Source organism: Sceloporus occidentalis, unplaced genomic scaffold (assembly GCF_023333645.1).
Source record: "Sceloporus occidentalis isolate IW3139 unplaced genomic scaffold, rSceOcc1.0.p SCAF_2, whole genome shotgun sequence".
Classification (NCBI taxonomy): Eukaryota; Metazoa; Chordata; class Lepidosauria; order Squamata; family Phrynosomatidae; genus Sceloporus; species Sceloporus occidentalis.
In genome coordinates, this window is record NW_028316982.1 from 198,528,242 (window position 1) to 198,650,300 (window position 122,059).

The 122,059-nt window shown below is 40.3% G+C and overlaps 1 protein-coding gene across 2 annotated transcripts; it reads right to left on the reverse strand.

Moving 5' to 3' along the window:
* Positions 1–4,298: 4,298 nt before the first annotated feature.
* On the reverse strand, positions 4,299–107,989 carry PDE9A (phosphodiesterase 9A). Of its 2 annotated transcripts, XM_089511963.1 has the most exons (19): positions 107,722–107,989; positions 93,264–93,334; positions 89,998–90,075; positions 88,412–88,455; positions 61,817–61,871; positions 60,594–60,664; positions 52,009–52,093; positions 43,040–43,121; positions 37,922–37,996; positions 34,255–34,341; positions 32,607–32,711; positions 29,311–29,393; positions 28,428–28,584; positions 27,410–27,523; positions 23,765–23,869; positions 14,672–14,800; positions 12,417–12,515; positions 9,449–9,528; positions 4,299–7,949 (listed from the first exon to the last, which is right to left on the reverse strand). In XM_089511963.1, the coding sequence occupies exons 1-18, from the start codon at positions 107,788–107,790 to the stop codon at positions 9,478–9,480; spliced, it is 1,560 nt and encodes a 519-aa protein (XP_089368089.1). In that variant the 5' UTR covers positions 107,791–107,989; the 3' UTR covers positions 4,299–7,949; positions 9,449–9,477. The 2 variants fall into 2 exon arrangements, with proteins under 2 accessions (XP_089368089.1, XP_089368088.1); XM_089511962.1 differs by lacking the exons at positions 88,412–88,455; positions 89,998–90,075; positions 93,264–93,334; positions 107,722–107,989 and adding an exon at positions 75,274–75,379.
* Positions 107,990–122,059: the final 14,070 nt, after the last annotated feature.

Below are 122,059 nucleotides of genomic sequence, written 5' to 3' on the forward strand. Positions count from 1 at the left end.
AGTGAGTAAGGACTGCACTATGTATCCCAAATTTGAGATTGCAAGATTTTTTTTGTATCCCAGAAAAGTCATCTTTCTAAACTGTGCCAAGGCCAAGCAAGTTATTTTGACAGATGCCGTGGGAGAAAAACCCCACAAGAACATCTCTGCCTCTTGCAGCTTGCTGCAATGACTTTTTTCCCTTTTTGCAATAGCCAAAATCTACTGCCTGAGGCAGTTGTTTCACTCTAGCTAACAGGATGGAGCTGGATATCTCTCAAACTGCACTAGCTGCTGTTTAAACAGATGTACACTGAGCTGAGGGTAAACTAATCTTTAAACTCATTCCAGAAATATTCCACAGAGAGCTCAGAGGTAGGCTGAAGTCCAAAAGGAAACGCTGCCCAGTATGCCTCTTCATATCTCCACAGTAGAGCTAAAGGTGACCAAACTCCCAGTCCACCCATATGTCTCAAAGAGAGGCCCAAGTATTGAAAATAAGAAATTTACAGGAAAATGTTTAAGGACATAAATAACATTAACTCCCTGCTAACTGCAAGAGAGTGATCACTTAATGGTTTTCAAACAGCATTAAAAAAAAGTAATTCCTTGGAGTATGGCCAGACTTTTTATCTCTGTCTCATTCCCAAGCACTGGGAATGCTTTCAGGAGCTTGGACGACTGTATTCATTGGGGACTTGCCATTTGTACCATTTCTTCCTGCCTTCGTAGGCTGCCTGGCTGTCAGCCATTTTCAGAGATTTGGGTCAGTTAAATGAACTATGCCCCAAATTGCAAGCCATCCAGCTACTGGGAAGTTGGTAATCAAAGGACGATCTATGAAAAAATGGTATTTGTTATTGAAAGGTTAATTTGAGAAATAAATGGCTTAAAAAAAACCCTTCTTATATACTTGCAAACAAAAATGTGGAGTCCTTTCAAAATCACACAATTATAGCATTATGGCCAGAATCCTGTACAGTAGTTACATCTTTGTAAGTGAACATACATATGTGAGAATTAGAAATGGTCAGTTTCATAATGTCGCTATCTATTAAAATTCTGCTGTTATGTTACGATGTAAGGAAGCTGGCAAGGTGCCTGATGCACTTTGTGCGCCAATGTGCATCAGTAGCAGTGTCTTTGGGCATTCTTGCTAGTGTCCCAATACACATCTTCGCAATTCACTAACAGGGTTTTGTAATGCTTTTGCAACTAAGCCAAGTATATGTAAAGTTATGTTAAGTAAAAGGTGATACAGAAATCCAGCACATGGTTCCATTTTAGCTGCCATGGCACAGTCCTATGGAATCCTAGCAAAAGCGATAGCAACTTCATTTATATACTGCTTTCATATGCTTCATACTGAACTAAGCAGTCTCTAAGATGTTTACAACTGTAAGATAATTGCCCCCAACAAGCTGGGTACTCATTTTGCTGACCTCGGAAGGATGCAGACCTGAGTCAAGCTTGAGCCCTGGCTGGTATTGAACTCGCAATCTTATGGTTTGTGAGTGAGTGACTGCACTACAGGCATTTAACCACTGCTCTGTCAGGGCTCAAATTCTATGATTTGCAGTTTAGGAAAGTATATTTAGAATTCTCTTATTTTTTAAAAAATTAAAAATGTATTTACATGTAAAAGGAATCTCAATTACATACAATTATATTCCGTTATAACAAAAGTAGGAGGGGAAAAAACACAAAAAGAGGAAAAATAAGCACATTCGTTTCCGTTAAAAGTTTCTATAAGTTTCTATAAAAGCTGACCATGTGGCCAAATACAAGTCTATTTATACATTGTGTCTATACATCATTCTTTCCAATGTTGCAAGCATTGTTAGATATTCTGTTTGTTGGATCACAGTTGGAGAAAATGATCTTTCCAGTAATGTACTGTCAATCTAGCCACCAAATGGTGCAGAACGGAGCACTGTTTCTATATTTGTTGCCACATTTCAGTTAGAATTGGAGTAGATTCTGTTTCTGTAGCTTAAAGCAGCCCTGTTGTTATACCATCTGTTCCTGATGATTTATATTTCTCAAGTGCTTTGAGTGTAGCTTCCACTCTACTTTCTGAAACCGTGGGTTCATCTTGAAATGGTTTGTTCTGGAATAAATTTGTTATCTTTTCTTCTTCTTTATTTAGTTCTCCAGTGTATTGTTTCCATTGTCTTATTTCTACTTGGTCATGTAATGTGTTCCACTGCTGGTCGCAGAGCTCTTGGCTTAAATTTCCCTTTGATTTCTTGCATCTTGTGGAAGAGGTCTCTCATTCTTCCTTCTTTGGTATCATCTTATGTTTCACTGCATTGATTATTATAGTAGCTCTCTTTGTACTAGAAATATGTCCTATGAGGAGTGGCTTAGGGAGCTGGGTATTTTCCCCAACAGCCTGGGAAAAGAAGGTTAAGATGACAAGATAGCTAACAACAACAACAATGTTCAAACATTTGAAGGGATGTCATATTGAGGATGGAGAAAGCTTGTTTTCTGCTGCTCCAGAGACTAGGACATGAAGCAATGGATTCAAACTACAGGAAAAGAGATTCCACCTAAACATTAGGCAGAACTTCCTGATGGTAAGAACTGTTTCACAGTGAAATATGCTGCCTCCAAGTGTGGTGGAGTCTCCTTCTTTGGAGGTTTTAAAAGAGACTCTGGATGGCCATCTGTTGGGGATGCCTTGATTATGAATTTCTCCATGACAGGAGGTTGGACTGGATGGCCCTTGAGGGCTTTTCTAACTTGGTAGAAGAATAAGGGAGTAACAGGGATTTTCTTTTCTCCATGTTTCCCCTCCCTACCTACAGTTGATTAAAACTAGTGACTAATGGCAATACCCACTTGGGAATATGCATGGGCCTAATCACTGAAAAGGCGTTTTGTTTACAGTGCTTGGGGTGCTGGCTGTGGGAATTTTCCTTCTTGATGAGGCATTTTACTTCATTCTATTTTTGCATCTTCTGAAGATTTCTTCCATGTTCAGATCACCCTTGTTGGATCAGAAACTTGCTTTCAAATCCCTCTGCATTCCTGGAACCACTTTACTTGTTCTTCCCTTTGAAATTTACATCCTCTTTTACCTTTTATTTTCAAGGGAACTATAACTTTGCTGCCACAAAGAGGAGATACTGCTGTTGTCATATTGTAGAGGCAGTTCTTAATGTCCACATAGTGAGATTTGTCTTCTATAACATTGCCTTACTGCACTGGCTGATACTAATTCTCAACGACTTTAGCTCTATATTCAGTTATGACGACATATTTGTGATCATGGCATTATTGCCATTATTGTAAATGCTCCCACCCCAACCTACCTTAATAGCAAACAGCCACACTGAGCAAAGGGAATCTGTTCAGTTGGTGATTGGGGTGCAGGAGGATGGCATTTCCAGCTCCCTCCTGGTAGTGAGCAAGGCTGTCACAATGAGGAGCAGAATCCCTTTGCAGTTCATCATCACAGCCTTGCTTGATGTGGCTGCTGGCTTTTACAGTATGTTTGGGGAGCCTGGCCAGGAGACATTATTCAGTTACACATTTGTAATTAAGTAGACCATGTAGGGTATTGGTAAATAATCATAACAATAATATTAGCATGCACCTGACTGGTTACTTACTATCTTGCTAAATGGTATCACCCTGTTGGAATAAATTCCTGAGCTAGTAATAAAGTAAACTGCCATGGTCAGAATAAGACCCTTGGTCCATCAAGTGGAGTATTGTCTATAATAGGAGAGGTCAAGATGCTGTCTGCCTGTGGTTCCTCTATATTTTTATTGTCTTTAGAACCCCCCAGCTCCTGAAGTATGGTGTTTTGTGTGTGTGGTTTTTTGTGTGTGTTAGAAACAGGAGAATCATGTTCTTGAAATCCTCTATGAAGTTTATCAGGCGGGATCTTGTGCAAAAACAGGATTTAAACTGGAAAAAACCTGCAAAAAGCATATTGATTTTAGACAACGTTTGACATTAAACAGGACAGAAAGTGGGAAAACCCTGCAAAAATAGATTGTTTTTCAGATGACGTCGGGGTTAATGAGCATTAATGCGACATTAACCTGGATGGAAAGTCGACAAAATGCACTGCTTTTTACTTCAGAAAAATCTCAATACTCAAATCTCGCATTTCAGAGGTTTTCAGAAAACAGAAGTAAACTTCCAGTCATTTCTCCAAACCCGGAAAGTAACAACTACCCTTCCTCAACATGAAAACAATATACAGTAACTGCCATGCACAAAAGAAACAGATTCAGATTCTACCTTGCAACTTCCAGAAGAGTTCATGAAAATATAACAGATACCAGGACAAACACCAGGAATACAGCAACATTAATGATAATATAGGGTTTATTCTAGTTCCATTAAAAAATTGTAACTTGGGAAAAATAAATTTGGTTGAGTCAATGAGCAGGTACTTTCAAACAGTCTATAATACAAGAAAGTGTGTGCTTGCAAACCACTTCCATGCAGGTACTAATTTGGAGCAATGCTTACAAAGGGATTTGTTATTCATGGAGATTCTAGTGTGACTCTGGGTCCTTGCACACTATGATTCCACTTTTAACTGCCATGGCAACTTCCTATGGAATTCTGGGATTTGTAGTTTGGTGAGGCACTACAGTTCTCTGGCTGAGAATTCTAAATATTCCTTCCAAAACTAAAAATCCCAAGATTCCCCAGGATGGATCCACAGCAATTGAAGTAGAATAACAGTACTGCTATTGTGTAGTGTGAAAGGACCTCTGCATATGGATGTGCCCACATTGTGCATCAACCATAGAGCACTTCAGATGTATTTGTTGATCAACGGAGGTGGATAAAAAAGGGATGCAGTAGTTAATAATCTATGAAAATACGTAATGGAGAGCTGTCTTTAAGAAAGACACATGTATTGACATAGACAGACAAATACAAGAATAAGGATTCACTGTTCCAAAACATCTTGTCACACAATTAAGGTGATGAGATTATTATTCAGTGCTTAAGTGAGCCAAGGATTAGTCACTTAGGTTCTCTGGTAAGGAAGCCTGAGTTTAGAGAGTTCTTTCCTGTTTTTCATGGAAGAGAAGTCTGAGCACCCACCTACACATTTCTTTTTAAAAACTGAACTATATGATGCAGGAAGCCACTCTGCAGCTTGCAGGCATATGGCTTGGGTACATGTGCCCTTCAAAGAGAAACACGAGTTTTCTTCAACTGCAGTGCCTTCCTTATGTGCTGTTCTCTATTTATAACTCACCTAAAGAACAATCCATACAAAATATATAGTGCATTCTCAGTTTAAAACCCTCCTGTATGGCTGATACATACAGTGGCTGGGTGGTTTAAATCTAAGGCACTGTAGAAGACAGCACATGCATTTTTGGGTACTGCTACACAAAGGATCTGCAAGGGGAGATGGTTCCACACAGGTGGCACACCACTCTTCTCCTCTGCTTTCTTGCAGGGCTTCAGTTCCTCCAGGATCCAGCCTAACATGCAATGATTGGGGGTAGCTGAGAAGTGTCTAGCATGTTCCTATAGTTCAATGCACAAGAACAAAGGCATCCCCAAAGAACTCCCAAGAATCCTCTGGAGGTTGTTGTTGTATGTCTGGTTACTGGCACATAGCTGGACACCAGCTGAATACCCCCTGCCTTCCCCAGGCTACTACATGGCCATGGTGGAGGGCTCTTGCAGAAGGAAAATAAGTCTTGAGGGATGGAGGTTGTTACATGAAGGAAGGAGTAAATTTTTCTCTCCAAAGTAGCAAAAAAAGAGTGAACACCGGCACAATAACAACACGTTACAAACAGGATTCCAGCCAATAATATGAAAGAGTTTTCTTGCCTCTTGCATTTTATGTGTCCTTCTGGACACTTAACAAAAATGGATGGTCAAACTTTCTCCACAGTTATGGTGGAGCACTGTTTCAACAAAAATGGAGGATCAAACTGTCTCTATGTATGGTGTAGCATCATGTCTGTGTTGACAACTGGTGTTTTCTTCCCAGATGCCTTCTGTATTCCTGCTGGCCTGATCTGATTTACCTACTAAGCTGGAATCTGAGGACAACAGTCCAGCCTACAGCACCCAAAATTTATGTTTTATAGCTGTCTTTTCTCCCAGCACAGGCAATAAAGTAACCTCTTTCTCAGACCTTTATTCATATTCTTTATTGCTGCCTAGAACAACTCCTCTGCACAGGTAGCAGCCCTATGGAACCCTCCTGTGAAAGATCTTGATGCCCATCAAATTTAATCTTTCCCCAGTTTATGATCCAATTCTATATTTTGTAGCTTATTTCCATGCAGTTTAACTGGATGCTGCAGAAGGCATATATGACCAACAACTGCACCAATGATGATAGCCTTTGAATCACATTTGAATGGTGATGTGCCTAAATGTTGGGAGAGCCCTTCAGCTATTAATAATTATGTACATCAGTTGCAGAATTTTCCAGTCCATTCTTACATGTAAAACTCCTCTATGGACTTGAACACGTAGAGCCAACTGTTACTTTTAACTGCCATGTTCTCTTTTAACTGCCATGACTTCATCCTATAGAATCCTGGGATTTGCAGTTTAGCAGGGAGTATTTAGAATTCTCAACCACAGAACACTATTGCCTCACAAACTACAAATCCCAGGATTCCTTAGTGGGGAAGCAATAACAGTTAAAGCAGAATTCACAGTGCTGTATTTGTGTAGTGTAAATTTGTCCTTAAATGACACTTCCAAGGCTTCCCTGTATCTGGTGGCTGCACATTATTTCATTTGGCCACACTGCTCCAAACTTTCACTGCTTGATGATGAAAGCAAAATTGTTGGCATGTGCCTTCTAGATTTATGGTGACCTGTCCTAGTTGAGAGGAGGTTTGTCATTGCTTTACTTTAATGCTGAGACTCTTACTTGCCCAAGGCCACAATGTGGGGTTCCATTGCTGAGGAGGGATTAAAGCCTTGGTCTCCCTGAGTCAAATCATTCTCAGACCACAATACAACACTGAGAAATTGTTAGCCTTGCCATAAACAACCACCACTCATGCAAAATGATGGCTAATTTTTTTCCAGTGTGTAGGCCCTCATACTGAACATAGTATGTTGTTATCATACCAAGTCCATTTAGCTCAGTACTGTCTACTCTGGCTGGCAATAACTCTCTAAGGTCATAGGCAATGAACTTTGTCAGCTTTCACGACACTCACAGCTTAGCTGTAGCAACAGAACCACTTTGTGTGTCTCATAAAGAGTCCTTTGAAAATTCTCTCGGTGCTCAGGGCCATATCTTCTGAAGGAACACCTGTTAACACCTCAGAAGAAAATAGAAAAGTATTATTTATTAAAATGTGATAGGCATCAGGTCCATGAGAGGAGGATTGTCAGAGACTTTGGCTTTCTGCTTCCCATTTCCTTTGCAAAAATATTTTACTGCAAATAGTTGCTAACTAGTAAAGGTGAAATATTGTTTCATCTTAGACTGCTAATGATATTTTTTGGGTCAAATGCTTCAACAAAGTGACAGGAGGCATAAACTAGAGTAAAACATAGATCCTAAATGTACACAGACATAATGAGATTGCTTTTTGTGATCTGAATGGTGCACAGTCTTATGTATAACTGTTTCTACAACTCTCTTAAAATGTACAAATTCTATCTTCCTCCTCCTGTTTCCATTTAACCAGAAAAAGCTTTTTTAAAAACACACACACATAAAAAAAATCTACAAAAGTGAATAAGTGCAGCAGCTTTTTAAGTATAAGAATATATTATTTAGAAGATGACTTTAAAAATAAAAACATTGTACAACAGCAGAAGTTCCTTATTGTTTGCATCCATAAGGATCAATACTAGTCTTTAGAAAATGAACTTGAAAAAGTGCTTGTGGTAGTGTCAGCTGTTCAGTCTTGTCCTTTGTAAGTGCTGTGAAATCCCATGATGGCTCGCTGGACTTGGCAAACCTCTAAAGGATCTTTGTGTCTGTTATAATGCTGGAATTAAAGAAGAAACATCATTAAACCCAGAGAATGAGTTCTCATCCACCCAGAATTTTTGGCAAGGATCAGATGTGCTGATTCAGCACACCTGTAAGCCACACACACAGCAAATATGCTAATCCCCATTGGTCTACATAGGAAAATGGTGAACAGAGCAGGTAGAAGCATCGTTCAGACCTCTCTAAACACTGGAAAAAAGGTGACCCTCTACTTTGCATCTGTTTTGGAGTATTTTTGTTTTTTAAGTAAAGCCCTATGCTAATAGTAGAGGAAATTTTCCTTGTGTACCTATGCAATGGAAGCAAAGCAGAGTCTTTAACATGATGAAGCTAGGGTAGTTTTCTATCTAACAAAAGAGCAGTTTTGGCCCGTTCCGGACAGGCGTATAGTACATCCCCAGGACGTACTAGGGTTAGGAAGGGGTGCCACTTCCTGACGCCCCTAACCCTAGTACGTACTGGGTCCGTACAAAATGGCGGTGCCTGTCCACACAGGTGCCACCATCTTGACGTCGCGGACGCATAGTGTCCAGACGTTGCACGGCGCTAATGACGCCGCGAGTGCGCCACTGGCGCCTTGCGGCGTTATTAGCGTGCCGTGAAAAGAAGCGCCATTTGGGGGCTTCTTTTTGCTCCGCGAGGGAGCCGTGCAGTTTGGCCTCTGTGGCTCCCTCGCAGAGCAACCGGCAGCGCCGGCAGACCACCACTTTTAGGCGGTCTGTAACGCACCATAGACTGTAGAATCTTGCATATGCTTACCAACACCATACTTACCAACTGGGTCTAATGAACAGTATTGATCAGGAGGAGATTATGCTTTTAGATGTTACCAACTAAGACTTGAAACCTTTGTAAATAAAGCTTTTAATAGCTTCTGAAGAAGACTGTTGGGTGTAAGCCACATTGTAGTAATGCACCTAACCCTCATTAAAGTCAGTACAGCTAAAATTCAAGACTAAAGACATGAATTCTAGTGAGGGAGATGTCCAACTTTTTCTAAATTTGTGCTTATCACAAAATATTTCATGCTGCCACTCATTAGTGATTTCATATTCTATAAACTGTTGGCCAAAAATGCATTCTAATTTTTCCCCGTTGATTTTTTTTTTTTTTGGGGGGGGGGGGACAAAATTAATTGGATATGTTGCAATGACATCAGCTGGATTTTCCTTCTTTGCTTAGACCAATGCTACTTGAAGTAGTGACCCATGGACCAGTGCCAGTCTGTGAACTAATGGCTGCTAGTCCACAATGAATTTTTTAAGAAACAAAATAAATTGTAGTTAATGGGCACAAATATGGTGTCAGTCATTTGCATGTTGAAGGGGAAAAAAACGAACCTTGCCAGTTTGTCACATCATAGCTTATGGCGCACTGCACTAGACATGAAATGATACTTTCTATTTTAACATTTTAAATATTTAAGTATAAAATACCTCTTCAGATAATGCCCCATGATTCCTGATGTGAAAAATTATTTAAAAAGCTAATTACCTTAATGTGACCCATCTTCCATTTGCTTTTCACTTGTCCCTGATTCCACTTGACAAATTTTCATTCTTTTTCTTCTGTAACTATTTAAAAGTAAAATGGAATTAATATCTCATTGACAGATGTGTGCCACTAGATTTGTCAACATGGCAGCTACTTGGCATCACTAGTCACACCACTGTGGCTCAGGAGGGGATTAGACATGCTCTTTGACCCTGGGAACATGCTCACCAATACTCTAAAGCCAAAACAGAGTATGTAGCACCAGTGCTTAGTGCAATTATTGTATTTCTCCTTTGAAATATTAAGTTTTTCAACCATAGAAAAAGGACTGAAGAACTGTGTTGATACTTAACAATTTTTTCATATGACCCAGTGCTTTCACAATTCAAGATGGAATCCAACACTGCATAAGCGATTTTGGTTCCAATTAAGTTGGCAATGTGTGTGTGTGTGTGTGTGTTGTGTGCCCTCAAGCCATTTCCTACTTACAGTGACCCTAAAGTGAACCTATCATGGTAAGATTTGTTCAGAGAAGGTTTCCTATTGCCTTCCCCTGAGGCTGACAGCATGTGACTGGCCCAAGATTGCCCAGTGGATTTCATGGCTGAGTGAGGAATTGAACCCTGATCTCCAGAGTCACAGTCCAACATATCAACTGACAAAAGTGATATAGGTATATAGTCTATCTAGCCCAGCATCCTGGTTCCTACAGTTTGTAAATAATGCGCAAATACACTAACAGGACATAAATGCCATTACTCTTTCCAGTTGTTCTTCAGCAATTGATGCTCGGTGATATCCTACCTCTGAATCTGGACTTTCCATGTGGCCATGACTAGCAGCCCCTAATAAAGTGACACTCCATGAATTGCATTGCAATTAAAATGTATAGAAACATGCTTGCATTTTAAAGACTGGAATGGCTAAATGTGAATTTATTCTCTCTCTCTCATGCACACACACACACACACACACATACACACAAAACAGAAAAATACAAAGATGGAGGAAATGCACATGAAATACTTATGAATGTCCCTGTGGGAAGGAGAAGTAAAGTCTTTCAACCTGTGTTAACACAGCTAGACAGAAACATTACTCTTTAGCACACTGGTCTTTCTTGGTAAGGTTTTTCTTTTTCTCACTCTACATTTTTTTTCTCTCCTTATGATAATTTTGAAAGTATTTTACTATATGGCCAACATGGCTACCCCATGGATATATTTTGTAATTTGTTCATTATTGCTGTTATGGCATTGTTTATTTTCATATTTATTTCACTCCTCTGGTGAAGCACTGGAAGTACTGGGGATGACCCACTTCAAGGAGGAAAACATGTGATAGAGCTCTTTCCTGAAGAGAAGTGTGCTTCACAAATGGCTAGAAGGCTCAAGGCCAACTGGATGGCCTCACATCTAGGTATAAAGCACAATTTATACATCAGGTTGACTTATAGTCGAGTATATATGATAAAAAGAAACTCATATGAGCACATGAGCGTAGGAATAAACTGTTATGGCAGGTCTCAGGAATTTCCAGAAAATAGCCAAAGACAATACAAATACTGTTTGAATATTTAAAACAACACCAAAGTGAGTAATATGGCAACAAATATTGAAATGTCAGGAATAAACTCTTCTAGAACATGGACACATAGCCAAAAAAACCCACAGAAAACTATAAATATTGAATCCTCCACACACATTTGCTGTTGTTGTAAATGTTGGAAGGTGAATCTTCATCGACCACCCTGGCTGTACTGTATTCCCATCCTCTGGAGGGCTGATAGGTGCTAATATTAGAATCATTATGGTACCAGGTTAAAGCCTGGCTTTTTATTACAACTTTTGGGGCAAATTGATTTTATCTAGGCTACACATATTTCATAATTATAACATTCAAAATTGTTTTAGCTGGTTTTATACTGAAAATAATAATAATAATAATAATAATAATAATAATATATTTTCAATCTTTTAAACTTTTGTAATTATTGTTTTAAGTTGATTTTCTTATAAGCTGTCCTGAGATCTTTGGATAAAAGGTGGGATATAAATAAATATATAATATAATCACAGTACTCTGGTTTTTTAAAATCAGATTTCCAATTGTTATGTAATTTCCAAACTGGAATTTAAGAAAGCTTCAGCAGACATCTACAATCATTTTTAACCTGCTGGAAAGGAACATGGAGTATTCCCATAAGTCTTTATTTTGTTTTGTTTCACAACATAAAGCTCAGGTCTTAGGCACTGTAACTTTTCATTTAAGACATCCCAAGGGTTTACTTGGTTTAAAGTGAAAGGAGTTGGACTAGGGTTACCACATCTCAGAGTGCAGCCCAGAGTCCCCAGTTTTGGTAAGTCATCTCTGGGGAACAGGCGGGCATTCAAACTCCCCCTTTATCACATGGGGAAAATTGGGGGTATAAACAGACATTTTCCAGGGACAGAATTGTGGCAAAGATTTTCATATACATTGCGCATAGAACGGACTTATCCTGGGAAGAACCAGGAATGCTCCAGGAACAAATCATTCACAGGATTTCTGTGATGAGGGCTGTGCTCATCATTAGAACTGCTAACTTGCTATTGCTATTAGAACTGGCAGTATTAGTTTCCTTTCTTTTTCCCCTCAATAGCTTTGTTGTTGCTATTGTTAATTTTGTGCTGCTGTTCCTGCTGGCTTTGCAAATGGCAGCAGAAAGCGCACTGGCAGACTATCCACCATTTTGCACCCTCCACTATGCTCCAGATGTAACAATATTGCAGGGTGTTGTGGCTGGCAGGATTTGGAGAAATATTCTTATTTTTCTTGGTGAAAGAAAAGAGACAGGATACAAACAGAAAATGTCATCTGAGAAACTTTAGCTCAATCTAGAAATGCAAGGAAGCTGGAAGCATCCAGTAAAAGGTCATGAAAATGTAATCATGGTATGACACAAGGCGAGAGAAGGAACTCATCTTACCTCTTTTGTCATAGCATCGTCTATTTGCTTCAGCTCCTCATAACGGTCCCTGGATTCCCAAAGGGGTTGGAGCATAACTTCTTCAACCTCTGGGAAAAGCTAAAATAAAGTAAGAAGTATAAAGTAAACCTCCTATCTTTAAAAAAACCAACCTGGTACATTGATTAAGACAATGAGTGGGTGGGTGGGGAATATAATGTCTGGTTATTAAAATAAAAATGAGTTCATGCCTTTCTACTTTAGGAGGCATTTTAGAATGTTAGAAATTTACTAGGGCTGGCAGAGTGCCAATAAATTGCATGACCTTTATTCAGTCAGTCAGTCAATTAACGAATCAAAATCATGACATATTTACTTGAGAATTAGGACTTTGGAGTTTATTGCTTTGGCTTTGTTCCCATGATAGACACGCGATGTACCGTATATACTTGAGTATAAGTCGACCTCATGTATAAGTTGAGGGCAAGTTTTGGGGCAAAAATTATGGATTTTGTTATGACCCATGGATAAGTCGAGGGTAAAACTTTTATTTTAAAATAATAATTGTAAGCCACCCTGAGAGCCATTAGGGCTAGAGGGCGGGATATAAATACCTAAATAAATAAATATAAATAAATAAAACTTAGGAGCATATAGTAAAGGATCTAAAGGATGTAGCAAAGTAAAACAAGGTCAAAGAATTTACAAAATTCCAGCAGACATAACTCTATGTGCTGAGTCTTAAGGCTGGATGGATGAGAGAGTAGAGAGGGTGAGTGATTCCAGGACAGATTATACTCCTGCTTTTCACCAGGGGATAGTTTCTTATTTTAAATAAGAGTTAAGATACTCTACATACATTGACGCATGGATAAGTTGACTCAGGGTTTTTGGGTCATTTTTTGACCTAAATTTCTAGAGTTATACATGAGTATATACAGTAACTTTAAGAAGGTGGAGCTTATTGCATTTTCCCATTGCCAGTACATAGCCCATTTGCAATCCAGGCTTCTGCTGCATCTTTTTAAGAATGGGAAAATCCCATTCTTGAAAAGATGCAGGAGGAGCCTGGAGAAGCCTGGGTTGCAAATGGGCTACTTACTTCCCGGCAACGAGGAAATGTGATAAGCTCCGCTTTCTGAAAGGTATATCGTGCATCTATTGTGGGAACAAAGCCAATGTGATAAACTCATCTATCACACCAGACTGTTCTCCTGCCAAAATTGTGTTCTTTTCAAAAGTGCTTTGCAACTGGGACTACTCTCTTTTTACTGTACCTTCATAATCTTTGTAATCTTTCAGTCATTATAGCCTTTGTTCACATTAATACCTTATGACATGCAGCATTTGGCAGTGCCCACCCAGTACCACTCAGTACTGCCCAGTGTGTGTCTAGTTAGGAACACCCTTCCTCCCAAAGAAATATAATTTAAAAGACTTGCACCTTTAGAAAAGCTTTTTCCACCTGGGGGGAAGACTTCCTGATTTAGGGTAAACTAAATGCTGTCAGATGAAAAAGATTAATGTACCAGTGATTAATCTCATCCACTCAAGTCAGGAACTCCTTCATCCCTGATCACTGGCAGGCAAAGGGCAAACAATACTTAAAGCCTGCCCACAAACCACCCAAAATTAGGATTAATGCAGAATTGCTACAGAAACAAGAAAGGAGGTCATTCATGGAGGTTCTGCATGAATGAAAAGATAAGGCGGTTAAATGGTCTCCCACCAAGAAAACAAAAGAAAAGAGGTTACATTGTGTGATAAGTCCCAGCAACAAATGCTCCTAACCAGCTGTTATTGCAGTTTATTGACTCCTGTGATAAAGTCCTAACCTTTGTTGAAATTAATTAAATTTATTACCCAGTAAATATGTATTCCTTGCCTAAGAAAAGCCTCTGAAATTCCTGGGATTGCCATAAATCAACAGATGACTTGAAGACACAGAGAGAGACAAATACGGAGGACTGGACTGTGAACAAGCGCAAAATTGCAGCTAAATCAAGCTACCCTTTTGAAGAAAAAAATGATTTTAGATACTGAAAGATATGGATAAATTAAAGCAGGGACCACTCTGGAACAGTCACTCATTCCTAGGTACAAAATAAGGGAGTGGGATATGGGTGCTTTATCTATGATAGCACCTGCCATTTCCATTTTATAAATGTTTTCATTTAAGAAAATAACTTTTTGAAAAGGTGTGTTATACATTTCAATGGGGGCAATTTTTAAATTGATCAAAGGGTTTTTGACTGAGTGACTTATTTTGACCTTACCTTTGTTACAGTTTGAAACATTGGAATAAGAACAAATTTTAAGAAGCCAATCTGTGCTGTAGGTTTGGTCACTTTGTCTCGGTCCATGAAAGGTGCCACTGGAAGCCCTTCAGACTTTTCCCGGTCACTCTAGGATGATGTAGTAGTGTGTCATTAGAAATGTAAGCAATTCATTCATTCATTTGTTCATTCAAAGGAGATTAGTGCACAGCTAAAAAGGTGACTTACCACTGCTGATTTCAATTTGAATTCGGGATACATCTGGATTTTATCGCATTTTGCAGCCAATGCTTCCAGCCAGGTGCAGCCCGGGTAACATCTGGCTAGAATCCGAGCTCAGTCAGCTGATTTGCAAAGTCAGGAGCTTCCCGATTTTGAAAAGAGGCCAGCTGAGTTCTTTTCAAAATGCTTGTGACAAAATCCGGATGTATCCTGAATTTGAATTGAAATCAGCAGTGGCAAGTTGATTTTTTAGCTGTGCTCTAATCTCCATAGTATAAGTTAATTTATTTTTTCTTTGAAATATTTGTAACCCATCTTTTGTTTCACACACAGAACATTTAAACAAATTCAGAAGAATAAGCACATTAACAACTGAGTTATAATGAAAGAGAAAAGGATCAATCATATTACCATATTAAGAACATAATAAAAGCAGTACCAAAATCTTTTTACTGTCCAAACTCTGGAGAGATGGAACCACTCTCATCTTCCTAGGGAGGAAATTTTATAATTTCCCCTTTCCTACCACTAAGTCTCTTTTGGTGGTAGAACACACAAAAGGGCCCCCAAAGAGCATAAATTAAGGCAGGGAGGATGGTAGGGTGCATCTGTGTTGTGCTGGGGAAGGAAAGAGAGGAAGGAGATATTCTGCTCAAGCAAGAAACACAAATTCTGTAAACAGAGTTAAAATCCTGCCATTCATTACAAACTTGCCTATGGGGCAATCCAGACTGCCCCAAAGGGCGGGCTGGAGGTGCCCAGTTTCCCCCCGGAGGGAATCCAAACTGTGCGGCATCCCGCCAGACCAAAAAGAACCCAGAAAAACTGGGTTCTTTTTGGTGTGCTGGGACGATGTCACAGCACCTGGAAGTGCAAACGCAGTGCCGCGCTTGTGTCATGCATGCATGCCGCATATGGACGGCGCCACATAAAGCTGGCACCATCCATATGTATTAGGGTTCCAAAGCGTGCAGTTGCCATGCGCTCTGGAACCCTAATTTCGGTGCCGGCATGGTGCTTTCAACCCGTCTGTTTCAGGCCATAGTTGAACATTTTATGTCAGCTTTCTAGAGAAGACGATACAACCATGGGGATAACTGGATAGTTTATTTCAAGTACTGTACATGCTCCCACTGGGCAGCTTCCTATGCTTTGAAGTCCGCAAGCATCAGGGAATCTAGAAAAACTTCCAGATTGGATGGTGGCATTTCTTGAGCATCAGCATCATTTTTTTCCTCCTCTAATTAAACACTGCATTTTCTTCCTTCTGCTCATGAGTCCCAAAGTTGAGACTTCCTTAGCCTCTCCCCCATGTACTGCCTTGCTGCAATGTTTTTACATACCCCAGACTTGCCTCCTACTTCTACCACTTTCCACATAAAAACAACAGAACACTGCCATTGCCAGTGGAAAACATTTCCCTACATAAGAGATCTTTTACCTGGTGACAGCATCAGCAGCTTGAGTAAGGTAACAGTGGCTATAAAGGAATACTTGTGAATCCACATCTATGGAATTCTGATACAAAATGTCGCCGCCAAAGTTTACAGTCTAATTCCAGCCATGTTTATGCATATATGTATGTGCCTCCAATCTGCCTGTTCATAGAATCATAGAATCATAGAATCGTAGAGTTGGAAGAGACCACTAGGGCCATCCAGTCCAACCCCCTGCCATGCAGGAAATCCAATTCAAAGCATCCCTGACAGATGGCCATCCAGCCTTTGTTTAAAGACCTCTGTCCGGGATTGCTGCCAGCAATCTCTGACTTATGCTGATAACCAGGCCTGCAACCAACACGTGTAGGCAAAACAAACCTTGTGGAGAAGCAGTCAAGGAGCAAGCCGAGAAAACAAGCCGGTGTCGGGGTTGCAGAAAGTCAAGCGTGCCGAAAGACGAGCCGAAGTCAGGAAGCCAGAAAGCAGCGTGGTCAAAACAGTCCGAGGTCACAATAGCCAAGAGATAACAAAGGTCCGGTCCGAGGTCAAGGTAGCAAGGTAACAAGATGTCAGGAGCTAGAGCGACAGCAATCACACCAAGGGCTCATGCAATAAACTCTAGCAACAAACTCAAGCCTCTCTCCCACTTAAATCAGGGAAGCTCTCCCTCGAGCCACCTGAGGCTGGTTTGCCGATTGTCTTTCTGCAATCCTCCTGGATCTGCGCCTGCAAGCACTCTCGGCCCTTCTCTCTTGATAAGAAGGCACTTGCAGGCACGCCTCGTCTCCTGAATCACCACTAGGCTGTGGCACCCTAGAAAGCCTTTCTTCGGCACTAGGACCTGGTTGAATCTCCTGCTCTGGGGCTGGAGGATCACAGCTGGGACCTGGCAGAGCAGAACTAACACCTGGCGTTGCCTCAATCAGCCCTTGCTCTGGAGGAGGCTCATCCTCCTCCTCATCCTCCGAGAGCTGATCTTGACTGGCCATGACAACCTCCAAGGAAGGAGACTCTATCACCCTCCGAGGGAGTGCATTCCACTGTCAAACAGCCCTTACTGTCAGGAAGTTCCTCCTAATGTTCAGGTGGAATCTCTTTTCCTGTAGCTTGCTTCCATTGTTCCGGGTCCTGTTCTCTGGAGCAGCAGAAAACAAGCTTGCTCCCTCTTCAATATGACATCCTTTCAAATATTTAAACAGGGCTATCATATCACCTCTTAACCTTCTTTTCTCCAGGCTAAACATCCCCAGCTCCCTAAGTCGTTCCTCATAGGGCATGGTTTCCAGACCCTTCACCATTTTTGTCGCCCTCCTTTGGACACGCTCCAGTTTCTCAGTGTCCTTTCTGAATTGTGGTGCCCAGAACTGGACACAATATTCTAGGTGGGGCCTGACCAGAGCAGAATACAGTGGCACTATTACTTCTCTTGATCTAGACACTATACTTCTATTGATGCAGCCTAAAATAGCATTGGCCTTTTTAGCTGCCGCATCACACTGTTCACTCATGTTCAACTTGTGGTCTACTTGGACTCCTAGATCCCTTTCACATGTAGTTTCATTCAGCCAGGTGTCACCCATCCTATATCTGTGCATTTTATTTTTCCGCCCTAAGTGCAATACCTTACATTTTTCTGTGTTGAATTTCATTTTGTTAGCTTTGGCCCAGCTTTCTAGTCTATTCAGGTCATTTTGAATCTTGATCCTGTCCTCTGGGGTATTAGCTATTCCCCCTAATTTGGTGTCATCTGCAAATTTGATAAGTATGCTCCCAATTCTGTCATCCAGGTCATTGATAAAGATGTTGAATAACATTGGGCCCAGGACAGAGCCCTGTGGGACCCCACTGGTCACTTCTCTCCAGGATGAAAAGGAGCCATTGTTGAGCACCCTTTGGGTTCGGCCGGTCAACCAATTACAGATCCATGTAACAGTTCCTTTGTCTAGCCCACATTTTACAAGCTTGTTTGCAAGTATGTCATGGGAAACCTTGTCAAAGGCCTTAGTGAAATCAAGATATACTATATCCACAGCATTCCCTTCATCTACCAAGCTGGTAATTTTATCAAAGAAAGAGATTAGGTTTGTCTGGCATGACTTGTTTCTCTGAAACCCATGTTGACTTTTTGTGATTATGGCATTGCCTTCTAGATGTTCACAGACTCTCTGTTTAATGATCTGCTCCAGAATCTTTCCTAGTACTGATGTTAGACTAATTGGCCGATAATTGTTGGGATCCTCTTTTTTCCCCTTTTTGAAGATGGGGACAACGTTTGCCCTTCGCCAGTCTGCTGGGATCTCTCCTGTTCTCCAGGAGTTTTCAAAGATTATTGCCAATGGCTCCGATATTACATTTGCCAGTTCTTTTAATACCCTTGGATGGAGTTCATCTGGTCCCGGAGACTTAAATTCATTTAGATTAATAAGATGTTCCTCTACTATCTCTTTACTTATTCTGTGCTGAAATGCCCCTATTCTGTCCTCTGCTCCATTATCCTCAGGTTGAGCACCCTTTGCCTTTTCTGAGAAGACTGAGGCAAAGAAGGTGTTGAGTAATTCAGCCTTTTCTCTGTCTTCTGTTAGCATTTTGCCATCTTCTCCACGCAGTGACCCTACCGTTTCCTTCTTCTTCGTTTTGCTGCGGACATATCCAAAAAAGCCCTTTTTATTGTTCTTAACCTCTCTAGCAAGCCTGAGTTCATTCTGCGCTTTAGCTTTTCTGACTTTACCCCTACACATGCCTGCTATTTCTTTGAATTCCTTTTTTGTGATTTCCCCCTTTTTCCATTTCTTATACATGTTCCGTTTCAAACTCAGCTCAGTTGAAAGTTCGTTAGTCATCCATCCTGGTTTCTTGAGACACATCCCGTTTTTCTTTCTCACTGGAACTGTTTGAAATTGTGCCTTCAGTATCTCTCTTTTGAGAAACTCCCATCCATCCTGAACTCCTTTATCTTTTAGTATTTCTGACCATGGAATCGCCCTCAATACTTCTCTAAGTTTACTGAAATTCGCTCTCCTAAAGTCTAGGATGCGTGTCTGACTATGCCTGGCTTCTCCTTTCCACTGTATTACAAACTCCAGGAGAACATGGTCACTTCCACCTAATGATCCCACCACTTGCACCCCATTAACCAAGTCATCTTTGTTGGTTAGGATCAAATCTAAAATAGCTGACCCCCTTGTTGCCTCTTCCACCTTTTGGACCATGAAATTGTCTTCCAGGCAAGTGAGGAATTTGCTAGGCCTTGAGGATTTTGCTGAGTTTGACTTCCAGCAAATATCAGGATAGTTGAAGTCGCCCATCACTACTACATCTCTCTTTTCTGACTGTGTGGTCATCTGTTCTAGAAAGATATCATCCAATTCCTCAGTCTGACTTGGGGGTCTGTAGTAGACTCCCACCGTAACATCCTTGTTGTTTCCCTGCCCTTTAATTCTTATCCAGATGCTCTCCACCTGGCTTCCAGGATTGATGTCCTGGATCTCTTCACTGGTGTAAATATCTCTGACATATAGTGCTATTCCTCCACCTTTCCTGTTTGGCCTATTTCTCTTAATAAGGTTATACCCCTCTATTTCCACATTCCAATCATGAGACTCGTCCCACCAGGTTTCAGTGATGCCTATTATATCATATTTGCTTTGCTGTACTAGGAGTTCGAGTTCATCTTGCTTATTTCCCATGCTCTGTGCATTAGTGTAGAGGCATCGCAGACCATGGTTCCCTTTTACTTGCTGCCTGTGCAAGTTTTTTTGCCTCCCACTGTTGGGCCCTTGCACTGTTTGCCTTGTTTCCTCTGTGTCATTTTGACTATTTTCGCCATCCCTTTCGCCTTCCTTAATATTGTCTCCCTTCCCCTCGGAACTCAGTTTAAAGCTCTCCTGATCAAGTTCTTGAGACTGTTGGCAAAAACATTTCTTCCAACTGGCGTGAGATGCAACCCGTCTGTTGCAAGAAGTCCCTCCTCATGGAACCGCAGCCCATGATCGAAGAATCCAAATCCTTCTCGGCGGCACCATCTGCGAAGCCAGTTGTTCACATCTGCTATTTTCCTCTCCCTTCCTGGACCATGCCCTTCAACTGGCAGAAGAGACGAGATGACAACCTGTACAGCCATTCCTTTCAGCTTCCTACCAAGCGCCTCGTAATCCCTTTTGATGTTCTGAATGCTGTGTCTTGCAGTATCATTAGTTCCCACGTGGACCAAAAGGAAGGGGTATTTGTCAGTAGGCTTGACCAGTCTTGTCAGCCTCTCTGTCACATCACGGATCTTTGCACCTGGAAGACAACACACCTCTCGAGACATCTTGTCAGGCCTACAAATCACTGCTTCTGTACCCCTCAGCAAGGAGTCCCCCACTACGACCACACACCTCCTCCGAGGCTTAGCAGCGACTGTTCCCTCGGGTGGGACTCTCGGGCTCCCCTGCTCTGTCCCCGAAGTCTGTCCATGCTGCTCTTCTTCATCCTCCTTGATAAGGGAAAGAGCTTCGAATCGATTCTCTAGCTGCAAGCTCCCCGAACAATTCCTTCTTGGCTTACTTCTCTTTGTGACATTCCTCCAGCTGTCTATCTCCTCTGTTTGGCAAGTGACCTCTTCCACCCTAACATCTTCCTCTGCGTGGTACTCATCCAAGATGGTTAGTTCTATTGTGTCCAGGAAATCCTCTTGTCCCCTAATATGCTGAAGTGTAGCTACTCTGGACTCCAGCTGCTGCACTTTCTCCTCCAAGAGTGCTACCAACTTGCACTTGGTGCATGTGAAGTTCTCCACTTCTGTAGGCAAGAAGAGAAACATCCCACAAGAGTTGCAGGTGACTGCAGCAGATCCCTCGTTGTCCATACTGCAAAGTCTTTAGCAATGAGTATAACAGTCAATCTAGTAGGAATACTTCTTTAAAGGAATGTACTGGCTGCTATCTTACACTTAAAGCGAAGGTTCTGTTTCAATATCTGATTCTAATCTGATGCCACTTGAGCAGAGTTGTTGAGTTAAAGAAAATTAAAATTGGCGCGCCGTTAGGTGCGCGGCTCTGGAAGTTGGTATATAAAGCTAGTCTGCTAGCTCCGCCCCCTTGTGACTCACAGATGTGACTCACAGAAGCTCCGCCCCTTCAGCAACGAGCACACGGTCTCAAAATGGCTGCCAAGCAGCTCCTCTCCTTCTCCTCTCTCTGGCCGGACTGTTCTGGAAGGCTCTGGAAGTTGGTATATAAAGCTAGTCTGCTAGCTCCGCCCCCTTGTGACTCACAGATGTGACTCACAGAATCTCCGCCCCTTCAGCAACGAGCACACGGTCTCAAGCACACGGTCTCAAAATGGGTGCCAAGCAGCTCCTCTCCTTCTCCTCTCTCTGGCCGGACTGTTCTGGAAGGCTCTGGAAGTTGGTATATAAAGCTAGTCTGCTAGCTCCGCCCCCTTGTGACTCACAGATGTGACTCACAGAAGCTCCGCCCCTTCAGCAACGAGCACACGGTCTCAAGCACACGGTCTCAAAATGGCTGCCAAGCAGCTCCTCTCCTTCTCCTCTCTCTCTGGCCGGACTGTTCTGGAAGGCTCTGGAAGTTGGTATATAAAGCTAGTCTGCTAGCTCCGCCCCCTTGTGACTCACAGATGTGACTCACAGAAGCTCTGCCCCTTCAGCAACGAGCACACGGTCTCAAGCACACGGTCTCAAAATGGCTGCCAAGCAGCTCCTCTCCTTCTCCTCTCTCTGGCCGGACTGTTCTGGAAGGCTCTGGAAGTTGGTATATAAAGCTAGTCTGCTAGCTCCGCCCCCTTGTGACTCACAGATGTGACTCACAGATGTGACTCACAGATGTGACTCACAGAAGCTCCGCCCCTTCAGCAACGAGCACACGGTCTCAAGCACACGGTCTCAAAATGGCTGCCAAGCAGCTCCTCTCCTTCTCCTCTCTCTGGCCGGACTGTTGATTTATAGTAACCCTTGATTTTTTTCATAGGGTTTTCTTAGGCAAGATATATTCAGAGATGGGTTTGCCAGTTCCTTCCTCTGAAATATAGCCTATGCTATTCATTGGTCGTCTCCCATCCAAGTACTGACCAGGGCTGAAACTGCTTAGCTTCCAAGATTAGACAAGACCTGGTACCTTACAGGCAATTAGGCCATTTTTATACTTCAGCAAATCCCACTGATTTCACTGAGTTTTAAGAGGACATGTTACTGTAAAGCATGCTTAAAAAATAAAATCCAAGCTAAACACTGGCCATTTCCTCTCCTCATCCAAAGCATCCCTGTGGGGCTCTTATCTGGACTAAAACTGTGGCAAGGGGTATGTGCTGTATACTAACCTATTTATCTCCATGTTGCTTCCCCACTGGAAATCACACCTCCCCTAGTTGCTATTTGTCCAGTGTGCTTGTAAAGGCCACATTTAGGGACAAAGATCAGATGGAAAGGGGACGATTTTTGTCAGGAAACTGACAGGGGCCTTAATCCAGATCAGGGACATGTTAAACTTTTAATGTCTGGCCATCACTTTTTCTTCACAACAAAAGTGATTAGCTCAAGCGTGTTCCACTCTCCATTCCAACTTGTACATAATGTTATAGCAAACAATTCTGCCTTGAGAGAGGGAAATATGCCAACTAAATGAATGATGGACAGTCTCAGCAATGAGCTGCTCCATTTGCCTTGTCTTGCACAGTGAATTTCTTATGTGTGTGTGTGTTTAAAAAAATGAATGTTGTTGGTCAATGTGATTTTCTAGCACTGGGAACACATTAATAAGAAATAACAGAGCTGCTTTTTCAAAATGTTTCCTATTGCAACCAAGTTCTAGCTGGTGTAGTGCCAACTGTCTGCCACAACCTGGAGATGCACATTTTTGTTAGCATATGGATGGGCCAGATGGCTTCTACTCTATTTTTTTTCTCAAATGCTCTCATTTTCCAATGGAAATCCAGTAAGAAATGATCACTATGGTCTTTCCCCCTTCAAGGTGCCTTTTTCTGTGCTACTGAGATTTTTGAAAATCAGACTTTTCTTTTCTTTCCCTAAAACAACAAAAACAACCCAAAGTTGTTGTATGAATATTTCAAAGTCATCCACAGAGACAGACTTGACTCATTCCTGCTGCTTGTTTTCTCCAACCATAGATCCTGTTCTCCCCTTAGTTTCAGAACTATTGTATGCTGAGTTACCATGCAAAAACCAGCCTGGTTAGGGAAAATGAGCAGTCATCCAAAGACATTTCTATTTCTAGTCTATGGTTGTCTTTTCAGGTTACAAATTACAGTCAGTTACAGTCACTTTTATTTGGAGCACATAATCAGAATGTCACATAACCATGGCTCTACAAAGGAACTTCCTTTCTTTTTGGTACACCTCAGATATTATTCTAGATGGCTTTGAGCTGTTGTACTGAAATATGAACTGTTACACTAATATATCTGGAGGTACTCTTACCTGCATAAAATACTCCTCTAATAAGCAATCTACCCATGGCTCTGCCACTTCCATTGGGCGAACTTCATTGGAGATATCACAGCATTTGATTAGTACCATCTTCAACTGAAAGATGAAAATGCATTTTACAACACTGGAAAGTATCTATGGTATTCATCTGTATTTTTACTCCATTTTACAGTGGAGTGACAGTGATGAAAGTTGTTGGGAATCAATAGCAGACTTATGGCTCTCTGAAATATAGCCTGTACTAAAATTGCTTTTGTCTAGAATCCCATATGGGCTCGAACTGGTTCATGATTCCTGTCAACACAGCTGTATAATATGTTGTTTGTCCATTGACTGAATGCAATTTCTAATGTTTCTAGCAAGGTCATTGCCATCACTTGTTGCCTGTTCTTTTCAGCTGAAACTGCCAGAGACTGAATCAGAGACTTTCTATATGTACATCATAGGGCATAGGCTCTCATAATGAGCCATGGTCCATCAACAACTACTTTCTATTGCAACTGGGACATCCCTATGAGAAGATAATCATTTTTCTCCACATAGGAACCACTTTGCCTACAGCAAATTTCTGAAGCTAAATGAGTATAATTAGCCATCTTATATTTTTACCTTGCTCTCCATTATATCTGCACCATTTTAAGATATTAGGCCTGGAGAGCAATGGTGTAGTGGTTGGAGTGTTGGATTGGGACACTGGGAGAGCAGGGTTTGAATCCCCACTCAGCCATGGAAACCCACTGGGTCACCTTGATCAAGCCACACTTTCTCATCTTCAGAAGAAGGCAAGGGCAAAGCCCTTCTGAACAAATTCTGTCAAGAAAACCCCATGATAGGTTCACCTTAGGGTTGCCGGCACACAAAAACAACATATTAGGCATGCTTCATTTCTGTACTCTTTGAAAGTTTACATATTCATAGAATTTTTTAAAAAAACAAACAAGGCCAAAAGCTTTCATTCATCTTTAATAACCATCCCTTATCCTTGAGGCTCCTCATTCCTATCACTATTCTTCAAAATGGTAATGCAATGAGGTGGAAATATCTATTCATTATTGTGGGTTCCTCTATAGGCAGAACCCAGCTGGAAACTACCACTTCCAAATTTCCCATTCATGAACACCTGATTTAAAGGAATTCCTCTCCTCACATCTGATTTTTCTAAGGGGATATTCTATACCGCCCGTCATGTTCATAAGGCTGGGCCTTATGAAAACTGAAGTTAGCCTGCTCCCCTGACCCTTAAATAGCAGAGTTGAATGGGTAGAATAAAAAAATGTCATTTTAGAATCTGTGAGATATAAGAATCTGGAGTTCATTAAGCAGAGAAAACCATCATGTTTTAAAGACACTTTGAAAATACAAGTGACTAAATCCTGCATTCATTTACATGCAGCTAGCAAAGAAAAAAAATCGAGGAAGTAATGTTGCTGTTGATAAAATGACTTTCATTATAAATGAAAACCCTATTGTATAGTCATCTGCTGTATTCTCAGATTTGTAACCATCCTGTGTTTTCCACAGCTTCTTCCATCTTTTGTCTCACAACACAATGGCCCCATACAGACAGGCCAAAATAAAGCTGTGCCAAAGCCACTTTGGAGCGTGGCTTTGGCACAGCTTCCGGCCTCTTAGGACACATACATCATTTAAACAGCATACCTCCAAAGTGACCCGAAGCAGCTTTATTTTGGCCTGTCTGTATAGGCCCAAAGTCTGTTAAGCAGGGAAAGCCAGAATACCTCTGACTATGAGCTCTTCCAGGTGGATCTAAACAACATGAATTCTTGCAGTGTAACTTCTTGGGTTTCACCAGGTTTTGTTGGTTGTTGTATCCAAATCCACTCTTTTGGGGACTGTTAGTAGCATTTTTTGGATCTTCATTGGATCTTCATTAAAAAAAAATAGTATGTAATTTTCTGAGGTGGTCATATAGTTTAAAGGGCAAATTTTCTCCTCTGTGACCCTGCCTCCCAAAGTGCATAACTGATGCAATTTGGTAACAAAAGTGAATGACATTTTTGTACTATAGCACTATACGTTTTTAAAAATGTAAACTACTTGAAATACTTTCCCTTCACTTGAAACTGTAAAATATTTGAAAAAATTTCAAGTGACTTAAAATCCTTTTAAATCCTTAAAAATTCTAATATGCTTCTGAATATAAAAGAAACCCACTTGAGAACAGAAATAAAATCTTTCAGCTCTAGAATAGCTAAATATCCTAAATACTCTAAAGGCACCAGGTCCGGTCTGATGTTGGAAGCTAAGCAGGGTCAGCTCTGGATAGCACTTTTTGGGGGAATCCACCAACAAATATGAGGTGCTGGAGGCTATATTTCAGAGGACGGAACCAGCAAAGCCACCTTTGAGTTTTTTGTGGGTTTTTCGGGCTATGTGGCCATGTTCTATAAGAGTTTATTCCTGACATTTCACCAGCATCTGTGGCTGGCATCTTCAGAGAAAGAGTATTTTTGAGTATTCCTTGCCTAAGAAAATCTTACGAAATTCATGGGGCTGCTGTAAATCAACAAACGACTTAAAGGCAAATACAGAGAGTTCAGGAATTGACAAAAAATAGTCTGGGGCAAGAGAGATATCATTAGGATATTTTAAGCCCCCAAAACTACAGCAACAAATCCTGCAGCATACCAACACATTTGTCCTGTCTGGAGGCTCCTTTTGATTGATAGCACTAAGTGGCAGTTGTTCATCAGAAAGCACCCATAGAATTAACCTTCTGGAATACACACTAAGTTGCTGCCTTTTCCTTGCCTTCTTAGGCAAGATCTTCTGCTCAAAGAACTGTGAATACTAAAGTAAAGATGAGGACAAGTTGGTGGCTGGTGTCACGAAAAGGATTACTGTATTTTCTGGTGTATAAGACTACTTTTTAACCCAGGAAAATTTTCTCAAAAGTCAGGGGTTGTCTTATACACCGGGTTTCATCTTACAGGGTGGGTGCTGAAACTACTGAGCCAGACTGGAGCATCTGTGGGCTTAGTATACAATCCAATCCAAGCAGGCTTTGTATACAACAGGTTTTCCTGCTAAGTACCTGCATGTCATAAGCATTTGAATTAAAATTACCATATTGAAATCAATTCTGATGTTTTTTTAATTTTTATTTGGTGTGCGTTGGAAGAGGGGTAGTCTTATACTGCGAGTATATCCCAAACTCTATATTTTAACTGGAAAAGCTGGGAGTCATCTTATACGCCGGAAAATACAGTAGGTGGTCTTGTCCCTCCCCCATTTTGGATTGCTGTTATTCCATTTGCATGAGCTAGGATCATTTTGCTGAAAAGTGCAGGAGCTCAGTTTCTATATGCTTATTGAGTCAAATCAACTGGTCCAGGACTATATTGTAACCTCACTATCAGTTTCCAAATGCAGCCAGTGGAATGGAGTAATCCATGTAGTCTTAAATTTAAAAATAGAGGTGGGCTGGCACTTCAAACAACACATTTGATGGCCATTTTAAACAGAAAGGACATGTCTGTAACAGCCACATCCCTCAGCTTCTCCAAGAGAAAACATACAGAAGTGAGGTGGAAAATGGATAGCTCCTGTCCTGTAGCTCCTTCCCCCAACTTCTCTGCCATAATGTGCTAAAACACCAAAATAAAATTGTCTTACCCGGGTCACATGCTCTTCATTTGAGTAGTCAAAGTTATCCAGTATTTCTTTGAAGGAGTCCAATATTTCAGCATGCCTTGCCATGTCTGTTGCTAGGATTAATGTAATTATTCCCTTTGAAAAATAAACATGGTGAAATATGTATGCTGTTAAAAAAAACATATGGCTATTTCACATCTATCACTCTTCTCTAACAATTCAACTGTTCAACAGTTTTGCACAAAAGCCCCAACTTTCCTTGGTGGCAAGGAGAGATTGGAATGATTCTGGGGATGAGAGGGAAAAAATTGTGATCAAGGCCAACTTGCACATTAGGCTGAAACTTTGTGTTTGGAGTTTTCTGTGGAAATCTCTTTCTTTCTGAGGGTCCATGGGGGTGTGGGAGAAATTGAGAATGAGACTATGCTTCAAGAGACAAGGATTCCTCCCAACTCAACCATTGTACTGATACAGTTATTCCCACTCTAGAACTACTCTTAGCCACAGAGGAGAAAATTGTCTCAAGTTTTCTTCTTTGTAGTAAATATTATTGTTATTTTTCTTGTTATTAAAAATGTACATCCCATTTTCTATCTGACAAATGTGAAACAGTGTCAAGTAATAAAAATGATTTTAACAGGCTAAAAACATATTAAACAATTTAGTAGTAGGAATGTAAATCTTCGCTGCTTTCATTCTAACATGTAAAAATGAAATTTTCAGATGTTTTCTTCCCCCATAAAGTGAGATTTTTGCAACAGTCTTGTGTTTAAAAAAGGCCAGGAGTTTTGTGGGCTTTTTTTGTTTCTGTTTCTGCACAAAATGCATTTTCCTATTGCTTCGCTAGCCTTTTTGCTCTCGTGTTGGTGTGAAGAATCCTGTGGCTGCTGACAATTTGTTCAGTAGGGTGTCTCACCATGTTGGGATACCCTTTCTTCCTGAAGATGATTAAAACTTGTGAACATGCTTTATACCCCTGGGCTATAGTTATATGAGACATGGAATGAATATGAAAGGAAAGTTTGCCACTAATCCATACCTGCCTTATCCGTTTGAACTGTTCCTTATCAATACTGGAGAAAATGTTACATTCTGGCTGTGTCAGGATCTGGAAAGCCACTGCACAGTGATGGTTCTCGAGTGGAGAAATGTCATTGTAGCGCACAGCAAGCTCGGTTCGTGCATTAATCTGGTACCTAATGTCAAGCAAAGAAATAAAAGGGGATGTAGAAGCTGTCTCAAGGGGTCGTGCTCATTTATACTGTGAGGGCAAGCAATACCACACTTTGAGACAACATGGACATAATTTTAACTACAAAAATGACATATTTTTACAAGTAATATTGACTGGTAATGGGGTTATATTCTTCCCTCCATGGAAGGAAGCATAAAATGTGGTTTTGGAACATCTGGTAGTGGCTTTTAAAAAAAATCTTGCTGTTTAGAATAGACCCTCCCTCCAAAAGGGACTAAAAAGTAACAGGTTACAGAATAAATTACTAAGGAGGAGGGATGGGGAGGCTTTTGCAGTTACTGCCAAAATGCTTGCATAAGAGCTCTAGATTACAAATAATGAACTGCATAAGTGCAGATAACCCCATTTGTGTGAACCACAGAAACCATGGAGAATAATTTTGGTTTTGCACTTCCCAGTTCTCATCAATTGATGCACTTCCTTAAAAAGCTAAACTGTTTGTTATGTTACTGTCATCATGCTCCATCCTCTCCATTTGAGCCTTCTACTAAACCATATGTGAGGGCAATTGCAAAGTTTATAACAAATTTTCAGATGCTGTTAGTTGTTTAAACTGTAACAAAACTCAAATTATTTCAGTTTTTAAATCCTTCAAAAATCTGGGTTCAAAATCTGGGTCCAAATGGAATGTATACATCTAATCATTCTCTGTACAAGGGATACATACGTGTTGTTATATCCTGGATGATCTAGATCATGACAGATGGATGCAGTCATTAATATTAAAATATCCATTTGGGAAATCTTTACCTAAGTAGGAAGGGGAGAAAGAAAGGCAGAATTATAGTTCCAAACAATATTTGTATTTCAGGAAAAACACATTCATGTTTTGGAAAAGTGGGTTATAATTAGAATTCAGTACAGGTAATTTGTTTAATAACTATGTCTACTGTAGGCAAGAGTGAAGATGCCACTTTCTCTTCTTTTCTCTTCTCTTCTCCCTTTTCTTTCTTTTGGCAGCAAGTTATTCCAGTCTACCTCTGATGTATAAATGACAACAGGATGAAAAAGAGAAGCTGGATTTCACATGATAATGGAGTGGTTTTATTTAAAGCAACCTCTCCCCCCCCCCCCTTTCAGTTTGTAAGACACTGAGCCAGGGCTTGTATTATTAATGTGAAGAAAGCACTATTCGGGCATTTTATACCAGGGCCAGCTGAAGACATGTTGGTACCTAAGACAAAAGGACAGGGGAGATGATCAGATGGGGGGAAATTGGGGAAGAATAAGTCATACTCCTGGCAAAGTTGCACAATTGCGCTGAAGATTTTCAGACAGTATCATGCTTATTCAGGACTTAACCCATGAAGACCTAGGAATGTTCCAGCAACAAACCATTCCCGGGATTTCCCCATGAGTCATTTGTTGCTTGAGCATTCCTAGATCTTCACAGGTTAAGTCCTGGATAAGTGCAATGTGTCTGAAAATCTTCAGCATGATTGCATGACTTTGCCAGGAGTATGCTTTTTACTCCCAGCTTCCCCCCCCCCCCCGTCTGATGATCTTGAATAACTTTTCCTTTGCCCCCATCCATCTGTACCTATTCCATGTATGTACTGCCAGTTCAATTTTACTTCAGTGCTGGCAACAGAACAACATCCTCTATCATAATCAAAAGACAGTAAGATGGGTTTTGTGAGGAGATAGGCAAAACAGATTGCATGAAAGACAACTTTTCCCTCCAACTCTTACCTGCCCACTTCCTACCATCTGACTGTGCAGAACAATAGATTCACCACTATTTGATGTATTATTTGAGCTCAGAAGACAAATGTGAGAAAGAATGATCCAGGGTTTATTTGTGGTCTTCCATTATTTTCTTGAAATGACAATCTTGGCCTACCCAAAGAATTCCAGTCCAATGTTTGTCATGGTACAATGATGTCAAAAGGATGCATGGATCCCATAGTCCATCTGTCAACACCGTTACTGATTCCTTTGTTTTTGTCATTTATAAGCCACTATAGTTACAAAGTAAGCCTCACTGGAATTACTTCTGAGTAATTGAGCCTTCTCAATTATACTGTCAGCCTCTCTGGTCCAGGACTAGATCATCATAGCTCTGACATTGTAGCCAGCTAGTTGTAAAGGGGAGGAGGATGTAATGGCAGAAGTGATCGTTCCACCAGCTTCAGCAAGGGCAGAAATACCTCTTCAGCATCGTCCTTCCTTCTCTATGCTGGACATGTCTAATTCAGAAAGAGCAGATAATGTAAGAGGAACTGAGGCACTTTTGTCCACACTACACAAATCTTCGTATTTTATAAGATTATTGTATGTACTTGTTATTAGTAGCCTGTAACCCCACTTCGATCCATCGGGAGAGGTGGGGAAACATAAATAAAATTTCATTATTATTATTATTACAGCTGGCTGAAAGAGAAAGTCAAGAAACCTTTCTTCTTATGCTGGCATTCTTTGTATGTTTATGTTGAATGTATTCTGGCATTTGGATAGTTCAAAAAAACAACATAGAGCCACAAGGGCATCCTTGGGCCAAATTGGGACTATTGTACAGAAGATGGAGGGAATGATCTTTATTTGCACTGGAAGAGCTACTGCAAGGGCACATAGCAGTTGAGATGGTGGAAAAGATCTTCATTGGAAAATGGCATTAAGGGAGGGGCAGAACTTGGAATCAACATATTATAAGTTAACAACATTTTTAACACTCTTTACTTTCCTGAGAAACAAAAAGAAACAATGCTATTTTTATGGTCCACCAAAATCTTATTTTCTATCTGTATTCTATCTGGAACATTATCATCGAGTCACTGTTGCTAACTTTCAGTTACATAACATGGGCAGGGTACACACTGCCAGAAAGAGGCGCCTCCCTGGTGCCTCTCTTTGCTCCGCAGGAGCGCCGCAACAACCAAATTGCATTTGGTTGTATTTTGCTTCATGGCCAATAAGCTGCCACTGAAGACGTTTCATAAGATAGGTAGGTATCAGTTTTTATGTTCTACTTAAACTTGAAAATAAAGGATCCCATATTGTTCAGCACAGCATAAAATGCTGTCTCCTATTTTTCAAGAACTGCATGGTCCAGGAAACGTGGGAGGAAGTTGCTCACACTTTCTGGCATGTCTATAGGATCCCTTTGCTCTGTTAATGGAACACACTAGGAAGATGTGGGTGGCTGCCTCCCACACTTCCTGGACTGTGCTAAAACTACCAGAGATGGAAGGTACAATGTCCTCTGCTACTGTGAAGAGTGTAGGACCATTGTTTTCATGTTTAGAATGGAACGGAACACACATACCATGCTCACCTTAAATAATTAAGGTTAAGTGATAGCAATAACAAGAATGGTGAAACTTCTGAAATCCAGGCAATAAAAATGTGCTTGGCATTGTCGGCAATGAAGAATCAATTAGTTACTTTTGAAAAGCAAACTTCCAAGCTCTGGGAGGAAGGGTTAATTCCACCTCTTCTGAGACATAGACTTAATCTGCATTGAAGCTCTTCACAGCTACTGTTCTAGAGTATAAGGATACACATAATGCAGCTATGCATTGAATGCATGATCTTATTTACCCTGTATTTCAAACCTGGTGAAAGACATCAGTAAAGTGTTACAGCACCCAGACGAAAGCACCATATTGGGCTGCTAATTCTTATGAGCTGCTCCTGATCTATGTCATTGGAAGCTCTTGAACTTGTGAAATATTTTGACCATCTTTATCCTCTGATTCTTCTCTCCTGAACCTTGACAAATTAATAACTAGAGTGACATCTGGAGTAATTTTCTCAGTATAATTGTATGGATGAAGGAAGACATGCTCTACACCATGTCTTTCTGTACTAAATGAACAACTATTATGGCTGGAAAAAAATGTTATTGTAGGCAAGAGGCCATGGATTTCATGATGCTTGATGAACACAAGCCCATTTTTCTAGTGACAGGGAAGCTGGAAAGAGTGAAAGTGGCTAAAAAAAGAAAAGAAAAGAAAGACACACCTGGAGGTTGCAGAGTGAGATCATGCTGTACATCATCTGGGTAACACAGAAGCAATGTCGGAAGTTATGGAATGGATTGTTTCTGTAATTGTCATGAATACACAGCTATAAAAACAAAGAGGGAGAAACTGATAAGGAAATCAAGGATTTGGCATGAAATCTCAGTTACCAATAGTCTGATGCCATAATGTCTGCCCTTTGAATTTTGAGCTTGACACACCCATTACAACTGATCTATACATTTTCACCACAGAAAAACACTTGTTGAGTTTTCCTCTCATAGTTTTTTTTGTTGCTGCTTTGTCTTGTTTTGGTTCCATGTTGAGAGAAAAATAGGCTGTCAACTAACTAAACTAACTAACTAATTAACTGTTACTAGCACCTGCTTCTTCATTTCTTAAGTGGCCTAGATCCACTTCCACTTCTTGGTATCAGTGTGACCTCCATCATTTGGCTCTGAACTGCTTTGCAAGTTTAGATAAAAGGGCAAAACATGGTCAAAATGACTGACTTCTGCTTTTCAGTGATATGGGAATAGAAGAATTATAAGAATCTGCTATGCAAATACTGTCTTTGTACAGTTCCTGTACAGCCATTTCTCATAGTGTATCTCAACATGCAAAGCCACTCAGACAATAGTTAATCAGCAAAGAAGAATTGTGAGACTGGAGGAAGAAGGATGGCTTGATTTGCCAAAGAGATTTACATTGAAGGTTTCTCAAAATCAGGATAATTACCTTTTTAAAAGCATGTATTAAGGATAATTAAATTGTCCTGTTGCTTCATTTCCCCCCCCCCCCAAATGTTCATAAGATAGATGGAAGCTAAAATAAAGTTCGAAGGAGCTTAATTTGGGCAGTCTTGAATGTATAGAGTATGCTATCTTTTAAGATACTAAAGATCCCTTCCACTTCCTAATTATCTAATTGCTAAAGGGAGCAGAGCACATGCTTTTTACATTCAAAATTGCTATGTCCCAGCAACTTCCAAGTAACAGAAATAACCCCAAAGACATAAAGGAAATCCAGAGTTTTTAATCTGTTCATGGTGTTCTGCTAGATTGGGAGAGGTAGCTGTTTTCTCCAATCCCTGTTTATTTAGTTTTGGTATCTTCTGAAGTTTATATAGAAAGATTAAGATCTGACCTATTTTCCTAATTAGAAATTTATTCAGTACACAATACAACTGCTGAATGATTTTCATATTATTTGGATGGTGTTGTGGGCTCAAACCATGATTCATGGATAGAAACATTTCAAAGTAAAAAAAAAAAGATGCAAATTCATGAAAAGCACAGAATGGCCCATGAAGCAACTTAGGTAAAAAGAACTTTAATTTTGAAAAACAAACAAATATTGTAACTATTTCTTGCAATTTGGGTACACCCACCAATGGAGTGGTTTATTAAGATTTCCACTGAAAGAATTTATAAAAATTTCTGAGACTAGTCCTTGGTGATGCCAACATAGCAGTTATACTAAAAAAGTTGCATTTATTATATATTATATTTAGTATTATACTAAAGGGATTATTTTCTGATTGGCTAACACATTAGTCCATGAGTCAAGATATGTTCACTTTTGCAAGCTTTTTTTTTAAAATCACAAATATTTTAAAACTTCATTCAAAAAACAATTTCAATTCTTACCAGCCACCTTTTCAGTGTGATAGGGTTGATGTTAAAGTCTTTCACTAATCCTAAATCATGATACATGTGTTCTAAGCAACTCAGCATCTGAGGGTGGAAAATAATTTTAAGGTTATTTTTATATTATTCCCACTGTCATACATTAAAAACACATCACACAGTCTGCTTAAAAGAGCTGTTGAATGCATCTAGCACAGAGCCGAGAAAAAATCCTTTTTTGGACTACAACTCATAGAATCAGATTCTGAGAAGTAACATTTCCAATCTTTGAAGCATGACAAATCTATGAATGGGTTTACATTTTTAATTCCTAAAATTTGTTCAGCAGCCTTGGGCAAATCACTGTCACAGCACAACAGTATCAGGATTACATGCTCTTTTATGGAGTAGACATACTAGATTCCTACCACAATCTCTGCCTCTAAAAACCTCCCCTCACTTTTAAGAAAACAGCACAGATATCTTGCTTTTATTAAAACCCCAGACTCTACCAAGCTTTTGAAGAATGCTCTAGGTATGGCTGCTCCAAAGCCATTTTGGTAAACTCCAGAGTTCTCCAAGGAGGAAAATAATTTTCCACACATTTTTTTTAAAAAACTCATAAACAGGAGAATCATGCCATGTGTGTGTATGTGTCTTCTTTAAAATAAGCCCTCCCACAAAGAATAAGGCATCCTCCCAAAAATAGTCTTATGCCTTTTTAAACACTTTAATGTTATTGTTGTTTTTTAAAAATAAACAGATGGGCTATTATCTGCTGGAATTCTGGTTGGAACTAACGTCTTCATAAGTGGACTAATGTCTGAGGGAATGAGAACTCTAACTTCTTTATCCATGAAGGGGCTGCTGTTATGTTATTACATAGGGAAGCTGGCAAAGTGACCAGTGTGCATGGGACCTGATACATAATGGGACCAATGTACATTGGTCCCATTTTGCATTGGGACACCAACTAGGAAGGGCTGATGCACATCAATATAGCCTGATGCACATTGGGGCATCCTTCCCAGTATCCTGTTGTGCATCTTTGTAACTCACTAACAGATTCTTGTGCTTCTGCTATGTAGGTCAGTATATGGGAAGTTATGCAATGTAGAACATGACAGAAGATTCCACCCATTATTATTACTTCACTTTCATCCAAAACTGGGACTCAGGGGGCTTACAAATTAAAATGATTCCAATATATTTAAAAACATAAAAAGGTCAGTATTAAAACAGACTTAAACTATTGCTGCTATTAAAACAATTTAAAACATACACTTAAAAAGGTTGAAAAGCAATTTTAAAAAGAGTACAATTGAAAAACAACACAGCACCCTCTTCATGGCCCTTTCCTTCAAAACATTCAATTCTAAAAGACTGTCAGAATCATACTATAATAAAAGTTTTTAGACTCCATAAAAGGGGAGTTCCAGAGCTTTGGGGCAACCACCAAGAAGCCACTATCTTGTGTTTCCACCAACTGTACCTTTTTATTCAGACAGGCTTTTAAAATAGAGGTTGTTGTTTTTTTAAAGAAGAGGCTAAAGGTGCTGATTTGTTTTAATTGAATTGTTTTAATTAAAGAGCTTTTTATCATCTTAATTGTATTTTATTATTTTATTGAATGACTGGTTTGAGTCCCAATTTTGAGGAGAAAATATGATGATGATGATGATGATGATGATGATGATGATCATCATCATCATCATCATCATCCCGAGGATCTTAGGGCTAAAGTAGGCTCATATGGGGACAGCCTGACCTAAGATGTGCGAGGCTGGATAAGTCCTAAACTATGCACTTTGAACTGAGCCAGAAAACAGATTGGCAGCTAGTGGAGCAGGTGAGTTGTACAAACCCTATAACTGACCCACTTAACACTGGTTACCACTATTACTTCTGGTTTCATCATGGGGATGATGTGACCCACCTGAGGGTCCTGGAAACAGGAAAATGACCCTCAACCCCCCCCCCCCCCCAAGATCTCCCATCTCTGCACAGAAGAACAATGCTGGAACACAGCAGTAGTTAAAACAAATATAAGCTAACTCAAGCAAAAAAATAATTATTATTGGTTACATATTCAGTTCGCCCTCTATATCCGTGGATTTTGCACTCATGGATTCAAACATCCACAGCTTGAAAATACTATCTATCTATCATCTACCTACCCTATATATCTATGTATCTTCTCATATATATATGTGTGTGTGTGTGTGCGTGCACACACACACACACAGACAGTTATTGTGTGCATTCCAAGTCAAAAATGACTTATGCCGATTTTTAAGTCAAACCCATCATAGGGTTTTCTTGGCAAATTTCTTCAGAGGGGACTGTCATCTTCTGAGGCTGAGAGAGTGTGACCTGCCCAAGATCATCCAGTGGATTTTTCTGCTTGAGTGGGGAATTGAATCCTGATTTCCAGAATCATAGTCCAATGCTCAAACCACTACACCATGCTGGCTCTCTTTCTCTCTCTTATATGTTCCAAAAAGCAAACCTTGATTCTGCCATGTTATATAAGTGACCCCAATTTAATATGCCATTGTATATAGTGGGACTTGAACAACCATGGATTTTGATATCCATGAAAGGTCCTGAAACCAAATCCCAGTGGATACCATGCCCTTGCTCCAAGGAGCTCCAGGTGACATGGCACAATGTGGTGCTCCTTTCCAATTTTATTCTCACAATAATCCTGTAAGGCAGGTTGGACCAAGAGATATTAACTACAAGGCCACCAGGTGATAATTCAGGTTTCTCCAGGCAATTAAACAACAGATGAGTGTCCGTTTGTATTTATTTATTGTTATATTTTATTCTTCATACAAGAAATAAAATTGCATTCATTAAAACAGAAAATTTAATTTTAAGACAGCCGTAGGCCATGTATTTCTCTTTCTTCAGTGCTGAATGTTAAACATTCAGTAGTTTAGTAGCTAAAAATACCTTTCCTCCCTATGACCCATGGTAGGTAACACTCATTTCTTTGCCATTTAAAATTCCTTATTTTGGATGTGGGAAGGGGAAGGAGAATGGAACAATTTAATTCTTGAGGCACTCTAAGGAAGGCTATTATCCTATGGTTGCAGCAGGATTGTGATTTATATTCTCATTCAAACCACACTATTCAAAACACCCATTCGAATCCTGTGTAAGTGTGAACATAAATTGAAGCATCTCATATAAACTTCATTCAGGTGAACCTTGCTAGATGATGCCATGGCACTCTGTTTGCACTGGTTTGTGTAACTGCTTCTGAGCAAAAGGGGGACAAAATGATGTTACAAGTAACACTTCTGTGTATTAAACTGATGCTTGCAGTGCTTGGAAATGTTATTTTTTGTTTAGGAAATGTGAGCTTTTCTTTGCATGTCTTTCTGTGCAGAAAAATAATTTGGAACACTTTGAGTTGTTTGAATACTGTGAAGGAATATTCTTTGTCTCTTTCAGCTGAGATAAAACAACCATAATTGTGGGATTTACATCCCTAGTTTAAGCAATGGTCACACTTCCTACAGTGTGAACATTGCTTAAAGTAAGGATTTAAATCCCACAATTACTATAGTTTCAACAAGCATACACTTCCTATTGTGTCCATATGAAGGTTCCAGTCCTCAAACACTCATGAACAGACTCACAGAACAACGTCTATATAAGATAGGATGTCAGAGGTTACCTCATTGGGCTCCCACAGCCAGACATCAAAGGCTGGTTTCCGAAGAGTTTCAATTGTCTCCTGAGAGAGCATGTACTGCAAAGAAAGAAAGAAAGAAAGATAGAAAAAGAAAGAGCCATTAGAGTTTATCACATGGGAGGAATTTCTCTTAATTTTGAATGAAAAGAAAGTGGGGCCAGAATTCATTCACGTGAATTTGCTAGTTCAGCAAATTTACGTGAATTCAAATTGCGTTTGAACTGACTTCCCATTGCCCGAAAATAGCTTGCCATTGCCTGAAATTGCATGTGGTAGTTTATCACGCAATAACGTTAAACACCATGATTGCGTTCGGATTGCCATTGGATTATACTTCCAATTTCCCTTGTCTGATAACGTCCATTGTCATGTATTAAAGTAGGCAACCACATCATTTTTATCTTTAGACCAGTCTCTGAGTCTTGAATGACTCAGCTCAGGTTGTCTTCCATCCTGCATTTCATGTGAAACAGAGGCGAGAATGTAATTCAGGTGCTCAAATGTCAGGGATCAGCCACAGAATATTAAAAAGAAGGTCACTGTTTCCTCTCACCATTAAATAACAATAACACTCTCCCCCCCCAAAAAAAATACCTAACTAGGTGGCATGCTAAATGCATTTTTATCAACTGTCAGGTTCCCCACTGAGAAAATAAGAAATAGCAAGAATATGGTCCCCCAGGATAGAGGGAAGAAAAGGTTAACTGCTATTCTGATTACCTCCCTCCCTTCAAAAATGCTTTACTCCCCTACTGAAGCTCCTGTTGGTATCACTTGGAGTCATCCTTTCAGGGCTTATAGCTGAAGTAAATATGTGGCAAGCAAAGTATTAAATTTACCCTTCCTACAGGCTGCAGTTCATACAAAAAGTGATGGGATGGGGAAGCTATGGTCTGCTATTCATTCTTTTCAATGTGGGTGATAGATGCTTTTAGTATCACATCTAGTTTGGCCTTTCACAGAAGGATCTTTTGCTAGAATAGGTGACTTATTTCCATCCCCTGTTGTTTTAAAAATTAATCCCTTGGGTCCAGTCCTGGGAGAAAGGCAGCACACATAAATAAAGCATAGATTAAAATAAACAACTAAATGAATAAAATCCCTGCCTATAATCTATGTTTCCCCCACCCTCAATAAATTTTGCATAAATACTGTCTTGGGTGGATACAGGAATGATCTCTGGTGGACAAAAATGATTAACATGGAACCTGAATGTGTGGCTTACAGAGGACAATATTTTTTTTTAAAAAAACTTACTTAAAAATAAAAGCAGATGTAGCGTAATACGTCATAGACAGAGGGGATTTTGGAGGGATAGAGCAGCAGATCTACTGTTCTACCACAGGTTCTGCTGCTCATACTGACAAAGGCATAAGGTGTATGTATGGGCGGTGAGGATTAGCAATGTTTTTCAGTCTGGTGGGCTTTGCAGTTACAATCTCCACTGGAAAGCAATTGATTGTATGTGGAGAAACAACTATAACATGTGGCAAACTGTAACATTTCTATGCACTTTTATTGTTACATGATGTATCATAGGACAGGATTAAACAGTCACAGGAAGTGGTGACTGGTGGCTCCCATGTCAGTGGGGCAGTGGATTACTCCAGGTTCACTGTGAACAGATGCCCTGAATAGAGATAGTAAGTCTCTTTCATATGTTTAAGACTACAGTTCCATGAATCTACAGCAGCACAGCCAATCATCAAGGATTCTAGGAACTACATTTCAAAACATCTGGAAGAAACACCAGGTTGCCTATTCCTGCCATTATTTCATAGAATTATAGAATCATAGATTCGGAAGAGACCACAAGGGCCCATCCAGTCTATTCCCTGCCATGCAGAAATACACAGTCAAAGCACTTCTGACAGGTGGCCATCTGGCCTCAGTTTAAAAATCTCCAAAGAATGAGACTCCATCACTCTTCGAGGCAGCATATTCCATTGTTGAAGCGCAATTACCATCAGGATGTTTAGTTGGAGTCTCTTTTCCTGTAAATGTTTTTATTTCTAATGTTTCTTTCTAATGTTTAGTTGGAAACTCTTTTCCAGTAAATTCTCTTTGTCCTAGTCTCTGAAGCAGCAGAAAACATCCTCATCCTCAGAATTATATCCCTTCAAATAAACATAGCTATCATGTCACTCCGTAGCCTTCTCTTCTCCAGGCTAAACATACCCACCCCGCTAAACCTTGGAGAACTCTTTTAACACTCAATCAAAACCTGGTGTTTTCAGAGGTTATTTTGAGTCCAGATCTGTGTTTAGGATGGAGTGGAAATCACGTGGGACTGCAACTGCCAGCAATCTTCACCACTGGCTATGCTGGCTAGAACTGGTGCTGGTTGGATCTGCCACTTTGGGAGCAATGACTCCACTCTTGATTTTAACACTGCTTCTCTTGCAGTTGCTCTGAAATGAACAAGAGCTTTCCTGTCACTAGACCCTAACTTTTCAGAGGATACCAACCAGAGCTTTGGAACAATTTGCAGAAGCTGTGGGAGAACCAGTGGTAATATCAAAAAGGATTTGCTGGTCTGACAGTGGTGGGTTCACTGGCCATCTCTGAGTCCATCAATACCTGAAAGCTCATCTCTGGTCAAGAGTACACACTGTCAAGAAGAGAGTAGCTGTTTTGTCTGTCCACTAGGCTTTATCACCAAAGAAGCGGCATTGAGTGGGTGAAAACATCACAGTCAGTTCTGGGAACAGAGCTGTAATTACTGAACAAATGGCCGGAACAGACCTCCCCTTTGTGCCGGCTTCGGGGCGGTATCAGAGATGTTAGTGTTTAATAATAATAATAATAATAAATTTTATTTATATACCGCTTTATTTATATACTTCAGCGGTGTGGCCTTTAGCCATGACAGTGCCAGAAAAACCTGCTTTTTGCTCATGCCAAAAAGGAGCAGCAATTTGTCACTTGTGATGGCAAAAAGGCAGGTTGGGGCCATGACATTTGGTTGCCACAGTCCCAACCCAGTGTTCAAAGGGCAGCCTGTTCACCCCAAAGTAAAGCTGAGAGGTTTCTTAGAAACTTAGACTTTCTTAGAAGAGGTGAGCAGCAGAGTCCTACTCCACACCAAGCACATACAGTCTTGTTCAAACTTGTGAGTTCAATGCAGCAGAGTCTTGCAGGGGAACTGGCTATGAATAAACAAGGTAGATGGAGCCCATAAGAGTGACGATACCTTCACTAAATCTTCTACCTCAAATGCAGGCAACTGGGGAGGGGGGGGATCATGATTGCACTGTAAATTGTTTTTGGAAAAAAAACTATTTTAAGAAATGTCCAAGTGCAATTGAGGGGATCTATATCAGAATCAGAGCTCAGAGAGCAAGATAATGTCTGTTTTCCACTCACTCTAGTTCCACTTGGGTCTCACTATGGCTGTCATGTGGAAAGTTAAGAAAACTAATTGTTAGGTCTGCTAAGAAAATGAATACTGTCAAATGTACATTTAATGAAATACAGTAATTGACATCCCTTTAGTATCATGATTAGATTGCTGCTGTCATTCTGATGACTGGCAGTAGAAAAAAGTTGGGCAACTGTGGACCTCCACTGTTGTTTTGGACATACCACTCCCATTACCTCTGGTGAGGGATCATGGGAATTGCAGTCAAAAAACATTTGAAGGTTTACAATTGCCCACTGCTCCTGTAGAAAGATTAGGGTTTTTAAAAAATAGTGCAGTAAAGGTGTTGCAGAATATTATGAAGCTGCTCCTATGACAATAGCAGTGGGGAATGTGTAGCCATCCAGATGTTTCACTTCTATCAGCCCCTACCAGCATATCTACTCTTTTGGGATGGTATGAGTTATAGATGGTGCCATGAAATGTGGAGGGCCAGACAATCATCCCTATGTGTAGCGATGGTTCTGAGACATGTTTCTCACTTCCACTCATTACCTTTTGGTTGTTGCTAACTGATGAATTCTAAGGATTTCCCATTTTATGAGAAGAGCTTCCTTCTGAAAACATATCCTACAGAAAGTAAACACAGTACTGCAGGTGACGTTCCTCAGGAGAAGTCCAAAGGCTGTTACACTTAACATCCCATATCATTTCTAAATTTGTTTGAAACAGCTTTATGGAGTTCTGTGTACATAACTCACTGAGAATACCGGATACATGAAGCCAGTTTTCAGGATCCTTTAATACAGTGCTCAGGCTATCTGATCTGGGAGACCTGCAACTATTGTTTCTCACTTTGCTAGGGATTGGCACTAAATATGTGCCTACTGGGTACAATTGTTTCTTTCCTTCTGAGAAACTTGCCAGGATGGGCAACCAATGGTTCAGGGACTAGCACCAGGTCCAGGGACCACCACTTTGAGTTGCAATACTTTAGTTGATGTCATGACAATTCAACCAATTTTTCTTCAGTTTAAAATTTTACTGTAGCATATATGCATTCTATATATTTACCGCCTGATGAAATTAGTTATTCCAATAGTGCAATAATGGCAATGGAAGCACAGGTCTGAAACACAATAGAAAAATATGTACTGTATTTTCTGGTGCATAAGACTACTTTTTAACCCAGGAAAATCTTCTCAAAAGTCGGGGGTCGTCTTATACACCTGGGGTCATCTGATACGGCAGGTTCTCAAACTTCTGAGCCGGACTGGAGAATCTGCGGTCATCGCATATAGTGGGGGGAGCTCAAAAACAACCATGGGGTATGGAATAAAGAGCTGTGTTTGCACTACCAGTCTGATAGTCTTGGAGACAGGGAGGGCTGGGCAGGCAGGGAGAGCTGACCAATCCAAGCAGGCTTTGTATACAACAAGTTTTCCTGCTGAGTACCTGCATGTCATAAGCATTTGAATTAAAATTACCATATTGAAATCAAATCTGATGTTTTTTCATTTTTATTTGGTGTGCGTTGGAAGAGGGGTAGTCTTATACGGTGAGTATATCCCAAACTCTATATTTTAACTGGAAAAACTGGGGGTCATCTTATACGCCCAGTCGTCTTATACGCCGGAAAATATGGTAATATAAGGCAAGGGTTTCTGCTTAACATTTTAAACCATTATTAACAGTGGTTTTGTTACATAATGTTTAATTTTGTATGTGTCTCATTGTACCTTGGGATAGGATGGCACATCCCTTCTGAGTATCAGCTTCTTGTTATCTTCCAGAAAACTGTATTTACATGGGCAGTTGGTCCTGTGTACAAAATAAAATCCAGCCCTTAGCATTGATATACAAGTTTATAGTTTTGCACATAAACTTTCCAGTGATATTATGAAATGCTAGATTTATTTTCAAAACGAGCCAACAAAACTACTCTCACCAATAGAACTACATAGCAAAACAAGAAGTGCCTGCAGCTGTTCAAACAACTATTATATTTTGAGCCTTGAGACACAATCTCAAAAGTTGGCTCTGCTTGAGATGACCTCACTCAAAATTCTAGTCCCCATATTTCACTGTACTCCAACCAAGCATTCTTTCTGTAATTTTGGAATAATATTTCCATATTTCCTTCTACAGAAGGAACTGTAGCTCTTACAAGAAGTATTTATCAGGTATTTTTAGACAGGAAAATAGCCTTCAAAAGTTGCAAAGACATTTTGTTGCAAATGTTACTGAGTCAAAAAGTGATATTTACTTGCACTTTACATGTTTAATATAATTTGACCCTTAGCCTTTTCTTTTGTAAGTGGAGCCCTTAACTGCCCATGTTCTGCTTAAGGTGAGACATCTCCTTTCCAGACTAGCAAAATCCTGCACCAGTGTTATCCCCACTACTGCTTAATCACACTTGCTTTTTGACACATTTAGGGCCGAAAAAGACAGCCCTAAAGGGGTGGCTTGACACTTGCCCCTTTGATCACCGGATTGGGGATGCGGCAACCACATGTCCCAATTCAGTGCTTTTCTGGCCCAAAAAGAAGTGGCAAAATGCCGCTCCTGTTTTGCACTGGAAAAAAGCTGCCCTTTCTGCCATTGCAGCAGCTTTTTGGTGTTCCTGCAGCATGTCGCAACATCTAAATGCCATGCCACCGGAGCACCACAAAGCTGCCCCCCTGTGGGCAGTGGTGTGTGTGTGATGCTGGGTTCGGGATGGTGTCAGGGCATGCATTGTCCATACGCCACACCCCTACAACACTGGGAAGCTTGTGTATTGTGCCGTCTGAACCAGCCCTTAGTCTGGCTCCTCAGTAAAAGCATGTCTGACATGGGAGACCCTATTAACAGCACTGCTGCCTTCAGCAAAACCTCTTGCCTTACAGGAGCATGGATGCCCACCACTATGGAAAGTTAGTACCATGGTGAGTAAATACCATATATACTCTCAACTATAAGTCGACCTCATGTATAATAATAATAATAATAATAATAATAATAGTAATAATACATTTTATTTGTATACTGCTTTTCCAAAGATCAAAGCGGTTTACAGTCGATAAAACCAAGTACAACACATCTCATAAAAATCTATATTACAAATATACAATATATAACACTAAAAACTACAACACTATAATTCAAAGGGTAAAGCAGAGAATCGATGGCAACAGAATACACAGCTTCATTCTTCAGGGGGGAAGGCTTGACAAAAGAGAAGGGGTTTCAATCTCTTTTTAAATGTTTCTAGGGGGGTCATCAGACAGAGCTCCTCGGGAAGATGATTCCACATCTGTGGGGCCACCACTGAAAAGGCCTTTTGGGAAGTGGAAACATACTTGGATGAAGGGACTTCCAACAGATTCTTCCCGGATGTTCTGAGTGTGCGGGGCGGATCAGGATCAGGTTTGGGGGCCAAAATTATGGATGGGTCGAGAGTAAAACTTGGAGGCTCTTTTTGTGTGTGTATGTGTGCATATGGCAAGACAGACTATCATTGAGGCTTTTTGCTTCATTCTTTCAACTTTTGTTTTAGCCAGATGCACTGGTGGGAGGGGGACTCTTAAACCAACAGCAATAACAACCAATCACTCAGGACTCTTTCTGCTTGGCTCCAGGGAGAAATAAACTCCTCTCCATACTGCATAGGGAGATCTTAAAGAGCTGCTATCACATTGCCATAATGACCCATAAATAAGTCAACCTGGGATTTGGGGGTCAATTTTGGGGCATATTTTTTTAGATTTATAGATGAATATATATGGTATTTTGTACATCGTCAGAATTGCTTAGGCAGGGGCAGCCTCATACTACATGTGGAAAGATGGGGCAATTAATTTTGGTAGATTTGGGAACTGATAGCTGAGTTATTAAGGAATATTACGCACCAACATTTCTTAAGTTCGCCGAGTCTAAAGACATTCTACTAGAGTTCTGGATAGCTGAAAGGTTTAGTTTGGTACTAAAGTATAAAAGGGCAACTATGAAAGAACTAGAGAAGATCCACAATCGTGAAGATATACAGTCCTCCTTCCAAATTTGCAGGGGTTAGGGGAATGAGACCTCGTGAATTATGGAAAAATCATGAATAACTCCACCCCCATTCAGAAGCCAGTTAAAGGGAGGGGTGGATAGAGGAAGAAGAACAGGAGCCTGCCCTTTCCCCCCTCCCATCCCTTTAACTGGGTCCCTGCCCCTTTCCCAGCCCAATCGCTTCATTTCTCAGGGCGATGGGGCAAGGAAAGGGAATTGGAGTCTCCATCTCCCCAAGTCTCTATCCCAGCTGGATTGCTGCCCCATTGCCCTCAGATGGGGCAGGCAAAGGGACTTGGGAGGATAGATCCTCTTCCTCCCTTTGCCTGCCCCATTGCCCTCCCTTTGGGCAGCCCAGGGAGTGATGGGCAGGTAAAAAGACTTGGGGGGATGGATCCTTCTCCTCCCTTTGCCTGTCCTATCGTCCCCCTGCCTTTGGGCGGCCCAGTGAGCAATTGGGCAGGCAAAGGGACTTGGGGGGATAGATCCTCCTCCTCCCTTTGCTGCCTCATCAGCAGCCTAGGGAGCAATTGATCAGGGAATGGATCCTAGAGGATTGGAGGCTCCTTCTCTTTTTCTTGGCCGGGTTTCTGCCTGGCCAGCAAAAAAAGAAACAGAGTTGGCTCCTGGGCTTTTTCTCCTGAAGAGAAAAACCAAGGAGGGTGGGGGAGGAGGGATGCACAGGCTAGCAGCCTTGACCTCGTGAATAATCAAAACTGTGAATTTCAAGACTGTGAACATGGAGGGATGACTGTATAAATGAATCCCAACCCAGAATTATCCATGCCATAGTATTTCTATTTTCTATGTATGGTTGTAAAGACTAAACAGTGAATAAAACTGACAGGAAGAGCGTTAATTCATTTCAAATGTGGTGCTAAAGGTGAGTTTTATGGATGCCACAGACCACTAAAAAGAAAAATCAAAGAAATCAAGAGCAAATCAAACCTGAACTGCCACTAGAACCTACAATGACTAATCTGTGGCTATTGTACTTTGGACACATCATAAGATTTCATGAATCATTGGAAAAAATTGTAATGCTTGCTGATTATAATGCTTGCTCACAGCAATAGGAAAAGAGGAAGACCATATTATAAATGGATTGTTTCAATCAAAAAAGCCGTAACCCTGAGTTTGCAAAATGTCAGCAGGTCTGTTGGTGACTGAGGCCCTTAAAGGTGATTCATAGGGTTGCTATTAGCTGAGGTTGACATGATAGTGCATAACAACCACCACCACCACCACCAGAACATTATTCATTAAGAAATCTGATTGGGCAAGGAAAAAAAATGTTATGCCAGCCCAAAATTTATATAAGCATATTTTTCTGCCACCTATTTGAATGTACAGATTGGTGTTCTGACAATTCTTTCTGTTTGTTCTTTTTAGTCTAATGCAAGGGTGGTCAAGCTGTCATTAAATAATAAGGGTTGTGGTGATCTGTGGGCAGTCAAATCCACAGATCACCAACCCACCGATATGGAAGGTCCATTGTTTAAAGGTTTGCTGGGAAAGTAAAGCCTGTAGTGGGCTAGGGTAATTGCCATGCTGTTGTTCACTCATGAATTAAAGGCATAGAAGTCCTACTGGTCAGACCAATAACACAGCGGCCAGCTGACAACTCTGTTTTCTTCAATTAATTAGAGAGCACAGATGCTTTTCAATCCAGTGAGCACAAGTATGCTGGCTTTTTTTAGTCTAACATCGCAAACAATTTAGGTTGTGTCTTGGAAGCCTTTCAAGCTACCTCTTGGTAAACATTTGTGTAGAGGCTAAAGGATCAAGCTACTTTTGTGTTCATTCACCATTGGCTTATGCCATCGCTGGAAGCTGTTGAGCCATGTTGCCTGGGAAACTCAGAACTACTTGCCATTTTACTCATTCTATAGAAGTCTATGTTTAGGACAAAACTCCTCTCCCATTTCACATCTTTTCCTTTTCATGTGAGGAAATAAATGAGTGACTCACAGCAACAGACAATGCTTGCTGTGAAAGCTTCAGGCCCAGCTGCTAATGGCCTGTAGCTGGACCCATCTGCTTAAGGCTGTAGAAGGAAGTAGGCTGAATATTGTGGAAGTATTGAGAACTTGTGTTGTTTTAACAGTCTGCTGTTTCAATGTTTTTCCATTGATCTTTGTGAAACAGAAAGAAGAAATGAATGTTGTGAATATGATGGTTGCAGGGATGTTTCAGTTGTTTCCCAGGAAACAACAAGAAAGCAAAATTGCCTTCAGAAAATGGGCAAAGTTTAACTGCAGCCACACACAACGACATTTGAATACTTGTTTTTAAGAGACCTTGTTAGTAGATTACATGTGTGTAGACATACTCCAGTATCCCTAATTTGACAAGGTGGCATATACAACACATCAGACAGGACCTGAGGAAAATTCCATATAAACACCATCAAGTCAGGCTTAACCTCTGGGTTATGAAAGCAGGGATTTGGTTTTTCACTCTGCTGGGATTTAATGATTTCCAAAAGGGCAACTTTGGACCTTCTCAGATTGGTCTAAAGAAGTATGACTTCTCACAAGACAGCTCCTTGGCTATTTTGGTTGTTTTCATTTCTGTGTACTGTTTGTTGCAGTTTTTTGGATCTGCACCAAGGCGTCCAAAAGTTTTTTTTTTTTTTAAACAGGGTATAGTTTGTTCAGGTGGCCCTATGGTTCAAAGGGCAAATTTTCCTCTCTGAGGCCCAGTACACATGGGTAAGGAAACGCCGCCCCTCCTTGCTGTGTATCATTCTCAGAGCAGCCAAACTGCACGGGAACTATACACAGCCAGGAAGAAGCTGCCTAGAGCAGCTTCTTCCTTGTGGTGTCATAAGGGCTGTGATGCAGCCCTGTGATGCTGCTTCCTGTGCGTGACGTGCAGACGCTATGTGTTTTGCATACGTCATCATGGCGCCCCCGTATGGACGGGAGGCCGGCATGATGGCGGCAGTGGCACGTTTTAGGGTTCCAGAGCGTGCTGTTGCTGCACGTTCCAGAACCCTAGAATCAGTGCAACCACGCCACTTTCTGCCTGTGTGTACCGGGCCTGAGGGTTTTTTAGAGTAATATACTAGTACTAGTACTATAGTGCAAAGGTGCGACGTCACTAATATACTTCCACACTATAACTTTTCAAAATTAACAAAAAGGAAAAAAGGGGAAAGGTTTCCCTCTCTAGTCTGTCTTGAAGCTAAAACGAATTCCACTTGATGGTGAGAAGAAAGTGTTGCAACTAGTGCTGAGAAGTGCTGGCAAATAGTCCAGGACAACAGAAGCATTTGGATACTTAAAAACCCCAAATAAATGAGAATAGCAGCAACATATACCACAACCTCCTGACATATTTGTCTCATCTGGAGGAGCTCCTTGAAAAACCTCAAAGTGTCCTGTGGCATCTTAAAGACATAAGAGACCTAATGTCCCTCCCCTTACATGGGGATCCGTTCCAGATCCCTCCACGTAAGGGGAAATAGTGTATGCTGGAGCCCCATTGGAAGTAATGGGGCTCGCACCTGCAGCGCACACCCCATTTGTTCTTCCAGGGCACGTGAAGGACTTTTCCAGTGTGGCTTTCAGCATATGCAGGTGCACTGTATAAGTCTAGAAATTTTAGTCAAAAATTGACCCAAAAAAACTGAGTCGCCTTATCCATGGGTCAATGTACATTAACTTTTATATAAAAAAGGAACCATCCCCTGATAAAAAGCAAGAGTGTAACCTGTCCTGGAAGCACTGATCCCCCTCTATTCTCTCATCCATCCAGCCTTTAGGGTGAGCACAATCAGTTATGCCTGCCGGAATTGTGTAAGTTCTTTGGCATTGTTTTCCTTTGCTTCATCCTTTGGCTCCTTTGTTACATGCTCCTAGGTTTTACTCTCGACTTATCCATTGGTCATATCAAAATCAATAATTTTGGCCTCAAAACCTGCCCTTGACTTATACATGAATTTGACTTATAGTCGAGTATATATGGTATATCATAATAAATGTTATAGTGTTTATGGTACCACAAGACTGTTGGAATTTAACAGTCAATGCAAAATCTAAAGTAATCCATTAAATATATAGATAACTTATTCACTGAGGAAATGAAAAGGCTTTGAGATGAATCTCTGCACTACAGCTCATTCACTTTCTAAGTGGTAATAACAGAGCTGCTAAGTGGTTACTGAGGTGCACATTCAGTCAATAGAATTTGAACCAAAATGAAATCCATGTAGAATCTCAACAGGTAATTATGAGGTGAAGGAACATCAGCTACAGCATGTGGATCTTTACAAAGAAAGACTTCTCCTAGCTACTTAGAATAACCAGCTGGATAAAACGTAAACTACTCAATCAAATGTTGAGCCTATGGCTGAGTGTTAAATGTAAAGGGGAAAGGGTGATCTTCATTACTACTTTTCACATATTTGTTCATCCAGTATAAGTATTAGCCACTTTTTATTTCCGGCCCCTGTCTTTCCCCTCATATTGTGGGTCCATGCCAGCACCAGAGCTTGAACCAGAATCCTCTATCCAGCATGTAAAACATAGTTCATGTCTGTGCAGAATATTTAAAGTCTCAGTATCTTCAAATATCTTCTTATTTAAGTATTGATGAAAGAAAGCTTTCAGGTCAGATAATGAATCCCATGGTGTAGAGGTTTGACTCTAGATATCAAGGTTCTAATCCTTGCTTGGCCATGAAAATAAACGGGATAACCTTGGGCAAGTCATACTCAGAGGATGGCAATGGCAAACCCCCTCTGAAGAAACATGCCAAGAAAACTCCAGAATAGGTTTGCCTTCAAGGCACAAAACAACAACAACAATCGTCATAGGATCCATCTGGTCCAGAGGTTTCCCACTCTTGTTTTAATTAATAAGGAACGCTTTGCACTTTGTTTATAATCTGATCAAGTGGTAAATGCCAATGCAGAGTGCTATAGTTGTGAGAAAAGGAGGAGGAGTTTGGAAGTTCACAAGCATTGCCAATACATGCCAGAAGCTGCAGCATAATGTTACAATTGTGAGAGAAACAGCAGATCATGCTGCCATTTCAGGCTGGTTTTATTTTTTAAAAAGTGGGAAGACATACAGATTTTGGGAGTCTTGGAGCTGGGATCTTGGTAAGGAGTAGAAAAGGGAAGTAGGAGAAAGATGGGGTAGAAAAAGGTATTTCCTCTTTTCTAGAGAAAGAGCTGAGTGAGGAGAGAAAGGTGCTCAGCCAACTAGGAGCAGCCCTCTGTGAGACGGGTGGTTTACAATCCTAAGAACACATTATGCCTGCTTGTTGGGGAGAAGGAGATGATGTAAATCAGGTTCTGTAGATTTGAAAATGGTGCATAACATCAGAACAATGAGATGGGGAGAGATTATCATGAGCTGTGCAAGTGAGCCAAATATTACAGACCTGGGATAAAATGCTGCAGAAAATCAGAGTTTGAAAATATTATTTTTGAACTACAATTCCCATAATCCCTCCAGCCAATAGCCATGTTGACTAGGGTGTTCAGGGTGTTGTAATAGTAACAATAAAAAACTTTCCCAAGCTTTGCAAATAGATTGCAGCTACAGCACTGTAAATAGAAGGATTCCATTACCAGCTCTCTCAGTTTAACTTCACAGTACAGACATGCGTTTGTCCAGACGTTAAGCTAACTATGAAGCTTTGGGTCTATTTTCTACTTCCTTCTTTTAATAACAACTTTCACTATACCTTAGCTGGTTACGTGCTTGAACTAATGAGGTATGTTAGCAACAGGGAAAGTCCAACATTCCAAGCTGCTGCAGCTGACCATAGCAAGCTATGATTGCTTCTGCTATTATTTTAATTATAAACCCAAACTTGGTAATATATCAGATTAGTAGACTGGCTTCTTCCATCAAGAAGGAAATATCTCATTTTATGGTTAGACTATAACAGTGATGGCGAACCTATGGCATGTGTGCCAGAGGTGGCACTCAGAGCCCTCTCTGTGGGCACATGTGCCATCGTCCCAGCACAGAGTTTGCCAAAGTTTGTTACTAGAAAGCCAGAGGAACATGGCACTTTGCGATAAATAAGTGGGTTTTGGGTTGCAGTTTGGGCACTCGGCCTCGAAAAGGTTCACCATCACTGGACTATAACATGCATATTTTCTGTCAGTACTGGCTGTCAGTACAAGAGGGTCTGGTGTGTGTATATATTGCGATATTTTCTCAGATTACATTTCAAATCTGAGGAGGTCCATTTAAATGAGAACCTTTTACCGAACAAATGTTTTTTTTGGCAGAAGAATTTTTTGTTCTGTGCATAAAACTAGGGCCAGAATTCTTTATTACCGGATGGGTAAACATAGGGAAACCAAGATGTTAATCTCTCTGAGAGTTATTTTCCCACTCATCTGGAACAAGCCTCTTTAACTATTTAGTTGTCATATATTTTAAAACAAAACAAGTGTGTATCATCTTGATACTAATGTTCGTCAACTACATGGTCTTTTGGCATTTTTTTTAAAGACCCAGACCACCATCAATTACAAATGAATTAAGATTACTGAGCCAGTCCTATGCACATGTACTCTGGAAAGAAATGAACTCAGTGGGATTTGATTCCAAGTGAACATTTATGTTACTACTGTAAGAGGATTGTAAATTTCAAGTTAAGGCCACCTTCTTCAATTATTCTCCCCTCCCAAAAAACCTACCTGTTGCTTCTTGCTGCCATTTCATCTCTCATCTTTTTGATGTCACTCTTACACTTTTCAATCTCCGCTACTTTCAGTCCTTCCACTGTCAACAAAGTGAAACAACAGGAGGGTTACCATGGAAAGAGCTGAAGGATCTCATTTCAGTAATTGTGCAGAATTTCAAAAGACACAGAACAGTTGATTTTGCTGCTGACTCAATGGTACTTTTGTATTGTATGAAACCTGTTTCCTTCCCCTTGCTTTACAGCACCTGCCTGTAGCACTGTAAATCATTAAAAGTGGCAGGATTTTAGGAAATCACAAAAGCAGTTACAATATCTATTGTGAGCAGCACAAAGCAGTACACCAAAGTGGAGTGCTGTTCTGCTGGCGCTCGCAAGGGATATGAATATATGGAAGCATCAGACAAAACCACTGCAATTTTATGTTAATACAAAACACTAGATATTGTATATTGACAGATTTGCTTTGCTGGGTTTAAAACATCCTATAAAGTGAATATATATATGACATGGCAGCTCCTTAACGTGGAAGGGTAAGCTGTGAAAATCATACCCTGGATACAAAGAGAGCCTTACATATCCATTCTTGATCATTTAAAATGTGACTTGATTCTTTAAATATCAGGCAATCAAATGTTGAATTAGGAGACAAAACAGCAAATTCTGCTCTCTTATAAACATGGCACTATGGGGAAAGTTTGATTTTCTTTTCAAGTTCAAGTTGTGCTCCCCACCCAGGATTTCAGATCACCTTGGAAATACAATGCAAATCAGATTTAGAAGTATTCCCTCTCCCTGATGGACCAAAGACAGAGCCATTTTTATGTATACCTGTACATCATTCTCAGTAGGATAACTTCACAGCCTGCTACTTTGCTATGCTCATTACTTGTGCACACAGACTGATGCTAAGGCAACTCAAAGGAACATACAGTTGTTTAATTGGTATTCATTTGCTCATATTGTAATATAATATCCTCCTCCCATGCACTGTGGTATCAAATTGAACTGCTCCAGAGGTGGTGTTATCAAGTCATATTATGAGGAAAAAGAGAGATGCACTCCCTGCAGTGATTGTGTGGGTGAAAGAAGAAAGGAAAGGAAAGGAAACACTGGAGTGTAGAAATGAAGACATATGATTCAGGTTTGATTATAAGACAGAATGATATCATGTCAAGTCATGTTTGCCATCAAGATCTCAATATTCATTTTTCATCAAATCTCTAACCTACAGGAATCATAACCCTTCAATGGCATGTAAATATTTCACATTCTCCCTTTTTCCTTTTCATTCGCTCTCTCATACATTGAAGAGGAGTGCATAAAAAAACAACCTGCATAAGGTCATTGGTTACAGCCTGCCATGGACTATACCTACATGTACCGTTCCATAACAGCAGATGACTGCACAAAAAAAAACAAACCTTCAATCATTAGGTTTGCACTGGTTTTCTATTTATAACACCGAAATGAATGAAATGAATATAGAGTCATTCTTAGCACATCATTTCCTGTATTTAGAAGATCAGTTTGGTGTCCAGATTTCTTTTTTTTTTGGTCCCAACATGAAAACGTGTTGGAAATATTTCAGCATTGTTGGGACCTCAGAGACAGATTTCAGTTGCAGCAAACTTTCTGTTTTCAGAAATGGGGAATAGCCCTTGTTACTACTACTACTACTATTATTTTGCAGATGTGAACTGTGGGTCCACTAATAAACTTATTGGGACTTGGTGTCTGGGGAGAGACCCAGTGCACAAGTACATATGTTTTTAAAATTGGTCAGTGTTAAGATGATGATGATAACATACAAAATTTCAAAACCTTTGTAAAGAAGGTTAACGAGTCTGCCAGGGGTTCAAACCTACAATTGAATGGGTCATTAATGAAATCATTCACACTATGATTTAACCTGGTTTGCAAAAAAGGTTATAGGCAGCTCATTCACACTGTAGCTGATTACATCCAGCACAGTTTGTGGGGAAGTGGGCATGGCGCAAAGCCCACAAAAAGCAATCCTTTTGAATCCGGGGCAATTGTTGCGTCATTTGAAAAGATGCAAATTGCTGCAAGTGCGAACACACGATTGATTATATTCAGTGTAATGAACCAGAAACAGGAAGGGATGGGATTACTGCATGGTGAGTACAAATTATCCCACCTCTGTCCTCCCACCTGTGGATCCTCCCCCTCTTCCCTGGCAAAGCGCCGTTTTCCCGATTGCTCTCTTAACATGGTTGCATCTCATGCAGTTCCATAGCCCTGCTTAGTCAGTAATTACTGGCCAATAGCCAGCCCCCCTCACTCCCATCAAAACTTTCACGATGGCAGATTCCTCACAGAAAGCAGGAAGGGGGATCTTCTGAAAGCAGGAGGAGACACTTGAGTTAATTGCGTTCTGGGGAGCAGAGAAAGTTCAAATTCAGCTGAGACATAACCACCATGTTGACATGTTTGAAGGTATTACGTCACAGATGAGGGCAAAAAGCCATGTTAGACATGCAGAGGAGTGTAGGATGAAAAATAAGGTCTAGGACCCCCCCCCCCCCCCCGGGCACCAAACATACCACCACAACCTATGAAGAACTATTCACACATGGTAATTTTTGGGGGGGTTATAAAATGACAACTTATGCACACCATTGCTTCAGTATGTATGTTATCAATATTGAATGTAAACATTAAATGAACAGTCTACGGGGTGGCCACATAGAAGAGGGCAGAACATATGGGGTGGAGGTGGGGTGACCACTCTGCAAGGTTAGGTGTTGCTTGCATGGCAAACTTTTTTTTTCATGTTTGAAATGACAACATATGTGCACCATTGTTGATATTTGGGTGATGAATCTTGCCAGTGATTCCGGTCCGGTGGCAAATGGATGAAGACATCGGCTATCTCTCCAACACAGGAACAGAGCGAAGCTCCAAACACAAGCTTTCGGCTTGCTTGGAAGAGTGCCTGGAGAAACAGCTGCTAGATCAAAGAATCACTCTCCAGCAGTTCACTCCTAAGAGGGCTTTATTACTTTGTTTCAAATAACACAAGCTAATCACCACTATACAAATTCTCTTATCAACCAACCCACCACACTATCTCAAACTCCCACAATCCCACAGCACAGCATTTTTGCTTATATACAGAATTACCATGAGGCGACCACTAAGCCCAGCCTCTTCCTATACAAGTTGCTATGCACCATAGACACCAATCCCTCTTCAGACTGAAGACATAGCATATTTACATTTAGTCCAGCTCAGTTGACCTTGAGCATCCGGCTGCTGCTCTGGACTCCAGCTGTAGCCAATTTAGGCTTCTGTAACCATAGCCACATCTGAACATTTTCACCTTCAATACCTTAACAACCATTGCTTTTGCATGTATGCTATGGCCAATGAAGGTAAACTTTAAATAAACAGTTTATAGGGGCAGCCACATGGAAGAGGGCAGAACACATGGGGTGGAGAGACCACTCTGCAAGGTTAGGTGTTGTTCCTGATAGCCTCATGCAGTATACTGGGATGCCAATCTTTATTTCTTAAGGTAGAAATGACAATGCAAGTGTGAATTAGGCCCTGGACTACTTGGGACTTATTTCCACAGCTACCAAGTGAAGTTGTTTCAGGATTGGAGCAAAGAAGGGAAGTCCTCTCATCTCTAGTTGACCCAGGTTCCAGGTGCTGAAGACCCTTGGGGAAAATCCGGGAGGGTAGCAGAAGAAGAGCCTCTTCCTAATATTCCTTTTATACATAGCTTGGAGCCCTCTTCCTAGTCAATCAAAAGCCACAACTTTGGCCCAGGGGGCTTCCCTAGCAGTTGTCCTGTGGGCACTCATAGGTGATCCCATCTCTTCTATATGACTTTTTCTGGGCTGCTGGCTGAAAAGGTATTTCACTAGAACCTGAACTTTCTCCCTCAGTGGCAGAAGATCCACTCATAATTTTACCACTTCTCCCACAGCCAATCCACTACATTGCACAAGAGCACCCTCAGTGCTGGTGCTGAACCCTATCCCTTCAGAATTAAAGCCCTCTGGCAGAGGATTTTAATGCCTCTCACTAAACTATAAACCCTAGAATTCCAAAGGATGCAATTAAAGTGGAATCAAAGCACTACAGCTGTGTAGCATGCAAGGGCCCCTGCTACACTTTGTTGTTGTTAATTGCCTTCAAGTTGACCTTGACTCATGAGACGCTGTGAATGAGAGATCCTCATGACAACCTATCCTCAACAGCTCTCCTTAGGTCCTGCAGACTTAATTGAGTTTATCGTTCTAGTATGTGCGTTCTAGTATGTGATCTTCCTCTTTTCCTACTGCCTACTCCTTTTCCAAGCATTATTGTCTTGTCTAGTGAGTGGTGCCTTCTCATGATGTGGCTGAAGTATGACAGCCTCAATTTAGCCATCTTACCTCCTAGGGAGAGTTCAGGCTTAATTTGTTCTAGGACTCATGTTTGTTTGTTTTAGCCATCCACAGTATCTATAAAACTCTTCTCCAGCACTATCTTTCAAATGACAAGGCCCCTTACAGGCCGCCGAGAAGCAGCGGTCTGCCACCACCGCCGCCGCCAGTCGCAGCGTCCGGGAACTGCAGCAGCCAAAGGGTGCGGTTCCCGGACGCTGTAGAGAAGGCGCATGAAAATCGTGCTCCTTCCTGGGCCCCGGAAGAGACGCCACGAGGCGCTAGTTGCGCACTCGTGGTGTTACTTCTGCTACGTCAAGATGGCGGCGGCCGTGTGGAACGGCCGCCGCCATGTTATGGACTCAGTCCGTGGTAGGGTTAGGGGCATCTGGAAGAGACGCCCCTTTCTAACCCTAGCAGGGACTGAGTCCGTCCTAGGGTGCCCATGTGTAACGGGCCTTGATTTTCTTTCTACCAGCTTTCTTCACTGTCCAGCTCTCACACCTACACATGTGATAGGAAATATGATGTAAGCCTCTTGTCCTAAATACAGGTTACACATCAGGATAATCAAATGTCCTACCAATGACTAATTCTTTCAGTCTACAAACCTCCATTTTAAGACTGAATCTAAAATTCAGACCTTACACCCACAGCAAAAGGTTTAGACTCTTCTGTTTATTTTTCCACCTACTGATTTTAGTACTAACTGTTCTTGTAAAGAGGCCCATAAACATGACATTATTTTTATTATGTGGCATTATTTGGTTGGTCTTATGAAAGTCATAGGGGCATCAGGAGCCTTGAAAGCACTTGAACACCCCTACGAAAGCTACTGCTGAAGTTTTGCATCTGGATATGTTGAGTGGCTTTGAAATGCTACTTTAGCAGTTCCTGCCCACTCTTGCAATAGTCTCCCATGTGTATCATACAGATACTTGGCATGACTTGAAGGCTTTTCCACCACCTGGACTTGAAATGCATGTAATCAGCATTATTTCCACTTGATCCACAAAAGATAATGAATCCTGTGAATGTGCCCAATATTTCTAATGTGGCACAAAAGTTAAGTAGACAAAAACAAACCAGCACTTGTTAATACTCAGCATCTTTCACAGCCCGTCTTTTTTCTATCAACATTACACATCTGGATCTTGCCACGGTGGCTTTCCATAGCTAATTAGGAATTTGAACTCTGGTCTCTTTATTTATTTATTTACTGTATTTATACCCCGCCCTTCAGCTCTGAAAGCTCTCTGAGCGGCTTACAATTATTATTTTAATTAGACGGTTCTTTGAGTTCTAGTCCAAAACTCATTTCACTATACCATGCTGGCTCTCATGAATGTGGGCAAGATGTTAATTTTGAAGATAAATACATGGGAAAATTAACTAAGATCAATACTTTCATTTGGTATTTAGTTAGAACACAAACTTGTCAATATAGGTTGAGTCTCCCTTATCTGAAATGCTTGGGTCCAGAAGTGTTTAGGATTTTGATTTGATTTATTTTTATTTTTGAATATCCCAAGACTAAACATGAAATTCATTTATGTTTCATATACGCCTTCTATACATAGCATGAAGATAATTTTACACATAATATTTTTAATACTTTTGCGCATGAAATGAAGTATGTGTATACTGAACCATAAGAAAGCAAAGGCGTTACTATTTCAACCACCCATTTGGACAGTTTTGGATTTTGAAATATTTAGGCTTTTGGAATTCTGGAGACTCAAACCTGTAGCTACTTTCTGATTGTCAACCCTGCATGTCACAAATTTCAACGGTCCTCCATTGCCATGTGTTGGAATATTCAGCCCGCTTCTCTAGCCCTGGCCAATGAAAACCAGGAAACAGTCAGGAAGCCATGGTTGCTCTGGCATAGATGCTCCTTTCCCCACACTGCTAGATGTGCTCTGCTAATTATGTGATGCTGTTCTGACAAGACTGCCTTTGTTCTCTTGTGCCAAAGTAATTACTAACAATCATTTTGCTGTCATTCTGGTTTTGAACAAATAAGGAAGAACGGGAACATCTATGCAATCCATAATGAGGAAGCAGGGAATGGAAGAGTGGGTGTTCCGTGTTTACAATAAGAGTTTCATCCAAGTTGATTATCAAAGAGAAACAGATCTGTCCTTTGTTATCCACATTATGTGGGGATACACACCACCTGTGTTTTGTGTAGACCACACCCCATGCATGAGGACATCTGTGTAAACAGCTCCCCACACAGTTTTTGCAAATCACACTGCATCAATGCAAAATACAAAACAGAAAGGTTCTGGGAACATAATGAAAATTGCTAATGCTGTATGGAAAACCAGTCCGTGGACATTGCACTGTAGTTGTTTGTTGTTTGTTGTTGTTGTGTACCTTCAAGTAATTTTTACTTATGGTGACCCTATCACTGGGGTTTCTGGGACTGAGAATGAGTGACTCACGCAAGGTCACTCAGTGGGTTTTCATGGCCGTGCAGGGAATCGAACCCTGAATGCTCAAGCCAGTAAACAACCCTGCACGGCTGTTTTGTTTATCTATTTATGATATTTGTGTCCCAAAACAAAGGTCTCTGTTTGTTTTAAAATAACTTAGTGGCCAAACAGATGGTCTGGAAAAGCCAGCTTCTGGAGGCTTGGGGGCAAGATGTTTTGATGCTGCATGCCCCCAAGATGTGCCACTCAGCTACTCAGATGGGAGCAGCTTCAAGTCACTTCGGGGGTGTGATGTTTTGACACTGCATGCTGCTGGAGCAGCTTAAAGCTGCCCTGGGGTTGCAGCAGGGCTGCCTAAGGTGACCCTTTACCAGCCCAGTGTTGGGGTGGATTGGGGCTGTGGTGTATGGTTGCCATGGTGCAGGAGTGAGAAGGTTCAGAGTAGCCCCAATCTGCTCTTTTGGGACAGTCTGTTTCAGCTCAAAGTGGTCTAAATAAGCAAAACTTCTCATTTGAGTTTTGCTAGTTCCTTGGCGTTTTGCTGGGATTTAGCAATTCTTCTTGCCTCCATCTTGTTTCATCCCTTTTGGGGGGGATCCTGTTTGTAGCAATTTCTTCAATCTACAGTAGGGCTTTTCCAAGGGCTCCCCCTCCTCCAAGGTGGTGGAGTCAAAGACCAAATTTTCTTTTCCTTGTTTTTAAATCCCTTTTGTAGTTATAGTCAAGAGTGCACACGTGCTATTTCACTGGTGCACTGATAACTATAAAATAATTCCAAATAAAGAGACAAAGGTCCAAGGATATTTTTTTTGGCTCTGATCTGTCTTGAAGTTTGAGGTCCTGCATAGAAGGGCCAAAAGCAGTGTGGGGCCACTGATACTAGGGTCCCAGAGTGCGTGGCAACCGGAAACAAACAAACAAACAAGCTTCATTTATATACCGCTTCATACTGCTTAAGCAGTGTCTAAGCAGTTTACAACTGTAAGCTAATTTGCCCCCAACAATCTTGGTACTCATTTTAGCAACCTCGGAAGGATGCAAGCCTGAGTCAAGCTTGGGCCCTTTGCTGGTCTTGAACTCACAACCTTATGGTTTTGAGTGAGTGGCTGCAGTACAGGGCCTGAGAGACCATTTGAGGGTGGGAATAAATGTTGTAACTAGTTCTGAGAAATAGTCCAGGACAACAGAAATATGCTCTAATTTTTTTAAAAAAAATCTCAAGAACTATAGCAACAAATACCACAACTACACAACACATTTGTTCAAAGCTCACAGTACCCCGAAAGGAAATACATATATTTTAAGCATGAGATGCCAAGTCTAGTGAGTCAGTTAAAGGCCTGAGTGAACAAAAAGATCTCGCATCAGATCTCGCAAAAAGCCCAAAATAATGTCTTTGGGAAGTGGAATGCCACTACCAAAAAGCCTCTTTCCTTTGCTTAGCCTCTCTTCATTTGGCAAAGGCAGTCAGAGTAGAGCTTCTGAAAAAGATCTTAAGGCTTGGGGTTCTTCAGATAAACTAGTCACAAGCTGTTTGGGCCATGTTTTCAATGGCTACTGCACTGAGAAGTGCTTATGTGAACTTATCATCGTGTGCTTTCAGAAAAACCTACAAAACCCCATAAGCTTAAGATGTAGGAAACTGGCACAAATTGGAAGAATCACCCTGAAAATGATAGATCTTCTCAAGACTGATACAAACAATTCTAGATTTCATTTTTTTAAAAAAAGACACTCACATTCAACCTTTTTCTCCAGCATTGCCAAGTGATTAGTTACTTCAGTTTTCAGTTCATCAATTTTAAATACCCTAGAGAGGAAAAAAAACCTTAATTAGGAATACAGCACACACAGTTTTAGCAGCATAAACTGGCAAATTTGATGCAAAACTTAACTTCAATTAGTGAGTAAAATTAACATAAAAGTCATTTAATGATATACTTTATATATGAATACACACACACACACACACACAAAATATTTCAATAAATAATTCTTTAATAAGTGATGATGCTCCACTAATATGCTATTGCTCTAATCCAGTGACTTGTGGCAGCCATAAGGATTTCAATGTGCAAACAGACCTTCTTCACTTTCAGTCACTCACCACTCATTTCAATGGAATAGACTTTTTGCCCATTTAACAGAGTGTGAAGTTTTCCTGAGTGCATATAAATAAGTGAAGTAGTCAACATGTATGTTAGGAGCACTATATATGTTGAATTTCACATGAGGTTCTGAACTGGGGCATATATCTCTGTAGTTCTGGAAGTGCTAATAAATGTTTTCTTCCTTAGCATAATCATCCGGTCTTGATTCCTCTCCTTCATAACCATTCCCATTTCCCTACGTTTCCTGTCTTATTTAGATTGCAAGCTTGAGGGCAGGAAACTATATATCCCACGATTCTATAGCAAAGAGCCATGGTACTTAAAATGGAATAATAGTGCAGTGTGAATGGCCTCAAGTTGAAGTACACTGCTTTAAGTACTCTTCTGTTATTTTAAAATAGGTGCCTTACAGATCAGCTAAGAAGTTGAAATCTAATATTGGTTATAATACTTTTTTTAACCAGAGAAAATGATATTCTGTGTCTATCAGAGAAAATGCAGATTCTATCAGCACAAATTAATTCTGTTTTCTTTCAGGTAAGAGTTGAAAAAAAACAAATGCTGTGAAATCCTAGGTATCTGTTTACTCATCTCCAGATCCCCACTGGGTCTTGGAGTGTCTTTGGTTTCAACCAGGAGTGCAGAAATGTATCATTTTAAATTAATTCATCTTTTTCCTCTTGACCAATCTGCACAGACTTTTACATGCTCAGACATGCCAGATTCAATATACAGAACGCTGGAACAAACGCTAATAGTTTTATTCCAGAGTAAGATGTCTGAGGACCACACTACATAGATGTATGTGGGGAAAATATAACATTTCTAAAGCTATTATATGAAGATTTTACCTTGACAACTGCTCAGCCACCTGTACCAGCAAATTCTGGAACAATTCCTCTTTTTCTGTTAACAACATAAAACAAAATAATGGGAAATGGTAAGAAAATGCTCATAGGATGGAGGATCCCAATATAGGATATTCCAAATTCTACACTAACAGTAGGAGTCTGAAAAAAATAATCTCTTTAGGAAAGATAATGAGGTTGGCCATCTTCATCCAATCAATATTTGAGAGCAGGTGCCTCATTGGAGAAGACCAAGAATTCTTTTAATCTAGAATACATTTTGTCCTTAACTAGGATGTTACTGTTGTGCTGTGCAATACTGTGGGGGGAAAATAAGTGAAATACCCACACATACACTATTTCTGTGAAACATAAAGACTGATAACTTTTACAAGCAGCAATATATTTATGCATGTGTTATTTTTATTCACAAAATAGTCACCTTAGGAGTGAGAAAAAAATCTGTTATTGTATTTGAATCTGAAAAACTTAACTTTCTAAAGAAAACACATTGACATTGTTATGATGACAATGTGGCACTTCCAAAATCTTTTAAGCCTTTTACTCTTTTCCTTTTGTGCCACTGCTGCCACCAATTTGTCACAGTGAGACTCACCTACCCAACCACTTTCTTGAATGACAGCCCAGGGGGTCTTCCTGATCCCACCACTGCCACCAATTATGTGAAGGTGATAGCCTTTATCCCACCAATTCTTCACTGTGAGACTCGAACCCGGGACATTCTTAATTGTCTCCTGCACTATACTTCTCTTTAGATGCCAGCCCTCTGGGTTTCAATTTTTTTCCCCAGCTTGGCACCAGCTATTCTTTGACAGTCACACACCCACTGTCTAATGTGTCCCAAACCTAAAAGATTTATCTCAATGTTGGTAGTGTTTTTAATGTGTTACTGAAATCACTTCACATAGCTGCTTGTTAAAGAAAAACCCACTAAATTAATTACAAGTGGGGCTGAATATAGTATCTCTTTTAGTGGATGGTGTTCATAATGGATATGGTGTATAAATACTTTATGAGTTACACAGTTTAACAGTTTCTTTAAATTGTCTTGGTAATTGGTTCTTTATAGCTTTATATACAATAGCCCCTCCCAATTTATGGGGGACCCTTTCTGGACCCCCTCGCAAAAATAGCAACTTGCACATATTCGAGTCCCATAGAAAATAATGGGGTGCGTGTGGGAGAACGCTGGCATTTTATTAATGGACGTTTGTCCCTCCTATGAAGAGCAAAACTGCAGATTCCAAGTCCTCAAAAAGGGAGGGATATCTGTATATGTTCCCTTATAGACTATGAGATGGAACAGACCAGCATAAAAAACTGGCTTACAGCCAGCTTGGGGGCATGGTGTACACACGACAAGATGCAGGCTCCCAAGACACCCAGAAGCTGGCTTCGTGCTGCCTGGCTGCCCACATGTGGGCTGGCTTCTGGGCACTCCAGTGGTGCAAAATTTAGATGTCGCATACCACTGGAGGGCCTTAAAGCCACGGCAGAGCACAAAAACCAGCTTTTTGCTAGTGCAAAAAGGTGCAGCTTTTTGCCACTTCTTTTTGGGCCAGCAAAAAGGCGGATTGGGGCTGTGGTGTGTGGTTGTCATAGCTCCAGTCCGACTTTTTCAGGGGCAGCTTCAAGCCACCCCTTTGAGGCTGTCTGTTTCACCCCTAAATTCTCAAAAAACCTATATTAAACTTTTGTATCTTATAACCCTTCTGGTTACCTGTGACTCCACTAATCACCAAACACTATGTTTCCTGCAGGACACTACAACAATATAATTAAGGACAGTCTTCGTCCCTTTCTTGGGTACCAAAACCCTTTCTAACTGCCCCTTACAGTAGCCTAACCTAGCCTCAATTGTTCGTCACCCCTCAGGGCACACTAAACATCAACCTTTTAAACCTGCTCCTCCGTCTTATATAGTCACTGCTGGTAGCAGCCCACAGTTTTTCCTGGCTTTGCTCCCATTGACTAGTGTCAAGGTTCTAATCTGCATGTTGTCTCCTCGGACATTCCAATTGGCTTTTGAAACTTAAGGGTTTTAAAGAGAGGGCTTTTAAGGGAATGTTGTATTGTTTTTACTGAAATGTTTTTAATTGTTTTGAGGTGGGTTAGTGTAATGTAGTGGTTTGAGATTGGACTAGGACTTTCTAGGTTTGAATCCCTGCTCAGCCAATGAAATCCACTGGGTGACCATGGGCAAGCCACAGTTCTCCAGCCTCAAAGGAAGACAACAGGAAATCTTTTCTGAACAAATCTTGTCTAGAAAACCCCATGATAGAGTCACCATAACTTAATTCTGTTGAATGAGATTTTTGCCTTAAAGTCCTGTTCTGAGGGCACCACCACACCATCCTGAGATCCCACTTATCCCAAATTCACCATATTCCCCCCAAACATCCCTTATATTTCTGAAATTCTATATAAAACTGCACTCTAGGTTAAGCAAATTTTCCAGTAGCTACATATATTTTGCCTACAGGTGAAAGAGGTGGTGACGTATTAGCATGCTATGAGGGTATTTTAACAGTAATTTCCAATGTGCAAGGTAAGAGCAGCTATTTTTGCTGCTTCCTTCCAAAACATCCTCATAATGTGCTTTTAAGCATTACACCTTGATTGTCAGTGAAATACACTTTCCATTATCCAGATAATCCATGGGCCATATTCATTAGAGGCTCTACATATTACTTCTTGTTTTTGTCTGGTAGAAAGGAGAAAAAGGAAAGAAGAAAAAAATACATCAAGAGAGTTGTAAAAAAATGAGTAACTAAGCATACTCAAGGGGGAAATGGTATTTAATACTAGCTAGAATGATGGGGGGAATCTGTTTATGTACAGATGGTTCAGTAAACAATATATTGGGTTGAAGGTTTGGTCCAAATGATCCCATTGCTATGAATACACTGGGTGAGTATGATTGTATCATTTCTCCTGCTGCCATTGGACTGCTCTGTAAAATGGGAAGGAGAACCCCCTACTCCATCACAATTCCCCTGAATGCCAGAGATTGCCTGCAGAGGGGCATGGGGGACTGTCAGCCAGCTGCTGCTTGTTCGACAGGGGAACAGACCCCCATTAATAGCAGTGGCTGCTGCCTGGTAAGTAGAGACTGGGGGACTTTCACAGCCCTTAAATTACCCCTAAAGTAGAGGTTGCATAGGGATTATGAATATGAAACATTCACTAGTTTGTAACTCTAGGGTTACACATCTGTAACAGGACAAAAGACTTTAGCCCATATTCTGTGCACATTATTTCTACCTCCACATGCACCAAAGAATGTCCAGGAACTCATCTATTTCATTAATTGAGTTATACCTGTACTCTAAAATGAAGCTTACACTGGCTGAACATTTTGCTTTAGCACCTGTTTTTGATGTGTTTTGCCACTACACCACTGCAATACAGGGTCAGCAATAGTAGTTCATATTCCATATTTAGCCGCCGATCCAGCCTGCCAAGATAGTCATGGAGCTGCATGTAGCCCATGGACTACAGACATTCACACACCAGGGTGCCCTAGCACTATATAAATTTTGCAATTTCTTTTTTTAAAACTTGTTTTTGTTATAAAAACGTATAGAAAACAACATTAAACATTAATGACCACAAAACCACGAACAATATTTAAACACACTAAACAATCTATACACACTTGTTACATTCCTCTGACTTACAAAAAGGAAAAAAAAGCTCATTGTTCTAGACTTCTGATGCGCAAATATTTTCTTGATCTCAAGCAGTATTACTTTAATGAAGCTTTGTGGTTAATATTATTTGGTATTTAGATTCTCCACCTCTTTTTTGCAAAATTCTACAATTGGAGTCCATTCTTTGTCTATGATATTCATATCTTTATTATTCGACCTCGCTATCAATTTATCAAATTGATAAGCTTAACTTAAGTACTCTATCATCTATCAAGGGAATTTGCTTTGTTTTCCAAGTTTATTATACCAATAATCTAATATATGAATGAAAATAATATATGATTCCAAATTTCTTAATCTTAGGGCACTTCCATCACATATGGATCTAAGAGCCTGTGGACTGTTGGCATTTCCAATACTTATTTTGCTTTTTTAAAATAGATCTTTGCTCTTTTTTGAGGTGTTAAATACCAACACTGAGACATTTTAAAGTAATTTTCTTTTAAATCTAGGGACAGTGTAACTTTTTGCATTTTCCTTCTTGATTGTTCTCAGCTTTCCAGATCTATCGTATTTCCTACATCTTTTGCCCATTAGGTCATTGTATCTTGAATTTGCTCTTGTTCCAATTGTCTATCTAGCAATAAGCTGCAGAATTTTGTTGTCCCCCCCCCCCTTCGTTGCTAAATATAACTTTACCTAATTCATTTCTGCCTTCTTCAAAGCATTGTAACTATAAATGCAATTTAAATCTTTCCTTTAGTTGTATATACAGTAGCCAGTGTAGTTTATGGTCTGTGTTCCCAGTTTATTCCAATGATTTTATAGTGTTTTGATTTGGTTGATCTTTTATTAAAATGTCTTCATATCTTAGCCATTTGGAGGATTGTTTCCATCTCCCTTGGAATGCCTCTTGAGGTGAAATCCAGCACAGTAATCTTCCATAGAATTTCTTTTTTTAGGTTCATCCAAATCCTTAATAGAGGTTTCCTGATAAAGTGATGTTCAAACTCCTCATGAACTCTCGCTTTATCAAGACAAAGACATGCGTGCCACCCATATTGGTTGTTGAAACCTTCTAAGGTTAATAGTCTTTCATTGTCTAGCATAGCCCAATCTGACGTCCACAAGAGTGCATTAGCGTAATAGTATAGTGTAAGATCTGGTACACTGCACCCTCCATTTGCCTTTTTATCTGTCAGCATTTTCCATTTGATTCTTGACTTGTGTCCAGCCCATATAAAGTTTCTCAAGTCTTTATTCCTTTGACAAAAAGGATTTTCATTTACAATTATTGGTAAGTTTTGGTAGGAAAAGTTTATTATTGTCATTTTTTTACTGTAGCTATCCTGCCAAATAAAGTTAATTGCAATTTTGATCAGGTTTCCATTTCTCTTTTTATGTTCTTCCACAGAGTTCTATCATTATTTTCAAAAAGGTCTGAGTTTCTTTTAGATAGCCAAATACTTAAATACTTCATTTTTCTCTATATTACATCCAGATATCTCTTTTATTTCTTCTTCTGATGTCTTGGTATTTTTGTCACAATTATAGTTTTAACTCTTTTAATTTTGAATCCAGCAAAATCTCCAAATTTATTCATTTTATCCATTAATTTATCATGTCCATGAAGAGGTTCCTCTAAAATTACAACTAAATCGTCTGCAAAGGCCTTCAATTTTATTCTTGTCCTTTCATCTTCATGCTCTGTATTGCTGGATCTCTTCTGATTGTGTTATTTAATATCTCCAATACCATTATGAATAAGAAAGGGGAGAGAGAGCATCCTTGGCATATACTGTTATTGATGTTAATTTCCTTGGTTTTCTCTCCATTTATTACTAGCTTAGCTGATCGGTTTTTTTATAAATGTTTTTTTTTCCATCCTAGAAAGTTCTCCCCAAATCCCATTCTTTCAAATAGTGTGAACATGCAATCCCATTTCACTTTATCGAAGGCCTTTTTGGCATCTGCAAATATACTGTACATGCTACCCATTTCTCATTATGTTTCTCCTAATACTCTTGTGTTTATCACTGCTCTAATATTTTATTTCATATGCTTTTTTGGTAGGAAGCTTGATTAGTTATCATGAACAGTATTTGTCAACACATTTTTCAGTCTCTCAGCTAGAATTGCTGCAAAATGTTTGTAGTCCTGATAAAGTAAGATTGATCTATAATTTTGAACATTTTTCTTGTCTTTTCCTTCTTTGTGTATTACTGTGATATTGGCTTTCTACCATGAACGGTATACCGTTCTTATGAATATTGTTAAGAGTCTTTAACTAAGGTATCTTTATTACTTTTTCCATTTTCTTGTACTTCCCTGCTGACAGACCATCTGGTCCCAGGGCCTTATCTGTTTTCATTATTTTTACTGCTTGTGCAACTTCTTCTATAGTGAATTCTGCATTTAATAACTTCTGTTCTTTTTCTGAGATAGCCTTTATACTTTGTAAATCTAAATATTGTTCCAGTAATTTTGTATGGTTGCCTTGTTTTACTTGTGAAATTTCTTCAACATGATCACAAAGGCAGCAATAACACTATAAAAACATTATTTCTGCATTACTTTTTAATAGTACGATACTCCATGCTTTGTGACAAATATTTCTGGTATCAGTTTTCTGTACAGCATAATTACCCGAGGCTCTACACCATTTTTTTCCTGCTTTGAGTATGAATTCTTGTTTCTTTCAAAATCTTGCAATGATGAAATCAGATGGGATTCGTTGGACAGCTCATTTCCAATGATTCTGGATTCTAGAGTTCTGTGTTGTGGTTTTAAATTTAGAATCAGTGGTTCTGTAGATAACAACATGCTCTTTATCAAGCATCAGTGGAGCCAGTTAAAATCTTCTTCACTACATTGGAAACTTTGTGACATAGCAGACGCAGGGAGAATGGTTCATGACATATCCACTTGCACAATCACGTGAATGAAGTTATATTGACAGTTACTGATGGATTTCTCTCATTAACGCAAAATTGCATGATAATAACAATAGGACAACTGGTCAGCAATGAATGAGTGCTGATGTGTGCAAAAAGAGAATGAAACAGAGGTTGTAACTCCACTCCAATTCTGCCAGTAGCACCTCATCCAGTAATGTTCTATTTGTTGCCCAACCTATTTAAAAACTTAGAACAAGGATACCTGAGGTATTGTGTGTCTGCACCTATGTTTACTCAAGAGCTTAAGTAGGTACAGTATTTCTCAGGTTTTCCCACTATCTGGAATGCATCTGGTGATTACCAGTTAAAAGGCCTTTGTGTTGATGGTACTCTGACTGTGCTATTCTCTCCACAGGGAGATTCATCTTGCACCTGCTTTGACATCACATGGTTGCCAAGTAAAGACATCTGTTTTTCCCAGGTGTTTATGTTGGTTTATTTTTAGGTTGTCTGATGGTTTTATGCTTCGTGATTATAACTTTGTTCTCTCTATATTTTGGGATAGTGTATTATTAGTTTTTGTTGCTTTTCCATTTTTAATTTTCCACTGTAAAACTACCCTGGAAATTCATTTTGAAGGACATGATTAAAAAGACCCCAACACCTAGAGCAAATGAATGTATCCAAAGAGCTTAGTGTACTGACAGTGCAACAAAATCCACATTTACTCAGAAGCAACCTGACTTGGCAACCTGAATACATGTTCAATATAAAAGTTAAAATAAAGCTGACAAACTTTTAAGCTATATATCTTGAATTTACTGAGTTTACTAAATTTAGGTGCGTTACAGACTGCCCCTTTGGGGCGGCCTGTAGGCGCGCCTTTCCCCGCCGGATCGGGGTCTTAGCGTCCAGAGCGGCAGCCGCTGAGGCCCCGATCCGTCACTTTCCAGGCCGCAGGGAAGCGGCAAAAGGCCCCTTCCCTGCAGCCTGGAAAGGGGTTCCTTGGGGCTTCAAGCCCCAAGGACACCCTGTGGCGGCAGGGAGGAGGAGAAAGGGGCCGCTTGGCCCCTTTCTCCTCTGCATCGCTGGGCACAGCTGTCTGAAGGCTGCGCCCAGCGACGCAAACGGCAAAAGGAGCTCCGTTTCGGAGCTCCTTTTGTTGCCGGGGAAAGGGCGCTCTATGCGCCTTGGCGCAGTGTGACGACGTCACGTCCGCGCCGCCCCGTATAGAGGCGGCGTGGCCATGACGCCATAATGGCGGCGGCTGTGTGGAACGGCTGCCGCCATTTTGTGTGCAATCCACGCATGCTAGGGTTGGGGCGTCTGGAAAGGACGCCCCTTTTTAACCCTAGCACGCGCGGAGCGCGCACTTTAAGGCCCGTCTGTAATGGGCCTTAGTCACAGAACGATCTGCAAGAAATTCAGCACATTTCTATGCACATCCTGTTAAAGGATACTGCTTCTTAACTGAACCAGTCTCCATCCTTCCCACCAAAGCCACTGATATGACTGTACTGGCAAGGAAAAATGTCAGAAGTATGGGACTGTAGTAAATGCCATAAAGAGAGTGCTAAATTGATTTAAAGGCATCTTTATAAGGGATAAAAAGAGAGGTAGTATCAACGTGAGAACTTAAAATGAAGTTGGCAAACTTCTAAACTATACATCTTGAATCTTTGCCTTGTATTTACTGAGTTTAGTCTACTGAAGTGTCATTTTAGTGAAAATCCATTTCTGTCATACTGTTTTTGAAAAGGATATGAGAGATTGAAATCAATAACCTATGATCTAGCTCCCAAACAAAAAAAACACTCCAGGAGGAAGTGCTAAAGTGTAGGAAGATAGAAATTACCTTGGAATAAAGTGACACAGAATAGAGGAATACAAGATGTCAACACATTAAACGTGTGACAATCAACCAGCAGCACTTTTTTAAAAGGATCTGTAAATTACAACTGTCGAACGTGTGTCAGCAGTTCACTGTTTTATGATGATACAAGTGGAATCTTAAATTATTTGAGATTAACCGTAACACAAAAGTGCCTGAGAAGAGAAGCATCTTATACAGAAGGCAACAAGTGGGGCCACTGCAGACCTCCACAGAAGGAGTTTGCTGGCTGAGGTGCTGGTGTCACAACAAAGTGCCATTTCCCCTTTGCGTCTGGCTTCTTCCGCCTAAGCCTCCCTGCAGTTTTGCGAACTTGGGAAAAGAAAGCCAGCTAGCAAGGAAAAGGACAGGGAGCTTACTGGAAGGCTTCACTCTGGTCCACAGAGAAATTTATATCTAGGCCATTCCCTCTTTCCAAGGGAGCTGGGCAGAAAACCAAATGTGGGTGCCTTTTGTGTATGGTGCCAGGTCCCCCAGCTCACCAGATTTTAGCCACTGGTATAGCAATTGTCTGTGAAGGTACCCTCATATCTCCAAAATTGTTGTGTTGATTGGCTTTCTCCTGAGTCTTTGCTAGAGTGAAGTGATTGATCACTTTGGTGGCAGATCCAGGTGAGGGTGTTCCTCCTGAGTGCCCCCCTGCTATTCCCTTCTGTTGGGAGGGCAGAACTGTTTGTACCACACAGTCCAACCTGTACCCTCTAAACTGGCTTGCTATCCTTTGGTATAATAGAAAACAAAAGCTTATCACAATTCAGAAATAACTGTTCATTTCAGCCTGACTCTGTACATGAAGGGGTGGTCTTTGCCTCAGGCAAAAAATGTCTTGTGCAGACCATATTTCACCCTTATGATTTTTTTTATTAGTGCTAGATGATCTCCATCAAGAGCAAGGGAGATGTGTATTTAACTGCATAAAAGAAACATATTTAGAAATAGATATAGGCAGATTCGTATTTAATTGCATAAAAGAAACATACTTAGAAATAGTCTTGTTTGAAACATCATCTTACACTTAACTAAAGTTCAGTTTGCCATGTATTGTAGCTTGGGCTTACACAAAGATATGAGAGAGTTGTGAAAACTGGGCATATGAAAATTTCATTTCTGACTTATGGCAATCCTAAAGTGAACCTATCATGGGGTTTTATTGACAGAATTTGCTCAGAAGGTCTTAGCCCTTGCATTCTTCTGAGGATGAGAAAATGCGACTTGATCAAGGTGACCCAGTGTGTTTCCCTGGCTGAATGGGGATTTGAACCCTGGTCTCCAGAGTCATAGACCAACACCCAAACCACTTTATCATTCTGGCTCTCAAATCAGACATACAAACATGTTTATTAAACATGCACTTGCCCATTTGATTGTCCACCTTTACTTTTTGAACTAAATCACCATAGGTTCATCTACATTGTAGAAATAATGCTGTTTGACACTACTTTAACTACCATGGCTCCATCCTACAGAATCCTGGGATTTGTAGCCTGGGGGGCACCAGCACTCTTTGGCAGAGAAACCTAAAGACCTTATAAAATTACAACTCCCAGGATTCAATAGGGTGGAGGTATAGCACTTAAACTGGTGTCAAACTGCTTTATTGCTACAGTGTAGATGCACTCATGTTCCATAAAACAGTGGTTCTCAAACAGGGATATATATGCTACTGATGGGTGCTTGGCCACATGGGACTGAATACTATTTTAGTTCCAACTAGAGTTAGACCTATTGTTACAATTTTTCAGGACCCCCAATCCTCAAACACTGTCATTTTCTGCTGTCAGAAAAAAACTTTTTTCATCTGATAGTAGATTAGCCTTCTAATATTCTCCTCTCCCCACGATGAAACAGGAAAGCAAAAACAAAAAGCACTAAAAATTACCAGAGGTGCATTGATATGGCCTACTGGTGATCCACAGAAGTGGGAAACTTGCCCTCTGACTTTCAGAGTATGGTCTTCCCTAACATATTTGTCAATTAAAATTAAAATGTTATTAATTGAAATTAATTTTCAGTGCAGCTATTTATATCCCACCTGATATCCCAGGGCTGTATACAAGTAAAAACATGTTGACAATTGCAACAATTTAAAATGTAAAGCCATGGCATGACCATAATTTAAACAGACTAAAATTACTTCAGACAGGAAGCATATTGGTAGTTTATGTAGCGGAACAGTGACACAGAGCTAAAAGGTCATCATTAGCTGGTACCTCTCCAACTTCCTTATGATGTTTATTCCTTACTTGGGGCATCCATCTGGAGAGTCTCTCTCTATTCTCTGTGCACCAAGAGATTAGAAAACCAAGGGTTGCCATTCCCCAGGTTCTCTTATTTGCCCACTGCAGGAGGCCAGAGTGTGGTTCTTTGCTTTCAGAATCTGTTCCCTATAGAAACAGGGCTACCACTTTAATCCAGTAGTTCTCAAATGGTGGGGCAGGACCCCCAGAGGCATATGAAATTTGCTCAAGGGGCTCGTGAGATTTGGAGGCCCTGATCCCACCTCCTCCTCCTCCTCTTTCCAATGTGTGTAAAATGTACACATGCGTTTACTTAAATAAAACAGTTCTACTTTGCACAATGTTATTTCTTTACAAAACGGTAAACTATGAATATACATAAATGTGTAAAGGAAAATATGCACACTAAATAAACTAAATATTTTTATTTGAATACTACATCGAGTAGGTGGGTGTGTAACGCTTGCATGTAGAAGTAAAGTGGTGAGGGGTACCAAGGAAAAAAAAATTGAGTACCACTCCTATGGTGAGGTTTTTGAAGTGCCTTTATACATAAGCTTTTGAGGTGACTTCATCACCAAATACTGTTATTCATCTCTTTAAGATCGTTTCCTCCTTTCCTTGAGCTACCTCTTTTAATGCCAGCCCTTTGAATCTAGTCAGGATAAAAACTCACAAGGCTTATTTATCTTGCTCTATAATGTGCTATGTATACTGATAATGCTGTCTAATATAATTGTATTATATTTAATTCAATTTAATTGGGGGGGGGAATGATATTCACTATAGCCACATGCAGCAGTTTGCCTGAGTATTCCCTCCACTGAGATTTCTTACAAAACCATGATTTGGCACACAGAGCCAATAAAGTCCCTAAACTCTCCATAATCCACAGACAGTCATTTCCCATGTAGCATTTCACAAGCTGACAGACACAATCTGCAAAGAGTTCTACATTATGTTTTTGTAGGATGCCTTTGGCAACGATTCCTCCAGATACACCCACAGGGACATGTTTTATCAGAACACCCTGTTCAAAACCTACACTTCAAGATGGATTTAGATTATTTGTTAGATTCCACTGAGAGATAGATCCTGGGCAAGTTACATGGGCTTCATCCATACTGCAGAAATAATCCTATTTGACACCACTTTAACTGCCATGGTTCAATGCTAAGGAATTCTGGGATTTGTAGTTTTGTGAGACATTAGCCTTCTTTGTCAGAGAAAGTTCTGGTACCACAACAAACTACATTTCCTGGAATTCTATAGCATTGAGCCATGGCAGTTAAAGTGGGTCCATTATTTCTGCAACGTGGATGGAACCATGAAGGATTTATTGCAATACAGTGCTTTCACATACATCCTCTATTTTACAGAATTCTTTTGAAATCATCCCAGGTGAAAATATGCCACTTTACAGCTAAGCAATCAGAATTTGCAAAAGTCCCAGGATCCACAAGCCAGCATGGCTGCTGTTCATTGCAGCTGGGAATCTCCACATGTTGTAGTCCAAAAAGGTAGCTTTTTCAAGCTCTGGAAACAGCACCAGTGAGGTTTACAGAGAGGTAATCTAAGGATAAATCCTTGGGCGGAAGACAGGGGACTGCCCAGTTGCACATGTGCAATGTGAACAGATTCAGTCATTTTTCAATGAACTGGAAGCAATGCAAATCAAACTCATATTTGAGATCTTAAATATGAAAGAGATGAACCAGCAAGTGCTTTAGAATTATATGTTTGTCTCCGTATAATTAATTTTTGACACAGATGACGGATTTAATAAAACAAGCTATGCCTGCGCTGAATGAGGCCACAGGTGTATGTCATCTTGTTTCTAGCTGTGGACAATGTCCAATTTACAAAAGTAAGATGGAGACAGTTCTACTCGATTGGTTACCACAGAAAAAGTACAGAGATTTTAAAGAGTAACTGCAGCCTGTACATTATTACTACTTTTTTTTAAAACTGACATAATACAAAATTATTTAAGTAGCTTTTAATATATTGAGTCAGACAGCACTGCTCTAATGTGATACTCTCTATATGTTCTAATGAACTGAATTTCAGCAAATGTTTTTAACACTAAAAACACATGACTTGTATGATTTTAACAGGATTATGGATCAGTAACTACACACACAGGGATTTTTGATACTGTGCTTTTCATAAGAAATTGATGTTTAATTATATGCTGCTCTGTATATTTTTAATATCTATTCTTAATGCTGTCTAGTCTTAATGCAAGAAACAATACTAAGCAGATACTGAGGAGATTAATATACAGTTAAGTTTAGGTATGTTTGTAGAATTAATCCCTTCCAGTATGTAAAATGGATTCCAGATGGATTCCAGATGCTTTGCAAATCATTCATTGTATCTAACCTACTTTTCCTGATGTACATGATAATGCCTATCACTACAATTTTATTTTATTTTTTGCAAAGTTTCACCTTTCACTGTTATGAACAAATGAGCGAAACAGTCAACACAAAGCTTCACAAGTAACACTGATCCATCCAGCGCAAGACAACTGTTAACCTACTTTTGTTTCATTTTTGTTAAGTGACTCCGAAATACAGCAAGGAAAACAGAGGAAATACAAAGATTAGGTTGAGTCAGGCACATAGCTCTCTTATCTTCTCTCTCTCTCTTTTCTTTTTAAAGGCAGTTCCTAGCTTCTCTTGGAAATCAAAAGCACTCAACCCAAACAAATAATGCTTTCAACTGAAAACAGCATGAAAGATTTGTTTCTGCTTACCTTACACAAGCCACGAAACATTATACAAGACCAAAGGAAGAATAAATTCTGGACCTTGTGTATCCCAGATTCATTGCCGCTCAGAACTTTGGCAGTGGTTAAAGCTTACAAGAGAGTGACAAGGTCCTATAAAAACAATCCAGTCAAAAAAAAAAAAGGGGGGGGGAAGGACCTCCCCTAGATGTTCTACTTTCTCTTCCCTTCAGTGTCAAAACTCACTTAAAGTACTAGGACATTCTAATCCAGGGAACAATCAACTGCAGCCTGATGTTTATAGATGTAATAAAAGAACAAAGACGTATGTTTTTATAACCCCACTGCACAGTAAAGATATATGACCAGCAGTTCCTCTTGTCTTAAAGAGACAAAGGTCCCTTTTCCCCGCATTTCCATTAACCGTTTACTGAATTACTAGGTGTCACACTGTGATCTGCGAAATGGGAGCAATCTTTTCAATGACATCAGCTACTTAGTTATATTTAAAATAACGCTTTTTAGAATCCTCACAATGTTCTGCAGTTATTATTGTTCTCTCATGCAACTTCTGTAAGGGGTTATGGAATTGCCAGCTTTCCTTTCCCTGGCAGGGCCCAAGTACAGTCTTTAACAGCTGTACTAAAAAATTAGTGGAAATTTAGTAAATGTTCCCCATGGATGCATGTGATAGCAGTCGTAAAGAGGACAAACACCCTGGCTCATCATAGCTGGGAAATGGCCTGTACTTTATCCACAAATGCATAATGACATTTGTGTCCATTTCGCCAGATGCTTGGCCTATATAACTATATGGGCCAAATACAAATTCCTCAGTTTAACACCAAATCACAAATATATTGTTATATTTGTTACGTATGGCACAGTGACTATCACTTTTCTAGCTGTTGTCGGCATTAATCTAGGGCTGCCAGATCTCAGGCCCTGAGTATCCAGTTTTCATGAGTCATCTCCAGGCAAAATATGAGTGTGTAAATTCTCCATTTGGTGGCTGGGTTCCAGAAGGAGGAAAGGGTGGTGTGCAAAGAACCAGCTCAGCTAGTAGAGTAGAAGTGTGCTACAATTTGCATTTGTTAGATTAATTGATTGGGGGGGGGGTTGTATTTACTTACTTGGCTTCCTCCTTCCCTCCCAGAGATTGTGATGTCAGGACTCACCCTCCAGTATGCTCTGCATCTGTCTGCCTGTCCCATTTCTAACAAGTGAAAAGGAAGTCTCATTTCACTTTGATCTGGAATCAGCCCCTTATATGAGAAAACAAGTCCCACCTTTCTCTCCTTGAATGATAAGCTGTGACCACTTGTGGTTGGTACTTCATGCCTCCAGGGGCCCATTCCTAGAGCTCAGGTTTTGGCCTGGAAACCCTGGGATTATTCTGAACTGGCAAATCTAATTATATCACCATTCCTTCTTGGCTGGCCATCTCTTTGTCTTCACCACTCCTCAACTTTTTCTTATCTCCTGCCACCATCTCTGCTTCTCCCCCTGGTCTTCTGTTGTCTTTTGCCCAGCTGACTCCATAAACTTAACTCCTTGTCCCGCTCTGCTTCTCTTCTTCTTCCTCCTCCTCCTATCTCCTGCACCCCTTCCCATCTTCTACGGTTATTAGTCCTTTAAAAACTCTAGTTGTTGTTGTCCTGTGCCTTCAAGTTGTTTTTAATTTATGGCGACCCAGATTTTCTTGCCAAGATTTGTTCAGAGGAGGTTTGCCATTGCCTTCCCCTGAGGCTAAGATCATGTAACTTGCCCAAGGTCATGGGCTGGAAATCAAACCCCAATCTCCAGAGTTGCAGTCCAACACTCACAACTATGTCACACTGACTGTCAAAAAAAACTCCAGACCTACAGTCTTTCTTCTCCCTTCTGTGCCCTTTCCCATTCCACTTATTGTTGTTATCCTAAACAAACAGACAAATAAATAAGCAAACAAGCTAAGTATTGGCACACGTGGGTCATTTGGTCTCCTGGTGTCTTGCTCTCAAGGGCCCTCTAACATTGCTCAGTCAATTTCAGAGCTTGAAAAAGTTATTTTGGGACTACAATTCCCACAATCCTCAGCCAGTTTGGCCAATGCTTTTTTCATATACTAGAAAATCTCCAAATTTTGGATTGTATGTGGAATTGTAGCATAAACTGAACACATCACTGTTTTCCTCTAGCACATCACACAATAGCCACCCACAGACTGGATGTCATGACACTGAGGTAGCCTTATGAGGTTAAAATGCCTCAGAAGATGCAGAAGTGTTATTGAATGAATGCAAGCCATCTCATTACCCTGCACCAGACTTTGTGCTACTGAATTAATTACAGTTGGTCCTTTGTATCTGTGAACTCTTTATCTACATATTCAACCATGGCTTGAAAATATTTTAAAAAATATAAATTACAAAAAGGCAAACCTTGATTTTGCCATTTAATATAAGGGACAACATTTTACTATGGCATTCTATTTAATGCTATCCATGAATTTTGGTATCCACGGGGGGTCGTGGAACTAAACCTCAGTGGATACCAAGGGCCCACTGTATAACCACTGTATTTACAGATCTTTGCTGATCTGTAAATTCAAAAAAGGGGGAAAGATTGCAGTTTATAATTCTAGACTGACAAAACGTGGCTATGTTTTAGTTTGTGTGAATTGTTTGTAAAAATATTTAAAAATTAATTTTAAAAGATGCAAAAGTATTCTGCACACACACACATCTGGGTCCAATCTGTACTGACCTCTGCAACTGCCAGGGACTACCCAAAATATTGTGCTGCCTGAGGTGAAGAAGAAGAAGAAGAAGAAGAAGAAGAAGAAGAAGAAGAAGAAATAGTCCTCCTTCTGCTACTCCTTAAACCTCCCCAAATGACATACGATTTCTCCTATATTCTCACTTCTACAGGTGTTGGCATGCACACTCACACAGAGAGATGCAAAAGACTACAAGACAGTAGACAATAAATTTATAGGGATGTTGGTATCCACAGGGGGGCCTGGAACCAAACCTCAGTGGATACCAGCGGTCTACTGTATAACTTTTGCACAGTGTAAATCAAGAAAAAGGGGGGAAATTGGAGTCTGTAATTCTAGACTGACAAAACCTGGCTTTGTTTTACTTTGTAAAGTTTAAAAAAACCCTAGCATCCATTCATGCCTGCAGTTAAACAAAGATTTTGCAATGAACCACATTAAGCATGAGTTTCCAGAGCCCAAGTGTGGCTACAGAGATGACTCACTTCTACATAAGAGCCAATCACACCTCAGAAGTTGCTGGAACAAGTAAGAGAGCATCTTTTTGATCTCAATGGAAGTTGCATATTAACTTGAAAAATCAGGATTTTGTCTCATGTGGAAAGATTTCAGGAGCAGGAGAGGAGTGAAAGGAGAATAATCGTTCTGAGAATGGGAGAAGAGGGGTGAAGCTATCTTGCTCATGTCCTTCCTCCCTCTTTGCAAGTATCATTTGAATATTTAAATCAGGATTCTACTGGGGCTGGAATTTAACCAGAGGCCCATGAAGCAGTGCAAAAGAGGTGATGTGTATTCCTGGAAAGCCATTTGTTTCATTCTGAACCAATGGAAGTTTCCAGATACTTTTTGAAAGTAGTTCTACATACAACACATTGCAGCAATACTGCCTGGGAGAGCCACAGGTCCTCCCCCCACACTCCCCATAACAATGGAAATATTTATGGAAGGGATGACTGTTCTTTGCAACATTCTGTGTTAGTTCATTTAGTGGAACAATCCTCTGACAGCAAGCAGTAATTTTCCAGAGTGTAGCCCTAGGAGTCAGTATCATCGCCATCTGTAGCTCAGTGAGACGGAAGATGGATGTTTATACAACCCTATAGTTCAGCAAAGATTTATGACCAGCAAAGATAGTGTGCAAAGCACTGCTCCAGAGGGCAACAAGGGATGCTGTTATGTGATCCCTGGTGTAGAGATGGCATGTAGTGCAGAAATATCCTTTTCAGAATGGAGCCATAGTGCAATACTGTGACCAGAAAAAGAAAAAAAAAAAACACTGAAGAATTACATATGACTTGCAGTCAAAACTTTATCCCTACATATGCATACTTGAATGATGTACCTAAAATTTATTCTGCTACCTTTTGGAGGCCACAGTTTTCTATTTTCTTCCTTTAAATATTCCTGGATAGAGAAATATAATATTTCCTGAAGCACCTGAGGAAGCAGGTTCAAAGTTCATTTACTTGTGGGTGAGAACTGTCCTCCCTCAACATTCTTGAGTGAAATGCAGCAACTACGCACCAGTAGATTACAGCTGCAGGGTGCATTCCAGAGTTTCCCTGAGGCTGCACTGTGGATAAACTTTATTTTGCATGTAGGGCTCTCAGCAAGATGTCTAGTAAGACATCAATGGGGGTTTTTCCCAAAAGAATGTATGACATTCAACAGAGGCTCATGTTGTAGATACAACACCTGCAATGGGGGAGCCAAGCAGATTCTTTCAGTTTCTTCTCAAGAGGCCATATGGTGCCAGCATTCTTTCCTCTTAATAAATACATGCTGCAGCAAGTTCCATAGACAGTGCAGGATATCTCCATATAATATAAAGATGTATGACTGCAGAGGTATAACCTATAAAATATGTCTCCCAAAAGCCACTGGGATGGCAAAATGATACAGACACAATGGGTCCTGCTATGCAATAATCCTCTTCCTCCTCCTCCTCCTGGGACTGGGGTTGGTCTGGATGTTCTTTTGGTGTATTTTCCAGCTGTCTGATTTCTGACTGGAAGACTGGGATATGACAAAGTAATTGAACTGGTAGGGTTGCTTGACATAATCTTAATGGAACTACATGAATTCATTCCTTGCTGTTAACTGCCTTTAAGTCGATCTTGACTCATGGCTATCCTGTGAACGAGACATCTCCAAGACCCCATATTCTCTTATCCTACAGTTTCAGGCTCATGGCCTCCCTGATTGCATCTAGCCATCTGGAGTACAGTCCTCCTCTCTTTCTACCATCTTCTACCTTTGGTAGCATTATTGTCTTTTCTAATGAGTCATGCCTTCTCATGATGTGGCTAAAGTAGGATAGGCTCAGTTTTGTCATCTTTGCTTCCAGGGACAGTTCAGGCTTAATTTGTTCTAGGACCCATTTGTTTGTCTTTTGACCATCCACAGTATCCTTAGCACTCTTCTCCAGCACCACATCTCAAATGAATTAATTCCCCCCCCCCCACATCTGCTTTCTTCACTGTCCAGCTCTCATGTTGTACATGGTAATTGAGAATACAATCGCTTGGACAATTCTGACTGTTGTGTTCAGCTGTATATCTTTACACTTTAGGAACTTGTCTAATTCTTTTATAGCTGCTCTTCCCATTCCTAGTCTTCTTCTGATTTCTTGTCTCCAGTCTCCATTCTGATCAATGTTTGATCCAAGATATGGAAAACCTTTAGCTATTACAATTTCCTTGTTATCTAGGCTGAATTTATGGAAATCCTCTGTGGTCATTATTTTTGGGTTTTTTTAATGTTCAGCAGTAAGCCTGCTTTTGTGCTTTCTTCTTTAACTTTCCTTAGTAATTGTTCCACGTCTATGATGTTTTCTCTAATAGTATGGTGCCATCTGCATATCTTAGATTGTTGATGTCTCCATTGAATTATTGAATTCATTCTAGATGATGACAAACTAGAAATAGTAAAAAGTTTCCATATCTTGAATCAAACATTGGACTTTATCACACGGGAGGCAAGTGTCCTCCTCCCTTCATTAAATCATCATTAAATCATGTTACTCGCACAGTTGGGCGGAAGATTATCACACTCTTGCCCTCTTATCCTATTCTTGTCCTATCTGCAAACAGCAATGTTTACAGTAATGCCTCCTTCGTGTGATAATTTCCATTGTTCACAACAAAGACTGCTGGCAGAAAATAGCAAAGACTTGTAATGATTACTGAAGAAAGTCAAGGAAGAGAGTGGGAAAGTCTGCAGCTGAACATTAAGGAAATAAAAATAATGACCACAGATGATTTATTTAACTTTAAAACAGATGATGAAGACACTGAAACAGTTCAGGATTTTTCCAAACTTTGGCTCAGTCATTAATCAAAATGGAGACTGAAGTCAAGAAATCAAAAGGCTAGGACTTGGATGAGCAACCCTAGACAAGATCCTGAAATGTTAAGGTATGACTTGGACGACCACCATAGGTTGAAGTCAACTTGACAGCAATTAACAAAAACAGTGACTTGATAGCAGTTAACAACAACAATCATTTTGGAGGTTGAGACTCAGAGGGAGAACCAGGCCAGAAAGTGAAGATGAGGTTCTTGAAGATTTGAGTGCTCCTGTTGGTCTGTTTAAGCTGTGAAACACTATGCAACATTCAGCCTGGATATTTGTAAATAAAACACAGGCAGTAGTCTGGTAGTAACTTTAGAAATGTAGGCACTCATGGTGACCATTCCCATAGACATGGTCTTAAGGAAAAGCTCAAACTGCTGGCAGCTACATTAATGCATATTGAAAGGAACAAATCCTAGCAGCTTTTATCTTTCCTAGGAGTAGGCTTTTAAAAAAGCTAAGGGATCTTCATTTTCCAGTCAAGCCCAAGCCATTCCAAAATACTTTGCATTACAGCAGGCAGAGCTTGCAACAATATATATGTGTTGGGAAAATTCATCCTACTACTATTTGAACTAAATAAGAGTGAACAGTGAAGCTTGTGTGAGCAGATAAGACTATAATCCCTGATAATCAAAATGTCCCTGTGTTTTGACTTTGTGGGTACCCTGGCTCAGCGACACCACTTACCATAACAGAGGCTGGATGGCCATCTGTCAGGGGTGCATTGCTTGTGAGTTCCTGCATGGCAGGAGGGTTGGACTGGATGGACTTTGTGGGCTCTCTGAGTTCTATGATTCTATGGCCTCCTTGTAAAAGAATACAAATTTGTGTGAGCACTGAAACACTCAGAACCTCTCATCACTGGGAGAACTGGAATGTACACAACAAGATTCCTTTGAGTCCATCCCAAGTAGTTTTGGGTACACTTGCTGGGACTTGATCTAGAATCTGCTCTGTCTTTATAAACTTCCATGGGGAATTCTGGGTAACAACACATCTGTTTCCCAGGAGGTCTTTCTCAGCTTCAAATATTGGCACATATGTGCTGAGAGCACAGCAGTGCACATATTACTGTGCTGTCCTGGGAATTGCAAATCCCAGCCTCCAATCATGCAATTATTAATAAACAAAAGCATATTTTTTAAAAAATCAATATGGACCCCCCCCCCCCCCCCGAATAATGGGAACAAGAAAGTGAGGCAGCAACAGCATAAATTATTTCCAAGAAAAAATATCCAAGGGAATAACTCAAAAAGAAGCATTAATTACAAACAAAAGGTTTTGCAGCTGGGTGGTCTGGACACACATTTCACAGTAATCAGTGAGAGTAGTTTCATCAAGATTAAGGGAAAGGCGTTGGCAAATGTATGCAACTGCATTTACAGAGCAGCTGGATTTGGCTGGTGTTGGAGCTCACTGATACTCGGTGATCTACATGGAATTTATTAAGATTAAGGGCCTAACTCTAAAGAACATGGTCAGCATGTAGTGGAGCCAGGGCTCCTGGGGCTGATCCAGGACTTTTTATTAGCAAAGTCAGTGTGATGTGGAGAGCCAGCCCAGCATATGTAGTGGTTTGAGCTCTGAGGAACAGTTTTAATCTCTGCTTGTCCATGAAAACCCACTGAGTGACCTTGGGCAAGTCACATTTTCTCAGCCTCTGAGAATGTGCCAATTTATTGTGCTGATTTATTGTGCTCTGAAGGCAAACTCCCTCTGAACAAATCTTGCCAAGATTGCCATAAATCTGAAGCAACTTGAAGACACATAACAACAAATGATATTGCATCTTACTATCCTGCACTCTACTATTCCTTCAGTTTAGATATATGTCCCAGATTAGTTCAAAACGAAATGAAGTTTCCTACCAACAATGAACTCTTATTACCTATCCCTGGTGTAATGGAAAATATGGGACAACTTTGTCTGAAGTGAGCAAGACCCATTAGCTTTACAAAAGATGTGGAGATTAACGTATAGACAGACAGACAGACAGACAGAGGGGCTGTGCACATCAGTGGGAAAGGCCAGCCTGGCGGGGGGGAAGTTGAGGCATGGCGTACATATGACACCCTGGCTTTGTCCCCAGAGTGGTGTGATGCCACACACCACACCACATGGTGCATGGTGTCATGGTGCACCTCTGGTGCTGTGTCCACACGTAAAGCTGCAGTGCTATGGCTATCATAGGTGTTGGTTTTGACCTATAAAGCCCTAAATGGCTTGGGCCCAGGGTACTTGGAGGACCGCCTCTCCCCATATAATCCACCCCGCACACTCAGAACATCCGGGACTAAATTGTTGGAGGTCCCTAGGTCTAACCTTACCCGGACCTCACAGAGGGCTTTTACTACTGCTGCCCCTCTACTTTGGAATAAGCTCCCTGCAGAGCTTCGCTCCGCCGCCTCATTAGCTGTTTTTAAAAAACAGCTGAAAACATATCTATTCCGGCTGGCCTTCCCACCTTAATTTGTTTGTCTATTCTTCCTGCCCCTTTTTCCCTTCTGACCCTGGATCGATGTACCTTTTTGCATTCTTCCTCTGCCCCTGATATGTGTATTTTTCTACTCCACTGTTTCCTGTTCCTGTTTTTTGTAGTAATGGTTTTAATTGTTATATTGAATTTTTAATCTGTATTGAAATGTTTTTTATAAATTTTGTAAGCCGCCCTGATCATTTCCATGGAAGGGCGGGGTAGAAATAAAATTTATTATTATTTATTATATTATTATCATGCCCTTTGCAGGACAGAAAAAGGAGCCACTTTTGTGGGTCTTTTTTGTGCCCTGCAAAGGCCAGATTGGGTCCATGGCATGTGGCTGCCGTGGCACTGGTCTAGCTGTAAAAGGGGCAGTCTGCACAGCCCCAGAGATAGATCAACACAGCTGTCTGCATTTTGGAGTTGTTTCAGAGGGGGTTTGTGATTGAGCAGTGGTTCTCAATGTTTGGTCCACCAGCTGCTTTAGACTTCAGTTCACAGAAACACTAGGTAACATGGTTCACAGTGAGGGATTCTGGTAACTGAAGTCCAAAACTCACAGAAACCAAAGGGTGTCATAATTACAGCCTGTATTTCAAAATTTACTCCTTCCCCAGTGGCTTGGCTGATTGGCTTGTGCACCTATTGAACCTTGTTTTCTTGGACAAACAATGCTTGATTTATAACATGGCTGAGTATTTATCTCTGGATAAATTCAGCTTCCAAATGTGGTGATAGTGACCTTATTGGGTAACATCACCAAAAGATAATCTTTTTTATAGATACAAGCCTACTAATTCAAATGCAACAACAGATTAAATGTTGTAGAAAAGCGCAAGGCACAAGAATTGGGGCCTCTTTCCCTGCCACTAAGCACTTCTCTGACCTCCTGGTTTTTCATTTTTATAACTACTTATGGCTGGTTCACTTGTTTCAGGTTGAAATGCAGAGCAGTACTTCAAAAGACCAAGAAGCAGAGAAGTCAATGAAGGTATTTTGATTGCCTCCACACTTTCCCTGGCATAGTTGCAAAAAAAAGCTCACATCATAGAAAAGGGGAATACAAGAAAAACTTTTCTTGCAGAGAGACAATTGGTCCTAAAAACCTAGCAGAAAGGTGTTATGTCTTGATGTAATTGAGCAATTTAGTCCTGGTATCTGCTTGGGAAATTGGCAGAGGAGTGAAATGCTATTTCGTGAATTATTAAACCAACTCTGTGAGATTTCTTTGAAATCCTGCTTATAATCAGCACAATAAATTGGCACATCTATAAGGATCCATGTTTTCTGCATGTCTCACATAAGCTGCCTACCAGTAGCTGTATAAGTCTATGCTCATCCAACATTCCCTAGTCATTTCCCTGGAGATCACTTGCTGTCGTGTCTGTTTTCTGTCACTTTATAACTTTACATGCTAGCCAGAAAGACACAGGCTTGACACTGGGTAGCTGATGTTACACAATGCTTCCAGGTAGGATGCAGATATGGTGCAGTGAATTGGCAAGTTATTACCATAAGCTAATGCTCTGCAGAAGAGCAGCAAGCAACCCATGCTTTGATGTCTTTAATCTGTTACCCCAAATTCCATTAGAGAATAGAAGTTCACTGCTTCCTCCTCCACTGTTTTCACTCTTCAGAGCTGGTTTCTTTGCTTGGTGCTGCTTCTTAAGGATTTTTAAAAAACCATCAGGGTTGGCTCCAACGGTTCCCATTGCTCAACAACTGCTGTGTTCCACACACTTGCAGGAGTTTCACTATTGACTCTTAAAGTTCCCTGCCTCCGCTGCTGCTTTCCTTTCCTTTTGCTACAGCCTCCTCTAAATGTGCAAATTGTGACAAGGGTGAGGAGATGGAGCAGCACACTTCACTTGCCCTTTGCAATCTCTCTGGGGATGTTTTGCCAGTGTCCATGGTGTTGGGGGAGGGAGGTTCTGGGAACAGTGCCCCAAAAAGTAACTTTCACAGGCCCTGGGTATGATGTGGCTATGCTATTGTTGTGCTAGCCTTTCACATCTTTACTCCTGCCTAGACATTCACATTATGCAATTACCTTTTTATTTGCCATGGCTGTATCCAATGGAAGTCAAGGATATGTTATTTCTTGGGGCGTTTAAACTTCTCAGCTGGAGAGTTCTAGTGTCTCACCAATCTATGGATCCCAGGATTGCAGCCATGGCAGTTAAAGTGGTTTGTTGTTGTTGTGTGCCTTCAAGTCATTTCCAGTTTATGGTGACTGTAAGGCAAACTTATCATGGGGTTGATAGTGTGTGACTTGCCCAAAGTCAACCATTTGAATTTCCATGGCCAAGTGAAGAACCCAGCCCTGATCTCCAGAATTGTAGTCCAGTGCTCAAATCATGACACCATGCTGGCTGTCATGGTTAAAGTGGTATCCAAGTGTTAAGACTCTATGGTGTGAAAGAGGCCATTATCAGCCGTACAGAAATGAGAAAGCAAAGAATAATAGGGTAAAAAAAAAACCCAAGCTAACAAGGCCAAATGCTAAATAAAAATTAAATAAAAATAAACAACAATAATGTGCCAATGCATTACCCTGGAGCAGGGTGGGGTACCTGTGGTCTTCCAGTTGTTGTGGAACTCCAACAGTAGGCCCAGCCAGCATGACTAATGATCAGATATAAGGGGAGTTACAGTGCAACCACACACTCTCACAGGCCACTGGTTTTCCCTCTTGTTAGTGTTGCTATTCAATTTTTTTAAAAAATCATTCCGCAATTGATTTTCTGCATCAAAGTTGCCTCCATTGGCATCTGACCTTATTAGTCTTCTCCTCTTGCATTTTCTTAGTTGGGCAGAAAGCACAGCTGCCATTTAACTGCCTCTGAAATGAGAACTGTCTGTGAAACGCTAACCCTTTTGTTTTCTCCTGTTCCATCTGTTTTCCTTCTTAGGAACTTTAGTGATTAAATTATGAATCCTGTGAGAATAGGCCTTTTTTTCCTTCTCAGATGAAATCCTCAACGTATCAGTTTTCTCTTGAATATAAAAACTTCAGCCTTACAGTCTAAAAAAATTGATAGACTGAAGATATAAAAGTAAAATATAATGATCCTGATACAAAAAGAGCTAGTTGTGCTTGTGATTCAGAGCAACCCAGTTCCATTGATTTCAATGAAACACAAATGTAGCTAACTTTCTCTGGATTGGGACTATGAAAAACATAGCTTTTCTTAACTATCCTCACAATTTTCACATGTCATTCCAGTAACTTGTTAGCAAGCCCTTGCTTTCACTGTACTGTTTCTTTACTGCCCACTTTCCCCCTTAATAGAACATAATTCTTTCTTCAATATACTAGAGGTTCCTCCTGACTTAATTTGTAAAAAAAATGTTCCAGTTAGGAACCCCAAAGGATTTATTAATATTTCATGCTAGGAAACCATATAGGACATTTTGATGCAATAAGACAGAGATTGGCCCATGGTAAAAGGGTCAGGGGCATTTCTGTGATTATTATATGGAACACTCACCTATTTAAATATGGTACATGTCTGCCACAAGCAATTTTGCGTGTGTGTTTTGCTACCTAAATTTGATTTTTTTTCTACTTGAGTACTTTTGTACCTTGGGTTGTTCCCTTAAAGTTTGTACTGAGGCCCAGAGTAAATTAATCACCTCACTAAATAGGGAACCATTAGGCATCACTGTCCCTACTGGTGGAAGCACAAAATTGGATACAATCCGTAAGGCCACAGATCCAGAGTAAGTTTTACTAGGCTTGATCTTAACTGTGATCATTTATTTCAATGGGACATGAATACAAATTCTTCTTCTTTAAGTTCAAGAAGAGTGTAAAGCGTAACTAACTGGCATCAGTGTTGTTGAAGTCATTTTATTCAAGCCATCTGTTTAAACTCTGGCAGCCAATTCACGAGCAATTGCACCATGACAATCATTTGAGTGTAAAATTTGCAGAAAATTTTCACAATCTATTGATTTAACAGCACCTAATTTATTCTGGGTTTACCTCTAGGTGAAACTTTATTCAATGGCCCATTCAAATAAATTCCATTCTGTGGAATCCTAGGATTTGTAGTATAGGGAAGGGCATTTAGAATTCTCAGCCAGACAGCACTAATGCCTCCCCAAACTACAAATCCTAGAATTCAAGAGGATGCAGCCATGGCAATTTAAGTGGAATCATAGTGCTATTTTTGTGTAATGTGAAATAGCCCCAGATTTACCAATGCAAGAAATGTGCTCAAATCACTTTTGATTCTAAAAGAATGTTGTGAGCTAGTCTACATGTAAGTGTATTAGGTGAATTAATGTGGATTTTCTCACATTCACATCAGCACTTAATTGCCTTCACTTTCCTGCACAAATTTGCATCTATTCTCCCTCCTTCTGCTGAAAATGGGCAGTCATGTGAATTCAGATGGATGACCACATGTTCGATAAGGACCCTTGTGGATACCCTGGTAAAAACCACAATTCCTGTTTCTGTGGAGTTTGAGGCCCATATTCCTCTGAATTTCATGTGGAGGGATCACATTCTATTTGAATTGAATGAGAGGAGTGTTTTAATCATGTAGAAAATCCCTTACCTGTTCGTTTTTCTGTAGCCACTGGTATTACTCTGTATGGAGTCCTACAGCCAAAAAAGGGATAAAGAATGAAAATGTGTACTTTCAACTGATGTCACCAGCATAAAATGTGGGAAGGAGGACTACTTGGGAAACTTATTGTGCTCAAAAGTTAGTCAGGAAAAAGAACACACATTTATGATTGCTTCATCGGAGCCCCCAATTCAAGCACAGTGGACCTTCTATATTGAAACAATGCTGACAACATACAATGTTTTGCAGCTCCTACTCAAGTGCAGCAGCTGCTTTCTTGTCTGGGATGCAATAGGTTAGATTAGAGGTAGGGTTGCCATACCTGAGGACCTCCAAACCGGGAAAAATGTAGGACAAGGTTTAAAAATGTAGGACTTTTTTAAAAAATTTCCTGGCCAGGAAATTAAAAAAAAGTCCTACATTTGAAAACCTTGTCCTCCTTCCTGGCTTGGGAGGAAGCCTCGGCCTCCTCTCAGGCCGGGAAGGGACGCGGGGGCCGCCCGTCATCACGGCCATCGCCGTGGTGGCAAGTGGCCTCCTCCTCCTCCCAGGCCCCTGCGAGGCCTTGGAGGACTCCGCGATCGCGGAGCCGCCTCCAAGGCCTTGCTGGGGCCTGGGAGGGAGCGTCTCTGCGGCTGGAGCTCCGACCGCGGAGAGCGCTCCTAGGCCTCAGCGAGGCCTTGGAGGCCCCCGCGACGTGCGCGGGGGCGGAGGTGGCCGCGGGTGGTGCCGTCCCTGTTTTGGCGCCAAACCGGACCGGGACCGGGTCGGCACCGCCCAAAGAGGGATTGTCCCACCTACAGGTGGGATATGGCATCCCTAATTAGAGGTGCATCTGCACAGTGGAAATAATGCAGTTCTGTAGGATGCCCCAGCACCATCCCACAGAATCTTGGAATCTGTAGTTTTGTGAGGCATCATCACTCTTTGGCAGAGAAAGCAAAAGGGCGTGTAAAAGTAAAAATCCTAGGATTCCATAGGATGGAGATGCAGCGCTTGTCAAATGGTATCCTTTCTACAATGTAGATACATCCTAGAACAAAGGGTAGGGAAGAAAATTATAGCTTTCAGGATACACCTCTGAGAGGGTGGGTGGGGTGGACACAGGAGCATGATAGAACATAAGTGAAAGTTGAAAAAAACTTTTGGAAAAGGAAAACCTTAGACTACTCATTAATGAATACGCTTTTCCAAAAATGGCAGCATGCATAATAATTTGCTTTATTTCTTCTAGTAAAGGTCTAAAGAAACTTATGAAATATCAACAGCTCTCAAGTTCCAGAGGAAGCAGCAGAGTGGGATGGAAAAATACTCTCCCCTTTACGAACCAATTCTTGCAGCACTTTTTTTCTCACACATGAATACACATGATCTAATAATATGTGATTTTTAAAATTTAAAAGGATCCTTAGAATTGCAAAAGTATGAGGAATTTTGCTGACTCTCACTGCATGTTCTCTTATGCCAGGCATGCCAAATAAATCTCATGTGTGTGAAAAAAATAAAAATACATCTACTGAGTATTCACAAATATTTCTCTGGGCTTTTCCTTAGTTATAAGAAAATATACTTGCCTTTCTGAGTTTGCTGGCATGGTAGGATCAATAGATACCATGCAGTCATCAGCTGTGAAGAGTGAAATGGTTGTATTCCTGGAAGACAAAGTTTAAAGCTCTATTTATTTAACTGCATCAAGCTATGATAGAAGTCTCTTGGTGCTTCCTCATAAACTTCATGGCAAGGCCTAAAGTTGGTTTTTTTTGGGGTCTTTTTACAAATCAAACTGAAGTTGAACATGGGAAGGGAAAGTGGGAAATGACAGATATTTTTAAGATTGGGAATGCTCAGATGAATGCTGCTAAAAGACGCTTAAAACATTTCAGGCAAAGGCTAAAGGAAGGAAGAAATATTAATCTGACACACTTCTTGATCCTGACAAAAATGAAATGTTGGAATCTGGTTATGGTGACATGCTAGTACTGAGCACTCATCCCCTTATATGTGAAAGTAATATCTATGAAATAAATCTGTCTTTCTGTATCCAACAGTCAGCTGCTTCAGTGGCCAATGAGAAGACATTACTTTCAGGAATTTGTCGTATTCTCTTTGAAAACTGCCCAAGTGTAACAATATGCAGAACTGCTCTGTGCCATCACATTCAGATGTAAAGAGTTAGAATGAATGCATTACCAATAGTCAGTTACCAACCCTAGGCTTCAATCTGGTTCCAGGGTATTACTAGTTCACTTCAAGCATTGGCCAGGTAGATAACTTTTTACGAATGTTGTATTCTTTTCTTTTGTGCATGTTTGCAAAGTGGTTCATTGTCTCTCTATCGGCTGTTCACGTGTACAAATTTGTGTGTGGCTGGATCTTGCAAAATAGCAGTAACATCAAGGCTGATATTAATGCAATGGCTTTAGTATTATTGGCTTTAGCATCTGCCGATTAAAACAGGATACATTTCCTCAAGACAGAAATGAGAAGTAACTAGTGATAAATGACATAATTTCATTCATTTATTCATTTATTAATCAGTAATTTATTTATTTCCCACATTATTGAAAGTAGAATAAAGTTGTATTATGACTGTAACTTGCCAGAAGTGTAACTGCAACTGTTTATTACTTTTATAGTGGCAGAGGAATATCACACAGTTCATACGTATCTTGTAGTGTATCTCATGCTCAGATGTGGGTGTTCAGGTAACAGTAGGATGATTGCCAGGAAAGTATTTTATCTGTCCCAGTCCAGTGGCTTGTAGAGTTCAGTTATTTTTTTTAATTAATCATAAGCAACAATTTATGAGATCTCCTTTTAAGAAACAGGTAACGACCAAATTCCTTTATAATTGTTACCATTGTGATAATTCACTACTTTTGGGGTCTTTTTAAATAATTCTAACTAGCTTTCTAAAGGTAACTTTCCAAGCTTTGTTCTTAGCATTTCCCCTCTAAACTATTCCTCATTATGGATGTATTTTGCAAAATGGCAGTTGTATGTGCATTGCATTGCAGGCGAGTGTTGGTTCCTATTTGAGATGTAATACTTGATGCCTTGGGTCCTGCACTGAGAGAAAGGCAGGATATCTATAAGGTGCTAGGTAAAGATCATATAAAAACTAGGTCCTTTTCAAACCTAGAACAATAGAACTATATCATTTCAGCTCAGGGAATAACAGCATTATTAATATTTCCCTTGTTCCATCAGGTTTTCTGTCAAACAGTGTTTCTGAGCATATAATAAGTATTTTCTACAATCAGAAAACACACATCTAACCAGGTGGAGCTGTTTTCTAGGTCAATGTGCAGTAGTTGCCAGGAAGGTTAAATCTTGCTCCTCTCAATCAAAAAATTTAACAACAATTGATTGAATTTGTGATATTTCTAAGAAAAGTGGGTTTCTTTATGCACTTTGTGGATGGCTTAGACTGTTAAATAAAACTTCTTTGTCAGCAGAGTGCAAGCACAGACTGGTGACAATGTTTGACCTATATTTATGGATAGAAATCAGACATGTCGTTAACAGCAGCAAAACACACTGACTTGATTAGAATTGCAGAAGGCTTTTTTTTAATGGGGCATACTTTTCAGTATGAATGCAGTTTTGAAAAGGGTTTCCATGAGATCATTGCATCTTGTAAAGGTGAACAGCATATCTAAGAGACATTAGACACATGGTACTAATCCAGTTATCAAGATGATTCTGTTGCAAAGTTAGTAGACACTTATGAACCTCTTAAGTCATTTATTAACGTTTTACATAATGTTGATAAACAAATCCTGAAGGTTAAGTATGACTCATATGCAGCTCACTGATTCAACATTTGAAGTATTCTACCAATGAATATTCTGCTAAAATTAATAAGGCTTCTGCACTAGAGTACTACAGCAACTGGAGCCAAACAGTCAACCTAACCTGCCCAAAGAACAGGATACATACACATGCCGTTTCATTTTCCCATGAGCCTCTCAACCTGAAATCAATGCCACTGGTATTAATGGGATGAATTCTTCTGCTTTTGTACACATTGTTGACAGAATTCAGAGATATCTGAGAACCAATAGACTTGCGGTGCATCTTCACTGCAGAAATAATACAGTTTGGTACTGCTTTACCTGCCACGGTTCAATGCTATGGAATCCTTGGATCTGTAATTTTGTGAGATATTCAGCCTTCTCTGTCAGAGAGCTCTAGTGCCCCAACAAACTACAAACCCCAGGATTCCATAGCATTGAGCCAAGGCAGTGAAATGGTGTCAAACTGCATTAATTTGTCAGTGCAGATGCAGCATTAAGTAGTGGCAAACTCTGCAAGCTTTTCATGTGTTGTGACACCCATTATATTGCAGACATTTACTAAGTATATACTTAGTATGCATTTATGGACATTATCACACTACACTGTTATAGTGCTGTTCTTCCACTTTAACTGCTGTGGCTGCCTCCTGTGGAATCCTGGGATTTGTAGTTTAGGGATTTACATTTAGATTTCTCATCAGGAGAGCTCTTAGGCCTCACTAAACTACAAACCCCAAAATCCCACAGGAGGCAGTCATAGCAGTTAAATGGAATAATAACACTATAACAATATAATGTGATAATGTTGTGTGCCTTCAAGTCATCTTCTACTTATGGAAACCCTAAGACAATTCTATCACAGAGTTTTCTTGACAAGAGTTATTCAGAGGGGATTTGCCTTTGCCTTCCTCTTAGACTGAGAAAGTGTGACTTGCCCAAGATCATACAGTGGGTTTAGATGGTTGAGCTGGGATTACTTTGGAAACATAACATCCTTAGCATAAACGAAGATTAGAATTACATGAGAAAAGAATTTTTACCTTGGTAAACCAGTTGCAATGCAGAAAAGGTCCATAATATCTCTTGAGTTGCAATATTTACTGAAGGCCACCTTCCAAAAGAAACAGAAGCAAAGAAAACAAGCTGAAGAAGGAAACTTTCCAAGAGCAATTTTTAACTACATCCTGTAGATATGGTACTAATTTTTAAGGTCATTTCCCACTTAAATATATCTGATTTTTTATAATTCTGAATGCAATCCATTTCCCATCCTTCTATGCTTGCTTTTTGAGGTCTGGAAAAGAACAAATAATTTGAGAGTCTAAGCCAATCCCCCCCCCCCCCCCAAATCATATTAATAGGAGAGTAATGTTGTTCAAATACTTGATAGATAACAATACCTCAATCCATAAATATGATTAGTGTGAATTAGACCTATATGTTCTTTAAATGCACACTCACAAACTGAATATGACAAAACTAGCAGAAGTGAGATACATTTTAAAAAAACCAAAGGTGTGTGTGTTTGTGTGTGTGTGTGTTTATATGTTTATGACAGATGGATAGGACAAAGTGAACCTATTTCAGCATGAGTTGATTCTTGGTTTCCATGTCTGAAAGAAAATGAATGCATTCTAGGGTTTTATTCTGTTGTGAGGACACAATCCAGCATGTTGAAGCTATTTGGGGGATAGGATTAAATGGAATGGGGGGTTTATTTAATGTCTGGATTATAAACTGGAGTGGATCCTCCATCCTACTGACATGGAAGCCACCAGAAGCCTTTGCTCTTAAAATGACATCTGTACAGAGGTATATCCACAGTTCACAGTTACAGCAGTTTGATACCATTTCAATTGTCATTGTCATGGCCAGCCATGATGAGGACGAGGAGGATGAGGAGTAGGACTTGGCTCCTCAGGTGCAGGAGGAACCTCAGGCTTTGCCAGGCCCCAGTTCTGCCCTGCCAGGTCCCACTGGGGCTCTGCTCTCCCAGCCCTAGCGGATTTGGTTCAGTCAGACCCTAGCTCTGTGGGATCTCCTCCAGTGGAACCTGGGGCTCAGCAGCCCAGCCTTGCCTCAGTAGAAGTGCCAGACTTGGGAGACATAGAGCAGCAGAGCACTGAGGTTCCTACCTTTAGCCAGAGGAGACCAGAAAGGGCATGCCTTCAGTGTTCCAAGAGGCTTACTGAGAAATGTTCATTAGGCAATCAGCAGCTGTGATAAGGAAACTATATATAAGACACCTGGCAGACGCTGAGCTCTCTTGTCAGAGACTATTGGTTCTCATTAAGTGAATGCTGCTGGATCTGACGCCTTGCCTCCTAGACCTTTGACTGCCTTTGAATCCTTGACCTCAGATCAGACCAACCCTCTGGAATTCTTGACCTTGGACTGGACTGGTAGTAGTGCTCTCTATAGTCCTGAACTTTGGGCTGGCTTGTGGCTTACTTTCTTCGGACTTCGTTTGGCTGGAGGAACTGCTTCTTGGCAGCTCGGCGTGTTTACCTTTTGCCGAGCAGGCTCTTATCAGCCATATGAGTGTGTGTTGGCAGCATTCCCAGACAGTCATGGTTTCATCCTAGGCAAACCTATGATCTGTAGTTTGGTGAGATACTTCACGTTGTGTGCTACAGAGCTCTAGTCCTCTGTTCCCTGAACTACAGCTTTCTGAATTGCAACTATTCCTCACCAAACGATGAATTATGTAGGATAGACACATGGCAGTTAAAATGGTATCAACGTGCTACAATTTTATAGGTGGTGTATACACCCAAGGATATGATGGAAATACACATAGAGATGTCAGAGCATATTAGTAATCAGTCCTTCCAACTTCCATTCTGAACAAATTTGAATGATATGTTTATATGAAATCCTGTTGATGATAAAACTTTCATTTGACACCAGAACACCAATTGAGATACAAAAGGGAACCAGACAAGAATGTTTCCTTTCACCTTTGCTTTATATTTTGGTGTTGGGGACTTAGAGATGTTAGACAAGCTGATGGAATCTGTGGAGTGAAGGTAAAAAAAGAAGAGTATAAATTGAGGGCTTATCTGGATGATCTTGTGATGATGATACAAAATCCACTGGAGTCAATGAAGACTACGGTATTTGGGGCATGTTCTGGATTTAAGGTGAACTGTGATAAAACAAAACTGTTGACTAAAAATATGACTTCAGAAGAAGAAAATAAATTGACTGCTCTTTCCAATTATAAAGTTGTTTTGTGTTGCTGAAGGAATGGATTTTGCTTAGAGATGAGAGACTTTTGGAACTTGAAGGTCATGACTTAAGATTTGGGTGGCATGGTTATAAAATTAAGGCACATGATGAATTTAAAAATCATTGTATTAGAAAGCCTCTTCTGTGAATTTGGTATAAATATAAGCAGAGACTTTTTCCTAAGATAATATTAGCTACTTCACTACAAGAAGCATTTTTCAGGAAGAACAGGTTATATATCAGAGATGGTTATTTTATGATGAGCTTTTGTATCTGGAACAAGACATTTGGGAGTGGAAGTCAAGAGAGATGCTTCTCAAGAAAGGCAAAGATCTTAATTGGTTTGCTTATATGCAACGTGAGGAGAGATTTAATTAGGATAAGAGAGATTTAGCCATAGAGGTTGGAGAAAATGTGTTCTACTTAGAATTGTGTAAGAATGGCAATTATGCAATTTAAAAAGTCTATAAATATCTTTTGAAACTAGAGACAGAAGATGAACCTATAAAAAATTATATGATAAGGTGGGTCCAAAATTTTGGCATAATATTCAAATGGATATATGGGGGGGAAATGTAAACTAAACATACAAAATTTACCTTGTGAATAATTTAAAAGAAAACATGTAAGATGATATACAGATAGCATCTAGCTCCAAGTAAGTTGTAGGAAAATGTCCAAGGCTGCATCTGCACTGCAGAAATAATCCGGTTTGACACCACTTTCAATGCCATGGCTAAATGTTATGGAATTCTGGGAATTGTAGTTTGTTGTGGCACCAAAGCAGTGCCACAACAAACTACTATTCTCAGAATTCCATATCATTGAGCCATGGCAGTGAAAGTGGTGTCAAATCAAATTATTTCTGCAGTGTGGATGCAGCCTAAGAATGCTTCAAATCAATGCTAGGGTTATCAAGGTAAGAAGGGCCCCTTTCTTCATATATGGTGGACTTAGAAGAAAGCGAAAGGTTACTGCTCTAAGATGTATATGTTAATTCAAAATATTTTAAAAGTAGATTTTGCAGTGTCACCAGAAATGCTTTTTCTGGGTATTATGAGATAAAAAAATTGGATGGTAAATATGTATTACTTCTTAGATATATGAAAACAACAGAAGAATATTATACATTCAGACATGGAAAGGGACTGAAGCACTAATGGTTGGTTAAGTTGCTGAGTTTGCCCAAATTGCCAAATTAACCTGGGTTTTCAAGATGCTCACTTTCAGGAAGGTAGGTAATCTTTTTCTTGTCTCAAACAAGAACATAACACCGGGCAACTCTTGACTCCACCCAGATATAATGAAATCCAGTGCCACCTAGTGACTGAATTATATGCTTGATACTATTCATTCCTTCTTTCCTAACCTTTCTACTAAAAAATTCCCAAAATAAGCCCCCAAATTATTTTTATCAATTTTTGTCACCTTTCACAATGCCCTTGCATTTTTTGACAACGGCTGTTCTGAGAATCACAGGGGCCAAGTCTTGTTTTCTTATTTAGCTTCATAGATAGAAAATAACCTTTTATTTCAGGTTAAATAGATTAGATTCAGATTGGTCTAAAATCGTAGCAGGAAACAAAATCACAGCAAATAATGGTGTGAGGGAGAACTGTCAGAGCAAAGGGAGAGGCTGCCAGAATGTCACCAATTAGCTAATGGTTGGTGAATTCAGTCAATGGAAATCTGATGTTATTGCTGTTGAACTTAGAATGAACTTGTAGAATACGCAGGGCCATCGAACCTTGAAATCAATTACCATTGAACAAAACGAATGCACGATAGCTGGGATATGACAATATAATTGGGAACAAATGGAAGTCAGATAGTTACCCTGATTAATTAAGCACCAAACTGAAAGGGGTAATAAAATTAGCAGACGTTTCTCTTTTGTTGTTGTTGCAAACAATAGCTAAGTAAAGCCAATGTTAGTTTATTGTTGTTAGTTTATTACCATACCTATCTTGATGCTACACTGCAATTTAATAAAAGTTTGTTAGTCTTCTCTAACTGTGCAATTTTGCAAATTGCCTAGGTAAACATCGTGGTTCATAAAACACTCACTGCATTTTGAAAGCACCTCAGGATAGGCACTGTAGGATTCTTTAAAAACAAAACAAACAAATGATAAAATATTCTAAAGAGCTTTTGTCAGTCCCAGAAAAGAAAGCAGTCACCTGAAAAAACATCCCTCCTTGTTTTGTTATTTTTAGTTCACGTATGCTCCCAACACAGAATGTAGTATTGCAATTAGCTTTTAAAGGGAAATGTCTACACTGCAAGAACTATGTTCAGACATTCCATGTCTGACTTTAAAAAACATGAAGATGCTAGAAACCTTCCATTGCAGGAGAGCTTCTTAAGCCTTGTGTAAGTAAACAAAAACATTTTGCATCTTCTAGAGACCACTTGAATGATTCTTCCAAAATGCATCCAGGGATGATTCTTCCCCCTTCTCCCGCCTTTATTTTTTAAAATAATTTTTGTAATGATTACAATATGGTGGCCAAATATATAACTTACTGGGCATAGATGGTAAGGCAGGCTACTCTGGCCTGCCCTTTTCTCTCTGTTTTGCTGCTCCTACATGCGAAGGCATTCTGGAGGCACCTGCTGTTTACCTTCACTGATGTAGGCAGGGACTGCAGGACAAGTTAGAGAAGAATCCCATTCTTTCCCAGCTCAAGCTTTATTTCATTGTTTACTGCAGGCATGCTACTGCAACCTGACACTGAAGGTCTATGTTTCACCAGCCGCTTTTCACCATCCTCTCAGTGCTGATACTCCAGCTTGACAGAGGACAAGGACATAGGAGGAGACTGGACAAAAAGACTTTGTAAAAAGGAACTTCTTTGTCAGAGGCTCTTGTTAGCTGATGTATGCCTGCATTTAGCTGGAGTGCCACAGTGAAATATCAGGGATCTCAACAGAGGACTGGCTGTGGTGGGGCAATCCTACCTCAAACCTTAGAAAGACACTGCCAGTCACAGTTGACAGTATCAAACCAGATGAACCCATAGTCTGATTCAGTGTAAGGCAGTATCCTATATTCCTATAATTATCCATTTTGGGGTCAAAGCTTTCTTTGGTGGGGAGGGAAGTTACTTTGTAGAACCAGGGGCTTCATTGAGATCCTTGGCAGGATGTCTAAATGTCACATCTCTTTTAAAGACACTTATGCAAGTTAAAGTGGTACAAAAAATGATCTAAGAGAAGATTCCCTCATAGACATATCTCATGGATCTAAGGAAGCAGACCATGTATACAGAAGCTTCTGCTACGTCTTCTGCTCAATCTCAAAGGTGCTACAAGATCCTTTTGCATACTGATATTCCAGACTAACATGGCTAGGTCTCTGAAGACATACCTCATGTAAGTAGACTACAACACATTTGATTAAGTCTGGTGTCTGGCAGTTCAATTTGCATTGAGTTTGAGGAGGTACACTATCTAGGTTGATGGCCCATTTGCTCTCCAAACCACAGTCAATGGAGGATGTGTGTACCAGGTAGCTGCTTGGAGCAAAACCATGCCATTAATGTGCCCGCAGCCCCAGGAGCTTTAAAAAGTGTGATCTGGCAGCACAAACAGGAGCCCCTTCACAGGTTGCACATATGGACTGAAAGCCATACTATTCTCACTTACAACCCACAGAATAATTTGGACAGAATAGTACCACCCTCATCTATATATTGAGTGTTGATATTTGCAAAACAGATCCTTCATGTGAGCAGCTGCTTATGTTGAAGTTAGCAATTAGGAAGCCTGATTTTACAGATATCTTAACCACACAGAGGTCTTGTGCGAGTGCATTTACTTATCCATCAAGGCCACTCTTTAGAAGTTTGTGCTTTGATTAGGTCCTGAGCTAGGGGAAGTTAGTGTTAGCATCAATACATTAATATTTATTTTATTTTATTTTTTTAAAAAACTTCCTGGTCTGTTAACAATAACCTATTAAGAAAAGCAGTAAGTTCATTTGCTACTTGATTTATTGATAAATTAGTTGATTTTTTTAAAAAATCATTTACAAAAACAAGGAATGTTCATTACTTTAATTAAAGAATTAAAGTAACAAGAAATGGTAATTGTCTGTCAAGAGCAATGCCATTGGTATTTATCAATTAAAAAATTAAAATCATTGTTAAAAGTTGTAATGAGCTTAGAGTAATTAATTAAATGTTAATGAATTATTTCCAAGTTCTGGGTGAATCTAGCTTTAACTGCATGGGGCCAGAAAAGTGAGCAAAATACTGTAGTTCATTGCATGGACCCTTTTTGGTGTGTTTAGCTCTTTCTTGTGTGCCTCTAATGCATTTCCAACTTATAGTGACCGTAAGGCAGTGATGGTGAACCTTTTAGAAGCCAAGTGCCCAAACTGTAACCCAAAACCCACTTATTTATTGCAAAGTGCCATGTCCCTCTGGCTTTCTAGTAACAAACTCTGGCAAACTCTGTGCTGGGGCGATGGCACATGTGCCCACAGAGAGGGCTCTGAGTGCCACCTCTGGCACGCGTGCCATAGGTTCACCATCACTGCCCTAAGGCAAAGTTATCACAGGATTTTCTGTGGCTGAGAGGTGTGACTTGCCAAGGTGGATTTTCATGACTGAGCAGGGAATCAAACCCTGATCTCCAGAGTTGTAGTCCAGTGGTCAAACCACTACATCAGGCTGGCTCTCTTTACAGGAACTAAGTAGATGCAAATATCTGCATTAGTCTTTTTTCCCTGATCTAAGAAGGAAGCCTAGAGAACCATCCATACTGTGGCTCCTTCATGCTCCACACAGTGTTTTTTGTTTTGTTTTGTTTTGTTTAGAAAGTGGAGGGATAGAAAAGACAGCTTTGTGTTTAACCAAGACAGTAAGATAGATATTTTTGCATTTCTGGTTTAATATGCAAAAGGGAAAGTCTTGTATGTTTTCCTTAGCAAGAGTCACACCTGTAGCCACACTTTGAATGCATTCATGTTCCTGAAGTGAAAATGCATAGATTTCCCCTTTGCATGTCGCTTTCCCCTCTGCACCATCATCACCACCACCACCGCTATCTTCATCATTGTGTCTGTCTGTCTTCAGAATAGTTTCAAGATCATGATTATCCTTAATTCAACACTAAGAAAATCCTAGGACTTGATGTGAAGCCACAAGACGATCCCAGTTACTGATTCTATATGCACAGAGAATAACACAGTAATTATGAATACTGTATATATTCATGTATAAGTCCAAAAATTTTAGTCAAAAATTGACCAAAAAACCTGAGTCAGTTTATCCATGGTTTAATGTAAGTACTATACTTTAGTTCATATACTATACTTTAGTTCTTCTTAATTACTCTGTCTGCCTGTGAATTTTATTTCAGTTGTTAAATCTTACCTTCCCCCTCTATGACATCTAATTTTTCAAGTTAGATGTCTTACTTGTTTTTAAAAATTATGCTCATCACTCTCCTTTTGCTTACCATACCTTATACATGAGGTTAACTTATAGTCAAGTATGTATGGTAAGCAAAAAGAGAGTGATGAGCATAATTTTTAAAAACAAGTAAGACATCTAACTTGAAAAATTAGATGTCATAGAGGGGGAAGGTAAGATTTAACAACTGAAATAAAATTCACAGGCAGACAGAGTAATTAAGAAAAACTGGGTTGGGGGATTAAGAGTAAACTAAATTTAAGGTTGAATTAAGGATAATCAGTTAGATTTACAAATGAATATGAATGCACAAGCCGAAAGGCAATTCACAAAAGAAAGGATAGGATTAAGAAATTGAGAGCAACTGAAATAAAGCAAGACTCAAGTTCTGAGTCAGACTGGAAGAAATAATCACAATCAACAAACTGCCACTCCACTCCACAAACATAGCTCTACCACCTAACTCCTCTAACAATCAGTGGCAGGCTACTATTAGTACAACTATTCCTAAGGAAAGAACAGGAAGAGAAATGAAATATATAACTTCAGTGACCTTACACAATCTCTCCCCGGGAGCACTGTGGATGGAAATTGCTGGTAAGAGGTTTTTTTCCTGAGCTTGATTCAATATGTTGTTGTTGTTTGCCTTCAAGTCATTTCTGATTTACAGTGATTATAAAGTGATTTTTCCATGGGGTTTTCTTGGCAAGATTTATTCAGAGGGTGTTTGCCTTTGCCTTCCTCTGATGCTGACAGTGTGTGACTTGCCCAAGGTCACACAGTGGGTTTCCATGGCTGATTGGGGATGTAAACCCTGATCTCCGGGCTTGTAGTTCAGTGTTCAAATCACTACACCACACTGGCTCTAAGTGTTCATTTAGCAAACTACAGTCCAAGCCCTCCTGATCACGGCACCTGCTGTTTCCTTGTTCATGCTGATGACACAATGTTTGCATATTCCTGTTTTATATCTTAATTGATTTAATACTCAAAGGACTAAAGCATGCTGGATCAGACTGAATTAGGGTGACCCATTATGGAACTGAATTGACCTGATCTTGCTTGATTTGGTGCCAATCCAAATATGGCTGGTTTAGTTTGATAGGTGGCTAATTTGGTTGCAACGTTCAACCATTAGAGTATCTCATCCTCCAAAACACTCTGGGCCACTTTGGACCAGGGCAACCCACTATGGAAATGAATCAGCCTGACTTGACCCAGGCTTTAGCCACTCCAAATATATTTGTTTCAGCACACAGCCAAATTAGTTGGATAGCCCTAGTAGCCACTGTTTGTCTGAGGAAACCTGAGACACAGAGATATAATCTTTTAATCAGTGTGATGCTGTTGCATTCTTATACTTTTAAAGACTGGCTTTCCAAAAGTTAACTTATTTGGGCAACTGGTCACGATCAGCAAGCCTCCTGTTTGTGGTTGTTAAAGATGCAAAGAGTTTAAAATGTTCAACTTTAAGGTCCAGTTTTGTGGATATTTCTGGAGGGAAAGGATGGCACAATACTACACAAAACTTTAAAAAGTTACTTATTTTGGACTTCAGATCACAGCCCCATCCGGCATGGCCAATGGCCATACTATCTGATGTACTCTGGGTGTTTCAGTCAAAAAAGGTAACTTTACTCCCTGTTCCTATTATAAGGACACAATCCCCTTGCAAATCTATTTCATAAGAGCCGCTTACTAACTACATGCTGGCCTATACATATGTATGCAACTGTTTTTATTTAGCAGTCAATTGGGCTGCACCACAAACGTTGACCAATGAACAGTCTTCTATTGGATCCATGGCTCTATACTATATTTGTCATACTCATTTTCATTACTCAGATATAATCATTATACATGTTCCAATGTATTCCTGTATCCACTGCAATACATCAGAGTACTGTGGTTTGTGATTTGATATTATAGGATAATAAATGACATAAAGGGTCTTTTACCTCACTGTAGAAGCAAGTCAAAGGAAAGCCTAGAATTGACTTAATAAGCTCCCTCTAGAAACCAAATTCTTTGGAAAACTATAGCTTAGATTCTTCTAATTATATCTTGATGTAGTGTGTATGGAGAAAAATAATTTCCTGCATAAGGCAATTCTGACTAAATGAAATAGACTGTCTCCTCTCCCCATTCCCCATATCAAGCACCATATAGATAATATTTCACTGATAAATGTAATGGGAGGTAGCTGTCTAGCCATTTTTTATTAGAGTTTGTAGCATCTTTTCAGGCAGCTGTCCTTCTCCTATAATCTTCAATAATGCAAATGCTTTTTAGGAGAGTAATCATGGAACAAAACAAAACCATGTGTATTTTCATCCTAGCATATTTGGAGAAGGTGGTCAGGGGAAATCAGTGTAAAGCATTGTGTGAAGGTTCTCCAGATTGCAGGACATATTCTATATCAAGAGTTTAGAACAAGTCTGCAATAAATCGTTTTTAAAAAATAACTCAGATTTATCTGGTTTAATAGAAGTCAGCATGGTGTAGTGGTCTGGCTGTTGGACTACGACTCTGGAGACCAGGGTTCAATTTCCCTGCTCAACCGTGAAACCCAGTGGGTGGCCTTGGGCAAGTCATATGCTCTCAACCTCAGGGGAAGGCAATGGCAAACCTCCTCTGAACAAATCTTGCCAAGAAATCCCCATGACAGTTTTGCCATAGGTTTGCCATAAGTCAGAAACGACTTGAAGGCACCACCACCATAACAAGAACAACTGCATTCTTTTCTGCTAGTCATAAGGAACTGATGGGTATACTGATTCTATCATCAATAGAATGACCAAAAACTAGTGAGGTGTTGACATGCTGCTCTTTGGAAGCCTTGTTCTTTGTGGTCAAAAGTAACAATTAAGATAATTACATGAATTACACTATTAACCCAGTTTTCTCAACTACAGCAATTAAAAAAAATATTGGTCCAGCTGCCATATCCCAAATGATTGCATTGCATCCAGGCTTGGAGTATAAGGGAGCACTTGTTTGCCTCTTTTAACTATCTTTCTTGAGGGCAGAGCTGTCACTTCCTTCCCACACACTTTCTCAGATCCTGGAAATCTTGTGCTTGCCTAGTATACAGGATGATCTGTGGGTAAAAGCATGAAAGCTCATTTGAAAGAGTGCTTCTGTCCTCACATAGATCTAGTAATGGATTGTGCTAGCCAGAAAATATCAAGTTGGCTAGCCCTGATATATTAAGTAGCTTCTTAACTGTGGGTCCCATAAGAATGCCTATGATGTCTGTAAAGTTTGTTATTGTCCAGAGAATATGTCCAGGAGTATCCTTCTTTGAAGGTCTTTAAACAGGGGCTGGATGGCCATCTGTCAGGGGTGCTTTGATTGTGAGTTCCTGCATGGTGGGGGGTTGGACTGGATGGCCCTTGTGGTCTCTTCCAACTCTATCATTCTATGATTCTAAGTATGCATTAACTCTGCCTATACTTAGCAACTTGGCCGTGGATCTTGATGCACTTGTTTGTCATGGGCAGAAGCCACAATTCTGTAACATCTTCAACCACTTCTGAACATTTTTAAGGAAAATGCAGAACTGCTACTTCAGCGTCTGACTGTTCTGGATTTGCTGAATGAGTAAAATAAAATAAAATAAATCAGTCAATTCGGAATGGGGGCACACTTTCTAGTTATCAGTGCAAACCCAGATACCATCCTGGAAGATGTGACACAAGAATGCACCTGTAGCCTAGACAAATCTGCAGACCAGTTTATGGTGCGTCTCTAGTAAAGACCAACACACAGATTAATAATAATAATAATAATTATTATTATTATTATTATTATTATTATTATTATTATTATTATTATACCGCTTTTCCAGAAGATCAAAGCGATGTATTAAGTGGCAAGCAGTCCAGATGACACAGTCAGGCAGCTGGGGGTCCCCTGAGGGTGTGTTGCCTCATATTTACCCACTCCTCCTTGTCCGCCAAGATACCAGAAGTCCCTCCAAGAAACCCCATAATAGTGTTCCCTCAGGGTCACTATAAGTTGGAAATGACTTGAAGGCACATAACAACTTTCACAAGAGTGGACAACTGTCATCCTTCAAATGTTTCTGTCTGGAACTCCCATAATTTCTCACCAGTGTCAATACTGTCTGAAGCTAATGTGACCAACAACAACAACAACAAAACACCAGTAGGGCCATAGTTGATCAGCCTTGCTACACTAGTTGTTTAGTTCATTTCTGCCAGTTGTTGGATCATGTTGGCTGCTTTGGAGCTGTCCATGGTCCTGCAGACCATGTCCGGGAACTTCATTACCATGAAGCCCACTTTCATCTGCTATCTTTTACCAGTCTCTCCAGCTTCTGGTTTCTGCTTTTTGATATTTCTGTACAGCTTGGGTCTGCTCACGATGGACTTTAGACTGTCTCTGGAAGCGTTAAACAGCCAAAGCATAACAACTGAAACAAATACTTTGAGCAGGGTTGGAATGGGACAGGAAGAAAAGGATGATGACTATTAATCACATCTGGCTTCATAGTTAAAAAGCCTTATTAGAGTCTTTTCAGGTTTTCTTTCTCTCCCTCTCCCTCTCCCTCTGTGCTTTAGAAATGAAGATCTACACATGTCTTGTTGAGAGTCCAGATGGTAGCCCCCCATGATAACCCTGCAGTTCTTTGGAAATTGAATCTTCCTTGCAAATTGTGATGTTGAGTTCTGGGAAATGTAATTTCCTGTATTGGATCTGTAATTATAATAATTCATGTACCTATTTATTAATTTAAATATTTATTTGGCCTTGAAGGCTCCTCGGAACAACTCCAGAAACATAATTTTGAATTAAAAGAGTAAGGGGGGGCGGACACACCAGGCACCCATTAAAACTAACAAACCGAAACTAAAAAAACCACCAGAAACTCAGCATCATGAAAACAAAGGACGGGTAGGGAAAGGGGGATAAATAATTAAAGAAAAGACAAGAAAATGGAACCATATCAAAATCACAGTGCGGAGAAAAAAAACTTTGCAAGTGGCCAATATGTCAAGGAAAACATGGGCTAGTTGGACATCGTGGGGAGGAAACATCACAACCTGGCCACCACATGGGAAAAGGCCCCAATCGGAGTTTCTGATGACAAAAGGAGGAAAACAAACCTCTACCAGTAAATTTGGGTTTGTAGGTATGAGGATTATATGGGTAACAGCTACGCTGTCAGTGTTCTGGATTTACTCTCCTAGGACTTTGAAGGTGATGACTAATACATAGTGTGCTTGAAAATGGACTGCAGGCCATTGAAAACCAATCATATGTTCTCTAGAATGTGCCTCAGCCAAAACTCTAGCTGCTATTGTTCACATCACTGGAAGTTTTCTAATACTTTGCAGGCTGTAGACCGCCATAAATGTGCTAGCACCATGTGTATGGGCTCTACTGTAATATCTGTTTATTAGATGTGGAATTTTTGAGAATTATCAGCACATAATGTTCATTGCCATGGATCTCAAAAGTCCCTCCTTTACCCATCTCACAGTTTTAAAGGGGAAAAAGATTTATATTTAATTTGTTTGGATTTTTTGTTATAATCCCTTGCCACTAGCAGGAGGGTTTTTATGCCTGCTTTCTTCTCTATGCCAGCTCAAGAGCTAGAATATCTCCAAAGAGCAAGGCTACCCCAAGCTACTTTCATGAATGGCAATGGGGATATCATACCACAGGTGGTAGAAAAGGGCAGCTGCAACTTCAGTGTTCTGGATCTCTACCATTTTAACAACTTGATCTAATATTTCATCTCGACAATGATACATTTTACAAATAAAAGTTCATCTGGAAAACCTGTTACACAGAATCCTATGTCTATCTTCTCAGAAGTAAATCATTTTAAGGAGAGTAGTGTTTACTCTCATATAGATATCTACAGGATTGCAGGCTTAGTTTGCTGATTTTGCATAGGCAGGTTAAGAGCTATATTGATATTTAATTAGTACTCTGACCTGATTTACTATCTAGAGGAAAGAGGTGAACCAACTATCTGCAATTCCCCATTTTCTATATGAGAAAAGAGACATGGGTGAAACCATGACACTTCAAACATAAAACTGATTTGATTTTTCAAGTCCACTTATATTCCATTCCTTATTGTAAATGGAGGTTAAGAGATGAGAAGCTGGGATATGTACAAAATTAATATCTGCTGTTGTTTTCATTTAGGTTTAAAATGTAGCTCCTTTGCTAACTTCGACTTCTTGCTAACCCCCTCCCCCATGCAAATATCATATTGCAAGTTATGGAAGACGTTTAGTGCTCTCTGTCTGTACACACTTGGATACATTAAGGTTTCTGAAAAGAGTATCACAGGCAGATATTATTAGAGAACAATATAATTTTTAAATGATTTTCCCCACCTAAACTACTTTAATCTCCCCACTGTTCTAGTTCCTAGATGTGTTAACAACAACAACATTTTTGCATTGGCATTGACTCCCCAACAAACTAGCACAGAACCCCTGAACTCCTCTGAAACTTTTAATGCACATCTATATTACTGCACTCCAAAATTGTTCCAGTAAAGTAGGCATCCACACATGCATTCCAGAGCTCATGCCATCCTGAGACCATTAATTTGCCCTCAAGAGTTCTCTTGTCATTTACCCTAGGTGCTGGCAAAACCAAAGATTGTGCAAGAACAGCACTGCTGTATTCATATTTCTATGCTGCCTCATAGAAGGCAGTAACATTTGTAGCTAGATGAGGATGTAATTCCAAGGCACAATACAAAAAAGAAAAAGACCCAGGTCAGTGAATCCAATTTAATGCAAAGGCAATCAGGTAAAGGCAATAGCTGCACATAAAGGAGGAGTGGGAAAAGTACCTTCTGAATTCGTCCATCAATTTCCAAATAGATGTACTTGGGCTGGTATGTGGATGAGCTGGATCCCATCCTTCTGAAGACTTCCTTAGATTGAGACTTTTATTGTAGTTTTACTACAAAGGCTGCTCTTGCATTTTAACTCTACAGCAGGAAGATGGTCTGGATGGGCAACTGTGGCAGAGCCCCTACTCTGCCTGATGCATTTGATTCTTCGCTATCTTCCATTCCTCAGTCACAAGCTACAACAGTCCCTCCTCTGACATGCATTCATTCTCCCTGCCTCCTTGCCGCCTCCTCTTCATCCCTCCCCCCATTCATTCCCGTGACTCCGGCAACATTGGATGGGAGAAAGCCAAGCCCTGGATCCTGTCTCCAAGTGCCCTCATGATTCCCATAGCAACTCTCTTTGGCTTCAGAGCTAGAAGAAGCCCCTGGGCAATCGATGTACAAGGCTGTACTGCCAGGGAGCTTTGATTAGCTGCCGTTGACACAGAAGACAAAATAGCACTTAGAACTGGGGAAATGAACTACATTTATCCCACATTTAGTGCCGGTAATTGTGATGGTAACATTTCAACAGTCATCCTTTGAGAAGTCTGTCTATACAGTTTTTAAACTGCCAGCTGCACTAACAGCTGAAATGACTTTTTAAAAAGAGGGGGTGGGCATCAAGAAGTGGGAGCTGGCATTATCCTACTAAAATGAAAGTAATTTCCTTTACTCACACTTCTGCTTGAAGGACTCTAAACTTCTCCGACCTTAAAAAAAATCTCCAAAAAGGGGGGGGGGGGGGAGTTTGCAGCACTAAGATATACTTTCACAGCTTTCACGAAAATGCTTTTAGCAACTGTTACTGCTCATCTTGTTGCTGTAATTCTGGGTCCTAAAACCATCTTTCACAAAATAAAAACAAAATCTAAAGATGTGCAGGTATATAAAAATATATATTCTCTTCAAATATTTAGGGTGGAAGAACAGAATGGAATGCTTCATATTTTGCTCCATATAAATTTCAAGTGTCATGTATTGAATGTCACCTGAAAAGTGTCACCTTGGTCCAGGCCTCAGAGGAAGAGAAGAACTGCTGGACCTGATCCCCTCCCTCCCTCACCATTCCCTTCTCCTTTTGTGTCGTGTCTTTTAGATTGTAAGCCTGAGGGCAGGGAACCGTCTAATTATTATTTCCTCTGTTGTAAGCCGCCTGGATTCCCAGTGATTGCGCGGCATATAAATAAATCCTATTATTATTATTAAACGAAAAGAAAAAAACCCTCTACACTATAGTGCTTCTGACATATAAAACGCACAGCTGAAGGCAAGCTATAAATTTATCATCTTGACTTCTAAAAGAACAAGCTGGCTTGAGAAAATAACTTGTACATTCACTTACCTATCAGTCTTACAGTCTGGCTGAAATTACAGAAGGTGATTCCGATATAATTTTGAGTGACAGTCACCTTTTGACAGCAATCATTCAAAGCAGAAGCTAGAATGAAGACCTGATTCTTTCAGGATAATTTTCAGACACACTAGATTTGTGCAAATCAACAAACACTACACTGGAATTGGAAATGACAAAACCTGAGAATACATAGTTGTATAATGAACATTTATTTGATTTATACTTCACTGTTCTCCTGAAAGAAGGGTGCTTACAAGGTAGTTCACAGCCAAGTTAACTTTTTAAAAAATCAAAGGTACAGATAAAAAGCACAAGCCAGCACATTATGTTAAAAATACAATGGTGTTAAAAGCAGTTGAAAACACAATAGCAGTAAAGAAAATGTAGCAGCCGCATATTGAACACCCTGCTATCTCTGGCTACCGGCCAGTTGCCAAAATCCTAGCTAAATAAAAAGGTCTTTGCATGCAGGCAGAGAGCCAAAATGGAAAGGACCCAAAATTCTCTTCTTTCATTTGTTGTTTCCCAAACCATGGTGCAGCCAGTTCTTCCCAACTTGGTATTCTCCAGATGTTTTGAATGATTCCACATTCCATCAAATCTGACTGTTGTCCATACTATCTAGGTTTAGTAGTCTAAAATGTCTGGAGGGCACTAGATTGGAGAAGTCTAATGTAAGGCATAACATTACAGATACTGTACAGCATTTCATAGAAATAAAATATCTTCCATTCCCTTATTTGAAACAAATGACCCATGATCCTAGAGGGATTTATTGGTGCTGCTGCTCTTTAAATATATCTGATTTTCTTTCACAAGGGCTAGAGGAAAAGAATATATTGGACACAAAAAGGAACAGGAATAAATTAATATTTCTCATGGTATATCCAGGAAACCAGAGTCTGAGTTTCTGCTTGGCTTTGGAAACCCAATGTGTGACTTGGGCAAGTCACATCCACTCAGTCTCAGAGGAAACTAATGGCAACCCCCCTCTCAACAACTTTTGTTAAGAAAGCACTGTGATAGGGTTGCCTTAGGGTCACCATAACTCAGAAATACCTTGAAGGCAAACAACAAATCCAAACGAAATTTCCTAGTGATTACTTTGTGTGGAAAGATAGGCAGATGAAACATTCTGAGGTCCTTTTCCCTTCTTTGTAAATCTGAAATAATTCAGAAGAATCAGACATTTTTGGAAAGACAGGTATAAGTACTTGTGTCTCCCTTGAAGCCATATGTGTGTTCCTTTTTTAAAATAACAAATCTAGTACATCTTTTATAGTAACCAGAACTGAAGGAAGGGAGATGTGTGTGTATGTGTGTAGATTAGCTATATAATACTATCCAAGTAAGTAAGACCCACTATGTTATGTAGTAAATATACACAGGGTTGCATCTACATATTGGCAGTGCTCTCCCAACCTCTCGCTGAAGTAAATTTAGACTTAATGGGGAGTGTATTATGTGAAGTCTCGCTATAAAATGCACATTTATAGCTGAATGACAGTTTGAACTATTAACTGGGACATATATTCAATATATTTTTACATTGAAGCAGTTATAACTGGGAGGCAAATAGCAACAGAACAGCATGAGAGAAGCTTCCCATCTTTGCTTTATTTGATTTATACAAAGAAAATATTAAAGGTTTGCTATCATCATCTAATCCATTGGAAATGTCACAACAGGGACAACAGGAGCTATCACAAATCTTCCAAATCTTGAGCTTGGTATGATAGAAAAGAAATGAACAGCTAAAGCAATTAAATTGTATGTGTATTGCAATGGAATAATACAGATAATCAGTACAGGCCCTCAGAGATATTGCTCCAGAAGAGGTCCAGGCCTGTCATGAGTAGCTCATTTGAAAATATTGTGCATTTTATACATCGGCAGCCCATGTGGGGAGAGCAGCTCAACTAACAGTGGTAAGAAGATCTATCAGTCCCCCAAACCACAGGACATGGGTTGCACCTGAAATGTTTCAGAATGCAAATATGTATTCATAAAATCTTCATTTTATACTAATCTGTCTATCTGTCTATCATCTATCTAATCTAGACAAAATTCTAGATTTTGTACCAGACAAAATTTAGAGTTCTCAAACACCTTTATAATGATCACTAAAATGTCACAGAGAGCCAGTATGGCATAGTGGTTTCTGTGTTTGACTACCACTCTGGAGGCCAGGGTTTGATTCCCTGCTCAGCCATGAATCCCACTGGATGACCTCGGGCAAGACTCACGCTCTCAGCCTCAGGGGAAAGTAATGACAAACCTCTTCTGAACAACTCTTGCCAAGAAAACCCCATGATAGGTTTGCCTTAGGGTCATCATAAGTTGGAAACAACTGAAAGGCACACAACAACAACCAGAAAAATGTCACAAATATGCTGAACTTTTGAACTTTTCAGAACCTTCTTTAGGCTAAATTGTTACAAAATTAAGAGATGGGAGGAGAAACAAAAAGACAGAAAGACACAAACACAGTATGTGCAAAAGCCTTCGGGAGCACGAACCAGAGACAAATTCTCAGAATACAAAGTTGTTTTTGCTGTTGTTTGGTCTTCTGACCAATTTGATACAATTTTGAACTTCCCACCCGCAACCATGTGCAAGCTTTCCATTTATGGGAAGACATCAGCAGGGAAAAGAGAAGAGGCACAGGAGAGGATGTAATTCTATGACAACTGGAGATTCCAGCCACAGTGTGTCTTACTTGGGGCCCTTTCACACTACACACTTATTATGCTATGTCTCCATTTTAACTGTCATAACCTATTCTGGATTTACCTCTAGGTGATACATGGGATTTGCAGTTTAGGGAGGTGTATTTACAGTTTACAAGGGCAGTCAGCATGGTGTGGTGGTTTGAGCATTGGATTATGATTCTGGAGAACAGGGTTGAATTCCTGGCTCAACAACCCTCAGGGGAAGGTGATGGCAAACTCCCTCTGAGGAAACCTGCCAAGAAAACCCTGTTATTGGTGCACCTTAGGGTCACCATAAGTTGGAAATGACGTGAAGGTACACAGCAGCAGCAGCAGCAACAACAACAACTTTATGATTCTCAGCCAGAGATTTCTAGTGCCTCAATAGACAACCCCCGGAATCCCATAGAATGTAGCCATGGCAGTTAATGTGAAATCACAGAGCTATAATTGTGTAGAGTGAAAAGTCCCCAGCTCTCTCTTACTTTATTTGGGATGAGAATAAAAGGAACTTACTGGAGGCTGTTCCCTTGTTCTTATTTCACCACTTTTGCGACTGTGACTGAGGCAGCAGTGTGATGAAAATAATATTAGCAATAGCAGCTTCATTTATATACTGCTTCACACTAAGCAGTCTCTAAATGATGCACAACTAATTGTCCCCAACAATCTGGATACTCATTTTAGTGACCTCGGAAGGATGCCAGGCTGAGTCGACCCTGGGCTCCTGGCTGGGATTGAACTCACAATCTTATGGTTTTGTGAATGAGTGGCTGCAGTACTGGCATTTAACCACTAATTGATTTATTCTTTGCCATACAAATACAGAGAGGGATTTGATTTTATCCTATACGCACCTTTGGAATGTTTTGGATAAAATATTTTTAACTCTTTGGGGAAAGCCTCACCACCCCCAAATTACTTACAAAATATGAGAACTTTCAAAAGAAATATACTTTCTTATAGCTTTTAAACAACTAATTTCATCTTCCGAATAGACAGGTGTACCTGAGTTAGGGTGGAGTATGAAGAAGAGATTTGTAAGAGAGGAACAAGAGAAGAAGCCAGAAAATTCCAAAATATTCAGCTCTAATTGTATGCTATTTTTTTAAAAAAAAAGTAATGAGAGGAATTTTCTGACTCGGGTATTTCTCAAAGAAGCTTTTCTTTGAGTTAAACTAATTTTATCAAAGAAGAAGCAAACTGAAAAATTCCCAAGTTCTTCTGCACCAAACGTTAAAATTTGAGCCATAGGTCCATTCCGTATGGGCAAAAAGTTCGTGCTCGGCACGTACTAGGGTTAGAAAGGGTACCCTAACCCTTGTACATGCCGAGCACATACAAAATGGTGACGCCCATTCTACATGGGCGCTGCCATCTTGATGCAGTGGACGCTTACCGTCCGCACTTCTCGGTGCCATTATGATGCCGCAAGTGCACCATTGGCACTTTGCGACATCATAATGGCGCCGCAAAAAGAAGCTGCTTTTTGTGGCTTTTTTTTGCTGCACAGAGCAGTTGCGTGGTTTGGCCTCTGAGGCTGCTCGGCGCAGCAAATGAGGGTGCCGGCAGACCGCCCTTTTGGACGGTCTGGAAAGTGCCATAGAATTTCCTTCTTTATCCCCACTATTTTGCCTCCCAGATAGGAGGCCAGCAGAGCTTGTGTTTTTGAGGATCATGGTTGGGTTGGTGGAAGTAGATGAGAGGACTCCTAAATTTCGGTATTACCCTTTAGCAAACAGCTTGACTTTTTTCTGAGTTAAACGCCCCCATTTCTTAAAACCAAACAAAGGCCCCATATAGACAGACCAAATAATGCTGCTTCGGGTCACTTTGGAAGTATGCTGTTTAAATGATGCATGCATCCTAAGAGTCCGGAAGCTGCGCCAAAGCTGCGCTCCAGTCCTTAGGACTGTCTGTAAAGAAATCAGAAAAACCTTCAACTTATTGAACTGTCTTTTCCCTAACAAATAGAACCCCCCACCACACATCTATTTACTGACTGACCCTAATCTTACTCCTTGGGCATTTTTCTTTCTCTGTATTTGTCTATAGCCACCCACCTCCTTCATCAAACAGCTGCATGTCAGCTGTGAAATTCATTACGGTGCTATTGCATGCTGCTTTTCTGGATTATGATTTATTACATTTTGCTTCTTAAAGTACCATGCCTTTGGAGTGTTTCAGGTGAAATCAGCTGCAGACTTTGGCAGAGAATATGTAGTGTTCATGGTGTTATTCAAGTCTGTGCAGGTGCTACAAGTTTCAGGACTAAGCCAAACACAAACCAAACCAAAACACAAAAGGCTTTGAGTCCTTTCCCATGTGATTCCAGAAAGCCAAATGTGTCCCAGCAGAGAGCCATCGTCTGCGTAAAATACACACTAATTATATATCAATCAGACTATCAGTCCTATGACTCTCATTTCCTGAATGAAGCCTTTGTGTCTCCTTTTAACTTTTTCTGTCCCTCACAGTTTCAGTTAGATTTGGGCCAATTTCTTTTTCACATTACACTTATTTCTGCCTGGTTTCTTTTGCTAATTCTCTGCAGGACTTTGTTTTGCTGTTTTAACACTCACTGACTGCTATCTCAGCTTTTCTGTATCAAATCCTTTGTTTTCCTTTCATTTCCTTTGCACCTACAGCCTAAATTAAATACACACATACTACAGCGGCCAGTTTAGCTTGAAACCATATAAAGATACCACTTATTTTGCTTTGCTGCCATGACTGGGTGCCTTCAAGTCATTTTTAACTTGTGATGACACCAAGGCAAGCCTGTCAAGAGATTTTCACAGCAAGATTTGTTCCTAGAGAGTTTGGCATTGCTTTCCTCTGAGGCTGAGAGAGTGTGACTTGCCCAAGGTCATCCAGTGGGATTGCAGGGTTGAATGGGGATGTAAACCCTGGTCTCCCAACACTCAAACCACTACACCATGCTGATCTGTTATTTTGCTTACTGTTTCCATTTTGAAAAGGATAACTGGGGTTCTGTCTGTACTGATGGAAAACCTGGCTTACTGTTGGGGCTTCCAGATCTATGGGGAGGATGCACTGTCCGCACTACCAGCACCCACAACTATCTGATACTGGCAGGACTGTCCACACACACTGTTGTTTGAATGTACACTTGTGCACTGTACACATGGTATTGTTCTAACATGTGCTTCTGTGATAAATTTGCATGTTTTCAAAAGGAGTATCATGGGGGAACTGCACAAAGGTGAAAGTGCTGTGGTGAGTTGGACGTTTTAGACTGAAATAGCTCAGCAGCTCGCCTGCCCACCAATGCTACACATCCCATCCCTGCACCACCACACAGTCCGCATGCCCAGGAGACTTTCTGGCCTGAGCTGAGCAAAAGAGAGAATTACCCTGGAGTGTGAATTGGACATGTGTTCCACCCAATTTGGCCCTGTGTGCAGTCTGAACAGATCATTGCAGGAATGGGGCATGAACATGTCTTTTCCTCCATGCAGACATGGCTTGGGTATTTAATTACAGCTAAATTAAAGTTTTATAATTTTACAACAGTCACGGACAGGGTATGATGCTAATGTTGGTTTTTATTCTTTACATTCCATCTGGAAAACACCTAGCTACATCTGATCACATCTGATTTCATTTCTTCTTTTCTTAGGGAATTTCTTAACCATAATCCCTGCTTGATCAATAACACCATCTGCTGGCAATCATAACTTCTGCAGGCCAGAACTCAGAAACATTATCCTTTTTTCTTTTCTTTTCTTAACTTTAGCCCTGAGAACATCCTGGTGGTGGTGGTGGTGGTGGGGATTTGGAGAGCTGCAGTCAAACAAGTAATGTTTCTAAGTGCTTTCACCAGCTGACTTCCCTCTTCATTAGCAGTTGCCTTTTTGGGAGGACAGGGATTCCTCCCTTTCACTGAAGACTGTCATCTGACCATCACTCCTGTTATTTGTTGGTCAGCCTTCCTGCTTACCTAGTAGACTTGTGTAACTCCTATAAAATATTAATTTGACCCAGTAGTTGGAGAAACCCTAAAGATGCTGTAGTTGTATTTCAGTTCTGAAAGAGAGACAGGGAGTACCCACAGTACACAATTATAGCATTTTCACACCATGTGAACTACCATGGCTCTGTCCTATGGACTCCTGGGATTTGTAATTTGGGCCTGGTACAGATGGGCCAAAAGCGGCTTGGCAGCAGTGAAACTAGGGCTCGGGAACGTGGAGCAACTGCACGCTCCCAAGCCCTAGTCCATGCCAGTGCGGCCATCATGGCGGCCTCCTGTCCACACAGGGGCCGCCATGATGATGTGCGCAACATACAGCATCTACACATCGTGCACAGGAAGTTGTGTCATAGGGCTGCATTGCAGCTCTTATGATGCCACAAGGAAGCTGTTGATATAGGCAGCTTCTTCCTGGCAGAGGATCATTGACGCGGCTACTACATGGCTGTGCCAATGATCCAGAGGAGAAAGGGGCCACCCTTCTCCTTTTTAGCGTCGGGGTGCCGGACAGCATGAAGCTACAAGGGCATCCCTTTTTCTGGGCCAAAGGAAAGTGGCATTTTGCCACTTCTCTTTGGTCTGGAAAAATGCTGGATTGGGGCCATAGGGCTTCACGTGCAGTTCCTGTGGCCCTAATCCAGCACTTCCAGGGGCAGCATAAAGCTGCCCCTTACCGGGCTGTTTGTACAACCCCTTGGTGAGGCACTTAGCAGAATTCTCTACTAGAGAGCTCCAGTACTGTTCAGTTCAGAGAAGTCTACTAAATCAAAGTACCTCATTAAACCCCAAATTCCAGGATCCTATGGGATGGAGCCATGGCAGTTAACGTCAGTTGTTGTTGTGTCTCTTCATGTCATTTCCAACTTATGGTGGCTCTAAGGCACATCTATCATGGGCTATTCTTGGCATGTTTCTTCAGAGGGGGTTTGCCATTGCCATCCTCTGACACTGAGAGAATGGGACTTGCTGAAGGTCGCCCAGTGGGTTTCCATGGCTGAGCTGGGATTTGAACCATGGTTGCCCAGGGTCCTAGTCCAACACTCAAACCACTACACCACACTAGTTCTCAGTTAAAATGTTATCAAACTGATATAACAGCAGCATAGATATACACAGAGTCAGGCATTAGTCACTCTGCATTATGTAATATAATTTAATGTATGGATTGGAGAGGGAATAGTAGGGTAAATTCTAAGAGATGTCCTGTTTTTTATTTCTATCAACTTTGTATTGTTATGTAGGACTTGCGGTTGCCTACAATAACTTCTGAAAGGAAATCAGTAATTAATTTTCCTGACCAATTGGTTCTTGACCACTTTCAGGAACAAATGCTGATTAATGAAGTGGCTATTCATTACTAATCTCCCTGATCAAGAAGCAATGACATGGATTGAACTGGAAGAACCTTTACTTAACATGGAAGGGGACCTTTATTGAATGACACTTACTGTTGATGAGAGAGACATTTACTGAGAGCCAACATGTTGCAGTGATTTGAATGTACAACTATGACTCCAGAGCCCATGATTCAAATCCCTGCTTGGCCATGGAAATCCATCGAGTGACCTTGGGCAAATCACATACTCTCAGTCTCAGTCTGGATTTGGATCTGACCCAGCTCTCCAGTCTGTCAAGGTTATTTTGAATTCTGACCCTGCCCTCTCATGTTTGTGTGCATGTGCATTTGAGTGCTCTGTTGACTTAAGGTGAACCCATTTCAAAGGGTTTTCTAAGGCAAGGAATATTCACAGGTGCTTTGCCAGTTCCTACCTCTGAAATATAGGCTACACCACCTGGCATTCATTGACAATCTGCCATCCAAGTATTAACCTGGGCTGATCCTGATTAGCATCCAAGATCAGACAGTATCTGGTTCCTTTACGGAGGTATTTGCTAATTTGGAGTCATCTGCAAATTTAATCAGAATGCCTCCTATTCCATCATTTAAGTCATTTATAAGGATATTAAACTGCCCCCAGGAAAGAACAGTGAGGCACTCTACTTCACACCGTTGGCCTATTGAAAATACTACCTAACCAGCAACTGCATTGGGGCAGCTGAGCATTTCAGCGTGCATAATCCCAGAACAACATGGAGTCATTTTACTCTAATCCCCACCATGAAATTTTCTTTCAGTCCCCAAATTTCTAGCCTTTCAGTAACTTAAAACTTCACCTGAGCATTCACAAATACACCAGAGTAATGCAAACAGAATAGAAGGTTTCTAGGTGCAAACAATTTACAGTGTCTCACTCTCTGCAATACTAGAAATTTGGGGATGGAAATAAAATTGAATGGGGGTATTCTTATTTGGAATGGACATATTCCTTGCAGTTAAATGGGACCAGGATTATTTCAATAAGGCTTCAGAGTGCTCTGTTTGCAACACAGATCACACATATTTGAAAAGAAAGACAAAGACATCCTGACTAGCTTTGGAAACATGGTCAAAATTTTGGCATACGAGTCTTGAGTTTCTGGGAAATCCTAGCTATAAAAATTGTCTGGACTTATTTTATGAAAGCAGTAGAAGACTTAACAGACAATTGGAAGTTTCTACAGGCTGCTGGCAGGCAAAATTATAAGCAAATCATTTCAAAAGGGCTGTTGGATCACTCAGAGCTGACAGCCAAGAAATGGAGAAATGAAATTTCCTCCATTAACCAAAGGTAGATGGACCCCATTTGGCAAAAAAGCTAGAACCGACGGTGACAGTTTGTGCTTCAAAAGAGAAGCTGTTGAGTACATGGTTTCTTCTTTGAGAGAACTGTGTATTTGCTTCTCCAGGAGAATGAAACAATTTCATATCAAAGTGTGAGATAATATTTCATTATGACAGCATGGTTTTGTAATTTTTTTTAAAAAATCCTGGAAACCAAAAAGAGGAAACTTTTACTTTCATAATGAAACAAACTGCAGCTGCCCAATATTTAAGTTGCACTGACACAAACTGCTAACTAGGGGAAAGTACTATTCTGAGAAACTAGTGTTAGCCACTAGAGCTCTCATCCCACATGTAGAAAAGTCATCTAAAAGAAAAGTTGTAGATGTCAGGGGCCAAACATGTCTCTCTATTCCTCCTAGGGAGATCAGGGCAATTTATTTGCCATATTTCAACGCCATAATCTACACTTTCCCATTTCTGTGCTAAACAAACCATGAGTTGGATCAAGAATTAGTCTTAGAGGCTTACTGCACAATGCAGGTAACTTGCATTTGCATCAGAATAATACAGTGGACCCTTGGTATCCACTGAGGTTTCGTTTACGGATACCCATTAAATACAGTGGATAGTAAAATGGTGTCCCTTACAGAAAATGGCAAAAACAAGGTTTGCTTTTTGGAACTTTATTTAATCCTGGATGTTTGAATCTGTGGATAAAGAATCCATGGATTTGGAGGGCCACCTGTAAAGCCTTTGTTTTGCATTTATCACATGACGTTGTCCCAATTCTGTTGTTCTCCCATGGGAGATGGTTTTAAAAATGCTTCTTTATATTAATAAGAAAAATAAGAAAAACAAGGGAAAATCATTCTCTCTCTCACTCATTCACACACATAGACACATACAATGTCACACACACCTGAAAATATAGGATGAACAGGAAAAGTCTTACAGCTTAATAAAGCTTAATGCTCTGACTCTTTCTTGCTTTATTTTCCTTCAGACATACTGATTGCTGCATGAAGATAGATCAGACATTTAACAGTTGCTATGAGAGCCAGCGTGGCGTGGTGGTTTGAGCATTGGACTATGATTTTGCAGACCAAGGTTTGAATCCCAGCTTGGCCATGGAACCCCAGTGGGTGACCTTGGGCAAGTCACACTCTCTCAGCCTCAGAGGATGGCAATGGCAACCTGCCTCTGAACCAACCCTGCCAAGAACCCCCCCCCCCCCAATGATAGCTTTTCCTTAGGGTCACAACTTGAAGGCACGCAGCAACAAATAGCAGCAGCTGCCCACTTTTGTCAGCCAGCAATAAGTTTAAACTGCAAGGGCCCCTCACCAAGGGGGAAAAAAGGGAAAAGTCCATTTTAAAAGAAATGCTAATTTCTTTTCTTTTTCTGTGGGGGGATCTGTTTGTGTGTATGTGTGCACCAGGCTAGGAAAAGTGGTGGGGAGAGACACTATTACTTTGGAGCTTATAGCACATTTTAGTGAAAATGGATGCTGGAATTGTAAAAGGATTCCGAAGGTGCATAAAGAAAGAGAGCAGTAGAGTTTTTACAAACAATGTGTTTAGCCTGGAGAAGGCTAAAAGGTGATATACAATAGCCTTGTTTAAATATTTGAAGGTGTATCATGCTGAGGCTGGAGCAAGCTTGTTTCCTGCTGCTCCAGAGAACAGGACCCAGAACAATGAGTGCAAACTCTAGGAAAAGAGATTCCAACTCAACGTTAGGAGAAACTTCCTGACAGTAAGAGCTGTTCGACAGTGGAACACACTCCCTCAGAGAGTGGTGGAGTCTCCTTCTTTGGAGGTCTTTAAACAGAGGCTGGATGGCTAGCTGTCAGAAGTGCTTTGATTCTGTGTTCCTGCATGGCAGGGGGTTGGATGTGATGGCCTTTATGGTCTCTTCCAATGCTATGATTCTATGATTGGAATGCTATTTTAGCAAGGGGGCACCCTTGTATGACAAAGCTCTTAATTACAGCAGAGCCACTGAAATCACTAAAATGTCCTATTGACTATGACTAAGACCAAGAACCTATATACTTATAGTACTATGGGCCCTTGCTATCTATTGGGGTTTGGATCAAAAACCCCTCTGTGGATGCTAAAATCCATGGATGTTCAACTCCCATTAAATACAATGTGGTAGTAAAATGGTGTCCCTTATATAAAAGGGCAAATTCAAGCTTTGCTTTTTGGAATTTATATTTTTTGGGAATATTTTCAAGCTGCAGATGGATGAATTTGCGGATAAAGAATCCATGGATATGGTGGGCTGACTGTGTTGTGTAAATATATGCCAGCATAATCACACTATCCCATCTTGAACAGCCAATTGCTCAAGCCATTAGCTGCCTCCCTGCTGTCTAAGCAACAAGATTTAGACACATCTACAGATCACTGTATGGATAGATTTATATCACTCACAAGCTCACTGACCAAGGGACCCAACAGATGATGCAACTGTTAGCATTACAAATATCATCTCAAACAGTTTTGTTATATAAAAGCATCAATTGTGAGAGAGCTAACCAATGTATTAGCTGCTTTCCATAATGGTAGAACTCAAAGACATAGCTCTGTTAATATGGGTAAATATGCAAAGGGATCTTGTAGCAACTTTGAGACTGAGACAAAAAAACTGGTAGCATGTGCTTCATAGACTTAAGTGTACAAAAGCTTATGCTCTTTTCCTCAGTCTCAAAGATGCTACAAGATTCCTTTACACGATATATTAACTGTTGCTATGCAAAGAGTCGGTGGGTTAAATGACTTGACATTTTATATTTCAACCACCTTGACTACTGAAGTCAAGGTTATTCTTCACACACCCCAAAAATATTAGTTTTCTGCCTAACAATTGTTCCAGTATCGCTACACATAAATCAGAAAAGCAACAGTATTCAGAATCCTTTTAGGTTTAAATAACTAGGATACATACAATAAAACATCACAAGGTGTACTAGTTGTTCAACTGCAAGACAGTTTGTGGGTAGATGAGTGGGGATGGAATTCAAAGAGCAGAGATCAGTTTGTTCTTTAGACAAATATCAGGGGGAAACGAAATAGATTAAAAAAACAAAACAAAAACAAAAAGCAGCCTCAAAAAAGAAAAAAAGAAAAAAAAAGGAAACAGTAGTGAAAGAACACTATGCTGGGCTGCTGCTGCTGATAGTGTTGTGTGTGTACAGGGAAAGTTAATGGCTGCTTTTTAAATACTTGTCTTTTTCTCATTTTCACAGACAAAACCACTCTCCAAGATGCTTGTACACTGGGCAATACGGACAGGGTTGCTGTTTCTTTTCTCCTGCAAGGGTAAATAGGTGGGGAAGAGAACTTTTAAGACAGCAAATTGTGGGGAGGAAAAAAGATGGGCAGCCCCTCCCCATGTCATTCCCCCACTCTAATTGGCAATATCAGTACGCTGATGACACCCAAATCTATTTCTCCGTATCTCGTTCGTCGGCCTCGAATTCCGATGGCATCTCTTCTCTCAATGAATGTCTTCAGGCGGTAATGGGCTGGATGAGGAAAAACAGATTGAAACTGAAT

Excerpts from the sequence above, each read along its gene's own strand:
- PDE9A (XM_089511963.1), bottom strand. The coding sequence starts at position 107,790 with ATGGGATCCAGCTCATCCACATACCAGCCCAAGTACATCTATTTGGAA. Across the intron at positions 27,524-28,427 it reads AGTTCAAACGGATAAGGCAG|GGAATAATTACATTAATCCT; the intron begins GTATGGATTAGT and ends TATTTTTCAAAG. Across the intron at positions 12,516-14,671 it reads TGTTTCAAACTGTAACAAAG|CTTTTCCCAGAGGTTGAAGA; the intron begins GTAAGGTCAAAA and ends ACTTTATTTTAG.